The sequence below is a fragment of the Anabrus simplex genome, chromosome 2 (assembly GCF_040414725.1).
Source record: "Anabrus simplex isolate iqAnaSimp1 chromosome 2, ASM4041472v1, whole genome shotgun sequence".
Lineage (NCBI taxonomy): Eukaryota > Metazoa > Arthropoda > Insecta > Orthoptera > Tettigoniidae > Anabrus > Anabrus simplex.
The window spans coordinates 795,918,447-796,062,625 of record NC_090266.1 but is presented as its reverse complement, the minus strand read 5'-3'; positions in this window follow the sequence as shown (position 1 = coordinate 796,062,625).

The following is a 144,179-nucleotide window of genomic DNA, read 5'->3' as shown; positions in this document are numbered from 1 at the left end:
GGAGGAAATACAATCCATTTTCAGGGATCTGTCAGACATTAAACTTTTGAAAAATGCTTCCATGGTCGTACACAATATACTAATGAATGTGTAAATAGCATTATGTGGAGCCTATGCAAAAAGCTGTGTTTGTGTCAATAACGATACTTCATTTTGGTGTATATGATGATGCGGCATCATTTAACCAGGGGAATATCACAAAATGTGAAGTGCTGCAAGGACTGGGTCTGGGCATTGCCTCTCATGCTCGTGACGCCATGCTGCAACTCGATTTGGAAAGACTGAGATATGCTGAAATGGTTGTTAAAAATTTGCACCAGAAGGCCAGACAAGTCATAAGACATAGTAAGGGAAGCCTAGAAGATGAAATGGAAGAGGATACAGATAATCCAAGCTATGGAACAGGCATGCACTAAAGCTGTGATTTTAAAGTCCATTTCCTGAAAGTAATTGTTTTTAAATACATAAGGAACATTTTCTCAGGTTGTGTGGGATACAGAGGATTCAAACTTTCAGGGTTCCTTTTTAATGTTGTTGTGCACATGCTGAAAGAATTATTATTGCTGTAGGTCAGATATTAAGTATTTTATTGAAGTAAAAATTGGCAAAATTTGCCAAAATTTGTGACTTCCAAATAATAATTCAAAAATCAGAAATATTTCATATCACTCAACCAGTTATTTCAGTACCAAGCCAGGATATGTAGGTACATGCTGTACAGTTTTCAAATTGATAGCTGTAATAGGTTTTTAGAAAAATGTACCTTTGTGAAGCATGATTAAACTTTGTAAGCATAGGGCGTTCCATGTCCTCTTAAACGTACTACCGGAGCATTTTTGGCAGGTGACCGACAATCGACGGGTGGCAAAAGGGTTCAGTACGTATGCGTCAGACAGGGGAAATGCTATAAGATCCTTCGGTCCTAAGAAGTCACATTTGGTCAGGAGTAAAATGTACCACAGCATTACTTTAGTATCTCAAGCGTGCAATCATTTACGATAGATTACTTGCACGAAATTCGAAAGTAAAATTGTACTTGGATTGAGAGAATAACTGATGTGATTCGGAAGATACGTTATAATCAGTGCAGATTTTCAGTCAGCAGCCACTTAAGTAAGAAAAATCGGGCGCAACTCAGATATCCTGCGTTACTTTGTTTCCTTGCAGCTACGAGCCAAGTGGATATTGATACTGACGGCGCGCTTTTAGAAAGTGATTTTTACGAGTGTCTTCTTTAGTCACCTTTTACGACGGGATGGTTGGTATTCCCTAAAGGAAACCCACAGAGAAAACAAGGTCTTGGTGTACTCCATGAAATAGTTTTTTTGCTAGGGGCTTTACGTCGCACCGACACAGACATGTCTTATGGCGACGATGGGATAGGAAAGGCCTAGGAGTTGGATGGAAGTGGCCGTGGCCTTAATTATGGTACAGCCCCAGCATTTTCCTGGTGTGAAAATGGGAAACCACCGAAAACCATCTTCAGGGCTGCCGATAGTGGGATTCGAACCTACTATCTCCCGGATGCAAGCTCACAGCCACGCGCTTCTACGCGCACGGCCAACTCGCCCGGTCCATGAAATAGTAAGGTGCCAATTCAGAAGACTAAAATATCTGATACATTAGGAACACACTAGTAGTTGAGTGATATAGTACTGTTGGATCACTAGGTGAGTGATGAGATAGGAAGCACGAATGTAAGGAGTGCGGAGTAAGAAAAAGTTAGGAACGACTGATCTAGCTACAAGGGTTGTATTTACAAGACATGCCTTGCATATCTGAACTCGTAAGTGGTCACAAATTATGCCGAATTCTTGAGATGCAACATATAATTCCGGAAGAAGAACATAAAGGAATTGACCATCTGAAACCAAAGAGCGAACAGGACCTGACGACATTCCACATATAATTTTAAAATTTCTGCAAAAGTTTTAGTGTATCCTTCAGCAGCGTTATTGAAGTTATTTTATACAAACAGGTTGGAACTAGAACTCAAGAAGACCATATAGATTTATGTCACGAAGGTAAACAGTAACAACTTCTTGCAAGCTTAACTGAAAATGTGTATGACAGGTTACAATCACATTGTAAAAGGTAACATCTTCCTCCACAATGGAAAATTATGAATTTCACTTCTATACATAAAAATGGTTGTATGAAATCATTCAGTAATTATAGATTTCTTCATATTTTTTCTGCCCCAACCAACGTTCTTGAAATTTTTTTATACAGACACGTTTATGATTAATTTGGGAATATTATCTCAACAAGCCCATATAGATTTATGCCATGAAGGTCCACAGTATCATTAACTGAAAATGTATCAGACAGTTTAGATTAATACACTGAGCTTGAAATGATTTCTACGGATTATCAAATTTTGTTTACAAGGTCAGTCTAAGTACCGTACGTTTTATTCCTTTCAGTATTCAACTGCATTGAAAAATTATCTGATGTCGTAATTAAAGGACAGAACTCAGTTTTTAATTATCTAAGCTCCGTATTTTCCAAGTTTGTTCTGAATTCTAGAGTTCGGCAAAATTCTAATTTACTGTAAGGTCACTTTCGTTTTTGTTAATTACCGACCGATATCAATATCATCATATGAAATTATTAATTTTACTTTTGATACTAAAATATACATGTGTATTAAAACTGCATTCGATTGTCATCAACTGTAAAACGATTTAGATTCTCTTTTAGGCTGGAGTAAACACAATGTTACCTCTTTATACAGATAAATGTGTAACTATGACATTTACTCTGAATAAACGGAAGATAATTAAGGCTATCCTATGGCTACTAAAATATTAACTTATGTCGAAACGAAAATGGTGTTCATAATAGCATTATGATAAGATTTGAAATTTAACTGCGATACTGAAGAAAATTAAGAATAATACCAGAAAATGTTTTCCTTTATTATATTGAATTCATTCTCATTTCAAACAAGTACATTCCCAAATTTATTTTAACTCGTTTTTAAAGTCCAAAATTGAGTAGGGATCAATTATAGGGAAACCAATGACCAAAATAAACAACACTCTTATCGAGGTGTTCAAAACAATTTTCTGAAAGTCAAGACATAAAATCACAGGCAATAGCTAAACATTAAAGGATTATTCAAGTATACTCAAGAAACATGGCTCAAATAGTTTTCACCACAGTTGATATTGAAAAGATTTTCAATTCCCTTTACAAAATACAGAATTTGATGGCTCAAGCATGTTGCAGTAAATTTCTTTCCAAACATCACAGAATCTAAGTGGACCTAGAAATATTTCCTATTATTAAAAGACTAAAACTGAAATTCAAAACAAATCCCAACTAATAGATATGTGAGACTATACAAAAATACCCATTCACAAGTTGATATTTTAGTATGACAGAAGCTACAGCTGCTCCTTCATTTAACACTCGGTAATTTAATAGATGTAAATAAATTTCAAACATTTGCAAGGATTGTCCATCATTTTTATAAATTTTATACTAAGTGAAATGCCCTTCTTTGCTAATTATTTAAGTATTATTTTTCACCTTAATTAGTATTAATTATAATTGTGATGTAATATTATGTATGCTATATCGTCGCTGCTGTGAAAAAACCTCCTATGTGAAATATTTAACTTAAAACTTTGGCCGGTAAGGTTTTCTTTCATCTAAGGTGCAATAAAGTGTGAATACTGTCAAGGCATTCTCGCTCTTCATAATGTATGTGCTGCGGGTCAGTATATCTCCAAAAATATTATCACATAGGAGGTTTTATCCCGGCAACGACGATATGTAATGTTTTCTGTAATGCAACGGATGAGTAATTTAAAGATTACGTTCGTTGATGTAAAAAATTGTCATGAATACAGTCATTGTGACCCATGATGTTCTATGTCCACAATAAATAAATAAATAAATAAATAAATAAATAAATAAATAAATAAATAAATAAATAAATAAATAAATAAATGACAAAATTAATGAATATTAAAGTATGATTCACTGGCTGTTTTGTATCTCGGCTTTATTTCAATTTATAGTTTATAACTCGCTTTAACTACAATATCCAGTGCAGTGACGTATGAAAAGTAAAATAGTTAGGCTGTCTACTGGATGTTTAACCGACCCATCTTTGAACAATCTTTCAGGTCTTAGACATTTTCAGTAACAGAAATTGCTGCAAACAATGTACCTAGCGTATGAGAATGGTGCAATAGGATAATGTATTTGCAGCTACGAAATCCTTATTGACTGAGTTGTTGTGTGCATATGAGATTTAAATAGTTATGATAGAGCTCAGGTACACTACTCATTATTCATGATAATCTATAATCCAGGCAAGAGAGTAACTTTGTACACAGTATGGCCGAAGGGAACAGTTACGAGTGTACACACTACAAGTTTGGTCTGGGGTGCAATGAGCACGAACACGACTCTAGCTTAAAGCCCACGATGGACGATATGTAATAATGTATTTGTTCCGTCATTTCCATATCATCACTCATCGGGGTGTCAAACCAGATATACCTACAGCTATTGAGAGAGAATAATTTTACAAGTGATCGAATTTTCTGTTAAAATAGCACGAGTTCAACGTACGTATAGACTAAAGGACAATGCTCCAACTGCTGTTCCAATACGACTTGTGTGGTCACTTTTGACTCCCAGAATCCTCCACAGAGTGTTTCAGAATACGGGGCGCGTTGCAAAGTTTCTCTATATGTAGCGCCTGTGTGTATTTTGCTATTACTGCTTACGCTTCGGACACGTTTATAAACATTGTCAATCTCAGGTTAAGTGCAATAACTCTGGCGTGTCACGTGCTCCAATTCCTTGTTAACCGACACAGATGTCTTATTGCGACGACGGGGTAGTAAAGGGCTATCTGTGCAAATGAAGCGACATTAAGGAACAGCTCAAGCATTTTCCTGGTTTGAAAATTTTAAACCACGGAAATTCGTATTCAGGGCTGCCGACAGTATGGTCCAACCCATTTTCTCCCGAATGCAACCTGACAGCTGCGTGACGCAAACCGCGAAGCCACTCGCTCAGTTGGTTAACTACCTCAGACTATGTATATACTCTGTCAAAATTATCATAACGCAATTAGTAAAGAGTACCCTGAGTAAAAAAATAGAGATATGAGTTTTCAGAAAACTATAACTTACCCTTTTAGGAAGTTAAGAAAGCTGTTACGAAAATAAAATCCATGCTGAAGTGGTTAATCCAGTACCGCTCCGAGATGAGCGAGATATTTCAACCTTGCCATGAGAACAAAATCACATAGTCATTATATTTCAACGTCCGCGTTCTCCTCCGGCCTCAGTCTATCAACCCCACCCACCATTATTTTACTATCCCAGTGAAGTCAGTGGGGTGGGTGGTGAGACCTAATCCGTACTCACCTTAGTCACACTTGATCGCACCCCGTAGTGATATCCCTGTAAATTACAGGTTTTATCAACCCCCTATTTCCTCTTCAGAATACCTTATTAATAGCACCCATAACCTAGTAACATAGCTTCTACAAAGTATGTTTCAATCCTATAGAGGTAAAACTTCAGTATCTAATTCTGGAGATGATAATACATGGTAGTTTAAAAAGTAAAAATACTTCATTGCTATAGCCAATCAGCGCTATTTCACAAAAATAACCTTCAGAAAGAATTACACGATGGACACATCCCCTTGACAGCATAATCTCAGACTGTTTTTGTGCTGGAATACCAGTCGTTTTCCTACATAATATACTATTCTGCGGTCAGATGGAGACGATGAATGTGGAGGCAGTGGTCTACTAATTGGTAACAATATTTGTCACAGCGAATTATACCTCACTTTTCTCGGAGTTCTTTCCTTCCAAGTTGTTGTTGCTCCTATCTTTCTTCCTATGGTTGCATTTATATTAATATCTGTCTCTTTCCCATGACGTATTTAAATTAGGTCTCCAATTGGAACCTCAATACATAATATGTAGCGACTATAAAGCACGTAGTGCAGCTTGGGGATGTGCATTTACGGATCATGCTGGGACAACCCTGCAAAGTATGATGGACAACTAGCGTCTGGTTATACTCAACGATGGCAGTCCTACCCATATATCTCATCCTAGACATCGAACTTCTGCAGCGGACCTAACCGCGTGTTCTGCAAAAGCCGCCGAACTCTCTTTGGAAGCAAAACGTTACTGCCTGGGAACTTATAATCTTCGTACTTCTTATTTCAATCTGCACCAACAACGTACGTTGGAAGGAGTATAGGGTAGCTTTACAATTCCTTTTTCCGTCCGATTACGTCGAGACTTTTCATACTCGTATTGCTCCAATGACTGTGCAGCAAATGCCCTTTCGGCGAATTTCCCTAGCTGAGATCTCAATGATTTCCTCCTTCGACCATGTACATACCCTGAATTTCAGCTGAAGTAGAAACGTAGTAAAGGCTCTCTGACTGGACAACAGCACTACATATGAGAACGTCAGTATATCTATTACCATCAGTAAGCTTTTATATATAATCTTCAGACATGGTCACATGAACGGCGTATAAGATACACGCTCGGGATTCACCTATTCATTTATATGGCCCTCGTGTTGTGCGCAAAGGTCGTCCATAGGATGCTATGCTTAGTCCGATTCTGTAAACACTTGATACCGTTGACCTTGGCCTTGTCTATCCCTTTAGTCCCTCGGCTCATGTTTTATAGTACGCTGATGTCGTGTACGGAATCACAAATTGTTGAGCAGAGATTGCGAAATATCAACAAGTTCTCCGAACTCATGGTTACTCGTATGGCATCATGGAATGCAATTTTTGGCAATGAAAAGGCTTACGCTCTCACTAAACTTGGTGCATCTAAAAGTATGCTTACAGCGCTTCATCTACTATGAAAGGACGTAATCCCCATCATTCAACAAGAAATTTGGGGCATGCGGCTTCTTGAATGGGAAATATCTCAGTTTCACAAAGGTAGAGCTTATGCTACGGTACAACCCAATATCTCTTCCAAACAATTGTTTTCTAAGACTCATCGATCACGAGGTCTAACTATTTCACTCATTCGAATTAGATTAAATCATGGCTCATGCCCGTCACATTTCATCGTATAGGGGTTTCGTATTCACTGCGCTGTCGATGTCCGTATGTAGAAGAAGGCCATGTCAACCATATCCTAATTAAGTGTAGTCTCCAGGATTCATAATGATACCGCTTTTCATCTGAAATATAACATTCGCTAATACCGTTCCCAGCCAGTGCTACATTAGTGTTATATGGACAAAACAATTCAGTACCTAAGGTTGTGCTGAATTGCTTGAAGACTGATGATTTGAGAATGTGACTTTTTTCACTGAATTGTTAACAGCGGGTAGTTTGTTCTCCTTCCATCATCCAAAAAATGGAGTCCAATTATTTTTATTATGTACTTGTTGAACGCATGTACTTTGTGTTGCCAACTCATATTTTTGTACATCAGTTATTTGTATGAGTTGAACATACATGCTGATCAAATATTTTTCAAGCAAAGAGCAAAAAATGCAAACAAAAAATTCAGCACGTCGGGGTCCATGATAACTCTTAACGTTTTAGTAGGACGTACAGTAAACCCAGTGATGTTGACTATCATAATTAGAAATTATTATAACAAATGGACCTCCCCTTTAATGCTATATCGCCGGGCTGATTGGCTCGGAGGGTTGAGGCGCTGGCCTTCTGACCCCGACTTGGCAGGTTCGATCCTGGCTCAGTCCGGTGGTATTTGAAGGTGCTAAAATATGTCAGCCTCCTGTCAGTAGATTTACTGGCACGTAAAAGAAATCCTGCGGGACGAAATTTCGGCACCTCAGCGTCTCCGAAAACCGTAAAATTGGTTAGTGGGACGTAAAGCAAGTAGCACTATTATTATTATTAATGCTATATCGACAACGGTGAGGCTGATTCATCTTGAAAGTCTAGTTTCGAATCCCCGTTGGGAATTCGAGGTATCTGGAAACGAAACACCTACTCCGCAACAGACCTTGGTTCCAAGTGTTAATTAAACCTACGTCAGAAATTGGTTCCAAGTTGACTGATGGGGGCAAAAGCTAACGGGCACAAAGGCTAACTTCTCGATCCTACTTTCTATTTACTAAAGGGTTAGAAATAGAAGCTTCTACTTTATACTCTCCCAGACGCTTTCATGAACTGTGCAGATAGGTCTTAGTATTTGTTGTTGCTTGTTTACCCTGTACATAATACAAATAAAATAAATTGCGGTAATGAACGCATATTTTACTATTTGAATGTAATTTGGCTTAATATGGAGCCCCTAAATTGATGTCCTATCTTCTTTCTTTCTTTATTTCTTTCTTTCCTTCTTTCGTTCTTTCTTTGCATAACATTGTGCTCTGCTACGCCAGCAGAAGTGATAACGGATGCAACATAGATCAAGTTCTCTCTGGTTATATTACCGAGGGAGTTCAGCATTGCTGTTCGCAGCCGTTGTATAAATACTGAGGTTCTTACAACATCCATTTTAATCTCATCTAACACTGACGTAACTCAGATGTTCACATCTCAAACATTTTCCATAACAAAAATCATTACCTTTATCAGATGCCATCAGTATCATGTAGTACGTAGTGGTACAAGTCTGCCTATTTGTTATTACACAGATCTAAGCAAATAAACGTATTCTTAGAAGCATGTTTAGAGAGGAACCAACGAAGAACGCTGTTATATTATGCATTTCACTCCCTTTTTACTTGCTGTTGCCCGCTGTTTTTCGTATTTCCATCACCGGGCGAGTTGGCAGTACGGTTAGAGGCGCGCAGCTGTGACCTTGCATCCGGGAGATAGTGGGTCTGAACCCCACTCTCGGCAGACCTGACGACGGCTTTCCGTGGCTTCCCATTTTCACACAAGTCCAATGCTGGGGTTGTACCTTAATTAAGGCCACGGGCGATTCCTTCCCATTCCTAGACCTGTCCTATCCTCATAAGATCTACCTGCGTCGGTGCGCCGTAAAGCAAATTACGGTTTTCCATGAAATAATTTACAGATTTTAAACACTCGATTCATTAATAAATGTTCCTCAACTTTTACGTTTTATATTTTAATGATGATTTACTTCAGTTATTCTATCCATTAAACTTGTTTGTCTTTGTACATGATGAAAGTAAGGTCTATTTCATTTTCCTGTTATAGAATTTCGCCGAAAATCTGATTGATACGGTCCTTGATAACACTCCGAATTATAAAACATAATATTTAATTTCCTCCTTTCTTGTAGTCCGTTTATCCGGTTGGATAAATGATAAATATAAATGAATAACTAAACAGAGACGTTCTGTGATTAAGTTTTGCTTATTAAGTATATTTTCTAATAAATCACTTTCGTCCCTTTTCTGATGCTTTTCCTTCATTTTATTTATAAATGAATTTGTAGTGCGTACCATCAGTAATTATGTCTCACTCGTGAATTCTTGGAGAGAAGAGAATCTCCTTCGTTAATTAAATAGCCCTTTTCTGTTCTCAGACATCTTAAGCACGCTAACAAGAAAATCAATTAGAGGACTGGATTTGTATCCTCATTTCAAGACGATTCGTAACAAGGGAACAAGAGCTTAAAAAGTCGAGCGTCACTTTCTTGGAAGAGAGGGTTCCCGCCCGGCTATTTCCTTTGGAACAAATTAATTGCAATCTGTTCGCTTGTATGCACTTTCTCGTTCAGAATTCCTAGTATAGGGAGCGCCTTTCCTTGCTACAGTTGATAAAACGGTAACACGAGCAACTGCTGAATCCCCTCTTACACACAATGACATTCATCATATTTTAATATATCCGTCTTCTAAAATATATCTATATCCTTAAGTGTATGATATTAGATAGTTGTGACAGACTGGTAGGAAGCAACAAGTTAAAAAGATGACTTTCTTCGAAGGAAATATTTTTGAACACAATCTAGTTTTTCATTATAACAATGAAAACTGCCCTTATTCAAAACTTTATCACACGATTAAAACACAATTTTATATTTCAAATGAATTAATTATGATTGCTGACATATGTCTCAGGAGCAATGGACAGTATGGAATTCTCGTTCTTCACTTGTGTTGTTTTCTTAATGGGAGTTTCTACGTTGAAAGATGAATTTTAGTTTAAAATTTTGAATACAGATTAACTACTGTAAAATAACGAGGAAAACTGCAGTGCATGACTATAACTCATTATTGAGAATTACACAGTATTTGCCTTATGCACCGACATTCAACCCGTGTTTATTATATTCACCGAATCATTGCATCTGCGTGCAAGCAATGCAGTGCAAAAAGTGTACAAAGCCAAAGGAAATCCATGTCTGGAAATTCCATGAAAACTACCAGACGAGGCTATTTACAACCTTAATACTGAGAGATGGTGGACATAATGCCTTGGAGTCATCGAATGTTCAATCTGAACTGGTACTTGAATGCCTAAATACAGTGATGAAATTGACGAAGCACAAATCAATCAATCAATCAATCAATCAATCAATCAATCAATCAATCAATCAATCAATCAATCAATACTGATCTGCATTTAGGGCAATCGCCCAGGTGGCAGATTCCCTATCTATTGCTTCCTAGCTTTTCCTTAAATGATTTCAAAGAAATTCGAAATTTATTGAACTTCTCCCTTGGTAAGTTATTCAAATCCCCAACTCCCCTTCCTATAAATGAGTATTTGCCCCAAATTGTCATCTTGAATTCCAACTTATCTTCGTATTGTGATTTTTCCTACTTTTAAAAACACCACTTACTTCGGTAAGTTGATGTTGATACCGGTACATGAGGTAACAACATAGGGCACTGAATGGGCTACCAGGCTGGCCAAAGAGGGCTCTCAGAACTTATTAACATAACTTAGACCTCTACTTCGTCTTTCTTATGTATCATTTAAGGTAAAGTGTAAATAATGGAAGATGAGGAGTTATGAATATTACTGGAAATCAGCTGAAAATACAGGTATGCAAATTCTCATAAATAACAAACCAGTAGGACTAACAACTTCATACAAGCAGAAGAGACATCAAATTGACAACTGTTCGATCCACTGGTCAGTGTGGTCTAACATGGCATCTATATAAGACTGGAATAGGTGTGAATTCCTCTTGTGTTACATGTAATAAAGCAGATGAAACCTTTAAACTATTACATGTTGATTCAACCAATACTAATAGCGTATACCCTTGCGAATCACTTCATCGATTGAAATGCACTTTCATAACTTTACACGTGCCGCGCTGAGTGGCTCAGACGTTTGAGGTGCTGGCCTTCTGACCCCAAGTTGGCAGGTTCGATCCTGGCTCAGTCCCGTGGTATTTGAAGGTGCTAAAATAGTCATCCTCGTGTTGGTAGATTTACTAGTACGTAAAATTAACTCCTGTGGCACAAAATTCCGGCACCTCGGCGTCTCCAGAAACCGAAAAATTAGTTAGTGGAACGTAAAGCAAATAACATTATTATTATAATTATTATTATTATTATTATTATTATTATTATTATTATTATTATTATTATTATTATTATTATTATTATTATATAATTCGCTAGGGCCATCAAGGACCACGTTAAGTCTTGTTGCATTTGACACTGAACTTGGCCTTCTTTAGAGCCAAAATTTCCCTCATTCTTTGTGAGTGGGCCTGCTTACGCTCCTCTGTCCAAAGGGCACCGTGTCTTCTCTTCGGTTGCTCGTCTCGGTTTAGCCCGTTCGTCAATATTTTCATGCGGAAGAGATCTCTGTTAAGGGCGTATTCAGCTGAGATATGTAGCATTTGAAGGTCTTCTTTGGTATTTCTAAACCAGGGAATTGTGGTTTTGGGGTTTGAATAAAAAAGTGAAATATTTCTTTAGTTAACCTTCTTCTGTGCATTCTTTTCAGATGACCGTAAAATCGTGCCCGTCTTTTTCTGATTGTGTCGGTAATTTTCTCTATTTTTCTGTAGACTTCCTTGTTGGATCTCTTTTGATGGACTCCATTTCTGTACTTTGATCCCAAGATTCCTCCCACAATTTTGCGTTCTCTTTTCTCGAGTTCTTCAAGGAGTCCTTTGTTGGCATTTAGAGACAGGGTTTCGGCTGCATATAGAACTACTGGCTTCAGAACTGTTTCATAGTGACGTATCTTGGTGTTCTGGGAAAGGCATTTTTTGTTGTAGATTGTGCGGGATGTTTGGTAGGCTATTTCCAGTTTGCGTACTCGCTCCTGAAGTGCTTCTTTGCCCAGTCCATTTTTCATGATGATCTCACCCAGGTATTTGAATTTGTCTACTCGGGTGATGTCCCCGTATTTTGTATGGAGTTTTGGAGGAGCCTCTTTGATGTTAGTCATTACTTCTGTTTTCTCAAACGATATCTGCAAACCAGTTTGTTCGGCAATTTCCTTTAAAATTTCAACTTGAGCTCTAGCGGTTTCTATGTCGTTTGAGAGAACAGCAATATCATCGGCAAATGCTAAGCAGTCTGTTGCGATCCCCTTGGATTTGGCTCCTATTCTCAATGGACTGTAGTTGGTTTCCTGTAATCTCACTCGCCAGGTTCTTATGATCTTTTCAAGAACACAGTTGAAGAGTATCGGGGATAGCCCATCACCTTGTCGGACCCCTGTCTTGATGTCAAAGGAATGCAAGAGGCATCCGTGGAACTTCACCTTGGATTTTGTATCGGTCAGGGTGGCTCTAATTAATGCCAGCAGTTTCAAATCGACTCCAAATTCATTTAAGATGTTTAACAGGACTTCCCGGTCAATGGAGTCGTACGCTTTCGTAAAGTCCACAAAGACAGACACATACTGCTCGGACCTTAGTGTACAATCTGATGATCGTTTTGAGATTTTGGATCTGTTCAGCTGTTGAGCGACCTTTTCTGAACCCTCCTTGGTATTCACCTATTTGATGTTCGACTTGTGCTTCCAAACGCTCCAGGATGGCAAGTGATAGAATTTTGTAAGTCACGGATAGCAAAAATATTCCTCTGTAGTTGTTGATGTTCTTCATGCTGCCTTTTTTGTGTAATGGATGGATCAAAGCTATTTTACGATCTACGGGTAGGGTCTCCTTGTTCCAAATTTCTTCTATTTCAATTTGCAAGATATCAAGTGATTCCTCTGGGGCATATTTCCATAGTTCTGCTACTACTGAGTCTTCCCCCGGCGCTTTGTTATTTTTGAGACGGGCAATGTGGCGCTTGATTTCATCTCTGTCGGGTGGTCTGGAATCTAGGTACCTGAGTAAGGGTTCCTTGGTTTCAATGGGGCTTTGCGGTTTAGAGCAATTAAGTAAATTCTTGAAGTAGTCTGCGAGAATGCTGCAATTTTCTTCATTTGACGTCGCCAGTGAGCCGTCCTTTCGCTCAAAGCATAGAGATGGTGGTTTATAGCCAGTGAGTTTGCGTTTGAAGGCTCTGTAGTACTCTCTGCTTTCATTCTTCCTGAAGTTTTGTTCTATCTTTTCAATGAGAGATTTTTCGTATTTACGTTTCTCAGTTCTGAACACCCTAGCTGCTTGGGCACGCTGGGTTTTGTAGGTTTCCCAATCATTTTCTGATTTCGTAGAGTAGTACTGTTTCAACGCATTGAGTCTTTCTTGGAGGACTGATTCGCAGGTACCATTCCACCAGGCATGCTTTATGCTTCTCTTGATTTCTGCAACGTCTTTGGCGGCCTCAACAAGGAGACTTTGGGCGTTGTTAAAGTCATTTGGTCTAGCCTTCTCCTGGAACTCCTCGACCCTTTGCCGAAGTTTATCATTGTCGAAGAGTGTGATCTGCTTGGTTGTCTTCCTTGTGTTTGCGGAAATTGATTTGAATTTGATAACAGACATATAATGATCTGAGGCCACATTGATGCCTTTCTTTACTTTGACATTCATAATCTCAGGGCTGTTTCTCCTGGAGATTGCAACATGATCAATTTGGAACTCTCCGAGAGCTTGGACGGGAGAACGCCAAGTCATTTGCTTTCTGGGTAGATGGCGAAAGTGGGTCGACATGACCTGCAGGTTGTGATTTTCGCAAATGGACACCAGTCTTTTGCCGTTGGGATTGGTTCTTTTGTGAGCAGGGTAATTTCCTATAACTTTCTTGTACTTCTGTTCACGACCTAGTTGGGCATTGAAGTCACCCAAAAGAAGCTTGACATGGTGTTTGGGGATTTTGTTTAATTTTTCTTCCAGTAGGTCCCAGAAATTATCAACTTCGTCTGGATCAGACTTGTTCTTATCGTTTGTAGGAGCATGTGCGTTAAATAGGGCTTAGGTTTTGTTCGCGCATTTAATTGTAAGTATAGACTATCTGTCATTCACAGGTTCGTAATTTGCAACCGATTTAAGGATCTTGGTTCTAACAGCAAACGCATTTCCAAGCATCACAGCTCCATTGAAGATTCCTCTTTGCACTTTGCTCTTGAAAAATCGGTAGCCTTCGGATTCTAAAATCTCTTCATCTGGGTACCTTGTTTCCTGTAGAGCCATTATGGATATCTGATTTTCGTGAAGAGCTTTGGTGAGGGTTTTCAGCTTGCCAGTTTGTGTAAGTGAATTTATGTTGAAAGTTGCTAGAAATGTTTTAGATTTTGGCCTGAGTATTTGACTTTTCGGGGTACACCGTGATGCTCCGACTCGTCTCTTGCATGATGTCGAGTCTCCCCCAGAATCTGAACGAGACTCGTGCGCCGTGGCGTTCACGACGAGGGATTTATCCGAAGATTTACCCCCTGGGGTATGTTTCTTGAAATGTTGTGCCATCATGCTTTTTGACTTGACTTTGCTTTGGACGGGTACCCATCCTTTTACAACTAGGGTTGTGAGCCCTAGAGGTTGCCTCAAGATGTTTTCTGGCTTCTGGTCATTTACCAGTCTTCGCCGTAACCCTGGAAAAGGACATTTTTTTTCACGGTGGTATTTTATTTCCCTACTACCCTCTGACTCTGCTGGTGGCAGAGCCAGCGAGTGTCCCCAATTCCAATGGGACGCGCCCGATGGAGGTAACCGGTAAATCCCCACACGGGTTACTACTACTACTACTATTATTATTATTATTATTATTATTATTATTATTATTATTATTATTATTATTATTATTATTATTATTATTATTATTAATTTTACGCGTAGAAGTCTTACGGCATTTATCACTAACTGCGGAGTTCTACAGGAGGCTAAATTAAGGAAAGTCCAATAGATCTAATCGGGATGAACCGAATTATTTCTGACATATATCTCAGGAGCAGTGGACGGCATGCGATTCTCGTTCGTCACTTGTTTTCTTAATGGGAGTTTCTACGTTGAAAGGGGAAGTTTTTTTTATGTTTTTAACACAGACGAACGAGTGTAAAATAAGGAGGAAAAACTGCAGTTCCTGACTATCGCTGCCTTCCAATGTTCCAAAGTAAACGTCAACTGTGTTCATACCACAAGTTCCCTAAGTGGAATTCCTCACTGAAACAGCTATTCGCAGGACGAACCAAGAGTATGGTACACATTATCAAGGTCTGCTCGAAACTGAGCCGTACTATAAATACACGGTATTGATTTGTACCGAACACTTCACTAACACAATGAACCGCTGTATACCGAATCACAGAATGACCTATAATCCGAAACTGGAGTATGATCAATATGAGACATTCAAAAACCGGTTGAATTCACCAACACAAAAATTTCATATATTTACTTCTGTCTTATGATCTGAAACAAGGTTTGGAAACTCATTAAGATCTGAGGGCAAATTGTTTTCATACCGACTAGTAGTAGTTAATATTACCGCAGTCCTATTAATCTTGTTTGTGTACGCTTCCTACGTGAAAGGTAAATAATTGATTTGAGATATATTATTCGAAACTCTCCCTGCGCCTAAGGAATTAAACACTTTACAAAATCACCTTCTATGTCCGCCTCTGTGGTGTAGTGGTTAGCGTGATTAGCTGCCACCCCCGAAATTTGAAAAGTGGTATGAGGGCTGGAACGGGGTGCAGTCAGCCTCGGGAGGTCAACTGAGTAGAGGTGGGTTCAATTCCCACCTCAGCCATCCTGGAAGTGGTTTTCCGTGGTTTCCCACTTCTCCTCCAGGCAAATGCCGGGATGGTACCTAACATAAGGCCACGGCCGCTTCCTTCCCTCTTCCTTGCCTATCCCTTCCAATCTTCCCCATCCCTCCACAAGGCCCCTGTTCTGCATAGCAGGTGAGGCCGCCTGGGCGAGGTACTGGTCATTCTCCCCAGTTGTATCCCCGACGAAGTGTCTGAAGCTCCGGGACACTGCCCTTGAGGCGGTAGAGGTGGGATCCCTCGCTGTGTCCGAGGGAAAAGCCGACCCTGGAGGGTAAACAGATGATGATGATGACAAAATCACCTTCTAGCTAGTTGCTTTACGTCGCACCGACAATATAGCGACTATGGGATAGGAAAGAGCTAGGAGTGGGAAGGAAGCGGCTGTGGCCCTAAAACCTAGAGCCCCAGCATTTACCTGGTGTGAAAACGGTAAACTACGAAAATTCATCCTCAGGCCTGCCGATGGTGGGGTTCGAACCCAGTATCTGCCGGATCCAAGCTCACAGCTGCGCGCCCCTAACCGCACGGCCAACTCACCCGATAAAAAGCATCATCTTCAAACTGGGATATATATTTTAATCAACATCCTATCAACTCACGCTTCCTTCCGCTTATTCTTCCGCCTCATTTCTTTAATTCTGCTTTCAAATCAATAATGTCATTCCACCTATATTACTTACCCTCTCTTTCATATTGCCAGCAGAAGGTGACAAATCCATTTGCTATCAATAACAGTTTTAGTATAACGAAACACAAATTCTGGAATGCTCTGTGCAAATATCATGCAAAACAAATGGGAAACGGATAGCTCATACAAGCTATTAGACATACACTGCCCTGCAGACGAGTTTTACGTAAAAAGATTTCTTATTGGTTGCACTTCAAGGCTGTGTAGCGATATCCCCTTTTAACCTAAGACTCAGCAAAACCCAATTTCCATCACGCGAGGGAGGATAAACTTTCAGAAAAGATGGATAAGAAGGATGAAACTTGGAAGTCGGGTACTAGTATGTACAAGTAAGACCAGACTCAGGCAGAACCTTGTAGTCGCCAGATTTAAATCTTTTCCGGAGTGGCAACCTTAAGAAGTCAACATTAACAAGAAACCCCCTCCCAGTCGACAACCCAGATACTGAAATATGTCTGGGTGGCTAGGAAGTACAGTTTACTCGTATGTAACATGCAGTATGTCAACCGCTTATCGAGAAGAGTTTCGGAAGAGCAAGAAGAATGACAGTTTGAGAACTGTAAGTTAAGGAACTAAAAGTATAAAAAATACTTTTAATAAATTTTATTGTTTTGAATACGTGTGGACTAGGAAAATGCAATCATTTTGATTATGAAACCAAACTCAAACTACCAACTATTTATCTATAAGTGGCAGGCTTTATTCCGTTTCCTTTTAATTATCCGACACTGTTCATTTGAAGTTCTAAATTTAGAAACCACTTGAGCTCTTTTGTGCATAGGGTGCCGTTCCGTATACCTCAGAAATGTATTGTCTTGTCTATACTGCAGTTGTTACTGTAAGTTCTGATGGCACTGGTTACTTTCGCCGCGCGAATATTCCCTATCTGATCATTCCACACTTTCTCCTTCAAACATAATGAAGAGTTTCAAGTACCTAGAACACTTCATTGCTTTGAAAGAAGGCTAAACTCTAAAAAATTACAAGTGCCACTATCTTCAAATACGATTTGCAAATACTTGCTAAACTCCATTATGGTAATCTATTAGTAGCAACGTTTCCGTCATATGCAGTACCTATACAAGACTCTGTTGGAATGCTGAATGACCCTCCCTTGGAAACCCAATTGTTCCAGCTCATATAATAAAATAATAAAATAGTCAGAACAACCGCTCACAAAAATTCCCCGCTCTACAGGCTATGCAATGTCTACAACAGTGCAATTAAGAAAAATAATTTTTTAGACTTCTGTGTACCTCTAGACCTGCTTTTACAACAATTAACCATCTCCGCGAAAGTTCTCTGCTTTGTAATGCTGATTTGAAACACAAAATGTATTATAAACATTCTGAATTAAGCCCTATCCCACAAATGTGATTATAAGTGTTAGAACTAGAAGAAAATAACAGTTTAGATATGAAATTGCGATTTTTAAATTTTTATTTTACTCTTCCACGTAAAGATTAAATTTGATTAGATGTGAAATACTGTTCCTTTCTCATTGTAAGTATAATATTATAATAGTTTAGGAATTAGATTATTATACTAGTTTAGATATGAAATTATGATTTTTATCTACTCGTTTCTTGTAAGGATTAGATAAGTAATATTATTTCCTTCTCAACGTAAATATAATATTAGAATAGTTTAGATATTAGGTTATTAGACTAGCTTAGATACGAAATTATGTTTTTACCTATTTGTTTCTTGTAAGGATTAGATATGTAATATTATTCATTTCTCAACGTTAATATAATGTTAGAATAGTTTAGATATTAGGTTATTAGACTGATTGAAACATTTTAAAAATCGTGTAAACTTTTGCCACTGTAATTGGAATTAGAAATCCTGTAGTTCGCAGTAAATAAATAAATAAATAAATAAATAAATAAATAAATAAATAAATAAATAAATAAATAAATAAATATAATAGAAAGCCTCATTAGTGTACCTCGCAGGAAGAGCAGTAACGCGTGTTAACTCGTAAACAGGTAAACGTTAAATTACTTCCCTAATTTTGAAATATTTCTATTGACACAACGCTAGCTCACTCGATCGCAGCTAACCAATTTCCTTATGGGAAGATACCCGCGCAACAAATATGTGAGAGAATTCGCCAACAAATCGCGGGGTTGTAAAGGGGTCGATAGGAAACTAGTCATTGTAAATGAGATGCAGCGTTTAGCAATTATCATTTATTTCAAATATATCAACATTCACCCCTACCAAGTCTGCATTATATTCTAAAATATTATAGTACCAATATTTACAAATTTATGACAAGTAGTGATTGGGGAGTAGATTTCGTCGCTAGTATTGGCCCTGAATATGATATACAATTAGCAGTCACATGATCATATGTACAATTATGTGATCCCTACATATCACACTGTTCCGTATTGAATATGCAGTATTATATAACCCAGTATTGTGAATTCTTCTTGAAACGTACTAGTTGCTATCACTGTACGATTACAGATATTCCCTTCGTTGTTGGAGTAAAACAGCTTAAACACAAACGTAAATTAGGCAATACGTACGTCGCAGTGGATCTATAGATTCAGGTTATTCAGTCATTAGTTTATTTTCTTAATTAATGCGTCACTATAGAATGCAATTACACATGGTGCGCAGAAGAATGTGAAATACTAGAAACTGAAAATACCTTAATCTTATTTCCGCCAACATTAAGAGAATGCGATTGTAGAGAAACTCCACGTATGGTGTATGGGTGTTGAGCACTCTCATTTTGTTATGAGACTTGTTAATACTGCTGTTCTATTCACGTTCACTTGACGAAAATAGGCTACTGTTCGTGTCAATATGACCTGACATATCAAACCGCTGTAGAAAACTTCTGCACTCATACACGTTTGTACAGTTGTTATCTGTTAACATTGTCGTTCCATTTCAATACTTTGTTGATACTACTACTACTACTACTACTACCACTACTACTACTACTACTACTACTACTACTACTACTACTACTAATAATAATAATAATAATAATAATAATAATAATAATAATAATCGTACACAAATTTTATTAAAAACATTTCTTATTTAAATATGCACACATGAATTTAAAACATAAAGACAGTTTTCAATACGCGTATTCAACTTAGAAAGCATTACAGTCCCTTTCTTTCTTTTCATCCTATTGTTTGCAGGTTGGACATAAGTAGGTGACATGTATTTTTCAAATATATTTTTTTACATCTTCCACAACACATATTTGTTTAATTGGCATTGCTTAATGAGCATAATTTACAGCGTGCACGTTTTCTATGTTTGCCTAACACATTAGCCGAATCCGGGGAGTTATGGACGCTCCTGATTATTCTCAAAGAATCTTCTGTTCTTTAAGAATGCGTTACTGATGCAATGTGTTGTCTTACCAGTGACTTCCCAAATTCCTCAAAGAATATTCTTATTCCAGTCAAATTATTTGCATTTAAATTAGTGTCAATCGAAGTCCACAAGACATGGAACGGAATATATATTCATTTTGCGTCATATAGACTCGAACACAACATTGAAAGATCAAATACCGGGTGAGTTGGCCGTGCGGTTAAAGGCGCGCGGCTGTGAGCTTGCATCCAAGAGATAGTGGGTTCGAATCCCACTGTCGGCCGCCCTGAAGATGGTTTTCAGTGGTTTCATATTTTCACGCCAGGCAAATGCTGGGGCTGTAGCCACGGCCGCTTCGTTCCAACTCCTAGTCTTTCCTATCCTATCGTCGCCATAAGACCTATCTGTGTCGGTGCGACGTAAAGTCACTAGCAAAAATAAAGATCAAGTATTATAAGAATGTTAGAGGATATCAAGGTATAGAAATAATGCACAAAACGTCTCCGTGTTCTTCATTATTATGAAGGTGGTTGCCAGATTGAAATGATTCGGGATATACATCAAAGACGAGGTTAACATGTTCAATGGACGGCTAAATCATGCTTCTTGTTTAAGTTATAGCCTCAACGGGTATCTTTGTTACATGTGACAAGTGTCCAGAATATTGTTTGATGTCATTCAGCCGGTGTAAAGTACAGACGATTTATAAAAAGTAACGTTTTACTAGGAGCACTGCGGAATAATTTTGATTTAGGGATTTTATTGAATGCTAATATTCAAGGGTAAGTCGAGGGATATTAGTATATCCTGCTCGCTCGGAGAATTAAGTTTCATTGGTTTTCTACCTTGGAGTTTGGCTAGTCAGATATTCTTAAACATATCTACGTATATTTTATACGAATAGATGAAGTACTTAATCTGAAGGAGTACCATTGCGTTTGCAACAAAGCGACAAATGTCTTGTGAAAACAATTTTGAATTTCATAATTCACCGCGCGTGTTCGTGAAGGTATTTCAATTTCCGTAGGCTTCAACAATCATATAGTTTTATACTAATTCCTAACAATTGAAAAAAATTGTCGAAATATTTAACTGAATGATCACCGTTCATTTCTGTACGATGTTTAATATCTAAGTGAAATATAAATACACTGATATCCAACACCAAGAAGGGGTTGTGTTAGAAAACGAACGTTGGTAGGCGTGTTTATACATCTGAAAAAAGTACATTGATTCAAGTTTCCCACAAATCGCATTAGCGCGACGGTAGTAGTGGTCCCATGACTATTCGCATCAGGTTTGCTTTAAATACGGGCTGTACTGTGCGAGAGTGTTAGTTAACTGCGAGATTGAATGGTTTGACCATGAGTGCCTTTACGACGACTAAGATGGCAGTAACAACAGCTCACTGCGGTTGAACGAGGCCGTATAATAGGGCTACAAAAGGCGGATTTTCCTCTCGCGGTATTGTAGAACGACTTGGCAGGAATGTCTCCACCGTGCATGCGTGCTGGCAGCAGTGGTGACGAGAAGGTACGTTCGCAAGAACGGACGTCCTCGTGGCAGCACCGAGAGTGACGACCGCCGTATTCGGCGTATGGCTGTGGAGCAGCGGACTAAGTGTTGCATCATCAATTCGAGTGGCAATTGGCACCGCAGAGATGCAAAGAACTGTTTGAAATCGGTTATTTGAAGGACAACTCCGATCCAGACGCCCTGCTGCGTGTACTCCACTTACCCCAATCCACCGCCGTCTTCGACTTCAGTGGTGTCAAGCTTGGGCTCATTGCAAAATGGAGTGGAGGTCCGTTGTGTTTCCCGACGAAAGCTGGTTCTATCTTGGTGCCAGTGATGGCGGTGTGTTGGTTAGAAAGAGGCCAGGTGAGCGCCTGCAATTCACCTGTCTGCGTTGTCGACACACTGGATCTACACCGGGAGTTCCCGTCTGGGGAACAATTTCCTATGACAACAGGAGCACTCTTGTGGTTATCTCACGTACTCTGACTGCAGACGTGTACGTTTGTCTGCTAGTTCAACCCACTGTGTTGCCATTCATGAACTGTATTCCCGGAGATGTTTCCAACAAGGTAATGCACGCTCCCATGTCGCTGTTGTAACCCAACGTGCTCTACAGAGTGTCGACATGTTGCCTTGAACTTCTCGATCCCGCGATCTGTCCCCAATCAAGCACGTATGGCACATCATAGGACGACAAGTCGAGCGTCACCAACAATCGCCATTAACAGTACCTGTATTGACCGACCAAGTGCAACAGGCATGGAACTTCAGCCCACAAGCTGACATCCGGCTCCTTTACGACAAAATGCATGCACGTTCGGCATGCCTGCATTCAATAGTCAGGCGATTACACCGATTATTAATGTACCAGGATGGGTCATTTGCAGTAGCTTTTCTCTCGCGTATATTAACCTGTGTTCTTGTATCTTTAATCAATTAAATATGTTACCTCGACAAATATATCGCCAACATTTCCGTATTCCACTTTCCTTATATCAAGGTGTTTGTATATTTTACCCTCCAGTGCATTATAATATATTACCTAATTGAGGACGTATAAACTACGTATTTTGTGTAGTGATTTAAATTCTATCTTAATAATGCAGTGAGTGCCATGTTACTGTGATATTGTCGGATATTCGGGACCAGTATACTATTAGAAGTGTACTGTCATCGTCTCAGGAAACAATCCAACACTGATATCCCGAGACTGTACCAAAGAATAAGTGTATTTTTCACATAGAAATGCCATTAGTTATAAATAGTATAATCATATTTTGCGCAATATTTCAGGAAAGAAAAACTTTCTGTAGACTGGAGGGCAGATTTGTTCACACGCATATCCGTTCAGACTCTGTAGGATATTGCTTTGAAGGATTACACTGTACCACATATAGTGCTGCATTATTAATCTCATTCTTTATTGTTGTTGTATACCAACACACTTCTGAAAACACAGCTCTCTCTCTCTCTCTCTCTCTTTTCCCCATTTACCGCCATATTACTCCCACTGTGCTTGTTTATTTTTGTGTGTGTGCGCGCTCTCATTAATAACTGAAAGAAACGGAAGGCGAGGAAAAGTACAATATTAAACGGTAAACCACACCATGTTAAAAGCCTAGTTTATATGTAATATTCGACAGTGAGTTTAGTTTGCAGAAAACAAAGAGACCTCGTCGACACTAAGCCAGGGGGAAAAGTCTGGGAGCTCACAGTGGATTTCAATGGCTTACAATTAATTGCTGATGGCGTTATAGGGCATTAAATGCCAGATTACTACGATGGTTTTTTTGTTTTTTTTTTCTCTTTTTTTTTTTTTGCTTGGGGTTAAATTACTTTATTACATTAGTCGACTCTTAATACTCAGAACACGTAGGAATGCAAACTAGCTGGGCATTACTTGATATGCAACACACAATAATCAGGAATTCTTCTGCGATCCTGTATCAACAGTTAGATATCGGGATTCTCCTATTATCTTGTTGGAAGGCAATTCCTGAATTAAAATTGAATTTGCCCGACTCTCGAACGGAAAATTTGAAACCTTAGTCAGAAATGAGAATATATTATTAAGATATTCTCGTTATACCTAATATTGGGAATATATTAGGGGTGTTCAACCTGTTCAAGAAATTATTATATTAAAATACGAAATCTCGTCACTTATTTATAGGTACTGTAATTCACATTTACAAAGGGAATATTTATAGGATTATTAATAATGAATATACATCTGAAAAGTATCTGTTAGTACCAAAGCCGACGTTGACACAGACATTGTTATCGTAAAAACGGGCGTGTAAAAAATTTGGAAATAAAGGTTAATATTTACCATTAACTGAAAATATTCGAACAATTCAAACGATCAGCTTCGTAGAAAACATAAAATATACTTTTCCTCTTAATTGTTTGCTTCGGATTGAAAATATTTTGTATTGTTTTTTTTGTTTTTTTTGCTATTTTCTTTACGTCGTACCGACACAGATATATCTTATGGCGACGATGGGATAGGAAATGCCTAGGAATTGGAAGGAATAGGCCGTGGCCATAATAATTAAGGTACAGCCCCTGCATTTGCCTGGTGTGAAAATCGGAAACCACGGAAAACCATTTTCAGGGCTGCCGAGAGTGGGGCTCGAACCCGCTATCTCCCGATTACTGGATACTGGCCGCACTTGAGCGACTGCAGCTATCGAGCTCGGTCACGAAAATGTTTAAAGATGGTAGATTTCTGAAATAGAACTAAGAATTTTTTACCTGGTCCTTATGCTCAGAATGCACAGTATCTATGGTTTAATGTGGAATCTGAACAAGGGCATGATTAATCATTTAAATATTTCGAATGCCGAGAATCAAACAGCGGCCAATTTGATGAAAGGTTAGTTACAATATCATTGAATAATCCCACCCCTGATTTGCTAAGAAAGTACTCTAAGTGGCACGTACCGCATTGGCAGCTCACCAGGAATACGAAAATTTAATGACATTGGCTGAACACATCGAATGACCTCAAATAGAAAGTGAATCTTCGTTACTTATTACTTTATTATTACGTGCTTAGAAAATACTTTTTTTGCAAGTTACTTTACGTCACACCGACACAGATAGGCCTTATGGCGACGATGGGACTGGGAAAGTCTAGATGTGGGAAGGAAGCAGCCGTGGCCTTACTTAAGTTACAGCCCCAGCATTTGTTTGGTGGGGGAATGGAAAACCAACCCGAATACTGGATACTGGCAGAACTTATGTAACTGCAGAAAATACTCATTTGAGTACTTGTTACCTTTCAGGCTTATTGCAAGTAAGCTCTCTATTGTTACATCAGCACTTTTCGGGCAAACATTCACGATTCAAATTTGGTATTCTTTAATGGACTGTAATAATAATACAGGCTCATGTTAGATCAAGAAGTAGTTAAATATCTTGATGGCTGAGAACGAAAAGGTTAGAACTTTTTTTTATTAGAATTTACAGCTTCATTCAACCTCTACACCCTCCGAAAGTGTTAGAACACAAAATCAAATTTATTCATGCCAGGAAGCACTTCTAATGGCTTTCAATGTTCTGACATTGGTTGCCTTGCTTAATTTGAAAGAGTGCATTTTGAGTTGTAACGCTTTTCCAGATTATAATAAATTATCTAAGAACTATTTACACACCAATTTTCGTGGAAATTGTGTAACAAGTGTATTTTTGAGAGACAATGATATAAACTGCTGAAACTTGAAACTTTCTCCTGTAAAAAGCATGGATTTTGAATTATAACCATTTCGTTCTTGGCCGTCGACTTATAGGGAATGTAGGTGACATTAGCAAGTATCCTGTTCAGTATTGAAAAATGAAATAGCGTATGGCTTTTAGTGCCGGGTGTGTCCGAGGAAAAGTTCGGCTCGCGAGATGCAGGTCTTTTGATTTGACGCCCTTAGGGACCTGCGCGTCGTGATGAGGATGGAATGAAGACGACACATACACCCAGCCCCCATGCCAGGGAAATTAACCAATGGTGATTAAAATTCCCTACCCTGCCGGGAATCGAACGCTTGAACCCTGTGACCAAAGGCCTGCACGCTCACCATTTAGCCATGGAGCCGGAGTATTGTACACTGACTGACAGAGCAAATGCAACACCAAGAAGGAGTGGTCAGAACTTTATGCCAATTGCAGGGTAGACTGACGTCACTGAGGTATGCTCATGATGTGAAATGCGCCGCTGTGCTGCGCACGTAGCGAACGATAAATGGGACACGGCGTTGGCGAATGGCCCACTTCGTACCGTGATTTCTCAGCCGACAGTCATTGTAGAACGTGTTGTCGTGTGCCACAGGACAAGTGTATAGCTAAGAATGCCAGGCCGCCGTCAACGGAGGCATTTCCAGCAGACAGACGACTTTACGAGGGGTATGGTGATCGGGCTGAGAAGGGCAGGTTGGTCGCTTCGTCAAATCGCAGCCGATACCCATAGGGATGTGTCCACGGTGCAGCGCCTGTGGCGAAGATGGTAGGCGCAGGGACATGTGGCACGTGCGAGGGGTCCAGGCGCAGCTCGAGTGACGTCAGCACGCGAGGATCGGCGCATCCGCCGCCAAGCGGTGGCAGCCCCGCACGCCACGTCAACCGCCATTCTCCAGCATGTGCAAGACACCCTGGCTGTTCCAATATCGACCAGAACAATTTCCTGTCGATTGGTTGAAGGAGGCCTGTACTCCCGGCGTCCGCTCAGAAGACTACCATTGACTCCACAGCATAGACGTGCACGCCTAGCATGGTGCCGGGCTAGAGCGACTTGGATGAGGGAATGGCGGAACGTCGTGTTCTCCGATGAGTCACGCTTCTGTTCTGTCAGTGATAGCCACCGCAGACGAGTATGGCGTCGGCGTGGAGAAAGGTCAAATCCGGCAGTAACTGTGGAGCGCCCTACCGCTAGACAACGCGGCATCATGGTTTGGGGCGCTATTGCGTATGATTCCACGTCACCTCTAGTGCGTATTCAAGGCACGTTAAATGCCCACCGCTACGTGCAGCATGTGCTGCGGCCGGTGGCAATCCCGTACCTTCAGGGGCTGCCCAATGCTCTGTTTCAGCAGGATAATGCCCGCCCACACACTGCTCGCATCTCCCAACAGGCTCTACGAGGTGTACATATGCTTCCGTGGCCAGCGTACTCTCCGGATCTCTCACCAATCGAACACGTGTGGGATCTCATTGGACGCCGTTTGCAAACTCTGCCCCAGCCTCGTACGGACGACCAATTGTGGCAAATGGTTGACAGAGAATGGAGAACCATCCCTCAGGACACCATCCGCACTCTTATTGACTCTGTACCTCGACGTGTTTCTGCGTGCATCGCCGCTCGCAGTGGTCCTACATCCTACTGAGTCGATGCCGTGCGCATTGTGTAACCTGCATATCGGTTTGAAATAAACATCAATTATTCGTCCGTGCCGTCTCTGATTTTTCCCCAACTTTCATCCCTTTCGAACCACTCCTTCTTGGTGTTGCATTTGCTCTGTCAGTCAGTGTATATAACATTTGATAGCATAACATATCACGTCGTTTAAAATTGTATTTGTAATAATAAAAATAATAATAATAATAATAATAATAATAATAATAATAATAATAATCATAATAATAATGTTATTGTGTTTACGTCCCACTAACTAATTTTTGGCGGTATTCGGAGACGCCGATGTTCAGAAATTTCATACCGCAGGAGTTATTTCACATGCCAGAATATCTACCGACACAACGTATTTGAGCACCTTCAAACACCACCGGACTGAGCCAGGATCGAACATGCCAAGTTGGGATCAGAAAGACTCAATTGTGTGAGTCACTCAGCCCAGCAAATGGTATTTTTATAATGGGACTATTTATTATTTAAAAAATTTACCACATGAAAGTAGTTGTATGTTTTTAACGTACTGTACATGAATTACTTGTTATGACACAATAACGGTTCACGCATTGTATGATAGGCCATTTCCTTTGCTTCGAATGTTGATAATCTCTAGTAAGTTCTAACCCTAGTGATATGAGAGAAAGGACGATTTTGTATTGTTTATTCGTGAAGAATAGACTTCCTCGGAGTCCTCTAGGTCTGATTTCTTCCAAGGCACGGCCTTCTAAACATCTGCGTTACGTATTCATTGTGTGCACATCATTAAATTCTCTCTGTGCAGTACATTTCGAGATGTTTATTGGGTTAAATATTTACTGGTGAGAGTCTTCTAGACGATAGTAATCCGGCAAATCAGCAATGAAATTAATTTTATATGGGAAGCTTTCATTCTTAATTGAGTTTTTCATACGTTGAAGTGTAGTTGCTTAGAAAACGAATGAGCGCTTGTTATTATATAGGCTTACTTCTTGGATTTAATCCTTCAATAGACGTTTTAATTATTACCGAAGTATAATTCGCCTCCCATTTAGATACAAACCCTGTGGATGTCCACAATAAATATTACATCTCTATGTTCAATAGTTTTTTTTTTTTGTTTTTTTTGCTAGGGGCTTTACGTCGCACCGACACAGATAGGTCTTATGGCGACGATGGGATAGGAAAGGCCTAGGAGTTGGAAGGAAGCGGCCGTGGCCTTAATTAAGGTACAGCCCCAGCATTTGCCTGGTGTGAAAATGGGAAACCACGGAAAACCATCTTCAGGGCTGCCGATAGTGGGATTCGAACCTACTATCTCCCGGATGCAAGCTCACAGCCGCGCGCCTCTATGCGCACGGCCAACTCGCCCGGTTTCAATAGTTTTTGCGATATACATACCTGCTAGGAACTTACACAATACCATGCGCTCGTCTTTTTTTAACACTTGTACATGCAGTGTAAAAGTTTGTAATACATAGAGCTCCTGATGAAATAGAAAACGAGATTTTTGTTCTTCTGTATTTTCTAAATGACTTTACGATGGACCCCTTGGTGACAGGTAGAACAGTTTATAGTTAATGTGTATGAATTTATGTATGTGTATGCATACATTGAAGTACAGAAAATCAATTAAATGTAAATTAGCAAAGTACCGGAGCTAATTATCGCTCAAGCGGCCATTCAGTTGAGAACAATGACCACGTTAACGGCGCACACTGCTTTACCTCACCACATCCATCTCAGTCGCTTAAACCAAATTACCTTTCTAACTCTCCTCACTAGTGTGTATGCACGGCTATGCCGGAGACTAAAACGCTTTCATGAAGCAATTTTCATGGTATACATACTAAGACGGGTACACCATACAGACATGGACTTGAACACAAATCGTGCACAGAGACAACTGCAGGCCCCTTTTTCCACTCAAAGGGTACGATTTCTAAAGGTATCCTTATCACTTTTGAATTTGAAAACCTCCCCCAAATGGTACTGAGCATCCATCACGCCACTGGACGATTGATAGGACTGCTGCATGACGTCTGCGCAATGCTCATGGGCCGAAAATTTAATTCATCTTTGAATTAAATAAATATCAAAAGGCAGACGGTGTGCTGGTATTAAAGGTATGTTATAATATATTAATATAACTTCGTGTTGATGACTGTAGAGATTTTGTTATTTTACGCCGGGCTAAGTGGCTCAGGAGGTCGAGGCGCTGGCCTTCTGACCCCAGCTTGGCAGTTTCGATCCTGGCTCAGTCCGTTGGTATTTTAAGGTGCTCAAATACGTCAGCTTCGTGTCCGCAAAATTTTCTGACACGGTAAAGAACATCTGCGGGACTACATTCCGGCACCTCCGCGTCTGCGAAAACCGCAAAAGTAAATAGAGGAACGTAAAGCCAATAACATTATTATTATGTTATTTCAAATCATCAGCAATTAACACTACACATACTGTGTTGTTAAGTTAAGGGATGGAGAACGTAATTACTTCCCCCCTCTCTCTCTCTCTCTCTCTCTCTCTCTCTCTCTCTATATATATATATATATATATATATATATACATACATACATACATACATACATTATCATTATAAAATGTTATGCCTTTCAGCGTTCAGTCTGCAAGCCTCTGAGAATTTACTAAACGTCGCCACAATCCTCGATTTGCAACTAGTGTTGTGGCTTCATTTAGTTCTATACCTCTTATCTTTAAATCGTTAGAAACAGAGTCTAACCATCGTCGTCTTGGTCTCCCTCTACTTCTCTTACCCTCCACAACAGAGTCCATTATTCTCCTAGGTAACCTATCTTCCTCCATTCGCCTCACATGACCCCACCACCGAAGCCGGTTTATGCGTACAGCTTCATCCATCGAGTTCATTCCTAAATTAGCCTTTATCTCCTCATTCCGAGTTCCCTCCTGCCATTGTTCCCACCTGTTTGTACCAGCAATCATTCTTGCTACTTTCATGTCTGTTAATTCTAACTTATGAATAAGATATCCTGAGTCCACCCAGCTTTCGCTCCCATAAAGCAAAGTTGGTCTGAAAACAGACCGATGTAAAGATAGTTTCGTCTGGGAGCTGACTTCCTTCTTACAGAATACTGCTGATCGCAACTGCGAGCTCACTGCATTAGCTTTACTACACCTTGATTCAATCTCACTTACTATATTACCATCCCGGGAAAACACACAACCTAAATACTTGAAATTGTCGACCTGTTCTAGCTTTGTATCACCAATCTGACATTCAATTCTGTTGGATTTCTTACCTACTGACATCAATTTAGTCTTCGAGAGGCTAATTTTCATACCATACTCATTGCACCTATTTTCAAGTTACAAGATGTTAGACTGCAGGCTTTCGGCACAGTCTGCCATTAAGACCAAGTCGTCAGCATAGGCCAGGCTGCTTACTACATTTCCACCTAACTGAATCCCTCCCTGCGATTTTATACCTTTCAGCATATGATCCATGTAAACTACAAACAGCAAAGGTGAAAGATTACAGCCTTGTCTAACTCCTGTAAGTACCCTGAACCAAGAACTCATTCTACCATCAATTCTCACTGAAGCCAAATTGTCAACATAAATGCCTTTGATTGATTTTAATAATCTACCTTTAATTCCATAGTCCCCCAGTATAGCGAACATCTTTTCCCTCGGTACCCTGCCATATGCTTTCTCTAGATATACGAAACATAAACACAACTGCCTATTCCTCTCGTAGCATTTTTCAATTACCTGGCGCATACTGAAAATCTGATCCTGACAGCCTCTCTGTGGTCTGAAACCACACTGGTTTTCATCCAACTTCCCCTCAACGACTGATCGCACCCTCCATTCCAAGATGCCAGTGAATACTTTGCCTGGTATACTAATCAATGAGATACTTCGATAGTTGTTGCAATCCTTCCTGTTCCCTCGCTTATAGATAGGTGCAATTACTGCTTTTGTCCAATCTGAAGGTACCTTACCAACACTCCACGCTAATTTGACTACTCTATGAAGCCATTTCATCCCTGCCTTCCCACTATACTTCACCATTTCAGGTCTAATTTCGTCTATTCCTGCTGCCTTATGACAATGGAGTTTATTTACTATCCTTTCCACTTCCTCAAGCATAATTTCACCAACATCATCTTCCTCCTCCCCATGAGCTTGACTGTTTGCAACACCACCATGATGATTTCCTTTTACATTGAGAAGATGTTCAAAATATTCCCTCCACCTCTCCAGTGATTCCCTGGGATCTGTTATGAGTTCACCTGAATTACTCAAACCACTGTTCATTTCTTTTTTCCCTCCCTTCCTAAGATTCTTTATTACTGTCCAGAAAGGTTTCCCTGCTGCTTGACCTAGCCTTTCCAGGTTATTACCAAAATCTTCCCATGACTTCTTTTTGGATTCAACAACTATTTGTTTCGCTCTGTTTGTTTCATCTACGTACAAATCCCTGTCTGCCTCGGCCCTTGTTTGGAGCCATTTCTGATAAGCCTTCTTTTTACGTTTACAGGCTGCTCTCACTTCATCATTCCACCAAGATGTTCGCCTTTTCCCATCTTTACACACAGTTGTTCCCAGGCATTCCCTTGCTGTTTCTACTACAGCATCCCTGTATGCCACCCATTCACTTTCTATATCCTGAACCTGCTTACTGTCTACTGTTCGAAACTTCTCACTAATCATATCCATGTACTTCTGTCCAATTTCCTCGTCCTGGAGATTTTCTACCCTTATTCGTTTGCAGACAGATTTCACTTTCTCTACCCTAGGCCTAGAGATACTTAGTTCACTACAGATCAGATAATGGTCTGTATCATCGAAAAATCCCCGAAAAACTCGTACATTCCTAAAAGATTTCCATCGTCGCCATAAGACCTATCTGTGTAGGTGCGACGTGAAGCCCCCAGCAAAAAAAACATTTCCTGAATTCAAAGTCTGTTAAGATATAGTCTATTATGGATCTGGTACCCCTAGCCTCCCATGTGTAGCGGTGAATAGCCTCATGCTTGAAGAATGTATTCGTAACAGCTAAACACATACTAGCACAGAAGTCCAGCAAACGCTTCCCATTCCCATTAGCTTCCATATCTTCCCCACATTTACCAATCACCCTTTCGTATCCTTCAGTTCTATTCCCAACTCTCGCATTGAAATCGCCCATTAGCACTATTCTATCCTTGCTGTTGACCGTGACCACGATGTCACTCAATGCTTCATAAAACTTGTCAACTTCATCCTCATCTGCACCCTCACATGGTGAATACACGGACACAATTCTTGTCCTAATTCCTCCCACTGACAAATCTACCCACATCATTCGCTCACTTACGTGCCTAACAGAAACTATGTTGCGTGCAATGGTATTCCTGATAAAGAGCCCTACCCCAGACTCTGCCCTTCCCTTTCTAACACCCGTCAAGTACACTTTATAATCTCCTATCTCTTCCTCCTTATCTCCCCTTACCCGAATATCACTTACTCCTAGCACATCCAGATGCATCCTCTTTGCTGACTCAGCAAGTTCTACCTTCTTTCTTCCATAAGCCCAATTGATATTGATAGCTCCCCATCGAATTCCATTTCGTTCGCCAAGTTGTTTCCAAGGAGTCCCTCGCCTGTCAAATGGGAGTGGGACTCCATTACTCCCATAGGTCCGAGGCTTACTTAAAGTGTTCTGAGCTCGGTAAATTCATGAAGCAGGATGCTGCTCTACTTGCACATAGTCCAAGTGAGGATCTCTCCCCTAACGGGTTATGGACCACCGTTGAATTGTGTAGTCCTAGCCGCCTGAGCACAAGGAGGGCCACGACTCAGAATATGTCCGAGATGCCCACTCCCATTCCATAGCAACTGGTATCCCGACTCTCAGGACCACTTCCTAGGCAACTCAGCCGTTGCCCATGGTTCACGAACTAGGACGTGACTACAGTAACCCACAAACATGAACCATATATATATATATATATATATATATATATATATACTAGCAAGGTACCCGTGCTTCGCTACGGTATTATACTGAAATTTATAATTTAATGCTTATTGTTTTATATATATAATCCGCCGAACCTCCTCTGCGAACCATGTGACCTTGCCGCGGTGGGGAGGCTTGCGTGTCCCAATGATGCAGATAGCCGAGCCGCAGGTGCAACCATATCGGATGGGTATCTGTTGAGAGACCAGACTAACGAATGGTTCATCGCAAGGGGGGTAGCAGCCTTTCGGTAGTTGCGAGGGCGGCAGTCTAGATGATTGACTGATACGGCCTTGTAATAATACTCAACATGGCTTAGCTGTGTTGATACTGCTACACGGCTGAAAGCAACGGGAAACTGCAGCCGTAACCACCTCCCGAGGACATGCAGCTCTCTCTGTATGAATGTACTGATGATGGCTTCCTCCCGGGTAAAATATTCCGGAGGTAAACTAGTCCCCCATTCGGATCTCCGGGTGGGGACTACACGAGAGGGGGCGATCATCAGGAAGATGGATACTGACATTCTGCGAGTTGGAGCGTGGAATGTTAGAAGTTTGAATCGTTGTGGTAGGTTAGAGAATCTGAAAAGGGAGATGGATAGGCTAAAGTTAGATGTAGTTGGTATAAGTGAAGTACGTTGGCAGGAAGAACAGGATTTTTGGTCAGGCGACTACCGAATTATCAACACGAAATCAAACAGGGGTAATGCAGGAGTTGGTTTAATAATGAAAAAGAAAATAGGGCAGCGGGTAAGCTACTACGACCAGCATAGTGAAAGAATTATTGTCGCCAAGATAGACACCAAACCAATGCCCACCACAATAGTGCAGGTCTATATGCCTACTAGTTCAGCGGATGATGAAGAAATTGAAAGAATATATGAGGAGATAGAAGATTTAATACAATATGTCAAAGGCGACGAGAATCTAATTGTGAAGGGAGACTGGAACGCAGTGGTAGGCAAAGGAAGAGAAGGTAGCACAGTAGGAGAATTTGGATTGGGACAAAGGAACGAAAGAGGAAGTCGGCTGGTTGAATTCTGCACTGACCATAATTTAGTCCTCGCCAATACATGGTTCAAACACCACAAACGACGGCTGTATACGTGGACGAGACCTGGAGACACTGGAAGGTATCAAATAGACTTCATTATGATTAGGCAGAGATTCAGAAACCAGGTGTTGGATTGCAAAACTTTCCCAGGAGCAGACGTGGACTCTGACCACAACTTGTTGGTCATGAAATGCCATCTGAAGTTGAAGAAATTGAAGAAAGGAAAGAATGCAAAAAGATGGGATCTAGACAAGTTGAAAGAAAAGAGTGTGATGGATTGTTTCAAGGAACATGTTGCACAAGGACTAAATGAAAAGGCCGAAGGAAACACAGTAGAGGAAGAGTGGAGAGTCATGAAAAATGAAGTGAGTAGGGCTGCTGAAGAAATGTTAGGAAGGAAGAAAAGATCAACTAAGGATCAGTGGATAACTCAGGAGATACTAGACCTGATTGATGAACGACGAAAATACAAGAATGCTAGAAATGAAGAGGGCAGAAAAGAATACAGGCGATTAAAGAATGAAGTGGATAGAAAGTGCAAGGTAGCTAAGGAAGAATGGCTGAAGGAGAAGTGCAAGGATGTCGAAGGCTGTATGGTCCTGGGAAAGGTAGATGCTGCATACAGGAAAATCAAGGAAACCTTTGGAGAAAGGAAATCTAGGTGCATGAATATTAAGAGCTCAGATGGAAAGCCACTTCTAGGGAAAGAAGACAAAGCAGAAAGATGGCAGGAGCGTATCCAACAGTTGTATGAAGGTAACGATGTAGATAATTTCGTTCTGGAACATGAAGAGGTTGTTGATGCTGATGAAATGGGAGACCCAATTTTGAGGTCAGAGTTTGACAGAGCTGTGAGTGACCTAAATAGGAACAAGGCACCTGGAATTGATGATATTCCCTCTGAATTACTGACTGCCTTAGGAGAAACCAGCATGGTAAGGTTATTCCATTTAGTGTGCAAGATGTATGAGACAGGAGAAGTCCCATCCGATTTTCGGCAGAATGTTGTTATACCTATTCCCAAGAAAGCCGGTGCTGACAGGTGTGAAAACTACCGCACTATTAGTTTAGTATCTCATGCCTGCAAAATTTTAACACGTATTATTTACAGGAGAATGGAAAAACAAGTTGAAGCTGAGTTGGGGGAAGATCAATTTGGCTTCAGAAGAAATGTAGGAACACGTGAAGCAATCCTGACTTTACGTCTGATCTTAGAAGATCGAATCAAGAAGGACAAGCCCACGTACAAGGCATTCGTAGATCTAGAACAGGCATTCGATAATGTTGATTGGACCAGGCTATTTATGATTCTGAAGATGATAGGAATCAGATACCGAGAACGAAGAATTATCTACAACCTGTATACAAATCAGTCTGCTGTGATAAGAATCGAGGGCTTTGAAAAAGAAGCAGCAATCCAGAAAGGAGTGAGGCAAGGCTGCAGTTTGTCCCCTCTCCTTTTCAATGTTTACATAGAACAGGCAGTAAAGAAAATCAAAGAGAAATTTGGAAAGGGAATCACAGTCCAAGGAGAGGAAATCAAAACCTTGAGATTTGCCGATGATATTGTTATTTTATCTGAGACTGCAGAAGATCTTGAGAAGTTGCTGAATGGTATGGATGAAGTCTTAGGTAAGGAGTACAGGATGAAAATAAATAAGTCCAAAACAAAAGTAATGGAGTGCAGTCGAACGAAGGCAGGTGATGTAGGAAATATTAGATTAGGAAACGAAGTCTTAAAGGAAGTGGATGAATATTGTTACTTGGGTAGTAAAATAACCAACGATGGCAGAAGTAAGGAGGACATAAAATGCAGACTAGCACAAGCAAGGAAGAGCTTTCTTAAGAAAAGAAATTTGCTCACTTCAAACATTGATATCGGGATTAGAAAGATGTTTTCGAAGACTTTCGTGTGGAGCGTGGCATTGTATGGAAGTGAAACATGGACGATAACTAGCTCAGAAAGAAAGAGAATAGAAGCTTTTGAAATGTGGTGTTACAGAAGAATGCTGAAGGTGAGATGGATAGATCGAATCACGAATGAAGAGATACTGAATCGAATTGGTGAGAGGAGATCGATTTGGCTAAATTTGATGAGAAGAAGAGATAGAATGGTAGGACACATCTTAAGACACCCAGGACTTGTTCAATTGGTTTTTGAAGGAAGTGTAGGTGGCAAGAATGGTAGGGGTAGACCAAGGTATGAATATGACAAACAGTTTAGAGCAGATGTAGGGTGCAATAGTTATGTAGAAATGAAAAGTTTAGCACAGGATAGGGTGGCATGGAGGGCTGCATCAAACCAGTCTATGGACTGATGACTCAACAACAACAGCAATCCGCCGAAATTCGCGATCTGACTCGTTTTCTAATAGATTACGGCAAGTCTCCATCCATTTTTCAGTCTTTCCTTCCAGCCACCGATTACGTACTTCCCGGGATAGGTCCAGGTATTCCACCCGAGATCCGGCGTGGTGTCGTCTTGTGTGCCTTGGCGGTTCTGAACCCGCAGCCGGACTGCATTCTTAGTCACTACCCGTCCAGGACCCGTTTCAACCGCGGTCCGCATATTTGACGACGGTCCAGAACATTATTATTACTATTATTATTATTATTATTATTCTTATTATTATTATTATTATTATTATTATCATTATTGATGTTCTGGACCCAACAGTAAGATGCAAGACCGCTACTTGTCGGTAAATTACAACTGCTGCCATTGTCATTGTTGAGAATGTGACCAGCACCATTGTCGCGCGTAGGCAAGTGTGGGGGATTTCTGGCCATACGAATGACATACATCCGTACATTGTTGACCTTATTATGGAGGTGAAAAACTGGACGGTCAAACTCATTCCTATCGTTTATTTCAAATGTGTTTATTTTTTTATTTATATGCCAGGAGAAGGGAGTGTAATCTAAGAGCGTTCTCCGAATGGAAAGATTGCTCTTGAAAACGAACCCAGGAAAGATTAAAAATGATCGGTTTATGATCAGAATAAGTACATCGAAAATCTACAGCCTGTTCCAGTCATTCTACAGGGTCAGGAATGGAATGAATAAAGCCCCCATCTAGCGGCGACAATAGGAATTGTGCCGGCAGCCGAAACCTGTCGCACTCCTCTGGGGCAATGATTAATGGATGACAAATGAAATGAAATTATATTGGACAGTGTTGCTGGAATGAATGATGACAGGGAAAACCGGAGTATACGGAGGAAAACCTGTCCTACCTCCGTTTTGTCCAGCACGAATGTCACATGGAGAGACCGGGATTTGAACCAGGGAACCCAGCTGTGACAGGCCGCCGCGCTGCCGCCTGAGCAACGGAGGCTCCTTATAAATACATTATCAACAGTAAAATCAATTGGTCTCAACTCCTTTTACACCCCACCGCCGTTAATTTTATTTACCCCCCCCCCAAAAAAAACTAAAAGAAGGCGTGTTTCTTTACGTTTAAAGGAGATTCTAAACACCATTGTTTACGTCTATTACCTTCAGTTTTCAGATTAAAATAATTCACTTTTTTCCACTTTCATACTCCTCCCCCCCCCCCTCAAGCGAATTTTCCGGCAAAAATACTTGTTTCTTTTATAGTAAAGGATCTTCTAAATACCAATTATCACGACTGTAACTTCTTCAGTTTTCGATTTATGTGTCCTCATGAAAGGAATTCAACTCATTTTCACTCACGCCTCCCAAGATGATACCCTCCCCCCACAAAACGGGCTTTTCATTGTATTTAAATGAGTTCAAAATACCAATTTTCATATCTGTAGGCCCTAACAACTTTAGTTTTTATTAGATGTAAGTATTCTCATACAATTAAGTCAATTAATTTTTCAATCCTTTCACCTCCCCCCCACCCCATTCATTGGATTTTCCGAGAATTCGTGCTTCTTTACTTTTAAAGCAGATTCCAAGTATCAAATTTCACGTCTGTAACATCTTCATTTTTGAGATAACAGTAGCCTAATTAAAATAATTCAACACCATTTTCAGTCACTTTTACCCCCCCCTCCACCCAAGTACTATATCCGAAAACTAAAAATACACGTTTCCTTATTTTTATAGAGTTAAAAATACCATTTTTCACTTCTGTCACATGTTAAGTTTCTTGAGATATACTGTATAAATTCACATTTTTAGTTCCCCTTAAGAGGAGTTTCCAAAAACAAATCGCCTTTGTTTCTTTACATTTACAGGAGATTCCAAATGACACTTTTTACGTGTGTAACATTTTACGTTTCTCAGATATTCTCTAGATACTGTCTTTCAAAAAATTCACCCAAATATGTCACTCCTGTTTAACCGCCATTAATTGGATTTTCCAAAAATAAAAAGTACGTGTTTCTTTATTTTTAAAGGAGATCCCATATACAAATTTTCAGTTCTGAAATATCTTCAGTTTCTGAGATATATGTATCCTCATTAACGGCATTCAACCCATTTTTCACCCTTTTACACCCCCGCTATTGGGATTTTCCGAAAACAAAAAATACATGTTTCTTTATTTTTAAAGTAGATTCAAAATACCAATTTTCACATCTGTAAACGTTTAAAATATTAGGATGTAGAGACACTCATTTTAAAAATTCACTCCCCTTTTCACTCCCCATTATTTGGATTTTCCAAAAACGAAAAATACCTGTTTCTTTATTATTTTAAAGTAGATCCCAAATACCAATTTTCAGGTCTGTAATATCTTCAGGTTCTGAAATATTATTAGCCTCATTAAAGGCATTCAACACATTTTCACACTTTTCCACCCTTCTTATTGGGATTTTCCGAAAACAAACTATACGTGTTTCTTTATTTTTAAAGGAGATTCTAAATACTAATTTTTTACATCTATAAACTTTAAAAGATTTGTGATATAGATACACTCATTTTAAAAATTCACCCCCTCTTACCCCCCCCCATTAATTGGATTTTCCAAAAAAAAGGACGTATTTCCTTATTTTTAAAGGAGATCCAAAACACCGATTTTCAGGTCTGTAATGTATTCAGTTTCTGAGATATCAGTATCCTCATTAAATGCATTAATGAAGATTTTAAGTACCAATTTTTACATCTGTAAACTTTCAAAGTTTTTAGATATAGATACACTGATTTTAAAAATTCACCCCCCTTTTCACACTCCCATTAATTGGATTTTCCAAAAGCAAAAAAATACTTGTTTCTTTATTTTTAAAATAGATCAAAAGTACCAATTTTCAGGTCTGTAATACCTTCAGTTTCTGAGATATAAGTACCGGTATCCTGATTAAAATCATTCAACCCCTTACTCACCCTTTTTCACCCCTCCTATTGGGATTTTCTGAAAACAAATGATACGTATTTCCTTATTTTTAAAGAAGATTCTAAATACCAATTTTTACATTTGTAAACTTTTAAAGTTTTGAGATATAGATTCACGCATTTTAAAATTTCACCCCCCTTTTCACCCCCTTAGCGACGGAATATCCAAAAATCCTCTCTTAGCGAGCACCTACATCTTAATATGAATGTATCCCCAAAATTTCATTTCATTATGCCCAGTAGTTTTGGCTCGGCGATGATGAATCAATCAGTCAGTCAGTCAGTCAGTCAGTCAGTCAGTCAGTCAGTCAGTCAGTCAGTCAGTCAGTCAGTCAGTCAGTCAGTCAGTCAGTCAGTCAGTCAGTCAGTCAGTCAGTCAGGATATATCGGGTGGTACAGCTGCCCCAATTTTTTCCCGGACGTATGCAACAGGATAGGAATTCAATTTTCCTTAGTCCTTTCTCACGCAGCATCTTACAACAATTTTATATGCAGTTAGCCCGGTATAGACTTCCCCACACAATGTAAAAACGGTACAAGAGGCACTAAGTGAGGCCCATCTCAAAACCACTGTACCATTTTATCTAGAGCGCAGTCCAATTCTCCAATCAATTTTATGAAATATTACTGTGCTGTACAAACCATAGCCCCTCTCTTAGCTGTCAGTAGAGAATTGCACACCTGATTGGTTCAAGAGGCTATTTTCTTTTAATAGAACAGGTGGGTCACGGTATCATAGAAAACATGATAAGTTTGGGCCAATTACAGGTATGTCAATTCACCGCCATTTTGTATCGTGTTATCTAATTGAAATTAATAGAAACGTGTTTTCCACAGTGTTTTATAATCTTTGGCCGACAAATGTTGTACAGCAGTTATGATAGCTTACGCCATGTAATTTCTACAGTGATAAAGTGATAAAACCGGACCATCAGGACGTAACACATCAGTAATTTTAAGAAGTGAGAATTTTCGTTCTCCTCGTAAATACAGAGTTGTAAAGGCTGGACGTCCACGCTGGAAGTAGCTGCGTAATTACGCATGTCAGACGTACCTGGGCAAACTACATAGCGTAGTGAGGGTTCGAAACGTTATTGAGGCATGTCTTTTAAAGTTTTCATTTCGTATTCGCCTAGGTATACTTTACGAAGACTTGACTTTTCTGAAGTTCCAGATATTCTCCTAAGGAAGTTATAGTAAAAAGACATACTAATTATCGCCACGTAGGCACCGAGTATGGATCAATTCATTGTGAATATTACCTGATACATAATGCTGGGCTCAATTAACCAAGTAATAGGCACATACTCTACGCGAAGTGAGTGGTTGCAACTATCGGGTCTGAGAGACATGATTCCTTAGCACAATGTGGTGTTTGCAGCAAGGTAAAGCTGTCCGCACATTCGAGTTCAGAACTTGTAACATACAAGATCAGTTTTGAAGCGATAACTTCGATTGTTCCATTAGTACAGCGATCCGAGATCTAGTGTTTGTCACCTGTAGTGTGTACAGGTACTAATCGCAGCAAGCATGTGATTCTTCGAGAGGTTTAGAGTTCGAAGCTAGTAACGAGCTTTTCAATTTCATTTTTATACACTCTAAGGTAATTAAGGTTTAACTTTCTTAAGTCTCAAAAGGCATTTTTCACGTTTACAAGGAAAGAATACATCAGGAATGAATCATAACATGCTACTTTTATAAGGCAAACGGCTATAACGAATGAAACACACTGCACTTATTGTCAGAATTATGACACACTCATTCAAACAAGCAGCTGAGCACGTTCGTCTCGAGGAACGACTCGACTTCATACTAAGGGCACATGAAGCAGCACATAGTAATTTTTAGAGCAAAGTGCGAACATCTATTGTATGTTTAGCGCGAAAGCAAATATTATGTATTCAAGTGATGATATTTGAATTAAGTTCTACCTTATGGGGAAGTAAGACTGAATTCACGGGAAGACAGACGCTTTTATCAAGAATGATTTCCTGTATTAAGGCTGCCATATCCAGATATATTTCCAAGTGTTAAAAGACGGTTGCGTGCAACGGGGTCATTACCCCACGTTTGGGATTCTCCAGTAACGTCTGGAAATAATGAAGAAACTGTTCAAAATGCAATTGCGTACAACCCGCATACAAGCTCACCGCCCATTGGAAATGAACTTAACATCAGTCATGTATCTGTACTGCGTATATTGCACCGCCATAAATTCAACCCCTACCATCAACAACTACACCAGGAACTTCACGGAGACGACCTTCAAAGACGGATAGAATGTTCGCAATGGATATTGAGAAGAGTTGAAGCTGATGAGGATTTTAAACGGACATTATGTTTAGTGACGTATCCAGATTTCACTATAACGGAACTGTTAATCGTCTCACGTTGGACTACTGGCGCGTTGAAAATACTCACTGGATAAGGAGATCTCGATTTCAGGTAAGCGTGTGATGGGGTGTCAACGTCTGGTGCGGGATATTAGGTGATAAGATAATTGTATCATATTTCTTCGAAGGAATCCTCAGGGGACGACGCTATCCACGGTTTCTTTTTGAATACTTCACGCTCTTATTGGAGGATATGCCACTTACGACACGGTTGAGGATGTGCTTTCAGCAGGGTGGACTTCCTCCACACTGGTCGTAGGCAGTACGGAACCACTTGCAGAGGACATATCCCGAACGATGGATTCCTTTCACATGACCGGCTAAATCACATGACTTTACTCCACTAGATTATTTCCTCTGGGTTTATTTAAAGGAAAGAGTCTATGAACAGGAGCCATAGAGCCCTAATCACTTTCGGCGGCACATCACTGAAGTCTGCAAGAAGGTTCCACCACAAACATTGCGGCATGCAAGAATGACTCACCTCCACAGTGTTCAGATTTGCATTAACGAAGGAGGTGGTAATTTTGAACATTTGCTTCATTAATCGAATGGACATGCACAAGTCCATTGCACCTCTGTCGGAAATAGCCTATTTTGCTACAAATAGCTCTTTTAAGAGCTACTTAGAAACGAGAATAACACCGAACCAGCAACATGAGATCAACATCATGATTTAAAATGGTCTTCAACAACGAGACTCATACGAACATCAACAATGAATTTAAAAAGTCGTTCTATATCCGACTCGAACCTCCAACTAACGAGCACTGGTTTCTTTCTCTACCTTCTAGCACAGTCGTCTATCACGATGTGTCATTTACCACTGTTATGTCAACACTACTTCTAGTCATTCGGCCATCATATGCTCTGTACAGGAAGCTTCTGTGATACAGAGTTTTGACGATTCTTTACCATCATGCGGTATTTTATCGTTAATTCTGATTTCGTTGACACGAATAAAAAATTTACAGAAAACTTAGTAAGACCTGACATTGCTGTGAGTAGGCAAGTTCAATGATTTCAGGCTTCAATATAATCTGCGGGTTGCATAAATCTGAGCGAATAGGGGCAGCTATACCACTCGGTATATATAATCTCTAAAAACGAATTTAAAATTAGATACATATATGGATGTTGGGGTTATCGAGATAAAAGGTGACCAGTTAGTCAAGATACTGAGTATTCGACGCTTGGAGAAATAACTTCATTTCATCCATAAGACTGCTTAACAAAATACATAGTTAATGGGAAATAAAACGAAACTTCGCCTACGGTGTTCCATAAATATCTTCCAGCAGTATTTTTTCCTCGTTTAAGGAATTGCTTCGAAAGTATAACCAATGATGTTACGCAATTTCGTACTAACTACGGTTTATACCAAATAGAGCCAATTTCGGAACAGGCTACCTGACAAGAAATGTAGTCCTCTGAGTTCGATCTGGCCACTGACTATCCGCGTCGTAGACTAGACAATTCTACGCGTGTCATATTAATAGCTTCATTTCCTTTCGAATATTATGTATCTGTATTAAGCTAACATGCCCAAACATTTGCAAGTATAAATTCAATCAGACTTCTTAAACAAGTTAATTGGGTCTACTAGGGCTACTCCATAAGAATTTAGATTTCGCTAATATTATTTTACCTTCCATTATAAGACAGCTTCAACATCTTGAGGATGAATATTATGATACTCTTGATCTGTAACAGGCTGTGGCAAGTTAGTGTCAATGTTTGATTGATAAATTCTTTGTTCTAATTGCCGTGACTGCGTGAAAAATTCTATTGGATAAAACATTGGAAAGACATGTTTTCTCGGATAGATTGACGTATTACAGCTCTGGATTTTTAAAATACTTCTGCAACACTCCGGACGTTTACTACAGATCTGGTGTCAGGTATTATTATTATTATTATTATTATTATTATTATTATTATTATTATTATTATTATTATTAATATTATTATTATTATTATTGTACCGGGCGGTACACCTCCACTCCGCTAATTTAAAATGTGCGCCTGTGGAAACTCCTCTGCTGGAGGAAGTCTGAACTTTATTTACCCTATTAATTTTCTAGTTTCTCAGAAGATGTCACCACCTGGAAATTTTTGAGTTTGTGAACGGTGTCATTTTCGACGTACTTTTGTTTTGCTTGAAGTAAGAAGTGTGAACTTTCTCTTCTAGAGGACACCACTGAAAAACTACAATAGTGCACCCTAGTGGGAAGAAAAATAACTGTCTTTTGGTGAAAATTTTATTTCAAAAGTTTGTTCTTTGTTAAATTTCTTTCTGTTATTGTTTAAGTTGGCTGTATACCCCTCTCTTTTCCCTTGTTTTGCATTTGACCAATCCCGAATTTCTGTTATTAATTTCTGACCAATCATTGGTATCTTCCCCCAACTTGAATATGTTTCTATTCCCTAGCCAATAAAAAGTTTGTGGGAGGGTGTTTTCTTTCCCCTAACACCTAGAACCTTCCGCGAGAGGATATAAACTGCTGATTTTTGGGTCTCCGGGCCACTTCTGTTCCATCTTTCAGTGTATTAAGTACATAGCAGGAGGCGGGAAGCGCCTCTTTCTCCGGCAGCGGTCAACTATAAGGTAATGGCCGATTAATATATTCTTTCTTTGCTAGCTCAGCAGTTTAACTCTCGGGGCGGGTGCGAAGCGTTCCACCATGTAACCTTTTCCTAAAATGTAAATGTAACTACTCTTTTCATCTATTCTCTTGGAAAGCTACATTCTGGGATAGAGAGTGCTAACCCTCTCGAGCTCCCACTCAGATTGTTTTGAGGTGAACTTATTTTTCTCAACCTATTCTTCGTTAATGTAAAACCAATTGTTCTCTTCTTAAGTCACCTCTTTAGTATGGGATTAGCCCTTGTATTTACGGCCTAGCGCCAAGTAGGTCTTAATCTAGTGTATTAGGAGTGCAAGTTCGCCTCCTCTCAAATTGTTATTTTAGAGGTCATTTAATTAACATTCTTTTCGTTTAATAGACCTCAGTAGATTGGGTATTTTACCCCTGTGTTTATGTCCGTTGAGGACAGCTTGAAGGTGGAGTTTGGTGTGGCCTGGGAGAGGCTTAAATTTGAGAGCGAGTGGCTCTTTTGAAAATTGTATGTTGTATGCCTCGATGAGGCTTTTCAGTGTAATTTGGAGCAAGGGCTCCTAGGTATGAATGGGGTTTTCTGCCCCTCTGTTAAAACTTGTGTTTGGGGTAAAACTGAGCTGATTGCCCAAGCATTGTGAACTCGGGGCGCGAAGCCCAAATTCTGTAAATATTGTAACTACCTTATTTTGACTTGCTCTTCTGTACCTGCCATGCTTGTTACTTATTTATTTTGAAAAGAAAATATAACCGTATTAAATTTTAAATTTACTTTACGGGCACTATAATTTCGTAGCTTGAGATCCATTCACACCCGCACCTTCTTTCACCTCTACCTACCGCTAAAACACGGTAACAAGTGGTAGCAGAGCGTGGTTGAATGGGTCTCAATTTAGCCCCTTTTGACGGCTAAACATTGTTTGTTCCGAACTCTAACTATTTTCCCAGTTGCTGGAATTTTTTGAGTTTTTCAAAATTGTTCTGTCACCATGCCCGGCCCTCGCGATGTTCTCCATCTTAACTATTTGCGCAAGGAGGAGTTGATCTATGAATTAACTATCAGAAATGTGCAATCTGGAGGCACGGTTGCAGTAGACACTAACAAGCTTAGAGAGTCCCTTGATTTGCCCATTTCCATCCCCAATTTGGGAGAGAAAGAAATTGATGACTCTCTTTCCACGATCGTCGAGAATATTACTGGGCTAGCTTCTGTAGTTAGTTTTTTTGATGAAAATGATCCGTCTCCTAATCAAATTAAGCGTGTGCAAGGCAGGCTATATCATTTTTCGAATAGGGTTAACGATCTGTTGTCTCTAAAACTGAATGACGGTCAGAGGAAGGAAGCTAGTACGCTCCTGGAAAATATTTCCGAATTATCTAGTAAGGTCACTCAATTGTTAACTGGGGAAGTTCCTCCCAAATCTGATCAACCCACCATAGTGAATGCAGGTAGTGAGGAAGCGCCTCCCAAGGGAGAAGTTAATAGGATAACCGTTGCTGCTCAAACTATCCCTGCCCCATTGGACAACGAATCTGAACGTCGTGCATCTTTGAGTAACATCCGTTCTGAATTAACTTCCTTGCCATTGAAACCTTTACCTACTATGTCACCTGGGTTTAGCAGCTTGCCTCATCCATTGGCAATGTTGCTCAGAGATATCTCTAAGTTTTCCGTTAATACCACCAGTGATGTAATTTCTTTTTTAAGATTTCTAGTTGAATTTCAGGATCATGCCCTTGTGTTTTCTCTTTCTCCATGTCAAATTTTGCAAATTATCTATCCGTATGCTATTGGTATTCTCTCAGATAAAATCGTAAGAGCCATTGCCGAGCAATCATCTATTGAGGATTTCCATGCCCATTTGCTAGCTAACTTCATCCCGGCTAGGGCCAGGTCCTCCCTTATTCAGAAGTAATATTACCGTGTACAACGCTTGGATGAAAACTTGGCTGATTTCATACAGGACATTAAGTTTTATACTAGGGTGTTTGCTCTTCATTTCCCTGAGGATCAGATTGTACAAGCTATTGTGGAAGGGATTTCACCACCCTACAGGTCATATTTGTGTTTCGCGGCGTGCCCGCAAACTTTCTCTGAACTTGAAGCGTTGGCCGTCTCAGCGGAAGGAGTTAGATACGCCGATTCTTTGCGTGTCGCGAAAGAACCCCCGCCTTCCTTTAGTAATACTCGGCCTCCACCTCGCCGACCAGTCAATCCCCGTAAATGTTATGCTTGCGGGTCGCCTGACCATCTGCGCAACAAGTGTCCACTGATCAAATCAAGTGGGACAAGGAATGGAGCCGGGTCATCACAAGGCTGTTTTAAGTGTGGGGCCTTCTCACATATAGCCAAGAATTGCCCAAACTCAAATAGCACCCCCTCCTGCTCAACTTCTGGTGCAAATTCCACCTATGCCAATACTAAAAAGTGACTAGTGGCTTCGGCTGAGTCGACTAATCCATCTTCCCGAGACTCAGCCCCTAGTAAACAGGTTGTAAATGCAGAGAACGATCAGCCTTCAAATTCATCTTTTGAATGCCCTAAAGAATGTCTTAGGATTGCGGCGGATACCCCCGCACCTGTTCCTTTTCTTAAGATTGAGTTAAATAACGAGCCTATAACAGCTCTCTTAGATTCAGGCAGTGTTTGTTCGATTATTTCGGCTGAATGGTATTCTAAATTGAAAACGGTTTGTAAACTTCCTGACTATGTCTCTTCTCCTGTTCAATACGTATCGGCTAATTCATCTCCATTAGAAATTCTAGGTTCCTTACTGGTCAAAATTCGTATTTTTAAGTTTACATGGAAAGTTAAATTGTTTGTGGCCAAGCAATTGTCTTGCCCCATTATATTGGGAGCTGACTTATATTTCTCACACTGGTCTTGTGCTCGATCTCCAGTCTAGGTCGTGCACATTCAAATTTGCTTCTAATTGTAAAATCCCACTATTAAAGTGTAATTCTGTGTCATGTTCTTCTATTTCGCCTACCCAGGATGAGATGTTGTTAGACCTTAGACATCTACCTGAGGAGCAGGCTGATAGTATTCGCAAACTGTGTCTGTCGTTTCCCGAGGTGTTCTCTGATACTCTTGGTGTTACTGACCTTATTGAATACAAAATTGAGGTCACGGATTCGATTCCTGTCCGTTTTCCATCTTATAGGCTATCTCCACCTAAAATGAAGGCTCTGAAAGAAATTATCGATCAGATGTTGAAGGATGGTATTATTAGGCCCTCTAAGTCGGCATATTCATCGCCTATTTTTCTAGTCCCGAAACCCCAAGGAGGCTTCAGGCCTGTCATTGATTACAGGGCTCTCAATCGGAAGGTGGTGTTGCAATCTGTGCCCCTTCCTGACCTACATTCTTGTTTTTCATGGTTTCGTAAGGCCAAGTTCTTCACCATCTTGGACTTGAATCAGGCCTATAATCAAATTCCCCTTGCCGAAGAGTCTAAACACCTTACAGCGTTTGCCACGGACTGGAATTTATATGAATACAACCGCGTACCTTTCGGGCTCCCCACGGGGGCAGCTGTGCTCACTAGGCTACTAGATAGGGTCTTCTCCGACATCAAATTCGAGTACTTATATCACTACTTAGATGATGTCGTCGTATTTTCAGAGACTTTTGAAGAACATCTAGATCATCTGCGAGAAGTTCTCGATCGCCTTCGTAAGGCTGGGTTAACTGTTAAGTTGTCCAAGGTTGCCTTTGCTAAGCCCTCTATGTCATTCCTAGGGCATATTGTGTCACCCGATGGTGTAGCAGTCGATCATTCTAGAACACAGGCCATCCGTAATTTTAAACCTCCCAAGGACATTAAAGGTATCGCCAGGTTCATTGGTATGGTGAATTTCTTCAGGAAGTTTATTCCTAACTTCGCTAATAGAGCGGCGCCCTTAAACCTTCTTCGTAGGAAAGGCATCAAATTCGAGTGGGGACCTTCTCAACAAGCCGCTTTTGAAGACCTTAAATTAGCACTTTGTAATGCCCCTGTACTTGCTATGCCTGATTTCTCGAAGAAATTCATTGTCCAAACCGACGCATCGTCGTCGGCGGTAGCTGCAGTCCTTCTCCAAGAGACTGAACTAGGGAGGCGCCCCATCGCCTATGCATCTAGGACTCTCTCGGCTCAAGAAGCAAAGTACTCCATATATGAGCTTGAAGGTTTGGCAGTCTTATTCGCCTTAGAAAAGTTTCGTCTCTATCTGGAACACGTCAAATTCGACCTGGAGACAGATAATCAAGCCTTAAGCTGGGTCTTAGGTAGACCGCGTCGTACTGGTCATATAGCCCGTTGGGCCATCCGTATTTCTGCCTTCCAATTTGATGTTAGACATATCAGAGGTATCGAAAATGTTGTTGCTGATGGACTCAGCCGTATGTTTTCTAACGACGTCGAGACCCACGAACCGGTCGACAGTTCATCACCTTCCGAGTCCATACTATCTGAGGTTAATGCCATCCTAACAGATGCTCCCATGCTTTTTAGGGATATCGAGAAATACCAACGTGAAGATCCGACGCTGGCTCCGATAATGGAAACCCTTTCTTCTGGGGAACATGTTGTCCCTTATGTTCTGAGGAATGGGGTTCTATGTTGCCCTTCGAGGCATGATAAGATGATGAAAGTTGTTGTTCCAGCTGTTCTTGTACCTATGATCTTCAAGTATTATCATGAGACCCCATTAGGAGGGCATCTTGGTATCTTTAAAACTCGTGAAAAAATTCGTGATATGTTCATCTGGAAAGGTATGGACGGTGAAATCCGTGAACTAGTAAAGGCTTGTAAATCCTGTTTGCTTAGTAAACCGACCATGTCCACCAAGGTAGGCCTCTTGTCTTCTCAGCAAGCGTCGCGCCCCATGGAACGCCTGTATATTGATTATGTAGGACCCTTCCCCCAGTCAAAGGGTAATGCCAACAAGTTCATCTTTGTGTGTGTAGATGGTTTTACCAGATTTTCTTGGTTATTTCCGACTAAGCTGGCTACCGCTCAGTCCACCATTACTTGCTTAAATTCTATTTTTGCTTCTTTTGGTCCGTGAGAATATATGGTATCTGATAATGCTAAGGCTTTTACATCTAATTTATTTCGTAAATTCTGTTTTGACTTGTCCATCTCTCATGTAACTACTTCGGCTTATTACCCTCAACCATCTCTGGCTGAACGGGTTAACCGTAATCTCAGGTCCGCACTTATTGCCTATCATCATGAAGATCCTTCCAGGTGGGACACGTCCCTGCATTGGATAGCTTTTGCTTTGAATTCGGCGGTTCATGAATCTCACAAGTTTACTCCAGCTTCTTTGATGTTCAAGTTTGTTCCCAACACGCCGCTCTCTAACCTCTGGTCTCTGAGTGACATTCTACCCGAGACAATAGATCCGGACAACATTAAAGATCTTTGGAAGAAGGCTAAAGACAATCTTAAAGTGTCTCATGAAAAGGTTAGGGAAAGGTATGATCGTGGACGGAGACCCACCCCTTTGAAGGTAGGTGACCAGGTTATGGTCAAGAATTTTGTTCCCGCGGGCAAGCTTGCCCCCAGATTTCATGGGCCATGCATCATTCTCGATTTTCTTACTCCGGTTACATTGTTAGTAAGCAATCCAGCCACCGAGAGGATATCTAGGGTTCACCTGTCCCAGGTGAAACCGGTGTAAATTTGTTTCAACTTGCTTCATATAATTTGATAGGAATATGATGGTTATATATATATTTTTTTTTTTGAGTTCCACTCTTAAGGCATTCTGCTCCTTCTATTTTATTTTATATATGTAAGCATTTCTTGTAAACCTCCCCCGATTGTTAAACTGCCATCCTGTCCTTGTCACGGCCATTACCACGCTCCCGTCTCCTGCTCCACTACACACAGTGGCTGGCTTAGATGAAATGCCATGGATATCTGCACGCCGCTGGCCCCTCAATCTCTCTACATGCCTGTGCCCTCAAAAGAAAAATGATGGTCCAACACAATTCTGCCGCCTAGCTTTAATGTTTCAGTGCCCCCGCAGCCGCGCGGCGCTGTGCCGCGGCTGGGTTCGAGGACGGGCCCCCTCGGCCCCAGCGAGGACGACATGTGCACGGCGAGCCGGAGCTCTCCTCCCGGCCAAGGCTGATGTGCGGCGCACGACCTGCTACTTGCCCGCAGCCTGTATAGGTTCACCGCGGGTGCGGCGTGCTTCAACACCTCTGCTCCCCTCATAGTGCGGGCGAGCGGTATCTCAGGGTACTTGAGGGGTCCGAGCGGCTTCCTTTGGACGCAAGCTGTAACGGCCGGTCTGGCCATCCAACTTAGCCTACATCAACTACATAGACATTCCTGTTCAACCTTAATACCGTTTCATGGGAATTCAACAGCAATATTTGGTGGACATTGCAAAATTTTTCTTCACTTTTAAGTATTAAAAGTTTATCCTCAGAATTCAACTACTACAAACAGAAAGACTTTACTTCACTTGCAACAACAAAATTTTGAAACTGAAACAAACCAAATTAAGAAAATCTCATAAATGCTTCTGCAATCTATCTTCATATTCACATCATAACTTGGAACTTGTTTTAAACTGACTTCATGTGTCATCCCTCGTGGAACTTTTGGGGGGGGGGGAGGTCTGTACCGGGCGGTACACCTCCACTCCGCTAATTTAAAATGTGCGCCTGTGGAAACTCCTCTGCTGGAGGAAGTCTGAACTTTATTTACCCTATTAATTTTCTAGTTTCTCAGATGTCACCACCTGGAAATTTTTGAGTTTGTGAACGGTGTCATTTTCGACGTACTTTTGTTTTGCTTGAAGTAAGAAGTGTGAACTTTCTCTTCTAGAGGACACCACTGAAAAACTACAATAGTGCACCCTAGTGGGAAGAAAAATAACTGTTCTTTGGAGAAAATTTTATTTCAAAAGTTTGTTCTTTGTTAAATTTCTTTCTGTTATTGTTTAAGTTGGCTGAATACCCCTCTCTTTCCCCTTGTTTTGCATTTGACCAATCCCGAATTTCTGTTATTAATTTCTGACCAATCATTGGTATCTTCCCCCAACTTGAATATGTTTCTATTCCCTAGCCAATAAAAAGTTTGTGGGAGGGTGTTTTCTTTCCCCTAACACCTAGAACCTTCCGCGAGAGGATATAAACTGCTGATTTTTGGGTCTCCGGGCCACTTCTGTTCCATCTTTCAGTGTATTAAGTACATAGCAGGAGGCGGGAAGCGCCTCTTTCTCCGGCAGCGGTCACCTATAAGGTAATGGCCGATTAATATATTCTTTCTTTGCTAGCTCAGCAGTTTAACTCTCGGGGCGGGTGCGAAGCGTTCCACCATGTAACCTTTTCCTAAAATGTAAATGTAACTACTCTTTTCATCTATTCTCTTGGAAAGCTACATTCTGGGATAGAGAGTGCTAACCCTCTCGAGCTCCCACTCAGATTGTTTTGAGGTGAACTTATTTTTCTCAACCTATTCTTCGTTAATGTAAAACCAATTGTTCTCTTCTTAAGTCACCTCTTTAGTATGGGATTAGCCCTTGTATTTACGGCCTAGCGCCAAGTAGGTCTTAATCTAGTGTATTAGGAGTGCAAGTTCGCCTCCTCTCAAATTGTTATTTTAGAGGTCATTTAATTAACATTCTTTTCGTTTAATAGACCTCAGTAGATTGGGTATTTTACCCCTGTGTTTATGTCCGTTGAGGACAGCTTGAAGGTGGAGTTTGGTGTGGCCTGGGAGAGGCTTAAATTTGAGAGCGAGTGGCTCTTTTGAAAATTGTATGTTGTATGCCTCGATGAGGCTTTTCAGTGTAATTTGGAGCAAGGGCTCCTAGGTATGAATGGGGTTTTCTGCCCCTCTGTTAAAACTTGTGTTTGGGGTAAAACTTAGCTGATTGCCCAAGCATTGTGAACTCGGGGCGCGAAGCCCAAATTCTGTAAATATTGTAACTACCTTATTTTGACTTGCTCTTCTGTACCTGCCATGCTTGTTACTTATTTATTTTGAAAAGAAAATATAACCGTGTTATTTTTTAAATTTACTTTACGGGCACTATAATTTCGTAGCTTGAGATCCATTCACACCCGCACCTTCTTTCACCTCTACTTACCGCTAAAACACGGTAACAATTATTATTATTATTATATAAACTAGCCTAGCATAGTGTTTAGGAATTCGCGAATGGATATAGAAACATTCAGAGTATGGTTCATTTAGTGTGACTAAATTATCAGCCAAATACAAATTTGAACTCACATACTTTACGCTTCATAGATGTAAATGTAATTAATTACTTAATGCTACGGAAACACCAAGGAAAGTGTTTAAGGGCATATTTACAATGTTAAACACTGGAAACATGTAACAAAATATGGCATGCATGGAATCAGATGTACTTCTTTTACAACCACTTCTCCTACACCCTGATCGGGTCGCAGGCGTGATCATTGTCATACATGCGGCTTTGGCTCTGTGTTTCTGTGGTAGTTGATGCTGTAATGTGTTGTGTGTATTTAAAAATGTGTGTACTGGCACAAATTCAAACACCGAATCTCCAATTCAGAAGAATTAAACACATGCGGTTATAATCATCGACCTGGTCAGAAATCAAACCCATGACCCTCCGTATTACAAGCCTCAATGTTGATCATTCACGCAAAGAGCCAGATTTTCAAGCCGATACACTGCTTACCGTAAATGTGTCACGAATTCTGTGGGTTAAATGGTTGGAAATCAGTTGACTACCTTAAGTAACGGAATATTTACTTAGTCTTTCCATAAATTGATGATACCGAATTTTGTTTCCAAGCGCAGAATATTCAAGGAAATGAATCCGTGAAAAGTGGCATGGTGCATGATTTGTTATTTTATCAAATATGGTTGCTCTAAGTTATAACGCAAGTATTGACAAATATAATATTTAACCTGAGTATTGCTTCGTTGGGAGAGTCTGCTTGCTTGATAATGATATAGGTTTGTCCTAATAGAGTTAAGAGAGAAAATGTGTGTGTTTCTAAATTCTAAATAATATTGGGAACTATTCAACTTATTTCTGTAATTCCTTCACCGTTAGAAAAATTATTCCAGAGTATTATAGGCTACATACACTGATGTAAGAAACGAGAATTCCACTTCTGAGCTTCACTCAGCCTAGACCAGAGATGAGTGTTAAGTTAATTCATTGGGGGGTGGAGATAACAACCCCGCCCCTCCAAGGCCTTTCATGACCTGTACGGGGAAGATTTTGCTTTTGTATATACACTGATGAGCAATATAATTAGAGATACCTGTTAGTAGTATGTAGAACCACCTTTCGCACCGATGACGGTGGTGATGTGGTGTGGCATGGGCTCGACAAGACACTGGAAGCATTGGGAAGCCATCCTTTTCCACAACCGCTGCACAGCCTCCCGTAACGCACGGAGATTTGTCGAAAAAGTGTACGGGGTGCGCACATCCCTCTCGACAGCATCCAAGTTGTGCTCAGTAAGACTGAGTCGGAAGAACTTGGGGGAAAGGCATATTGGCTTAAATTTAATCCTGCTTTAAGGGGGATCAATTGCCTCATGTGCTTGCCTACGCACGCGTAATCTGCCATTAGCGTGTACCGATTGGTAAATCGTCTCATCAATCCAGGTGATCTTTCACCATGATTTGTGAGTTCAGTGGCTATGTCTCTGTGCCATTGTCGGGCTTTGTGTCTCATGACGTGCGGTGAGGAGAGTTCCTCTCGGTTTTTGTATCCCACAGAGAGAAAATGGTTCTGGACGGAGCAGTTGCTCTAGCATTTATTTCGACATTAATCTGCTCCACTGTGACCCGCCTTTTCGCTCTCACCATCCGAAATTAAAATAATGTTATCGTTTTTACGTCCACCTGTTAATGATTTTACGGTGTTCGGAGTCCGAACTACAATGCGTGGAACCCTGAAACGAAAACGTTGCGCACTATAGCAGTTGACCCTAGCGGTGAGTGTATTTTCCCAACCCACGTACTCACGGTGCTTTCCTGAAACAGTTGGCAGTTGGTGCACCCTGCACGACTTCAAAGATGAAAGACCCTTACGTTTTGAGCAGACAATATAGCCCCATCAAATGCGCTAAGATCTCGTGTCTTGCCCACCCTGCGATTAACTGTTACTGAGTTGGACAATATGAGGTCTTGCGACATCGCATTCATGTGTCACGCCCTACTACAACCTGTGACAATAAAGTTCGGTAAATAGTCCTGTACTATCAACATAGATGAACAATTCACGACAGTGACCTTACTGTCCTTCGAAATAGTCCCCTCCCATAAATATGCACTGTTGAGACCGGCGATACATATCATGGAAACATTGCAAGAAGGCTTCCTTTGGGATGGTGTTTAAAAGCCTCATCACGTTTCTTTCGATGTCAGGAATATCGTCAAATCTTTTTCCTTTCAAAGCGAGTTTGATGCGTGACTTTTCGGCTCTAACCTTTCTCCGACTAGGGGATCCCGGAGAATGCCATTCCATACTTTGCTGTTTCGTTTCAGGGTCGCACCTGAGACACCAGTTTTCATCTTCAGGGATAATACATTTCAGAAAATTTGGTGCCGCATCCGCCGTCTCTACAAAATACTGTGAAGGCTCTAAACGTGCCTGCTTCTGATCGTCAGTCAAGTGATGTGGCACAAGACAAGAACACATTTTCCTCTTCCCTGACTTCTGGGTAACGATTTGTCGCACGGATTCACGGTTAATCTGCAGGTCCTCCGCGTTCATGCGCATAGTTAATCGCCGATCGTTCGTGATTAATGTCCTCACCTTCTCAATATTTTCGTCTCTGACGGCGGTTGCCGGTCTTCCGCAACGGGGGTTGTCAGAAAAACTTTCCCGGCCTCCTCGAAAACGGGCTAACCACTCGTACACACACTTCAAGGACAGTGCTTGATCTTCATAAACACGTACCAGCATCGCATGCGTTTCTTTCAGTATCTTGCCAAGCTTAAAGAAACTGTACATTGATATTTTGGTCGTTCATGTTCCTGTTCGCAGTTGAGAAATAGGTCTTACACGGCACAAACACGATGCTCAACTGAATAACGTCGGTAGCAGGTGGTCAAAACCTGCTGCTACGCAGATGCAGCGTTGTGTATCCCCAGTGTTGCCGGATTGACCGTTCTGACTTAATTCACCGAACTTTATTGTCACAGGCTGTATTACATTCGCCGGGCCGGCTAGAGCACCATTTCGCTAAAACCGCAACTGTACCTAATCCAGTAGCATATCAATGTTTATTTACAATGTGCTTTACGTTGCTGTGACAGAGATACTGTAGCTTTAATGGCGACAGTGGGATAGGGAAAGACTAAGAGTGGGAACGAAGCGCCCGTAGCCTTAATTAAGGTGCAACCCCAGCATTTGCCTAGTTTGAAAATGGGAATCAACGGAAAACCATCTTCAGGGCTGAGAATTATCTCCCGAATGTAAGCTCACAGTGGCGCGATCATAACCATACGGCCAACTCGCTTGGCCATCAAGGTATAATAATGGTAGTTTCTCAGAATTGCAAACAATTTATATTAAAATGGTGCAAGTCAACAAACTCGTGTATCCTGAACACTTAAAAGTCAATACGCTGCCCAATCTAGTATAGGTACTTGTTCTTATTCTTTATCTCTTTAACCTCCAGGGTAGGTTTCTCCCTCGCTAAGTGCGAGGGATCCCACCTCTACCGCCTCAAGGGCAGTGTCCTGTAGCTTCAGACTTTGGGAAGGGGGATACAACTGGGGAGGATGACCAGTACCTCGCCCAGGCGGCCTCACCTGCTATGCTGTACAGGGGCCTTGTGGGGGTATGGGAATAATGGATGGGAAAGACAAGGATGAGGGAAGGAAGCGGCCGTGGTCTTTAGTTAGGTACCATCCCGGATTTTTGCCTGGAGGAAAAGTGGGAAACCACGGAAAACCACTTCCAGGATGGCTGAGGTGGGAATCGAACCCACCTCTACTTAGTATACCTCCCGAGGTTGAGTGAACCCGTTTCAACCCTCGTACCACTTTTCAAATTTTGTGGCAGAGCCGGGAATCGAACCCGGGCCTCCGAGGGTCACAGCTAATCACACTAACCACTACACCAAAGAGGCGGACCTATTATAGGTACAGTGCATCAAAATTATATGGGTAACACTAGAAGATCTTAACGAAATCTGCATAAAAGTCCGCAGCAGCATAGAGTTACCTTCAATAGATAGTTCGCCATAAGCACTTTTACGGTTACTGATTTTGCGGTTCATCAAATAGCAGTCAATATCGTAAAAACATCCGGATGCTATGAAGACGAACCAGACGGTATGCGAGAAAATTTAAGAACGATGCACAATATGCGCTACAATACGTTTCTTCGATCACTAATGTCCATGAAGAAGTGTTTAAGAAAATAAAATACTGCACGCACTCATACAAGCAAGTTTGTGACGTACCCACTCTGCCCACAGATGTGTGACAAAATTCCGACGTGGCGGGTCAACTGAATATTAATATAAATAAAATATATCTCATTGTTTCTCCATAAACAATATCCTATGGGCGCCAGCATTCAAGCTTATGGCTTGAATACGATAGTTGATAATTAATAATGATAATAAAAATACGTAATGAGACTCTAGAAACTCCCAGGGATGGGGTGACGAAACACTAACCCATAAGTACACTAACTTGGAAGTAAAGGATCATTAATAATAATTTCAGGTAATACAAATTAAAACAACTATTTATTAGCATGAAAAACTTTACATAACGGCGTATTAACGGAATCTGAACCGAATCGGAAGCAAAAGAAAAATTGAATTAAATAAACTCTAAGAAAATCAACTTTTGCGCGAAGTCTTGCCGTAATTTATGCCATCAGGTCACCATTTGAAGACTCTGTTATCAGGATGCAATCTGTGTAGCAGCTGATGATGATTGATGGATCTCTCGTACAGGCGGCGTCATCCCTTATTGTGGATTCCAGTCCTACATCTGTTTTGTGCATAGTACACTAGTTGAACAATGACTTACCTGCCTTTAACACTTCGTACTGTACTCCTTACATAAAGTCGTAATGAGTCCTAATTTTGATAGCAAAACCACCATGGGTTACGTTCATGGAAAGAATACACTTGTATTCTTCCGTATTACGGAAATGTAGTGTAACTAAATTCATAACAAAATATATCCTGCCCTATACCAGTCAAAACCTTTCTCCCGTTGACTTTACCTCTCTTCATTGAGATTACAGGTAACTTTTGAGTAGTACGCTACTCAGATGCGAAGTGAACTAAGTTAAGATCTTCTCCGATGTCAAGTCGTACAGCTCTCCTCCGATGATAGATTAGTTTTAGAATCGTCGTAAGAGTGTCCTTCCAAGTGTTTCTCCAGCTCTTGTTGTTGATGTATATAGCCTGCAAAATCTCCCTCCTTCAACCATACCACATGGTCCAGTAAGATTTGAGGTCTTATCCCTTCACCTACGTATTGCTGTGAATCCATCACGTTGCTTCATTACGTCCATTCACTTAGGTTGAATGCCTCGCGAAAACGAAGCATCAGGTAGCGAATTTCGAATTATGGGCGTTTACCAGGCTTCAACTGTCTCCTCAGAGTTTGGAATGGGTACGGTCTCCTGTAAGCTTGACGACGTACATTTCCTGGTAATGGGCTGAAATTAGCCTGATGACTCCGGTCACCTCACTACGGCTATTGGAAAATTTACTGCAAGCCCTTAATACGAATGATGTTGAAATACTTCACACAATAATTTGTTCGTTCAGAATACGTTACAGCCGTGATACAAAGAAATGAAATGATGATGTGAAATTGATGATTAAAACCCTATATATACATATTAATTTAAAAATGACCCACCTGTGATTAAATATATACATCTTATCAATCAATTATACAGTTCAATAATTTAGTACATGCCGTGATGTCCCAAACATCACATTCGCCCCTCTGAGCCCGAAACAAGTAGCACTTCCGTTGAGGGCTTACACCTATATTTTGCCACTTACGTTTCACTTGTTTTTAAAGCAGCTTTACATTCACTCATTACACAACATAAAAATATTTTTCAAAATTACATCTTGGTCTCTTCTACGACCAACTGTTTGTCATCTTGATGACTCCACCTACAACTTAATTACAATAAATAATATGTAACACTTCAAAATTTCCCAAAAGAACCACAATATTATTACTTAGCGAGTTTCTGATGTCTCACTTTCTCAAATGTTCGTCATCTCTTGCTGATTTCATGAATCCAGTGTATGCAACACTTGGCAATTCAATTTAGATCTGTACAAAATTAACACAAACAAAATGTATCGTATTACCCTTTCACGTGTTTTATACGTTCTTGCTGTATGACTATCATTTCACACACGCTAACACATTCACATGTTTTTAGCCAAGCGTAGAATTATTGCAAGTCTTTAGGATGACTTCATAAAGTCTACGGGGAATTTACAAATGTTACTCTGCAATATTAATGATCCTCGTTATATTTAAATCAGATACTTGATTATCAGTACATGGCATTACATAAAGAGAACAGACGTAACCTTGGGTGACCTGTGCACTAGCCCAGTCCCCGAGTAAGATTAAAGGTCAGAAAAACACCGATCCGTCCTGGAATCGAACACGTGACACCTGGGTTAAAATGCTAGCATGCTAACCTGATAGCCAAGGAGTCGATTAGCAGTATTGTTGGGGTCAGTGTATTAACTGGGGCAGCACTGGCACACTTACCTCGGATGCCTTTGATACGGATAGTTTTACCTTTTCCCCTCGAAAAGTTATTTTAAATGTGCAATGTTTTCCACAAAAAATCCGTTCCTTTCCAAAAATTATATTTTAAATTGAAATTTTCCTTTGATACAAAAATCCTATTCCTTTCAAAAAGTTATAACTTCCGGTGAAAACCTCCTTTGCTAAAACAATCCTGTTCTTTTCAAAAAGTTATAAATTCTGGTGAAAGTTTACTACAAGAATTCCGGTGACAGATGTCCAAATATTACATTTAAGGCAAGAAGATCTCCTCTTATGGCTCATTATATGGCAATTTATTTAGATTCGGTAGTTCAGATATTCTGTATATTTAATGAGTGAAGGAAATGTAACTTTTTTTTCTTTCTTTCTAAATCCGTTTACAGTCCAGGGTTGGCTTTCCCACGGACTCAGTGAGGGTTCCCACCCCCACCGCCTCAAGGGGAGTATCCTGGGCTAGTTTCCCGTAGAGTGGACAATGGGTCTGCGATACAACAGAGGAGGGGCAGCAGTACCTAGCCCAGGCGACCCCACCTGCCCTGCTGAAAAGGGCCTTGTGGAGCAATGGGGATTTGCAAAGGAAAAGGGATGGAAACGGCCGTGGCCTAACGTTAGGTACCATCCCGGCATTTTCCTGGGGGAGAAGCAGAAAACTACCTCGAGGACAGCTGAGGTGGGAATTGAGTCCCCCCCAACTCAGATGACCTCCCAAGACTGAATGGACCCTGTTCCAGTATTCGTACCAAGTTTAAAATTTCGTGGGAGTGCCGTGAATCGAACCCGGGAGACAGATAATCACACTAACCACTACACCACTGGGGGAAATGCATCTAAAAATGTAATATGTATCGGAGGAGAATAATAGTAAAAAGAACAAGAAAATTGCTTTGGTTTTATGAAGCACTAACTACTATTTTACATGTTTACGGTTTCCGGAGATGTCGAGATGCCGAAACGAAAATGGCTTTTTTTGAATACCTTTAAATACCACTAAGCTGAGCCGCGACTGAATCCACCTTCTAGGGCTCAGATAGCCGGGGCTACCATCTTGTAAGCTAATCAGCCCAGCGTTATACAGAAAAATTGTGACCTGATTGTAACCATCGAATGCTTCCCTCTCAGCATAGAGTGTGTCGGCATTTCACACCGTTTCTCAGAAACTACAGCACACATTTTTATACGGGGTGGTACAGCTGCCCATACATTTTCCCGAACATATGCAACCAGCTAGAAACTAAATGTGACTTAGTCCCATCTGGCGCAACATATTACAGCATTTCATGTACAGTAAGCCCGATATGGACTTCCCTGCACATTACAAAAATGGTACAAGAGGCAGTAAGTGAGGCCCATCTCAAAAAAACTGTACAATTTTACCTTGAGCTTAGTCCAATATTCTAGTATATTTTAGGAAATGTTACTGTACTGTAAAAACCGTACCCACTCCTATAGCTGTCGGCAGAGAACTGCGCACCTAATTGGTCCAAGAGGCCATTTCCTTTCGACAGAAAAGGGCAGACACGGTATCATAAAAACGTGATAGGTTAGGACCAATTACGGACACGTCAACTCACCTCCATTTTGTATAGTCTCATCACATCAAAATTCACATAATCGTGTTCTTTACAGTATTTCGTCGCTTCACCGGTAAAACGTTGTATCCCACAATACTCTTCCTATCCACTATTCTCCTTAAGACTGGTCACGCCTCCCAGCCGCATATGGATACGCAGTCCATCAGAACAATGTCCGTTGTGTTCGTTTTCCTACGTCGACGATTAAACGAAAATGAACCTTGCATGCATTGTACACTAGGAGTGCGTAAATACGTAATGCAAACGTACATTCCTACGGTACAGTACTGTAAGGTTCATTTTCCTTTACACATGTGCATAGGAAAATGAACACAACAAAATTTGTTCTGATGGACTGCATATCCATACGTGGCTGGGAGGCGTGACGAGTCTTAAGGAGAATAATTGATAGGAAGAGCTTTGTGGAATACAACCTTTTACCGGTCGAGCGACGATTTTATAGCTTATGACACGCAAATGCTGTACAGAAGATATGATAGCATACGCCATGTAATTACTTCCGTTTGAGCGTTCAATCCTTTCCTTTCCTTTCCTAATCCGTTTACCCTCCAGGGTAGGTCATTCCCTCGGACTCGGCGAGTGATCCCACCTCTACCGCATCAAGGGCAGTGTCCTGGATTGTGAGACATTGGGTCGGGGGATACAACTGGGTAGGATGACCAGTACCTCACCTGCTATGCTGAACTGGGGCCTTGGTGGGGGATGGGAAGATTGGAAAGGACAGACAAGGAAGAGGGAAGGGAGCACCCGTGGCCTTAAGTTAGGTACCATCCCGGCATTAGCGTGGAGAAGTGGGAAACCACGGAAAACCACTTCCAGGATAGTTGAGGTGGGAATCGAACCCACCTCTACTCAGTTGACCTCCCGAGGCTGAGTGGACCCCGTTCCAGCCCTCGCACCACTTTTAAAATTTCGTGCCAGAACCGGGAATCGAACCCGGGCCTCTGGGGATGGCAGTTAATCACACTAACCACTACACCACAGAGGCGGACACGGAGTGTTCAATCACGGCATAAAATCGGGCCATAAGGCTGTAACACATCAGTAACTTTTCGAAGCGGGAACTTTCGTTCTGCTCCTGAATAAATAGTTATAATAGGTAAACGTTAAAGTTGAGAGAAGTTGCGCGGGATTATGCATGGCGGATGTACCTGGATAGGCTACTTAAGGCAGTGAGAATTCAAACCCTTCTACAGTCAATCCTTTATAAATTTTTATTTCGTACTCGCCTAGGCATACTTTATGAAGGCCTGACTTTTCTGAAGTGTCAGATATTCTTCAAGGGAAGTTATACTAAAGAGGAATAATTAATATCGCCACGCAAGCACGGACTACGAACAAATGCATTAAAAATATCACCTGAAGCATTATGCTGGACTTATTCAGCCAAGTAGGTAAGTATTGGTTCCAACTATCTGAGTGTAAGAGGGACATGATTCTTTAGAACACTGTGGCGTTTACAGCAAGATAAACCTATCAGCACATTCGAGTTCAGAACTACCGGGTGAGTTGGCCATGCGGTTAGGAGCGCGCATCTGTGAGCTTGCCTCCGGGAGATAGTGTGTTCGAATCCCACAGTCGGCAGCCCGAAAGATGGTTTTCTGTGGTTTCCCATCTTCACACCAGGCAAATGCTGAGGCCGTACCCTAATTAAGGCCACGGCCGCTTCCTTCCAACGCCTAGCCCTTTCCTATCCCATCATCGCCATAAGACCTGTCTGTGTCGGTGCGACGTAAAGCCCATAGCAAAAATAAATATAAAGGTCGAATAATACTGTCTTGAGGAATACCCCTCTTAATTACTACAGGGTCAGATAACGATTCGCCTACTCTAATTCTCTGATTTCTATTTTCTAGAAATATAGCCACCCATGTAATCACACTTTTGTCTAGTCCAGTTGCACTATATTTTGCCAGTAGTCTCCCATGATCTACCCTATCAAAGCCCTTAGATTTTTTTTTTTCTGTTTGCTTTACGTCGCACCGACACTGATAGGTCTTATTGCGACGATGGAATAGGAAAGACCTAGGGATTGGAAGGAATTGGCCGTGGCCTTAATTAAAGTACAGCCCCGCCATTTCCCTGGTGTGAAAATGGGAAACCATGGAAAACCATCTTCAGGGCTGCCGACAGTGGGGCTCGAACCCACTATCTCTCGATTACTGGATACTGGCCGCACTTAAGCGACTGCAGCTATTCAGCTCGGTAAGCCCTTAGATTGCTCAATCCCGATACAGTCCATTTGATCTCCTAAATTCAGGATATCTGCTATATCTTGCTGGAATCCTACAGGTTGAGCTATAGCGGAATAATCTTTCCTAAGTCCGTACTGCCTTATATCGAACCAGTTATGAAGTTTGTAAACATGTCTAATATAATTAGAAAGAATGCTTTCTCAAAGCTTACATTTAATGCATGTCAAACTGACTGACCTATTACTTTCAGCTATATGTCTCACCCTTTCCTTTATACACAGGGTCTACTATAGCAACTCTCCATTCATTTGGTATAGCTCCTTCAAGCAAAACATTAATCAAATAAATACTTCAGATAGGGTACTATATCCCAACCCATTGTCTTTAGTTTATCCCCCGAAACCTTACCAATTCCAGCTGCTTTTCTAGTTTTTAACTATAGTGTCTTACTGTAAATTAGTCACCTACACAATCTGGACATTACCCTTGTAACCAATAATCTTCACATACAGTACTGCTGACTGAATACTTCTCCCTTTTGAAAATCCTCGCATACACACTCCCCTCTTTCTTGGAACCTGTTGCTGGCTATACCTATACATACCCTTGCATTTTTCACTAAAATTTGTATGACCGCCAATTTTGCTTGCCATCATGTTATACTAAGCTGACTTCTTTGCCAGATTCAATTTTCTAGTAAGTTCCTTCAATTTCTCCTTACTTCCACAACTCTATTTCTTTCCAATCCGCACCTCCTTCTCAGTCTCTTTACTTCCCTGTTATAAATAGTGGATCTTTACCATTTCTTACCACCTTTAACGGTACAAACCTGTTTGCACATTCCTCATTTGCATTAAATCCATCCCAGAGTCTGTTTATATTTTTATTTACCGTTATCCACTGATCATATTTGCTTTTAAAAAAGGTCTTGATGCCTGTTTTATTAGCCATCTGGTCCTCCCAAATATTCCTAATTTTGATACCCTCCGTTCTATCACACTTATTTTTAACTACGAGAAAACCGCCTCGTGATCACTAGTACCATCTATTATTCGGTTTCAACATAGAGCTCATCTGGTTCTACCAGCTCAACGTCCAGAATATTCTTCCCTCTGGTTGGTTCCATCACTTTATAAATTAGCTTTCCTTCCTATATTAACTTATTTGCCATTTCTTGGTCATGCTTCCTGTCGTTAGCATTGCCTTTCCAATTGACATTATGAATCTAATATAGGAACTATATAGAGCGTAGAAAGACTATACATTGCCGTGAGTAGCAAGGCAAATACTTCAATAATATGACAATACCGGACAGCTTGCTGTTTTCAGCGAGAAAGCCGATAGTGCTGCTCCCTACATGGCTTGGTGTGACCAACTCTTCAATAACATTATTATTATTATTATTATTATTATTATTATTATTATTATTATTATTATTATTATTATTATTTATTTTCCATTAATTGTAGGTACAATTTATGGATGGTGGATGGAGAAAGGGCATAGCCCCACATACACAAAAGTGCCTCCATCACCACTTAAAATTACAATATTCAAATATACAATTACATTCTACATACTGTGCTTATATACAGTTACCGTATTTACAAGGCATATTTACATAATACTCACAAAACCTGTTCCACATTCAAGTAATTCGACACACACACACACGCACTAGAATCCTCACTTATACTTCAGCTAGGCCGGCTACTCATATCCATATACAGTCTCACTCACTCGGGATCCCATAAACTTTCATCCGCCCTCCCACTCATACTGAACATTCACACAGTAGAAAAATTATTTTATGTACATAAGGTTTCATTATATATACATCCTTTTTACCTTTTGCCATCTGTATGATTCTTGGTGCACTGCCGTGTTGTTCATAATGTATCAGTGCTTGTCACTAAATAATCCTACATTGCAGTTATATTCCATGAAAAGTGTTATGCGCTGAACAAATTACCCAGCAAGATAATGGGCATGGGAACGGGTAAGGACAGCAAGTATTCAAAAAAGTAATAAACTCGCATCTGTGTTGAGGTTACATTCTATGCCCTTTATATTAAGAAAATCAATCAAATACTCTACTGAAATGTTTGTGGGACGTAAAACCAATAATATTAACAAATATGGAACTGTAGTATACACAAACTTGAGGGTCCACATTGTTAAACAGTGCCATAAATTTCACAATCGAAAACTTGTGGGCCTGTAGCGTAATGGTTATCGCGGTAGTCTTGAAAATGAAAATAGAAGGCCGTGAGTTTCGAATCTAGTCACCTTTTCCTTTACTGTAAGAAAATAATAATAATAATAATAATAATAATAATAATAATAATAATAATAATAGTAATAATTTTCTTTCCGTCCCACTAAGTACTTTTATGGTTTCCGGAGACGCCGAAGTGCCGGAATACAGTCCCGCAGGAATTCTCTTACATGCCAGTAAATCTAGCTTCACAAGGCTGCCGTATTTGAGGACCTTCAAATACCACCGGACTGAGCCAGGATCGAACATGGCAAATTTGGATGAAAAGGCCATCGCATCTACCGTCTGAGCCACTCAGCCCGGCGTGAGAAAATTATTTCAGTGTATTATTGGCATAGGCTTGAGAACCAGTCCAACTAATTTAATACATGTGTATGGTAATTCTTCATGCATACATTTGTGAAAGAGACTTTAAGAAATTCTGAACACTTCTTCCTTGTCAGAGACATCGTAGTTCACTCACGTAACCCCAAAATGTGTTATACATATTATGTATCTCTGTCTTCAGAGGTAAAACAGAAAATTCAAAAGTACAACAAAAGCGAGATAGCAGCGTGAGGTGAGTTCCCGTGTAGAGTTCGGGAAGATCCGCCGTACAAAGGCAGAAGAAGAAGATGAAGCAGAAGAAGAAGAAGAAGAAGAAGAAGAAGAAGAAGAAGAAGAAGAATTCAAAATAATGAACCAAAACTCCTGTTTCTTAAATACAGCTTCTCTTTCTCAAAATCATAATGAATCATGGATGTTGTTTAGTTATCTGCCCCCTCTGGCGCTTGGGCTGAATGGTTAGCGCTTCGTGCTCCCTCCCCCTTCATTCTTCGGAGTGTTGGACCACTTCCATTTCCTTTTTGATTAGTGTTAATAGAGGATGGCCGGCCAGTTTTACTTCCTCTTAAAATAATCACCAATTAAGGCCACGGCCGCTTCCTTTCAACTCCTAGGCCTTTCCTATCCCATCGTCGCCATAAGACATATCTGTGTCGGTGCGACGTAAAGACCCTAGCAAAAAAATAATCACCACCACGGAACGGTCAGCGTACTGGCCTTCGGTTCAGAGGGCCCTGGTACGATTCCCGGCTGATTCGGAGAGTTTAATCGCGTCTGTTAATTACTGTAGATCGAGGGCTTCGGGTTTGTGTTCGTATTCATACGCATCTTCAAGTATATACAACACATCATACGAAAAACAACCACCGAAACACGCAATAGTGAGTACGGTACATATCCCTCCACATATGATTGCTGTTATGAAAGGGATTCGGCGGGAAAACTATGCTAAGTCCATACAACATCCTGCGCTAGATAATTGAGAAAAGGCTAGAAATAAGAAGAGAGAGTAGTTGTTAAATATTTTCCCCAGAGGCTGGGTGGATCCCCAAATAGATTCTGCTTTATAATTTTTAAGACATAGCGTAAGCACGGCTAACACAATTCTCGTTTGGAGGTTTATGAAGGCGGCATTTCATATTTTAAAATTTCATTCTTAATTGTTATGATTATTCAATTATTTTAACAAAAATGTTTGTAATGAATGTAGTGCATTACTCTCAACTGTAGCATAGACAAGTATGCAGTTCACACCAACACGCCAGATGTCACCACCGTCGCTGTTCGCACTCCATTCAATGTTGTTCAGATAGACCTGTCGGGTATTGGTATGTTAAAGTATTTGGCCGAGGTCACTATTTTTAGGTTAGGCTATAATCTGCGGATTGCATACAACTGAGTGAATAGGGGCAGCCGTACCGCCCCGTATAATTTCCAGTATTCCTTACTTATATCAAGGACACAAAAAAATCATGTCTCTGAAGACAGGGATAAAAGCCACACTATAATAAAAATGTTATCTTTATTTCATGTCAAGTTCAATGCAAAATTTGAACTCTAATCCTTTAATCCTATAGTGAAGGATATTTGTTTTTTTTTTTCGCGCAACATACACAAATATGTCTCCATTTCAATGAGGCATTATACATAACCTTATTTAGTATTCTGACCAGAGGAACTATTTCAAATCTGCATTTTACCTCCACAGATTGTCCCCCTAACTGCTTTGTACCTCACTTCAAGGTCATTGAATCTCTATATACCTACAGTATGTTCCTATCCAATATATCGTCGCTTCACCGGTAAAAGGTTGTAATCCACAAAGCTCTTCCTATCGGTTATTCTCCTTAAGACTGGTCACGCCTCCCAGCCACATATGGATATGCAGCCCATCAGAACAATGTCCGTTGTGTTCGTTTTCCTATGCCGACGAGTAACCGAAAATGAACCTAACATGCATTATACAATAGGAGTGCGTAAATACGTAATGCAAGCATACATTCGTATAGTACGGTACAGTAAGGTTAATTTTCCTTTACACATGGGCATAGGAAAATGAACACAACAAAATTTGTTCTGATGGAATGCATAACCTTATGTGACTGGGAGGCGTGACCAGTCTTAAGGAGAATAATCGATTACAACCTTTTACCGGTGAAGCGACGATATGTATGTTGTGCACCAGCTATTATTCACCGCTTGCGATCCTGGATGAGATGAATTTCAAGCACTAGTAATTCGCAACTCGTTTCCCGTCGGGTAATTACAGAGTACCAGCTGCCCATGCAAACGTTTTATGAAGCTTGCTATGTATGAGCATAGGTGGCAGATGGCATAAAATCACCTAAACACACCTTTATGGATTCTAGTTATTGCAATATCAGAGATCGTTGTTAAATTCTCTCGCATGCTGTGAGGTTCATTTTCAGTAGATTTTAAAGTCATCTTGACGATAGTGGTCCCATGCATGCTGCTGCCCGACTGCTTGGATGAATGATCAGCGTTGTGGTTTTCGATTCAAGGGGTCCGTGATTCCATTCCTGGCCGGATTCCAACCATGTCGAGTAAATTCCTATGTCTCGGAACTGGGTGTTCGTGTTTGTCCCAACGCACACCCCTTCTACACGCACACAATGCACCATGCTACTTACCACCACAGAAACGCACAACAGTGAGTAAATCCTCTCCATATAGGTTTAGTGTCAGGTCAACCACTGAAGAGGTAAATTCTAAATTTTCGACACAGTTCGCATCCACAACTCCAGCGTGTGGAAATGGGAAAGGCGATGGACGTAGTAATAGTAGAATGTGAAGAAGGATATTCTTTGGTATTTGATGAAATGTAACATTAAAGAACATGATAAACGCACAATGATCCTGAAAGCGTTTGTTGCGTGTTATTTGTTGAAGATAAACTCACATTGTCCTTGATTTTCTTAGGAACTACAAATATTACCCATGTAAAATTGATATGTCTATCACAATTACGTAAGACTGAATATTACTGTATATTGCATGGCTGAATAGTTCAAACGGCAGAGCTCTTGCCTTCCAAGCCCAACTTGGCAGTTTCGATCCCCGCTCAGTCCGGTGATATTTGAAGGTGCTCAAATACGTCAGCCTCGTGTCGGTAGATTTACTGACATTTAAAAGAACTCCTGCGGGACAAAATTCTGGCATCTCAGCGTCTCGAAAAACTGTGTGCGTAGTTAGTGGGACGCAAAATCAATAACATTATTATTATTATTAGACGGCGTATGCACTTCTTAAAGTTCCGGATATGCAATTCTGTCTTATTGCTCCACTTCATATTTAAATTGCCTGTTCCTCAGCTCTGCGAGCACATACAGTTTATAAAATAAATTCAAAGAATAAAATTTTCATGATGAAAATAATAAGGAAATCGATTATGAGGTTCCCGATATCAGTCACAATAAATAAATACACATACACAGTCTTCTCAAGTGTGGACTAAGTTTCGAAGTATTTCGGGTATACAAGTATCATCTTCAGTACCGGGAACTTCCATTCCAGGCAGTATCGTCACTGAATCACTCTCGATTGCTAATCATCTAGCCAGTCATTTCGCGGATGTGTCTGGCTGAAGCGGGAGGCAGAACGTCATCACCTCAGTTTTGCCACTCAAGATTCAGAGTACTATAATGTGCCCTTTACTGAGGGGAAACACCGCAGCGCCTTGGTGATTTGCAAGAACGCGTCTCCCGGACCAAACAATGTACTTAACCAGATGTTGAAACACCTTAGTTAGGATATTCTCTTATATCTCCTTCGTGTGTTCAACCAAATCTGGATAAAGGGTGAGTTTCCGTCTCAGTGGCGAGAGGGCATAGTAATTCCCGTCCTCAAGTCTGACAAAAATTCTAAGTATGCAGGAAGTTACAGGCCTATTTGTCTACTAACAGTTTGTGTAAGCTATTTAAGAGGATGTTGAATCGCCGACTTGTGTGGTATCTGGAGGCAAAAAAGGACATTTTTCCGAGTACCAATATGGTTTTAGAGCCGCTCGCTTGATCACCGACGACTTGGTACGCCTGGAGAGTTCTATCCAGGATGCATTTCTCCGGAAACAGCATTTGGTGGCTGTTTTGCTTGTCTCAGAAAAGGTCTATGACACCACATGGCGACACGGTATCCTTTCAGTCCTGCATCAATCTATATTCCGAGGTAACTTGCCGGTAATTATTGCAAAATTTTTGTCTCTCCATCTATTCTATGTCTGAGCAGGGAGAGCATATTCGCAATACCACGTTCATGAAAATGGAGTGCCACAGGGATCGGTTCTTGGTGTCACTCTGTTCGCGGTTGCCATAAACGGTATCGTCGCTGCTTCTGGTTCAGCAGTAATACCGTCGCTATGTATAGACGATTTTGCTCTGCATTACAGCTCGCAAAACGTGGCAGTCACAGACCGACAATTACAGCAAGCTGTTAGGAGAGTGGAATAGTGGACTTTAGAACACGGCTTACAGTGTTCAACCGCAAAGATCTCTGCTGTACACCTTTGCCGGAAGGGCACTCTTCACTCCCATTCTGAGATTTTCTTAGGCAATATCGCTCTTTCTGTAGTTGACACTTACCGATTTCTTGGACTCCTTTTCGATAGCAAATTATAACGGGAGCCACGCGTGCGGAAGCTACAAGTGAAATGCACTAACAACCTGAATAGTATGCAGTTTCTTAGTCGCACTATAGGGGGGGGGCGCAGAGTGCCTCTACGGTTTTATAGGGCACACATTTTATCCAGGTTAGACTACGGCAGTGCAGTACACGGATCAGCAGGGCATAGCGTCCGTGCGAAACTGAATAGCATTCACCAAAGCGGAGTTAGTTTGGCAACGGCAGATTATCTCCAGAATGCTGCAAATTTGTGACAGATACCACTTCACCCAAGCTATCTTTGCGTGTTCCACAATGGAAACTGTCGGTTGTACGCTGCTTACCCTCGAGCAACGCTGCCAATTGGAATACGCCTGGATAGCATTCACAGATTGTTTGATGTACCGTTGGTTCCTTGCCTTGTTAACGACCAAGTAGGATACCTCTGCGGATGAAACGACGACCTGAAATAATTCAAGAATAGCACACCAGCCCGAAGGAGTAAACAGACCCGTCCACTTATCGCAGACCCTTCCTGTCTATTGTTGGCCGTTATCCCTGTTCAGTCGTTCTTTACACGGATGATTCGAGGGCAAAAGCTGGATAATGGGTGAGTTGGCCGTGCAGTTAGGGGCGCGCGGCTGTGAGCTTGCATCCGGGAGATAGTGGGTTCGAATCCCACTGTCGGCAGCCCTGAAGATGGTTTTCCGTGGTTTCCCATCCTCACCATCACACCAGGCCACGGCCGTTTTCTTCCAATTCCTAGGCCTTTCCTATCCCATCGTCGCCACACGACGGCCATAAGATGTGTCGGTGCGACGTAAAGCCACTATAAAAAATAAGCTGGACTAAGCTGTGCGTGCGTTGTCGAAAATAACAAGCATATTTTTCCTCTCCGGGAAGCCTGTACTGTGTGCACAGCAGAGCTCTATGCCATCTGTGAAGCTCTGCGGTATACGCTGTCCGATGAGCGCCGGCACTTTCTGCTGTGTACCGACTCCTTTAGCTCACTACAATCTATTTATGCATGTTTCCCTCGGCACCCTCTGGTGCAGCTGACCCAGAACCTGCTGCACAGGTGTACAGATGCCGGCACCAGAATCACGTTTGTGTGGCTCTCAAGCCACATGTGCGTAGGGGGAAACAAATTAGCTGATGAGGCTGCCAAGGAGGCTGGTAAATTTCCCCCGTTGCCTTTCAAGGATCCAGCTAGTGATATTCGCTCTCATCTCAGACAATTGGGCATGTCCCAATGGGAGATTGAGTGGCAGGCCACCACATTGCCACATAAGCTGAGAGCTAGAACAGGAACACCGAAGCTATGAAGGACATTCCTTCGGGCTTCTCGGAGTGAAACAGTGGTATTAGGGCTCATGTCGTCTTCGGATCGGCTACGGTATAGTAACGCACTCCTATTTATTGATAGGAAAACCCTCTCCGGTGTATACATGCGGCGAACATTTCAACGTGGTACACATCCTTACGGGGTGCGTGGATCTAGCCAATACGCGCCGTAGTCTGAAAACTCCACAATACAATCTCCCTCATCCTACGAGATGACGAGCAGTCAGCAGAGCTCGTCATCCGTTGTATGAGGGATAGTGGTTAGTTTTATCGTATATAAACGCAGTATTACCTATTAGTCATTGTATTATTGTTTATTACGTTTTAATTTATTGACTCTGTTTTAGATTGTGTTTGTATATTTAATGTGTTTTTAATATTAATTTGCATTATTACATTTTAAGGCAATGTCTCATTCTACCATAATCCATCTGTTTATCGTCTATCATTTTACCAAAAATATGGCATTGTGAATTAGATCCAATGATTTATTAAACTCACAATCATTTTCATCATTGTCCGTCTCATTGGCTGAATGGTCAGCGTTGAAACCTTCGGTTCAGAGGATCCCGGATTCGATTCCCGGCCGGGTCGGAGATTTTAATCGCCTTTGATTAATTCTTCTGGCTGGGGGACTGGGTGTTTTTGTTTTTCCCAACACTTTCCCCTTCATATTAACAAAAAGCACTACACTGCCAACCACCACAGAAACACGCAGTAGTGTTTACATTACTCCATATAGGGTTGACGTCGGGAGGGGCATCCGACGTAAAACAGGACGAAATCTACATGTGCGACACAGTTTGCACCGGTGACCCACAGTGGTGGGAAAAGCGGTAGAAAAAGAAAAGAATAAGAATCATTTTTCAACATCATTTGTTTTAAAATATGTTCACTGGATATATTTTAAAATTTTAATGACCATTTCATATTGTCCACCTTGTACCATTTGGGGCCAATGACCTTGTTGTTACTCCCCTTCAAACAACAAGCATCACCATCCTCAAATAAATTCACAGACATTTTCTTTTTGAGATATTATTGAACTGTCGCTCAATGAATATCAAACATGTCCACAATGACATACAAACATGGTGTTATAACGTACAGCATTTACATTTTGAAATATGAATGTTACCTAATTATATTGTAGGCACGCTGATGAGATGCCCAAGTTGCGTTATTAAAACCGTCAGTTACAGGGCTTGACGTTCCTTTATTTCCACGTTATCATTAACATTCCAGAGAAGCTCATTAATCATCATGAGTACTTTATAAGCTCCAATGTCACGAACTGAAATGTTCTTTATAGAAAGACATCCTTAGTGATCATTAGCAAGTTGAGGTTGTAGGCTCTAATATGAATTCTTCCATCTTCAAATCATAATTTATTTGTTACATTCTTGTCCCTGCAGCTGCAGCCAGAAGCTGGTATCTGTATTTCATTTTCACGTTTTGTTCATATACATATACAGTATATTTCCATTATGGGTTGTGCGGCGTACAGGCTGAAAGCCTCTGTGAATGAATGAACTAAGCACACCCTGGAATCCTCCATTAGCAGCAAGCGGAGTGGCTCCTTTTGTTTCAGTATATCTTACCTTAAGACCATGATATATAGGTCATACGAGAGGATTATTTTCTTACATTTCTATTTTCTGGCTATCAATTAGACTTTCTTTCTTTTCACATTACACTACTCTCCAGACTCTTCAATTTGCGAATTCAAATCCAATGTCTAGTTCAGAATTAAGCACTTGCCTCTTATTACAAGAAATGTACATGCAATACCCGACCGAAGCAACAGATATTCATTTGTGGATATTTCACGCGCGTAAAAATCACCTATAACTTATTTCAAACTCATTAGAGTGAAATCAATCTGGAAACCTTGGTACGTAAGTGTAAATTTTCAGAATATAATAGGCTAGGACTGCTTTCTTACGACATTCGCGTTGCTACAAATTGAATGTACAAGTCTCACGAGTCCATGAAGGAATGTATTCTTTAGATAGGATTAGGTGTTTCTAGGTCAGCATGATTAATGCCATCGGGAAGAAACTGACTCAAAACTTCCACTTTTTATCCTTCAATCAGCCCGACAGGGACGTGAGTCCCAAAGCGGGTTTTCGAGGGGAGTAGCAGTCTTCAAAATTTCACGGAAAGTTGTCCATATGAAGATATGGAAGTAGAAGTCAAGGGCCCAATCCTTCTCTCAGAGAAAATGACACCAGCTCACAGATTGCCATATGGAATTTGGAAACTGCTGAACAGGCTGACGACGGTAGTTTCACGCCGCAAGACAAACCTGAAGAAGTTGAATAGCAACGATGAACTCTGTAACTGTGGTATCACTTGCTGGTCTGCCCCTTGGTGAAGAAGAAATGTTCTAAAAATGAAATTATGGCCCCTACTCGCTGCCAAAATGTTATTTAATACCGACACGAAATATGAATAAATGACCAATATAATGCTAGTACATTAGACTTGAATGTACTTCCTCCAGAAGTCAGATAGGTACTAGCATGTTCTAATGAGTTTGAGCAACTCTTTCCAGGCCTTCAAACTAGTCCTTCACACAGACAATCGCTTGACTAAGTAATAACCACCCTTAGTACAGCATTAGTAATAATAATAATAATAGCATAGCATATGTTAAACGAGTTCGGCTCGTTGCCTGAACAGGCAGCGTGCTGCTCTTCCGTTCAGATGGCCCCGTGTTTGATTCGCGGCTGGGATGGGGAATTTTAAACATCTTCACGTAATTTCTCCTGCTCGGCGGTTCGGTGTTTGAGTTCGGCTTAATACACATATTCATATACATACAACACATCCGATTACAAACAATCACAAACCTCATGTGCGATACAGTTCGCACCGGTGATCCCACAGTGGTGGGAAAAGCGGTAGAAAAAGAAAGGAATAAGAATCATTTTTCAACATCATTTGTTTTAAATTCTAGTCACTGGATATATTTTAAAATTTTAATGACCATATCATGTTTTCCACCTTGTACGATTTGGGGCCAAAGACCTTGTTCTTAGGCCCCTTCAAACAACAAGCATCACCATCATCAAATAAATTCACCGAGTTTCTCTTTTTGAGAGATTATTGGACTGTCGCTCTATAAATATCAAACACGTCCACAATGACATACAAACATGGTATTATAACGTACATCATTTACATTTTGAAGTATGAATGCTACCTAATTATATTGTAGGCACGCTGATGAGATGCCCAAATTGCGTAATTAAAACCGTCAGTTACAGTGCTTAATTGAATCGATGAGACCTGTGACTGACATGGACCGACATCTAACATTCTAATTTAATTTTGTGGATGATGATCGCAAGGAAAATGATGCTATAACGGCATATGGCCTTGGACACAACGGTCATGGGTTCAATATCGAAATGAGTGAAAGTAAATATCTCGATAAATATAAGTTCAGAAATTTTAATTTCCTTATTGGTCTCTCTCTCTCTCTCTCTGCGCCTTTGTATTAGCTGTCCTTTTAATAACCTTCACAACCATGCGCTGCCATTCACGAATTTTTATGCCAGTATTTATCATAATTTACATAATATATGTCATGCTTTCAGCATTAATAGGCAGTTCGATGATCCACTGCAAAAAAAATGCGTTAAGCATTTATAGGCAATTCAATGATCAACTGCAAAATAAATCAATATTTCATCCCCCAGAATTGAAATTAACCGGTTTATCCTGTTCCCAAACGATACTAGATTGAATTCTGGTAAGCATAGTTAGAAACTATAACGTATTGTCGAAATCTATTGAAAGAGCACTTTATCATCACATTTCCAACCACCGACGATCTCTTGGATGTTGGGTGATTGAAGGGGTGAAAAATAAGGCAGCACATAGCCGTATAATTATGTAGTGCACTTTCGGCAAAGATCAGTATCACTATACTTTCATAGAATCTAATGAAGACTTACCTTGACCAATAGCTTTCATCAATACTGTCAAGAACACTTTAATTCAAAGGAAATCAATCAACCTCCATCTTTCGCTTTTTTCTATTTTGACATACATGGACCAAACCAAACCCCATGCCGCAACGGCCCCGGTGGCCATCGTCTACCAAGCGACCGCTGTTCAGCCCAAAGGCCTGTAGGACAGGAATGTCATTATCCATCACGTATGTACGGAAAATCTCACTAATATATACTACTGTGGGGTCTGTTATGGTTATATCCATAGAGTAACCGCAGCGATAATTACCATGTGTGGACTACATCCATGCCACCAATACATAACATAGCAGCTAATTAGGAAATTATTTGCTGTCCTCCTTTCAACGCTTTTCCCCGCACACTCTAGTGTGGTCGTGGCTGTGAACTGTGTCGCAGATGTGTATTTTTCCCTGACGTACGGCCACATGCCCTTCCTGAAGCCAATCCTATGTGAAGGAAAGTATTAGTGAGATATTTACGGATTTCCTGAGATCATACGTGGCTTGAAACTGAACTCATGTTGTCATAAGTGAAATTTGCTTGCCTTCATACTGAATTCTGTAGCACCCAGTCTTCCATGCAACAAATTATATACAAATTATGAATACATGGAGTTACACGTTGAAACACATTTTCTACTGTATTTTCTCCTTCCAAATCCGCACTCGTTATAACGAATGACAATGTTTAGACAGTTGATACGAATTAGACCTCATATGAATTTGTAACTTCGATGAGGCAAACAGCACATAGCCGTCTGATTATGTAGTTCGTATCACAATACTTTCATAGAAACTAATGAAGACTTCCCTTGACCAATAGCTTATAACAATACTGCCAACGCCTTTTTTGTCACTCTTTCAATCACCAACATCAACGGGATCGTCGGTGGTTGGAAATAAATGAAAAACTGCTAGAAGTATACACACTATGATGTACCGAAGAACATTTTGTGAATGAGGCTGAATGTAGCAGGCCACTGCTATTAAGAATTTATCATAAACTTATCATCAAGATGTTTACAATTGTATGATAAACTCGTGCAATTATGTTTGGCCGTGAGTCCCTACTACTACGTTGGCTACAAGGTATTTCTTTATAACTACTTTTAATATTCACTTTAAGGCAAATCTGTTCCATGTAGTATGAATTGTTTTGGCCTTTGCTGGTGGGACCTAGTATGTACAGTGCACTAAGTCTTCTGGTATAGGCTAGAGCAATTGTGTTACTTTCATTTATCTGTCTCTGTCCTATCCTTGGTTTTGACGACATGAAAGTGACTAAGGTATGAACAATGCTAGTAATGCTATTCCTTATTCAGCCAGTCCCTGTTATGATTGGTGTGAAAATGTTGCTCATAGGGTCGATTGTTGCATGCATTTCAGCGGGCTTGACAGACCGATACGTAGTAGCAACTTTTGGCTCGGTGAGTAAAGCATCGGGAAACTACCTCACTCCTCATTTCTCTAGTACGCCTCTTCAATGATTCCTAGGCCAACTATGACAGCTGATGGCGGAGCTGTTTAGGATCCACCCAGTCTTCGGGCTGAGGACTGAACATACATTTATACACATATGTATTGTTTTCAGTGATCGGTCTTTTCCAACAAAGGCGAGTACATATATGCTACTTTCCTGATTTCCAGCTTTTATTATAAGAAAGTGATTGATGTATGAGCGATGCCAAATTGGGGAGACCGGGGCAAGATGAAGAACGGGGCAATATGACGAATCAACCATAATTTGAGTGGTATTCTGTTCCCTAAGTTGGCTACCATGTGACCTTGGTCCCGATATCTCACACGTTTAACTTACACATAGAAGGAAATGCCTTTCAGTCTAAGACATACAGTGGTAGGGGGGAAGTCTGTCTGGTGCTGTCGCACTCAAATAATTGAAGTATGTGCAGGAAGCTTCTGCTACTAGTGTGCTAACAATACGAACTAATGTCAATGTATTTCTTACTTATTTCAATGTTAACTGAATCTTGATTGTAAGACGTCTGCCGATTACAGGGGCAAACAGCTTCCTATGCAACTTGGGCAATATGACGGGGGCAGCTGACGAATTGGTCGTCTTACCTCAGGCCAGGTATAGGCTACACTTAGTCACAAATATCCTTACGATAATTACAGAAATGCCTAGAAATTATCAGCAGAAGACAGATAAACGGGACTGGGATGAAGTAAGCATGATAGTCGCAATGTATGCTGTCAAAACATTTCGGATGTCTTGTAATACAGCCGCAGCAGAATATGCTATTCCTGAAGCGACTTTAAGGCGTTATTTGAAGAAGCCGAAAGAGGTAAGCCTGTAATTTAATGAGTGTAAGGACATGGGCCAGTATCTAATCCAAATAGCATGTTTTGGAATATAGCTTATTCAGAAGTTCTATTTACTTCTTCATAGAACCTGCCAGTGCATGGTGGAAGCTTCGCAACGTTTTCACAAATGAGCAATTCTAAGAATTTTAGAGTTATATTACTGAGCTAAATAACAGTTTTTTTACTTACTACGTTTAAGTGTAGGAAAATTGTTTAGGAGATTGCGGAAAAGAAAGGAATCAAACAACCTTTTAACAAAGATAGCCAAATGGCTGGAGATGAGTGGCTGAGTAAATTTATGGACACGTACAATTTTTGAATGATAACTCCTGAGGCCACATCCATAGGGCGTATGATGGGTTTTAATAAAGTAGAAGTGGGTACATAGTTTACTATTGTTACAGAAGTTCGAGGGAAAAAGAAGTTTAAGGCAGTAAGAATTTTCGGTGCTGATGAGTCAGGATTATAGACTGTTCCAACTAAGCTGCCTAAGATCATCTCGCCAAAGGGAACGAAAAAGGGTTCAAAAATTGTGCCCACTGACAGGCGATAGAATATCATTGCCGTATGGTGCATGAGCACTACCTGTTTTTATGTTCCTCCCAGAAAAACGTATGAAGACAAAGCTAGTATCCGGCATGCCACTAGGCTCTCTCGGTCACCCTCAAGAGACAGACTGGATAAATTCTGAACTCTCTGTGTCATTCTTAGAGCATTGTTCTGAACATGTCAAGTCTAGTAAAGAAGATTCGGTTCTGCTCATTGTCGACGATCAAGCGTCCAACATTACACTAGATGATGTAACATTTTGCCGAGAGAAGGGTATTGTGATGCTTGGCTTGCCATCACACACATCACACAATTTGAAGCTCTTAGATGTGACATTTATTGGCCCTTTAAAATCATTTTATTCACAAGGGAAAACAAGGGAAAACTCTTTGGAAGAGCCTTTACAAATGCAGCAACTATGAGCAACACCATTAAAGGATTTGAAGCATGTGGAATTGAGCCATTCAATCCTCAAATATTTGATGAGGAAGTTTACTCTCCAGCGGTGATTACAGAAAGAGATTATGAAGAACAGCACCAACCTTCTACCTCAGGAGGACACGATGAGCGTAGTGGACTTGCAGTTTTGCCTTCGGTACCTGATACTTCAATTTTAGAAGCAGTCACTCTGATAATACACTACAACTCTAAGTGTCAAAATCACCAGAGCCGGGAACGTTCTACAACAACGATATATGATATTCGACCACTACCGCTCGCTTAAAGGCCTGGAGGAAAAGAGCTAGGAGATCAGCATCCATCAGAACCAGCGCACCCATGAAGGACATGCTACATCAAAATGAAATGCTGAAGATAGAGAAGGAATGTAAAACCCAGAGAAGGAAAGTAGCCAAGCAGTTGGGCTTCATATTCGAATCTGGTGATTATCGGCAGCAGGAAAATTCTGGAAGTCCTGTGTGTGAAGAAAATTATGTTCATTATCCAAATGAAGACTGATTTCAGTGTGATAACTATCAAGCGTGGTGGCATGAAGACTGCTCAATTTATGATGGTACTGTACGGATTTTCTGTGATATGTGTTGAGTATATTCCATTTGAAAACTGTTTTCTTCAGAGTTCTTGTATTCAGTGTAGGGTACAATAGTTATTAATTTTAGAAGGAACTTCTAAAAAAGATTTTTCAATGAATTTTAAAGTATTTAACTTGTTTCAAATTAGTAATGTATGTCCTTGTGAAGTACGTAATTAAAATCAAGTTCATGTTTCAGTGAAGTTCTATGTTGAAGCAGTTGAGAAGGATGCTCGTCAACTTACTCTAAAAATTTTGTCAAATTACCCAGGGCACAGGGCAAGATGACGAAGGTACATAAAATTCAACTTAACTAGTTTATGCAAAAGCTATTAAAACTGGATTTTTCAATATTGCAGAACTATTGCATAAAAAGGTAAGTAGTACTAAACATGTCATCGCAGTCATAAAACACACCATGTCCCGGCGGAATGTTGAAAATAAGCTTATTAACGTAAACATGACCAGTTCTCCCCTCCACTGATTCCTTATGCAGGAATTATGTGAAGTATACTATGCTGGAATTGGTGTATACGGTTATATGTAATAGCACCTTCTGGATTAATGAAGAAAGTGACTGGACATCACCTCTCTTGATTTCCCTAGTACACCCAGGACGAATAGAAATATATTATAATTTGACGACTTGTGCTGATTGATATGATCCCTCGCAACACGGCGTTGGTGTAGATTCTGAGGAATCGGCTGATTCTGAACATGTGTTTGTAAATGGGATTTGATGTGACTTATTTAGGAATTTCTCGGTTAAATAAATGATTTGAAACAGGTTATTCAATATTGTGGTTTTTCAGGACTGAGCATTCTGTATACTGGGACTTATGTGCGATAAGCCTATGTATTTGATTGAAAATAAGTTGCAGTGTTCCCTGTTTCGAAATAAATATGTGAAAAATACGTAGTCAATATTTTTCAGTTAGAAATGTCATAAGGATATAAATTTGGGCATTGGGTCGCCAGTAACTTAATCAATATCCGAACGCTTATGCACCTAGTTGAGCTAAGTGTTCTTTCAGTAATTCACCACGAACTGACTGCATATCAAACTCTGTTACAATGATCATTTATAACCTCAGGAATAATGTTAACCTTTTAGTGTGTATGCTACCCAGTATATCGTAATGAACATATTGAACCTCTACAGGCTGTCGCATGTTTGTTATAAATACGTATACCATACATATGTAATTCCTACATAACTACTTAATTTATAATAATTTCAACAAGCTCAACGTAATCACAAATCTTACTACCACCTCACCGCCAGCAGTCAGTTTACCGGACACCTTGGACACTTTCCGGTTACGTTCTGCGGCCGTACAGTCGTGCATTACTTTCGTTATTTCTTTTATTCGGAAATAGATCTTATGTTAAAGAAAATTAATTTTTCTAGTGATTCCTGAGCGTGTTCACTACAGCAACCTAGTCTAAGGGAAACATTAATTCTTGAAATATTTTCTCCATAATTCTTCCAGTACACAAAGATTTCTCACGTCTTCCTCTACATGAGAAAACATCAATACCAATTTATTTGATGGGAAAATGAGATATTTGGTTGATTTTTCTTATTTATGTAGACTTGTTAGGGCTCAAATTGGACTGTATTTTGTCTTCCCTGAATTTTTTGCAGAGAGCTGACACATGCTGCACAATCGGTCACGTTGCTTGCATGTTTAAAAGTATATCCACAGAAGTGATTAATCACGCTCAGTTTTGAAATGATGAAAGAAGCTCTTGGTTCATCTTCCCAACTGGATAATGGTAGCTGATCAAAGGTAAACTTGCAGGGAATTTATTCCTGAGAAGTGCTTATGACGTTGGCATTCTCTTTGACAACAGCTTTTGCCATGGTCTTAATCTGCTTAAATAATTGTATTAAGGGTATTTCAACTTCGGATTGCAATTACCTTCCCTCGGTTGTGCACATCTCAGTGGGACGTACACTAATTGCAAAATGTGCAGATACAAAAAGTCCACTGTAGAAGGGTGATCATCACACCTTATAGATCGTAGAATACCATAGTGCCATTATACAGGGTCTTGGTTTAAATTCCTCGTAAGCACTTGAGAAAAACCAAGGTTCCACAAATACAGTTTAAGTCATATTGTGCATGTGTCACTCGCAAGGATTCAACAGTTCTCTCAAAGGCGGCTGTATTGTTTGGTGCTTATAACACCTCGCCGGGCGAGTTGGCTGTGCGGTTAGGGGCGCGAGGCTGTGAGCTTGCATCCGGGAGATAGTGGGTTCCAAACCCACTTTCGGCACCCCTGAAGATGGTTTTTTGTGGTTTCCCATTTTCACACCAGGCAAATGCTGGAGCTGTACCCTAATTAAATCCACGGCCGCTTCCTTCCAACTCCCAGGCTTTTCCTCTCCCATCGTCGCCATAAGACTTATCTGTGTCGTTGCAACGTAAAGCCACTAGCAGAGATTATAACATCTCGCTCATTTCACAGAATCGATAACATTTCTCACATTCAGGAAATAACACTTCGTTATGAGTTTTGGTATTCAGAGCTTCTAAAGCGTCATTTAGGTCCGTCGTTACAGTTCTATGGCTTCACTTCCATCAAAACCACTGGTGTATTAATCTCGAAAAGCAGTATTGTATTTGCCCCGTTAAATGACTGGAAACCGAACGAACATTCATTTAATGAAATCTGTTAGACTTTATGTGCAATCAATTTATTTTTTGACATATCCGCAAGCCTGCAAAATCCTGGAAGTTATAATTTTCATAAACTAGCGTGTATTATTTGAAGCTGATACTGTAGCCTTGATACGTAAACTATTCTTTAGAAAGAAAATAGTTTCCAAGTCATTTCAAGATACCAGTGCTTTTCCTTCCGCAAAGTTTCCACATTAAAGTAACTAACACCCGACTCCTCCCATTTCTTACTAGTTCTCCATACGAGTGGCTTGATGTAAGTCGGAAGAAACAAATATAAACCAAAGAACGATGGCCATTGGTCTAAACCTAGAGGGTGAAAAATAGCCTTCCTAAGTTACAGTAAATTTGCTATGATTGAAGAAAACAAAGGGCCGATGACCTTCGATGTTCGGCCACTTTAAACAACAAGCAAGCAAGAAGAAAACAAGGCGAATTGGTTTGTGTATGTTTAGAGACTCCATCCTTAGAAGGAGGAATGAGTGTTAGCCTCAGCACACCTTTTTTCTGGTGTAAATAACTTATCAGTCACGTTTCTATAAGCATGTAAGAGAGGAAAGGAGGTTGGCACTGGTGAAGACGGACATTGATAACCAACCTAAATTGCCTGTCTGATATAGGCCACAATTTTGCTCGGGAGTATACTGTACATACTCATTTACAGTAGGGTATAAGAAATCCCACGTGAAGTATATCACGGCAAGCCTTTCTTATTGTCACCATTGGAATTTAGGTTCATTCGTGAAACTTGCGCGCTGCAATCAGTCCTTACGATCTGTTGGTTGCAAAGGGTACGCTGATGACATGAATAAACTTAGGTCAGGTTCTTAGAAGCTCCAGCGTGGTATTCACGGTTGAGTTTTATTCATGCGTCAGTGTATCAGTAATTTTTCTTGCCGCTGACATGCTGACATCGAATAATGATGTGATGAGTCTGATTAGTTATAGATACAACGTATCTGTGTGATGTTTAAAACGGCTATTTCAAATTAAGACCGTCAGAAAAAGTGTAAGCCATATGATGACAGTGAAGGGGATGTAGGTGGTGAATGGGAATGAGAGTCTGAAAGTGTAACGTAGGACGTTTGAATCTGCACTGTGTTGATGTGTTCACTGTGAGGGAAGTCATTTTCTCTTTATAAATGAGCCATGATGTGTATCGATGCGAACACAAGAGTGTCCTCTTGCGGAACAGGTTGAAATCCCACACTAAAAAAAACCTGTCAGTAATACTTACTCCAGGATATGGTTTTATTATTACGTTATAATTTTACAGAGAGTAGAGTATAATAAATTGTAAATAACGGTCTACTCAGTTGGCGAAATGTTAACTTTCTTGTACATCAACAAAGTGCCTTTGCTAATATTGCAAATACATTATTCACTTTATGAAAATAAGGAAATGTACGGGGTCATAAAAGTTATTATCTATTATTAAATAGTAAACAGTAAATAGCTGGAAAACTAAGGAGTGTAAGTTGACGTACGCTGTGATATTAATTATTACATACTGACAGGATTTTTCAGACCCGGTTTTGGGTTCCATGTATGAGTTTTGGCCCTGGAACACCACACTTCTCAATAAACAATTGTAATTAATTAAGAGTTATTATCCTTTTCTATTAAAACAATCACAGTCTGACATGGGTGTCCTTGTATATGTCAGCAAATGAATTTCTATTAATACCACTTCGAATATTTCGAGGTAAAATATTCTGCTCATGTGTTTCTGCCATCTTCCATATTATTAAACCTTCTCTCCCGAAAGGACGATACTTTGGCCCTGAACATGCCGTTTTCAGAAAACACAACATCTGTACTCTACTATGCATGAAATACCAATTCCCTTCCATCTAATTTCTGTATTTTTTGGCAGGGTTAAACTTGATCAAAATGAGAGGAGTATTTTCTCGTCGTGGTCTAGCCCACGTTTTACTGATTGTAGCCGCAATGTGCCCTCTTAAGCCTTCGAAAACGCAATCCGGCTCCTCAAAACGTAATTCCCTGTCAACTGCATAACCATTTCGAATCAATTGGAATCAAACAAAACATTTCAATTTCACCAATTGCATGTACAATACAATCATTTTCCCAAACCACCATGATGAACTGCTTAGTGAAGCTCCTTCGTCAGAAATCACCCGGGTCATACATGTCAAAGTTAGTTTGTGACTGGTTACATCCAGGAGTTTAGGAAAACTGTTTGCAGTAATTTGTGTTAAAGTTTACAAAAATGTTTTTTAAATGAGGAAATATCTATATCTGTATAACAGTAGGCCAAGGAGCAAATTTTGAGCGACCAAATAAGCAAATCTAAATTAGCTGTTACTATTACTACTACTACTACTACTAGTATTACTTCTAATAATATTATTATTATTAATAATAATAATAATAATAATAATAATAATAATAATAATAATAATAATAATAATAATAATAATAATAATTGTACCGGGACGAACACCTCAACTACGCTCATTCGAAAGAAGCGCCAATAAGGAACTCTCTCTATCGAACAAAACGTGAAATTTCAACTACATGAAGTTGGAGCATTCATCAGAAGATGTCACTACTGAAGAATTGACTAATTGTGTTATTGTGAAGTTGCCTAAACTGACTGGATTTATTTGCTTCGGGTTTGTTTACTTCAAGAAGTTTGAACATTTCTCCACAGATGTCATTACAAAAACTGAGGTCATGCACTCTGGTGCAGGGTAAAATAATTAGTTATTGAAATTGTTTTTTGTGTTTATGGGTTTTCTCAAGTAAATTACCTTTCATTTACTTTTTTATATTTCAAAGTTTGCAACACTTCTTTCTCATTCCGCCAGTTTTGAATCTGGCAAATAAGAATTTTCGGTAATTATTTTTCAGCCTATCACAGGCTTCTTGTTGGTTATTTGGGTGTATCTTTTGATTAAGCCAATGAAATTGAAAGCGTGTGTCCGAATTAGTCCAGAACCCTCTAGAACCGTCCCCTCGTGTATACAAACCGCGACTTTTCTGGCTACCTTGTCTATTGATCACCGAATTTCTGAGTGTGTTAAGATAGGAGGTGCCCCACCTCATTCTTCGCCAGGCAATCCAACGGCCAAGATAATGTCCACAGGCTTATTTTTCTGTAGATAACTCCGCAGACATACACGAGGGGAAGGTTCAGATTTCTAATTATGTAACCTCCTGTTTTCCAAAATGTAAACCTTTTTCGGCTAATGTAAAATGTCATTAATTCCTAAAACTGTAAATCGGGGATAGAGAGTGCGTTACCCTCCTGAGTTCCCCTTCAATTTAATTTGAGGTGACTTCTTCTCTTTTGGTAAAGTGTTAAAATTTACCTTCATTCTAGTCACCTCATTAGCTTGGGATTAGCCTCTGTATCATCGGGCCGAGAGCCCAATTAGGGTTTCATATTAATGTTTTTAGGAGAGCAAGTGTACGCCTCCTGCCATTTTGTGTTCGGGCCAGTAATGTAAGCTGTTCTTCTTTCCACGAAGGCCCAATTTCAATTGCACGGGTTTGTGTAAGGTTGTCCTAAGCGAGATGTTAGAGATTAGTTAATATTGGAGAGCATGTATGCTCTTTTCTGTGTTCAACTACAATATTGAGATGCGCCTCTGGAAGGCTGTAAAGTGGTTGGAGCAAGGTGCTCTTAAATTGGAATATTCCAGTCCTTGTCTAAACATAGAGATTTTGAAAAATTGTGTAAACTGTATCTGGTATCTCAGAATTTGCAAGTGACTAATCTCATTCTTCCTATTAAGCACATGTAATTAGGCCATGTATGCAAAGATTTTATTTTTTATGATATTCTAATAGAATGAGTTTTAAGTTTGTCAAAAATGTACTAATAGTTCTTAAGTCATTATTTACGTAAATAACAATTATTCGAGATTCAGATTTGGCTGATGATGCTCTATAAATGAGCGAAACATGTCCCATATATAACTTTTTAACTAATGAAGTTATTTTAAATGTGACAACATTGTAATGTATTGAACAGGTGGATTCATAATAAAACTTTATTATTGTATATCTCAGAATTTGTAAACTAAGGGCTTGAGGCCCCAAATCTGTAAAATTCCCTAATCTCGGGTTTTCCAATTCTTGTTTTCTATTTCGCTATTTGTACCTGTCACTTTATTCCTTCACTAAGTGAAAAGTTGTTAAGTTTGTTTTTTGAAAAGGAATATAACCTATGTTAAAGTTTTAAATTAATTTTTGATATTGTAGTTAGACCCATTCTACCCGGCACCTTCTTTCACCTCTGCGTTCCACGGATATCTCCATAATAATAATAATAATAATAATAATAATAATAATAATAATAATAATAATAATAATAATAATAATAATATGCTCTGATTCAAACCAAGGACTGGTTCAGCTGGTGAAACCGAGGCAGACTTAGAGAAAACGTGATATGCCAAGCGAAGAAGGCCGCCGTAGTACTCTCAGGTAAAATAATGGCTTGTGGCCTTCTGAGAGCCCTGGTGCAGGTATTTTGTGTTGACTCACTTGTGAAGAAGGCACACACACCCAGCCAACAAACCAGAAACCATCGAAATTAACCAATGAAGGTAAAATCTCCGACAGGCCACGAATAGAACCCGGGTCCCCTTGGGCCAAATGCCAGCAGCTAACCATTTATTCATGGAGCCGGATAATATTCTCAGATGACGTCAGGTGAATGTTATGGACCATAAGCCTACAAATGACGAGAAGAGTCTGTATGTAGTACTTAATATGTATCCGGACACCTCCAGATTCATCTCAAACTTCACATGATACCACATGTATCTGAAATTAACATGTGACGATTTCATGAATTATTTTCTTATAAATATTAGAATTATTAGACATCGCGTGCATAGAAATCTTCACTTTCCAAAAAAATGTCCGTAAACCCCTGTCCTGCTGATTTGAAATTAATAGTCTATATTTTTTGGAGAGCAGGCTACACGTTTATGTCTTTACTGTTACTTATCAGCATTATATAGTGGAATTCCTTCACATTTTATGTATATAACAGGTGTTTTGTTAAGCAAGGAAGCCATACTTTCCAATGTCGACTCAGTTAGCTTTAAAGCTTCTCATTATACTGTAATATACCAGTAAATGGTACACACTAATATATAAGCAGGTAGTGTTATCCCTTGAATGGTTTATTTCTCAGTTAAAAACATTATTATTAAGCATAACATCACACAATACCATCTGGAGATCATGATTAATGTGCTCAGCAGAATCAAAATAGCCTATATAAGTGCCCAATGCTACTTATAAACCTCTATGACGGGGAGGGGAAATTTAAAGTGGTTCAATGTAGATACCTTCAGAATCTGTTTTGTATGATGTGTCCTCCATGATTCTGCTTCTCTCACAAAATATAAATACTGATTTAAATATTACGAATTTTCTAGAATTTTCTAGTAAATGAGACATGTTATCTGATGCATTTTACAAAGGAGATGTAGGCAATGTCCATGAAGTCATTGGCTCTATACTAAGCAGAAAATTCTCTCAACTATACAAAATTCTTCTTGGAAGTATTTAATTTTGGATTTCACTTTTGATGATAATGATGATGCTTTTTGTTTAAAGGGGCCTAACATCGAAGGTCATCGGCCCCGGAGTTCACATTTGATCCATTGGACCACACTGTTAATACATCATCTTAGCATGAGACTTTATAAACCACATGATGTTCCTTCATCAGAGGTTACCTGGGTTATCCATGGCAAAATGCGTTTGGGACTGGTTACATCGAGGAGTTTAGAAAAACTGCAGTAATTTGTGTTAAAGTTTACAAAGATGAATTTTATAAAGTTAGGAGATATCTACATATGTGTAAAATTAGGTTCAAATTTTGAGTTTTTCAATAAGAAACTCTAAATGAGTTGTAACCACTCCTGTTATAAGTAATAATAATAATAATAATAATAATAATAATAATAATAATAATAATAATAATAATAATAATAATAATAATAATAATAATCAAAATAAAAGGAAGAGAAGAAGCAGGGTGAAGTAATAACTCATGGATATCTACACGATCTTTTCCTTCTCTTAGGGCATTTTATGCCCGTTGAGGCAATATGGATATCATTATGTTCTTATCAACGAGATGCAATGTAATTCTGACACACTGAATGGCGATGATTAAAATGGAAGAACATAGGACTCATGGAACAATGAGTTCCCTAGCGCCCAACATTACTTGGTCTGCGAAGGGAATTATAGCTGAATAAACACATCAAGGCAATGCCAATGCACACACCAACTGGGAAATCTCTGGTATCGTCTAGCACAGCTTCCATTTGAATTGCCTTCACAAAATAATGAAATGCGTCCTCTCCATCCTCTGGTTAACTCCGAGATAAATTGGATAGCAGGTCTTTTCTTCAATAATTTATTCTGTCGGAAACGTGAAATGTAACACTTAGGAAGTTGAAACATCCCAATAAAAAATGACAGTTACAAGTGGAATGGCATGTATAATTCTATAAGAACATCCTCACATTCTAACAAATCACATTTGACCATGTATATATTCAACATTGTATACATCACGTAAACGGTTGTGAATGATTGTAAAATGGTGATATTACGCAAAAATCATTCAAATAATTCTGGTAGAAGAATTAAATAGAATTCTCGGAAAGATATTTTCAACTCTCATGACAATAACTTGATACTAACATCGGTGAGTACATCGAGGTTAGTTAAGGGAGAAATAAGAGCTGAGAATCAATTTTTTAGAGTATATGATATTTTCGGGAAATGGATCATTTAGCACATGTGGGATAAACAGGATTGAAAATTCAAGATTTAAGATATCGAGGGCCGAAGGAGTACTTGACGCGCGGTTTCTCCAGCATTTTCGATTCACCGAGCTCGATAGCTGCAGTCGCTTAAGTGCGGCCAGTATCCAGTATTCGGGAGATAGTAGGTTCGAACCCCACTGTTGGCAGCCCTGAAAATGGTTTTCCGTGGTTTCGCATTTTCACACCAGGCAAATGCTGGGGCTGTACCTTAATTAATGCCACGGCCGCTTCCTTCCCACTCCTAGCCCTTTCCTGTCCCATCGTCGTCGTAAGACCTATCTGTGTCGGTGCGACGTAAAAAACTAGCAAAAAGCATTTGCGATTACTTCCAATGGCTTCAGCCTCGAAAAGAATCCTTCTTCCAGAACAAAGTTTTACCACGTGTTATACGCTAACTTTTCACTACTTGTTAAATAGTTCTAATCAGTTGATATTTAAAACAAAGGTTGTGTCCCGCGTTTTTATAAACTCGGGTAAGACTTTTTCTAAACTCGGGGTAAGACGTTCGATTTCTGGTCAGTTTATGGGAGTTCAATCGCAAACGGTTAATTCCCTTGGCTAGACGATGCCATGCTCGAGTTCCATAACATGTGGTATCTCGTACAGTGTTCAGCACTGTGCTACAAATATAATATACTTGTAACTTCCCATAAGGCTTTCAGGATTTTATCAATGAAGTAAGCACATCCTTGGTTAACAACTATCACATCATTTTCGGGAGAAAGGTTCTGACAAATATTATTGTTCCTAAACTAATTTATTTTAGTACCGTACATGATTCTAGCGGTTACGTCGTGCATTCCTATCTACGAAATATCACTGTAAAATTTGTCACAAATGGAACATAGTAATTGCTCTTACACAGTTGAAGTCTAAAATCTGCGGTAAATTAAGAAATATTGTATTTTTGGTGAATATTATGTATACCTACTTTACTACTTTACAAGTACTTTTGGTGCCACGCTCAAAGTAGCACACGTATGTCTTTTGTTTATCTTACACTTTCAACAATTTCGTGTGTGATATTTGTGTTCACTGAAGTTCTTTGCTTTCGTTTTATTGTTTCAGGTATCAATGACATAATTTCCTGAATTGTTACGCGAAATGCAAGATTTAATAGACGACAAAAAGCTATGGCCCATGTACATAAGAAGAATTCTGTGGACTAGTGATTATTGGTCCATAGATCATGCTATTTTCGTTCGAATAAAAAAATATGTATTGGTCCAGGGATCATGCTATTCTTCTTATCGTGAATCCTATTGACCTCCATTTTGCTGTTTCAACTGGCCGCTCTAGTCATCTGGACAAAGATAATGCGAGTCCACAGACATAGCACTCCCATTTATCGGTCTTAGCCCTGGACCTCAAGAAATTAACAAAAGACGGCACCAGCAGCGAAGAACGACATAAAGGTGTCCTGTATACAGGCCTTAAGAATGTACTCATTTTTCTCTAACAACGACGGTATTTCTTAATTTACCGCAGATTTTTCACTTCATTTAAGTAAAAGCAATTATTATGTTCCATTTGTGACAAATTTACAGTGACATTTCGTAGATAGGAATGCGCGATGTAACCGATTCTAGCTACTGTTTCCTTCGCATGTGAATATTGCTTGTGTTCTTTAGTGTATTCATAATTATTGTTGGAATATTATAATTGATATTGGTACCTTTGTTTTAAATATCAACTAATTTGAGACTATTTAAAAGTGGTGACAAGTTATCATATAACATTTCATGTAAGTTGAATTGGCATCCGTGGGGTTATAGTTATTGCCACTTGGCATGAAAATACTGTATGATATGATGATATAACCGGGTGAGTTGGCCGTGCGGTTAGGAGCGCACAGCTGTGAGCTCGCATCCGGGAGATAGTGGGTTCGAACCCCACTGTCGGCAGCCCTGGAGATGGTTTTCCGTGGTTTCCCATTTTCACACCAGGTAAATGCTGGGACTGTACCTTAATTAAGGCCACGGCCACTTCCTTTCCATTCCTAGGCCTTTCCTCTCCCATCGTCGCCATAAGATCTATCTGTGTTGGTGCGACGTAAAACAAATAACAAAAAAAAAAAGCTCTACCTTAAATGAACGTTTAAGAAATGAGTTTTATTGCAATTTGTGACCCGCGTTTTTCTAAACATTTAGCAGTACTTAAGATTAGAAAACTAGAATCTTTAGAAAATGCAGCAATCTCTTACTTCCACAAGGCAAAATGGATCAGAATCAAAACTTTAAAACTGGGAATATTTGTGAGCAATTTTCCATCGCTCGGTATCTTTTCGAACTTAGAACCGCAGTTGCTGTAAAACGAATGTAATGTCACATATGGAAAAATATATAGTCCGTTCCATTTTAATGTAATGGTAAAAATATTCGTTACTTATCGTTTGTAGTTTATTGCGGAATGCAACATTCAGGTGTGCAGAGGGATTGCTTTCATCATATCACGTTTCAAAAAAGCAGAACAAGCATTTGGGAAAATAAATACACACATGGAGAGAGACAGAGAGAGATCCCAAACCTCCTACCATTTTATCGAATATGGGGTAATACGAAAACTAAACTAGAGCATTCAATGCTTGGCAGGTTGTGCACGACTGATCCACCTGTAATCATATTTTCTGGAGAAACACTGTAGGAAGGGCTTATATCTCATGTAGTAGTCAGGCTCGTTACGCGGAATTTCCTTTCCTTCCCCATAATTTACTTCTTAGATTGTGACAGATTATTAATGTTAACCTTTCCGTTTCCTACCAACAGTCTGTCTCTCCTACAAGTAGATAAACCAGATTATCATCGATTCGTTTCCCGGGAAAATATGAAAAATTTGAATCTCACGTGGATCATTATCCCTTAAAGAGGTATAGACCACTAAAGATCACTGTCACCCAGCCAAATGCCCAGAAAATAAAGGAATTTTAGTTGATGGCAGTGCTTGTAACTTCACTGGAATTTCTTAGCATTCGCAGCTGACTTCACTGCCTCCTATACAATACTACTCCCCAATTCAACACACGAGACTGTGTAAACCCTATTCCTAATTTTAGACCCGTTATGATATATTTGAACGAGCGTGTGATTTAAATATATGTCACTAGGTATAAGGCAGGTTTGGCACAGGTACATCACAGGTCCTTCATGAAATTTCCTACAAATATGCAATTCAAAAAAGAGGGATACGCTATGTTTGCATTTAATTGTGACCGAGAATGATTTCCATAAAGGTAGAGTGCGAATACAAATGATCAAATGCATTCTGTATGCTGCTGATATGGTTACAGTTGCCATTATGTAAGCTAGCTAGCAATTTTAAATATCATATTTCTCCGAAACAGTAGTTCACGGCTTTTTTCAACAAATATGCAATCGCACAGTGAGATAGTGTGTAGTTGTTATGAAACGGAGCAGTAAACAACGGAGAAGAAATTAAAAAAGTGACCGAGGGAGTGACTTTTGCACCATCATTCGGTTTTTTGGACCACTAAGCAAGGTGTGTATGAAATTCCTTTAGTATATCTTTGTATGTGGAACCGATATAACATCCCGTTATAAAAGAGAGAAGACGTAAATGATCGAATTATTTCTCGTTAGCGGATGAAGTTTTCAGCTTCATACCATTTCACATAATACTTAAGATTGCTGTATATCGTGAATGAACTAGTGAGATCACTGTCAAGAAAAACCATTACATCGTCAAATAAAATCCCCGTTAATGCTATCCTACCCCTACAGATTGTTCCGTAAACAACTTCAAAGTAATGAAGAGTTCAGTTAAAAAATACCACTTGTGCTCTAAAATGTAAGCGTTTCGGAGAAAACAGATAACGTCTAGTGGGAATTTCCCTTTTTTCCATTCATGCCGGTGAAGTATCGGAAGTTCTAAGCGCATTAGGAATGAGCAAAGGCCGATGTTCTGCATATTTCAATTTTAAAATCAGATGCATTCCCATATTTGTTTTAGGAAAATTTTACTTCTCTCATTTATGTAATTCCTTTTTCAAATATTCCAGCTTGATATTTTGATGCTGGCAGGCATACTCATACCTCAAATGAATCCACTAAAGCAGAGAATGTTGCACAGCATTTCTACTCAGAATAAATTCCAGAAATTAGGGCTCGATTTCCTAACTCTCATTGTAAAAACTAAACACATAAACGACAATAGCATTAACTCACATTCGCCGCTACAGTTGACCGACGACAAGGTTTCTTACAATATCGGCAATGACTTGTTGTGTTTTCGGAATTGATCCTTTCCTATTAAGAAGGAAATTCTGATGATGAGATAAATTTCTACTACCCAATTCGTAATTTCACGACATCATTAACTACAATATAATCGTTTAGATACTTAATGACGTATCTAGTTAAGTAAGGCAGACGGTTGAAGCGGTGGTCTTCTGACCCCAACCTGGCAGGTTCGATCCTGGCTCCGTCCGGTGGTATTTGAAGGTGCTCAAATACGTCAGCCTCATGCCGGTAGATTTACTGGCACGTAAAAGAACTCCTGTGGAACTCAATTCCGGCACCTTGGCGTCTCCGAAAACCGTAAAAGTAGTTATTGGGACGTAAAGAAAATAGCATTATTCTTATCAGTTAAGTAAGGAATATTGAACTATAATAGAAATTCATTAGGACTACTCAAACCAAAACTAATTTATATATAACCCTTCACGTTATTCCTGACTCTGTACATACGTTTCTGGTACACACTACATTATTCCTTACACAATCCTATTCAGAGAATAGGAGAAGTTTAGCATATGTCTGTAATGATGATTATTACAAATACTTACAATAGTAGATGTATTTAGCAGTCTGGAAAATTCACAATACGTTGCGACAGTCTAGACGCTCCGTATGCATAATACCCTGTTCTATGTCGGTACAAATGTTTACACAGAAAAAAAAAAGTGAATATCTGGGCGGAGTGTTGTTGCCTGATTAGAGACGTAATTTTCATATAAATAATTACAGTTAATAATAGATTCCTGAACAGCAGACAAACGAACAAGATAAGGGGGGGTAATCTAACTACATAATAATATTTGAATAAGTATGCAAAAACAGGCTTTGTTCTATTTTTGAAGGAATATCATTGGATTTTACTACCAGGTACTCACATACAGATTAGTTGGAGGAATGGCTTTAAATAATTTAGTGGAGGATGGTGAAAGTAGGTAATGGAATGAACGTTGTATTTAATCAACAGATCGTGAAACCTGGCGTCAGTTTGACGCTTGGTTGAAAATAAATAGAGAACGGCCAGAATATTCAATTTCACACTACATAGGCCTACACCCCGGAACTTGTAACCTACTGTGAAGAATCTTAAAACAGAAAAATATATTTGGTGATTTCAGTGCTACAATGTTTTAATCAGTTTTTAACATGATATCGTAAACTAGAAATTAGGCGTTTCGATTATTTTTAAACATTTCCATGTACGTTGCTTGTTTATTAAGTCAAATGCACAGTAAATCATGCTCGTTTTTCTTTATTTACAGACTCTGAACGAAGAACGGTTGAACTTTCCAAGTGCGGTAAGTCAGTGATAGCTAAGTAGAGATTTCACTGCTCAGTACTTGATAAGGAACCATGAATCTATTTGTGCATGAATGATACCAAACGTATTGTCAATGACTATGAAAGTAGTCTACTGATCAGCTGATATAAAATATACATTGTTTTAAATATTCAGAGCAATAATATATTAGATGATGACTCTTCAGAGTACATTCAAACGATCTCAGCTTTGCAAAAATCTCAATAATTATATCTTAAAAGTTCGCGATAAAATTATTGAAATCCAGGAGTTACCAGAAAATTCTGGCGGATAAGATCTTGATTGCTGGCTGGATTTGAAATGCTAAGTACATTTCTTCATAGTGAGTTGATAATGACGGCTGACTGATGAGAAGAAAACACGTGCATGTCATAAAAATCAACAAATCTCAAATCGCACTGTCTGGTGGAAAATGCAGAGGTCAAGTATTTGTGGAGGATTCTTCGTAAGATAATCAAGAATTATACCGATTCTCTAAATGTAGAGAATCATTCATGTAGGCTGGATTAAACATTGTAACCAGAAGTGATAGTACAAAATACGTACCATGGAAAGAGATAATACAAAAATACAAATGTCACTATCTTCAATATTATTTTCAAATAACACGTGCAATACTGAACGGAAGCAACAAAACCGCGCTACAAGGTATATTACGGTGAAATTGTTATAGAACATTTGAAATGTGTGCTTTGTTTTGTAGGTAAAAATGTCGTGCGAGTAAGAGTGTTGAAGGAGTTAAAAAATAGCCAGAATTCAGAAATTCTTTCCGCTAGAGAAATCAACAATATTCACAGCCTTAATTTGGACAATGAAGGTACAATTACATCCTGAAATGGAAGCAGAGCATTTGCTTTTGCTATATGTTTACCGTGAACAAACCCATACGGTTTTCGTCCACCCTGAGAGAGTAAAGCGCTAGGACTGGTAAGGTGCGTCTGTGCGCGCAATTGAGATACAGTCCAGACATTCCGTTGGTGTGGAAATGGATGTGTTAAAAATAATGGAAAATCGTCTCTCGGGCTTCCAAACTGCTATCATTATCATGACAGCATACAGCTACACAGCTACACGGCACATACTGCGTAGCCAACTCTCTGGATAGAAAATTTCATAATTCATGAGAGTGTATCTAAAAACCAAGGCATCTGAAGTAATTACTTGACCCTACTTATCTTCGTAAATCTTTATACGGTAAGGGAATTCCTTACTAATGGTACAATCCATATTAGCAATCCATTGTTGTAGACTGACCAAAATTATCCTCAGACATCAGTGGAACAAAATGAAAATACCTGTACATCAAACAAGACTAAATATTTGAAGACAGTCTTGTCGCCACAGTACAGTATGTAATTTATAAGTAAAAGTTGTAGACAGTCTTTCCATTAATATTTCATTCCTTCAGGAAGCGGATATTGATAGTGTATTGAAAGCGAAAAATATTTAACAATTCATTAATATGACCATAATTGAAATAGAAGCTACTCGTAGGGGATTCTGTTAAATAGATGTAGGTAAACAACAACGAAAAGTCAAGAAATATTAAGAAATAGGACAATATTAACATAAATCATCTATGTAATAGTTATAAATTATCAGTACCACATCGAATTAAATTTGGTACATTGCGAGTAAGAAGCCCTACAAATTTCTTTCCATCCCAACTTTCAAATGTATCATTTATAGGCTGTCACATTCTAATATTCCTTGACAGTGCACGATGAATTAATACTGCTGATGAAAGTCTACATACTAATTCAACCCAGTAAATTATGTCCCTTTTGCGTTAAGTTTTCTTTTACCTACACATCTTCACTTGTGAGCGTTTCGGTTGTATCGTATGAACTGGCCTGTTGCTCGCCTCTTACGTTTTTGGACTGGAAGTCGTCAGAAATACTCACTACGTATGCATGCTCTCTACGAATTATTTTGTTTCGGTATAGAATCCTGGATCAAAAATGTGTGACTCACAAGATTTATTCACAGTGGCATTTCCAAATCAGACAAGAGTCGTGTTTCGAACTATCCATCTCACCTTCAGCATTCTTCTGCAACACCACGTTTAAAAAGCTTCTAATCTCTTTCTTTCTGAACTAGTTATCGTCAGTATTTCGCTTCCATACAATGTATCACTCCCAACGAAAGTCTTCAAAAAGACCTTTCTAGCTCCTATATCAATGTTCGAAGCGAGCAAGTTTCTTTCCTAAAGGAAGGCCTTCCTAGCTTGTGCAAGTCTAGAGACATTTGCGTAGACACGTTCAGTTTTACGTGGAATCGGAACCAATAGAGCGTGACACTTCATTATTTGAAGTATTACATTTCCAATATTCAAATCGCTGCTGAATTGGCGGGATGTCAGTGACTAAATATTTGTAGACAGTCTTGTCACCACAGTACAGTATGTAATTTATAAGTAAATGTTGTAGACAGTCTTTCCATTAACATTTCATTCCTTCAGGAAGCGGATATTGATAGTATCTCTAGGATATCACACCCCACACATGAACAAATATTATGTTATTTGCTTTTCGTCCCACTAACTACTTTTTAAGGTCATCGGAGACGCCAAGGTGCCGGAATTTAGACCCGCAGTAGTCCTTTTACGCGCCAGTAAATCTACCCACACGGGGCTGTCGTATTTGAGCACCTTCAAATACCACCGGACTGAGCCAGGATCGAACCTGCCAAGTTGGGGTTAGAAGGCCAGCGCCTTAACCGTCTGAGCCACTCAGCCCGGCTGAACAAACATTACAAAATTATATCATAATATAGAAAAATGAGATTTTTATGTGCAAATTAAATGACATCAATCAATATGTAACGTACAGTTCGTAGAAAATGGGTTCATTTTCATGTGCACAAGAACATTTGAACAAACATCTTATATCTCACTCTTTTCTCGTTGTGTTATCAGTTCTTCTTAAGGCAGTAGCTTAATATTATGTATAGAAATGACGTATAATGCATTTATCCATATGTTAATAACTTGTGACATAATGAATCAGAATTCGTTCCTGACCTGAAGAAATACCTAATCATTGAAACGAAAAGAAAGCAGTCTTGCATATTTTCATGATTGTTGTATCGTATTTCGGCCATATTCCTTTAATTGTGAGGATAATTTCGAAATGCTGCCATCTGATCCTCTGGATCTTGATATCTTAATAAGACAGTTCCAAATTAATATTTGAAATACACTTTTAAAGAAGGAAGCCGTTCTTTTCAGTGTCGACTCTGTTAAATGTAAATTAAAAACTGTTCAGTCTCTCGAAGGCACATGCTAAATATGAATAACACACTATAACATACATGAAGAAGAACACATTATTCAGCAATGAAAAAAAATAGTGTGTATTTTAATATTTATGTTTAACCTGTTTGTTAGACTGGCTGGAAAGCTTTTAAATTGCCTTGAAATAAATCTCATAGCTCAGGACTCATGGAATCAGTTGTGATACACATTGTTTGGTCCCTGGGAGAGTACCGAAATACAAGTAATAGTTGCCTAGTGGATTGGTGCGTTTATTTCAAATTAGAATTCTCACTTGATTTATTTTATGAATGTCAAAGCGGTAAAATTCCTTCTTAAAAATAAACACCCATTTATTTTCGTCTTAGGCTGTAATTCTTTCGGGGTTTAGTCTGTATGAAGTTTTGAACGAATGATATTACTTCTATATCATTGGTTGGCCTTTTGTGTTTCCACAGCTCGTACTTTCATTATAGAGCCGGTCTATAGTATACTTGATCTTTTGTTTTCCCTTCTTTTCTTCTCCTTTCCTTCTTCACCTGCTCTAAATAGGTAATTCCATTCCTCTCCGTAGTTTCATACTCTATTCTGCTCCGTCCAGATCTCATGACATCAGGCAAATTCATCCATTCTTAGTTTGAAATCCCACCTCAGCCCTTAAATTCCGTATGACCTCTCGTTTTGGTTTGTGCCAAATTACGCAAATAATTACTTTTGTTCACTTTCCCGTAGCTAATGTGAGCATGTCAGCGATATTGTCCCCATATCGCTACCAAAATCTGGTGATGCCCCAACTAGCCAGTCACTCAAGGGTGTCCGGTCCTATCTCTCTAAGCAAAGTCTAAAATTTTACCGCTAATACACATTTCGGGGAACATATACTTCGACAGGCCGGCATTAATATCGAGTGAAGCTATCTACTTAAATAATGGGCGAGAATCGATTATATTCAATGCTAAGTTTGTTCAAATAGACAGACATGAAACCCCAAATGACAGTACTCAACAAAAATAATATAACAAGACCAAACATAATACAAACAAATAAATTTACATTATATCAACAGATGCTCACGAGTCAATCAACATGCTTAATCAATCGTAGAAACGCTTATTAGTTCAAAATCACACAACTCGAGTAAAACCAAAACAACTACACATGCGATTTAAACATGGGTGACTTATATTTCCTTCATGAGAAATGAGTAGCTTAAAAAGTTATGCCCGCAGACCCGGCGATGATGTCCTAACCGTCTTTACGTAATTATTTAGGGGGTATTATTACTTAGCCTACACTTATGTTAATACCCCTACGTGAATCGCAATAACTAATTACACACACGAGAAAATGACATGCAATGACATAAAACCCTCACGTGGATTTCAACTCACCATGGTAAACCACATATGTACAACAACAAAAAACAATAATTCAGCCTGTAGCACACGTACCTGTAACATCATGCACTCTCACAAGCATACTCAAAGGAAAACACTGTGAATCTCAGTTTATTCCATTTGTGTACTGTACTGATTTGCTAATTGTGCGTCGTCGTTTCTAATCGGGTGCAAAGGATCGGAACGGATATGATTGTTCACTCAATATATATTTTTTCTGTACTTCAAATGCCATACTTGTTACTTTACTGTTTCCCACAAATGAAATGAAATCAGGATGAAGTGAATACGAATCACGGACCAATTTAATCATTATCTTTATATGAATGCATATAGGCTAATATCTAAACAATCCTTGGGGCTATATTTCACTCGTAAGACGATCCCTACGTCCAGTACACGTGGAGAGGTCCGGCTCCTCTAATTCAATAATTCCTCTCGAATATGGAAATTGCGCATACCTAAGACGCAGGCAACCACGACCCCGCCTTCGTTTCGACTAATATGCTGCGAAACATCATAAATACCCTCCCCAAGGCCTATCATGACACTAACGGCGCTCCTTCGAATTCCTATATAAACTTCACAACAAAATAATTCCACAATCCTACTTGAATCACATGAAATGAAATCTCATAGCATATAAATGTCGATTCTATCACGAGACCTCTTTCGACCTTACTGATTGACATCGTTCGATAATTCCTCCCTGCGTTCAGCAATTATTTAACCACGATCTACCACTTTTAACTGATTGCACATTAAGCCTGAGATTCACCTCTAGTGGAAATTCACACTGACTCTTGCTTCAATTTGATCACACAAAATTTCAATGAAGAGTCTTAACACAATAAACTGAAAATGGCAACAATTTCATTCAAAATCACACTCATTGAATGGCTTTCATATCCGTGCTTACATTCATAACAATGAACATGCAACAAGTCAAATGCCCTGGACCGCTAGATCTAACATGATCTTAGAGGCTGATATGCTTACTTTACATTTGCCTTGGTCCTTTAAGTTCTTTACTGATTGCCATAAATATTAACATTCCCTTATATACGATTATAGGTGAATGAATCTGTCGGTTACCTCATCACCAAGAACTGATCAAAGAAAATTTTTCAATTATGACTACTATGTACATGAAAACCCCTCTAATTAATTACGCAAAGAATTTCATTCTTATAATCGGAATCTGCAGGTCTTCGGGTTGAGCAGCGGTCGCTTGGTAGGCTAATGACTTTTAGAGCTGTAATGCCATGGGGTTAGTTTAGGATATCCTTGAAACGTATCCGATGGAATGTACCACCGGTGGTACACACACGCCGTTCCCCGAGATTCGGATGTGTTATAATAATTAATGGCCTAAAAACCGGTATACGGATAATAAAATGAATTAAGAAAAGTTTCATGTAGTTGATTGGCAACCAAAGACATGCGATAACAAAGAAATTGGAGATAATGAATTAGTTGGAGCATTAAAATGACATTAGCGGTGAGATAATCACGTGCGATAGTTAAGATCGTGAATATTTCACATACTTCAGTACTTTCTAGAGAATAAATATTAAAGGGCTTGTTTCATTTGCAAACTTAGTCCTTGAAGTAAAAGGATTATTTCGTAACTCAGCTGCCTGATGCCCTTGACCTTGATGTCGTAATGGGATGGTGCTCATATTACAAACTTCTATTCATGTATAGTCCATCTCGATAACTGAATGCGCCAGTGTTTTGGGCCTTCGAGACACGTGGTCCCGATTAGTTTTCTGGCTGGATCGTGGGATTTTAATCGTATGCACTCACTTAATCCTTAGGCTTGAGGACTGGGTATTTGTGATACAGTATAGAAACCTGCTATATGAATACCAGCTTTTATGACTGGTGGTGCTGATATAAAGAAATTAGAAGAACGAACATGTGTTTCAACTTTGTTAGCAGTCATGATAAAATTTATAACGTTGCAGACAGCACATTCAAAATCACATATTTAGGACTGTAATATTTGGGTGAAAAGCAGTATACGGGGATATATCCTTTAGCGTGGATATTATGTAAAAGTAAATTTATAATAGGTTTAACATGCTACGTTATCCTCCCTGTCATTGCACATTTCCTCCGCAACACGAAATTTGAACTTTCTTCAACTGTTGCTCCGTCAACACTGTGACTGTCAGTAGTGGGTATGTCATCCATTTACATTCTTCAATTCACCTACACTACGAGGCATGATATGTATGAGATAATGCGAAGCTTCGTTTGCCTACCGTTCCCACTCTTCTCTTTTCTTTCTATTTGCTTTACGTCGCACCGACACAGATAAGTCTTATGGCGACGATGCGACAAGAAAGGCCTAGGAATGGGAAGGAAGCGGCCGCGGCTTTAAGTAAGGTACAGCCCCAGCTTTTGCCTTGTGTGAAAATGGGAAACCAAGGAAAACCATGTTCGGGGCTGCCGACAGTAGGGTTCGAATCTACTATCTCCCGGATGCGATCTCACAGCTGCGCGCCCATAACTACTCGGCCATCACTCTTCTCTGGCTGCCGCAGTAACGTCATGAAAACTTCCAGGTGGTAGAGTCGTACTACTATACCCTTCTTAAGCTGTTCAATGCGATTCATGCTTGGTGATTGGTAGGCCATTCCATCTGGGTGACGTTATTAACTTGAAGATAGTGGAATACATCTGCATGATGGTGGGATCAGGCACAATAATGCGCAAAAATGAAACTATCCCCAATTGCTCATTCAAATGCACTACAACAGGTTGCCAAAAAGCCGTGATGTATCAAGGGCCATCATAACGCCATCTCGAAACATGAAGATCTACCCCGATATATGTGGAAATCTTTTTCAGGAAAGCCGTTATTTTGTCGTCCTGATTTTCTCCACAGACCAGTGCGTGATTCATGCGGCCTGAAGTGTATCCTGGTTTCGTCGCCGAAATAATCACGGCGTCACTCTTTCACCGCTCTCTCTCGTTGATCTAGAAACCAGTTTTATCAGTGGAAACGGTTTGGCGGGTACAGTTCACAACGTTGTAGGGATCTCCTGGAGAGAAGGACGATCTGATACAGACATACGCATAAATTTTGTGCAGAGATATATCGTCATATGGGTTTTGCGAGATCGTGCTGTAGAGCATTGCTGGTGGAGGTGGGACGTCTGCGGACTACAAGTGTGCTGGTAATCATCGTCACGTAATGCTGTGACCCGGGAACGATATGTACGAGGACTCGTATGCACTCTACCATTCTCTCGATGGCATCAACATAGCCCCAATACGTCACTTTCGTGCAGATGATCTTCAGCTTACTGAAAACAACCCTCGGGTTCCAGTGCAACTACGCGTGTGTGTCGGACTGGTCTGTAGGTCTATGGGGCATGTTGACACAGTACAGTAAAAAACGGGCGGCTTACTGCAAATTTATGGAAGTATGACCAAGGATATATTAAAGTAAAATAACAGTAAACCATGGATGAATGCCCTCTGTCAGCGAATCTTAAAATGATGCACAATGTTTTAGTTGTGATTGGCTGCCGCACTTCACCCATTTGACGATCTGGCTGTCTTGCGAACGATATGTTTAACATACCTCACAGGCTAAAGAGCGAACTTATGAGCTCCAACAACAACAACAACAACAATAATAATAATAATAATAATAATAATAATAATAATAATAATAATAATAATAATAATAATAATTGTACCCGCTCAAAGCCTGAGTCCCAACCAGCATTTATCTCAGGGAGTGTTACGGTCCGAATCTATCGCAAATCATAAACAATAAAAAATATTTTGAGATATAAGATCTCAAACTAAATGTAAGGGCGCCATCCAATCAGTACTACAGGGTTGAACGGGACACCCTAATGTTTAACTTTAAGGCTCATAATAAAACACACAAATTATATATATAAATATTCAGATCAAAGGGAAATTATGAAGGCTCCATCCTAGGGATGGGGACGGATATTTAAACGGTCACCAAGGGTTTACTATTCTACAAGAACAAGAACCTGGAACTGTTTCCTTGCAAATGCTAAAGGAGCATTTTATTTAAGTAAACAAAATAATTTTTACACACAACAAAATCTGTTGACCCTTGATTTGCCGGTAATTTGGCAAATTATTCATGAAAAATGATTACATAATATTTGTCACTTTTGACCACCCTTCCATTTGGGTGGTGGAACCGTTGATATCTGAAGGTATTATATTTACCTTCGTTAACACCATGACCATATTTGATCATGGACCAATTACCTGTTGGCTAAGTAGGCGCGATCACATGGACCATGTTATCGCCTCCACTTTGATTGAGATGAGACCAACCCGGGAAACTACAAACTCTCCCCGGGTTCCTAACCAAGATATGCTAATCGTTAGTTGAAGGAATACGACAAAGGGACTCTAACCTAATGGTCCAGATGTAGGGATTTGCCTTCATTTTACACATATTAACTTAACTTATTATTTACAACCAATTGACATTATTACGTTAATTCGCCAGCTGACTCCCCTAGTATCATCCATCATCAGCATCCGAAATATAAGAAAAATAAATAAAATAAAAAAATATTTTATTTATTATTATTATTATTATTATTATTATTATTATTATTATTATTATTATTATTATTATTATTATTATTATTATTTGTGGAGATCATGATTATCGTAACCCGTAATCATCCTCGGAATAATATTTCAACTTTTCGCGATTTTTAATTTTCATCTGAAATAAGTAAAGGTAGCTTCTTTGATAATTCTTCTTCTCCTTCTTCAAATATTCTCATTATTATTATTAGTTAAAAATCTCAAATTTTTCATTTCAACTCCCAACGTCATTATTATGTCCAAAATATTAAAAAAAAAGTAAATTCTTCTTCAAAAAAGAAAAAAGTAGTTTATTTAAATATATATTTATTATTATTATTATTAATTTTAAAAAATTAATTTCGCCTGTTACACGGTAGTCCACTCTTAATATGTTTAACGTATAACCCCTTTTACAATTTCGATTTATTTTGGCACTAATCAATCCAGATTTGATTTACTTGGAATATTATTATTATTATTATTAATAGTATTATTATTCTTTCGAGTATCTTTATTTTTATTCCCCATCTTTATAATTTAGTCACATACGTTCTCTACCAAACAGAAATCACCAAGATCCGAATTCACATCGGTTGGGACATAATAGTGTTCGAACCCGCAACCTTATTTTCGTACTGTCGTTAATTCATGGAGACCATATGCTCCTAAGACAATTCTCAAATCCCCGAACACCTCGCAGTTGGGCAAATACCTCCAATCTCTGCAAGTGTTAAATTATTCCTTTCTATTCCATTTTGAAGTCCATTTATCCATTGGAACTCTTCAAAACATTTTCACTAATTAACCCTCGGTGCGTGGACTCTATTCTGCCACTCAATACACCGGTATATAAATACAACCTCTATGTGGGCCTTAAGATCCATCTATTTCTTCATCAACATCAGTACAATTCACTTTCATTTCGGGCCGGATTTCTGTCCCACAAAACTCCGAATCTCAACTTGTGGCTCAAATCACTCTGGGCTTCAAACATAGCGTGACCATATTATCAAAATGCCTATCTCGTTTCTACAAAAATTATTTATGATTATTATGGACTCCAAAAACGTTAAATCAACAATTAGTGTTAAAATCGGATTCAGTGCCCAAATTAATTATTCACGGCACATGTGATCTCCACATTTAAATTACTTTAATTTGCAATCATTCTATCCAACTAGGCTTTATTCTCAAAGATTATTATTAAACACGCCTTTACACATTACCAAATTTTAATGTACTACTTCGACACTTGTACAGATTATTATTATTTTGTTCACTGGCGAACTTCGCGATATTTACAAACAAATCAATGGACTTCATTCCGTCCAACAATAATTTAAATCACTTGGCAATCCTACTTCTGGATTATCTTAACAACAGGCCTTAATATCTATAAAAGTTCCGATAACGGAAAAACACTTTGGAAGCACTTCTAAATGAATATTAACATTATCTTTACGTGAAACGTGCTCCATATCATATCAAACAACTCAAGCACTTGAATGAACAACTCAACCCTACTATACTCTATTTAATAATCAAAATTATGATGAGTGCTGGATCTAATCATGTACATATTAATTTGTCCCTTTGTCTATGTATCTTTGCATTTATACGAGCCGGAAACGGCTCGTTTCACAATCAAGTTACCATGATAAAATAATAAGATTTCCTCCCCCTAACGATAGCAATCTACAAATATTTTAAAAGGTTACTCATCTCTGCCATTGTAGTCTGCTAAAACCGGACGAGAAGCACAGGCCCCGTCCAGTCTCTAGCCCTGAATTCCACTGGTATTCATGCCAGCTTGAAGAATTAATCCTTGACCCTTTTCAACTTTACACATTTTGAATAAAAACAAATAAAATAACTGTTGCACATTGGAATAATTTCCACCCTAAATTCTACTCACAAATTTTACACTCTCGGCCTTGTATCTAGCCAACTTAATGTAGATATACATTCTTCATTCCTTTCCCGGACACTAGGAACATGGGATAACCCGGGATTCCCTTTACGACGGCCCGTGCGCGCACTTGAATTTCCCGTCTCACGTTCGTGTAGCTGACCAGGTATCAGTTTAGAATCGACTGTTTACTAGGTGACATAAACACTCGTGACCGTTCTCATGTAACGCACTTCCTAATCTGTTGGTAGAATCTCACACTCCGTAAGTTATGCTTTACTGAGTCCTGTCTATTTGAAACACTTCATACTAGTAGACTGCTCAAGACTGTAATATGAGCTACATCACGCATGAATCACTGTACTATGTAACAATATAATACTTCGAACCCTACTCCACGAGTAAGTACACACTCGCACCCCTGGCGTAATCACGGCTCGAACAAATATCAGAGGTTGTCACGCACCCCTGGCGTGGTGACCGCTCGAACGCTTTGTCAAAAGTAGTTACGCACCACTGGCGTGGTGACCGCTCGAACACTTTGTCAAAAGTAGTTGCCAGTCCTTGTCCACGACCTCATATTTATACTTGTATCCCCTCTCTTCCGAGTTCAACGGAGTTCATCTTGGGACGCGCAGTCCCGATATCTTCATACGACACTTTGCGGTTTGACCCGTGGCTTTAATATATGATCCAATGATGTAATTATGTTCTCAAAGGCTCTATACCAATTCTCAACTATTATCGTTCGCTGGTAATCGATATATTCGCGAATTTAGCTGCCGTATCCCGGCTCGGGATTTCGCGCTCTTTTGTGGCTTCCTCTGCCTTCAGCCAATCAACGAATAGCGTCCATGAATTCTCAGAATTACACCATCCAATCTCCCGTAATTAATAATTTTTATAAGTTTTATGATATAGTAAGTCTCCTAAATTCCACTTAATTCTGAATTGATAATTCACTTAATTCTATCAGTTTAATCCACGGATTTAGCCTCGCTAGTGCTTCTTACAATACGAAGTTGTCGCCTTGCTTTGGTCAAGTGAATTTTTCCATTGGTCCACCTAAACCACGTGACCGGGAAGGCTCATATTTTTTTCTTCCAGTGCCAACCCCGCGTTCAACTCCCGCTAGTTACATGGAGATACCACGCCATCATTTCTCAGAAATTTGCACCCGGCTCTCTGCGCTCTTTCCACTACCTAGACTGCCCGGGGCTATGAAAACCTTCCGCAACTAGTCAACAACTCGTGCCTTTCTCTTTCCCCCTCGTCAAGATTTCTGAGAATTCTAATTCTGCTCTTCATTGTTTTTGTTAATCTCAATGGAGACAATATTCTGTGCATGTTTCACCATACCATCTCGGCCTGGCCTGTTCTTACTGTATGTACAGTACGATCTTCTTGCTTCTGAAAATGAAATATATATTCCTCCATAACTAAATAATAATAATAATAATAATAATAATAATAATAATAATAATAATAATAATAATAATAATAATAATAATAATTAAAAAGTAAAAATTCATACTAAATTGAAAAATAACTTCATAGACCCCGTACTTGCGATAATAAGAGAGCTAGTCTTTCTACGTGTAGAGATTTTATCTACTGACTAAGTTTTCCTGAAGTAAAAATGAACAAGGTACGGGACAAATCCGCAATCAAGTATCAAGTATCATACTGTTTAATTTGCTTTGGTTTTGCGAAGATTGATGACACTGACTCTCACGGTCCTCCTGAAAGTATGTATACACCGCTCTTAATAGAGTATAATCAAATAACATGAGGCTGATTATTACTTTCATAGTGATTGTTGTACACTAGAAGTGAATTCCACACTACAGATTCAAAGATATACAGCTCCATCGAACACTGATATAGCCCAATTTCTCAGGAGCTAGAATTCAATATATTCACTGTGGTTATGTCTAGTACGAACTGGCTATGGCAAAAAGAAAGTGTACGATTGCAACAAATGTCATGCTGATTATACGCATGTAATTATCCGCTTTATTTTTATCAACCTCTCCCTTGTACTCTGAGGCTTCTATAGTAACTCTCCATTCGTTTGCATAGTTCATTCGTGCAAAGAGAAATCGAATGCATATTTCAGAAATGACACGTTATTCCAACCCGTTACCTCTAGTATATACCCAGTAATTTTATATATCCTACCTACCTTCCAAACTTTCAAATTTAATATTTTTTTTAAATATCTTTATTGTCATATGTAAACTTAAGTACTTCTCCAGTACATGTAACCTCCTCTACGTAGACATTAATCATACGTACAATTATCCTTACGTTCTGCTGACTGAATACTAGCACCTTCTCTAACTCCTCATACATATTGATGACACTGATTTATGATCCCTATTTCAACTATAAGTACCTACACATTTCTTTCCATTTTCACCAAAATTAATATGATTGCCAATTATGTTTGCCATCATGTTATTCTTGGCTAAACTTTTTTCTTAATTAAATTGTCTAGTACGGTCCTTTAATATCTCCTTACTGCAACATTAATTCCAAATTTATTTATTTCCAACCAATACCTCCTTCTTAATTTTTCATGTCCCTGTTATAATATAGTGTCTTTCCCATTCCATACAGCTTAGAAGAAACATACCTGTCTTCACACTTCTCAACAAATGCTTTCAAAACTCGTCAGTGTCGTTTGTATTTTTATTTACCATTTTCCACTGATCGTAATTACTTTCTTAAAATTCCCCATACCTCTCTCATTAACCATATGGTGTTGCCTATTAGTCCTACTCTGACCGTATGCTATTAGCTATAGACAAATTATATCAAATAATGGTTATACTTATTCGTAAAGCTATACAGTACATGCTTAGGAAATAGAGTCACCAGCACAACTTTTAAATCAGGCTTGGTATTTCCCGTAATAAAATCGTCCGTGGGTATTCCTTTTGTGTTAGGAGGCTCGGTAAATCCAAAGACTGACATCAGTTGGCGGAAAGCCATAAGTTGTGGGTGATAGGTTCACCTGCGTGCCAAAGTAAGATGATCGGCCGAAAACAAGGAAAAAGGAAAGTTTAGTCAGTGATAAACGCCTGGTAACAACGCCGATATAAATAAACGTGACTGGAACATTGGAATAAAACATTAACAAACCTTTTGCGAGGCTAGAGGTACAGAAGCCTGTGGTTGGCCAAGTACTAAATTTCGCCGACACCACTTCCATGCCACCCAGTAGGACACAGCGTCCACCAATATGTGTCAAGCCGATTGACGAGAGTATGAGGTAGGCCGAGACTGAGTATAGGTCTAAGCCAGGAGAAATCAGTGAGTGGATAAAACTAAGACAGACAATACTCATTCTCATTGTGTTATGATCATTACTTATTATTTTGCTTGTAGTTTTCGGTACTGAATTTTCGCGTATTTTAACGGCGAACATTTGTGTCACGGAGGACTTGCGCCTGGTGGCAGAACTTTGCATGTGCGACCGCGCAGTCTGTCAGTTTGCTTACGTTGGACTTGTGAGAAAAATACTTATTAGATGCTGTGAGCAATATTGTATCAGATACTCGATGGCTAACGAGAAGGTAGACTTCGCGGGTAAGGTACTTTACAGACAGTGTAATTGAATTTCTGGACGAAACTCAGGTCGCGTGTGAACGAACTGAATTCGCATTTTACTTTGAATGGTATAACGGTCACAGTGAAAATAAAAGTCGAGCATTTATCTTTCGTTTCAAGTATGCAAATCTCAACATGCTCAGATAAACTTGAACTATTGACCGAAGTTCTGTAAATGACGTGGACAGAACTGAGAAGCAAGATAGGTTCACAATCGCACTTACGATGCTAGGAAGAGATAGGCAACATGACGGACGTTAACTGAAGATAGCAGGACTGAGCGGAGTCTTCAATGATGAATGTACAATTGTGAGTTAAGAACACGCAAGTAAACACTGTGTTAATGGTAACCCAAGTGACGCCAGCAATAAAGATGAGGGAAGATTGGTAAGCTGAACTGTCGAGTGGACCAGTGACGGTTCAACCGACCACTTCAGGACGACGAACCAAGGACCACAGATACTGCTTCCCCGTATTTTCGCGTAATGGAAGAGTAGATATATGGGGGCACCCAGCCGTCCGTTCCATTTTCCATATGCTGTAGAATGAGTATGTTTACTTGTACAATAATATAGAGCATGTGTAATCACCCGAGAAACTAATTAATAATGTTGATAATGAGTCAGTCGTAGTTTTATTCAACCATGTAAACATGTAAATACAGCCATCGCTTTGAAGCTGAGTTGAGTTACCGCCATTTGTAGAAACAGAATTCAATTTCAAGGCATCGTTCGTTAATTTAAATTAAATAATTTACTTAACGTAATGAATCCTGAATAAATAGGTTTACGGAGGGAATGCTATTAATGTGTGTTTCTTTGAGGTGGGATTGCTTGGACATGATATCAGAAGATAGGAAACGCATTGGGAACTTGTTTTTCTACTTGATTTCGTGGGCAGATAAGGTACAATCCTTGATGAGGTTTGGTGTCTTGTGTATTCCGGATGTGTAGATTGCGTGTGTATTTCCTGTGTCTAGTGTTATTTTAATTCTGTTGGTGCGTTATTGGTTGATTCTTATTTGATTGCGCTAAAAATTTAGAGTCCTTAGTTCGATATAATGCTTAAAATGACCAATGTTGTAATGTAATATGGGTTATATAATGTGATTATTTTCATTGTGTATTTCTTCATAAAATCCAGTGTAAGTACGTGTGATTATTTGTCACAGACGATCTCCTTTCGAGACCATATGGTGCCATAGGTCTTGCGTGGTAATGTTTGAATACTAATTGAAATTTAAAATCCAGTGATACTGTTTGTGACGGGTATAATATTTACTTGACAGCGGATGTTGATTGACATTCCATAATAAAATTCTTGATCAAGTAATTTACACTTCAATTATGAAATTTTACTAGTACGAGCTAGTGTCGTGCACATGCGTGTTAACTTTTATTGTCGTGTTAATGGTTATTTAGGTAAAGTGAATGTTATCTGAGATCACATTATGAAATAATATTATTTTGTTAAAAAAGATTTGGTTAGACAATTACCGAAATTGCATGAGCATAAATGTCGATGGTGTATGTTGACTATAGCGCCGTTGAATGAAGTAGGTATCTTCATATAAAACCCAATGGGATGTTGAATTTGAGAGTTGCATGCAGTTATTTGGAAATTAGGATTTGGCTAATGTCATTATATTAATGTAGGCCAGCGTTGATCTAGGACCTAGAATGGATTAGGCCGCTATAATTGTGTGTGATCTCGGTTACGAATTTATGTAGGCGTATGAATTCTCCGTTGATGAATCTGTCGTTTACGTGGAAAGAATTTTTGACGTGTAAGAGATATATCATCGTTGCCGGGACAAAACCTTGACAATATCCACACAATATTGCACCTTAGATGACAGAACCTCACCGGCCAAAGTTCTAAACTAAAATATTTCACGTAGGAGGTTTTGACCCGCTAGCGACGATATGTTGTATTACCAAGGAGTACTTTGAATTATGATGACTAGGCGGGTGTTAGTGTTATTTATGTCAATTCGCAATGATTATTGTCCACGAATGCTCGAGTATCAAAGTAAATAATTCCCTCCGCAGTGATGTACAAATATTCAGTATGTGATGTTTGCACGTAGTAGCATTTTTTATTCTTACAGGCAACTTTATTCATATTTGTGATGTGTTGCCATGTTCATGATAACAACTTTAATCGAGTTTGTGGATCCTAGAAATTGCAGTGTACAATATTTGTTGAGTCATGATTGTTTATGTGGATTAAATATTAGTCTCAATGGTGAATAATGTTCAGATTACCTACGGTCATATTTGTTTTGAATTCGCGAGATCATGCTCATATTTGTTATATAATTGGTGACTTCAGTCATATGTTTTAATGTGAGTTGATATTGACATGAAATGCAAATATTGGTTACGTTTTCCAGCGATTATTTTATATCATGAATGTGAGTGTTTCTTTGTATTTTGAATGTATGTGTTATGACAGTGTTTCGATTCCACCAGTTTAGGTGTGTGGTTTATTCTTTTAATTTAGCGAGCAAGTAGCAGCATGGTTCGGGCAGGTAATTATCAGCTTGTATTCAGGAGAAAGTGGGTTCGTACCGCATTGTCGGTAACACTGAAGATGTTTTTCCGTGGATTCCCATTTTCACACCGTGCTAAGGCCTTTGCCACTTCCTTACCACTTCCATCCCCTTCCTAAAATTTATCTGTGTCGGTGCGACGTAAAGCAGAAAAAGATAATCAAGCCGTGTATTTTAGCTAGGGTAATTTATTCACCCACTCAGTTAGTGATAGGCAATGGTAATAGATGTATTCCTGGGTGCAAAAGACAGCAGTGGTTAGGGCCTCACAGTGATATGACACGGAAATGGGACCAAATGATCTCATCTGAATAAGTTTATATAATTTCCGTGTGACTGGCCATCTTAAGATTATAGCATGATGTGTTCTTCTTCATGTGTATAGTGCCTTAGTACAATAAAGTTCTGGTGTTCTATATTTTTGTCTGTGTTTAATTGTTGCTGTTGTTTCACTTTGGCGTAAGGTTTAATTTTCTTCGAATACATGTTCCCTAGAGGTTAACCTACCATTATATTTGAATATAAGAACTGATCACGCCTGAGTTCTGAGTCTAGTCCAGAGCATTAATATCTGATATATACGAGTACATTAAATCTGTAAACTTCCTTTCTATCGCATTTAATTTTCACCACGATAAAAACAGCTTCGTGATCACTTCTACCGTCTATCACTTCAGTTTCTCTATAGGGCCCATCTAGTTTTATTAGCATAGCGTCTAAAATATTTTCCCTGTAGTCGGTTCCGTCACTTTCTGATTCAGCTGTCGTTGCCAGATTAACTTATATACCATTTCTTGGTCACGATTTCTGACATTCATATTATCTTAGCAATTAACATTTTTTAAACTTGAGGTCACCCGCTGCATTAGCGTTCCTTTATGTTGGTTCCCCTCACAGCTGATTACGTTATCGAATAATTCCGCATCAGTGTCAGTGCCACTCTAGTACACCCCAAAAACTTCAGGTTTCGTAATTTTCTTAATTTGATAAGAGTAATCGTTCCTCTATATTGTACTAAGACGTTATCACAAAATCCCTAAGTATAAAACCTCACTGAAATATCCTGTTTCATTTACCCCGCAAACTCTTTGTGAACCCGGTTTGTGATATTGCCATGAAATTCATGTTTCTCATCCTTGATTTTTTCGTGGCCTACAAATTCTTCTCTCACCACTATGACAACTCCCCTTTCTATCGTTCCAGTCCTGTCTCTACAATAAACTCCCCAGTATCGTGAGCAAATTTTCTAATACATAATATCATTTCTCAGCCTTGACTTAGCTCCTATTACAATATCTGGTAAGTATCTATTAAAGTGAAGGCCATCTGAGCATAGATCCCTATATATATACCCAGCATCTACATATCTCACTCCTAATTTCCCGCATAGTCTCCGGAGTCTCATTTAAATCTCCGATCACACTCCAGTCAGTGTCCCCACTATACATTATCCCACTGATAAAAATCTCCGCCTCCTTAAACTTTCCCTGCGCTGCCATAACCAGATCCCAAACTGTGTTCGTACCTATTGCTTCTCGCCTTACGTTAATCCACTTACTTTTCTCACAAGCGTAGCAATAGAGTCATCCATGACCAAAGCCTCAACCTCATCCACCTCATTAGTTCTGCTCCAGTCCTGTTTCCAGACGAATGCAGAATCTAATTCCTCCTTCCATATCTGCCCCTCACGACCCTTCTCCACTTCACTCTTTCTATCCCCCTTCTCTCTTCATTCGCCCTTCCTCTGGGTCATTTTCCTCTTCCCCATTATCCCACTGCTATTATGCCCGTAGTGATTCATACCAGTTCCTCACCGATACCTCCCCTGAACTCATTCTTCGAGGAGGAATCTCTACACTCACTTTATTTCCTTAAAACATTTCCCTACCTATCTTCCACAACTTCACCTCTTCATTCGCCTTCCTCTTGCCTACCTACCATAACTTGAACATTGATTGATGGAGACTTGCTTTTATTCCTCTCTTCCATTTAACGCCTAATTATCGCCCTCAAACCAGTACCTACTAATACTACAGGCCTCACAGCACGGGTGATGACGTTACAAGGATAGGCAGTCACTCCTGAAGACCGCAACGGCACTTCAATGGTTGTTGAACGAATTACATTGATGATGAGAACTTGCGTGCTTTACAAAACGTTTTCGAAGATGCTCTCTCATGGTATTAAACCATATTGGTAATACATTCATTTAAGTTGTATCAAGACATATTAAAGCAGAAAAAAGACGGAGAGATGGCGCATTCCGTTTTCTGGAAATGTGGTAAAAGTTCTGATTGACAGTAAGTAGCAAGAACGGTTTTATTTTGATTTTTTAGTTAATAATAATTTTATGACCCTTGGTGATTGGTAATAAACCTACGTTTTTCTAATGAAGAATTAGTTAACATTTTACTGGAAAATAAAATAACTATGTGAATTAACAATTACGGTCCTTCGTATATACTACTAATTAGAGGCCAAAGTACACTGGAATTTCGTCCCATTTAAGACTCTTTAACGTGCCGGACACCTTCCTTTATTTCTTATTTAGAACATTTTCCTTTTACTATTTTGGTAAATATTTCTGTCTTAGTGCTGACTTAGTAAGAAACAAATCGGAGATTATACATAATGGAAATAATTAATTACAATATGAAAAATAGGATACAAAGAAGGGAATGATTCACAGAGGATGGTGAAATAATGCTGGAATTCATAACAGGAAATACAACAATTTAACAACAATAACATAGTTAAATAACTTATTTCCTCTGTATAAACATTACGTCAATACAAATTTCTGACCCGTTAATTCTTAATCAAGGGAAATTTCTAATGGAAACTTGTTTAATATCATTTATTGTTATTTAGAATAAATTAAACCCTCTAAATATTCAATGTTTAATTATAAGAATAATAATATAATAATTCCACAAACATTACTGAAAATCCACAGAAATTTTCTTAAGTCTTCCAGTGAAATAATCTGACATTTGCCCTAGATATTCCGTACTTCTTTTCTCCATTACGGGCAAGATTATATACTTATTTTTTGACTTTTCAAGTTTTCAACGTTTTCAAAAAATGCTCTTTCAGGGTCTTAAACCATATTGGTAATACATTCATTTAAGTTGTACCGAAACATATTAAAGCGGAAAAAAAGACGGAGAGATGGCGCACTCCGTTTTCTGGAAATATGGTAAAAGTTCTGATTGGCAGTAAATAGCAACAACGGTTTTAATTTAATTTTTTAGTTAATCATATCCCGTTAATGTAAAACACAATGGTTTAAACATATTTTGCTCAAACTGCAAGAAAAGTGTTAAATATGTTTTTATGGAAGAAAATTTAACTTAGAAACTTGCATAACATAGGAAAAATTCTAAGCAAAAGAAATCTACAAATTCCAATATGTGCATATTTTGCTCAAGTTGCAAGAAAGATGTTAAATGTGTATTTTTTTTTGTGGAAGATAAATTAGGCTAACTAAGAAAAAGCTTAACATGGAAAAAAATTCGCATAAGGAATTAAAAATTACTGCACATTTTGCTCAAATTACAAGAAAATTTTTAAATATGTTTTGTTGAATAAAAATTAACTTAGAAACTAGCATACAGTTAAGTTGGTGGAATAAAAGCCTTTTATGGCAATAGACTAACCTTGAAACAGTAAATCAACTACAATACACTCAGAATATGAGTACATGGGCTGAATATTATCACAAAGTTAGAGAACAGAAATGCCTGATTAAATTCAGATTACATGAAAGTACCGATACTGAATTATGTACTCTCAAACTCTAAATGTCAGACATTAAAAGTATCTATTTGAAAATATTTTAACTTGGCTCTAAAGCACCACTGGGCATTAAGATATTGTTTGAAAAATATTTTCTCATTGCCAATAGAAATATACAAAAGTTTAGAGCATAATTTTTAAAGAAATAATTAACAGCATGCATGGTAATATGGAAAGAAAGTCAATCATTAAGTGAGGTATTTCGTTTCTGAAGGCTTCGCCTTTGATACAATCAGTCTCCAATTTGTATTGTTCTAAAATTTCCACATAAATCATAACCTACTCTATGCAAATTATTACAACTCATTTGCCTTCATCTTCTTCCCAACAAACTATCTTTATTGTCGAAATAATCATGCATCCAAACCATAGTCTCTGCAAGATATTAATTCTCAAAGTCATAAGATACATTAAAAAGGATATGCAAGCTCCTAATATTTTTCAAGGAAACTCATTAATGAATCTGTGCAAAGATTTAGGTTCATTAAAACATGATGTGATTTAATTTCAATTTCAACCTTGGCATAGAGCTCGAAAGTGAACTAATAAGTTCTTCACGAAGGCGGTACTTTAAAATTTTAAGATTTTTCCTCCTTTGCTGGAACACATACATGTTTTGGTTCTGTTACCATTGTGATAGCAATGAACACTTTATATTAATTGAAGAACACTTTGAAAATATGACAATTTTTGAGTTACACTACACTGCATGTATGAAAATATCTGAACCACTTTATCACTGACTAAAGGGTGGAATAGGACAACATAATAGCCAAGTTTACAGGGTATGTCTCAATTATAACCACTCTATTACAAGATAATTTAGTACTCTTAACCTATGAGACTGTTAAGTTTCCTCCTCTTTGTATTTATGTGACTCTGGACATTATTACGTTTCTTAACATAATTGTTAAGGAATATGATACATCCTGTTTGTACAATGAAAGAGAGAATTTTCTGATGAGTATGGTCATCATGAGTACATGACAACTCCACAAAAAGTAAACCTTCTTTCCTAATCACAGACATAGGAAATGTTACAGCCAAATTTTTCTGTGATGAGTGGTTCATAAACATGTATTCATACTTCTCAGATACCAAGGTTTTGACAGTCAAGTAAGTGAAAATGATGGCATTAACAACTTCTGGTTTGGGACAATGCAGACTCCCCCCACTGTCAAAACTCTTTATGAGCTCATAATTGCCTTGATCATCTGTTAATGATGATGTTCTATCTAAAACGAGTGATGTTTTACAAATTTCACACCTCAACCTTCGAAGAACTGCTCTTACACAATATCCTGACAAATATGTGATAACAGGCAAATATTCCTGAATTTATAAAAGCTGGTCTTCACTGATATCTTCACAGTAAAGACCAGCCTCAAAGTCATCCAGTATGAGATCGCATTCAAATGAATCCAGGTCCAGACAAATTTCACCAAAAGCATTAGATGCAATTTTCAATGATTATAGAGTTTGAATTCTTATCTTTGATTCAATTTCAAATACTTGTCATAGAGATATTAGGTACTGAGACCCAGCCATTGTTCTGTACTTACCAAATCATGCTTCAAGTGCATCTGTTTGAATTTTACCTGGCAAAAGTATTTGAAATTCAGCTCTTGAGTACAGTATTTAGTGATTTCTAAAAGTGCATGAGTAGTGTGTGATATGGCTAGATGTGCTTCATTTGACAGAGCACTTGCACGATTTGGTAAATTTTTCCAGATATCTAACCAGCACAAGAAACATTCCAGAAATGTGAAATTTTCATCACCTGAATTTGACAATGGTTTTTGATAGATATCCTTAAAACGAATATCCCCGACAGGTGATCCTACATTTACAATCCTCCACCAAGTACAAATTAATTTGATGAAATTGGAAATTGCCTGAAAATTTACAATACTGTTGTTTCCTTCAAGAGCTTCCAGCCCCTGAATAGTCATTTCATTGAAAACATTCAGTACAAGTTTTACATTTTGATGTTCAAGATTGGTAGGAAATAATGACTTCAAGTTCAGCCTGTTGGCTTATTTTACAATCTGACTACTCTCAATGTTATGAAGTGTCTTAATGGCTGAGAATTTGGCCACTGATAACTCAGTGTCTTGTGGAAATGTCTCAAATGAGGGATACATTATCGACTGATTAACATTCCTTTGGTTAAGCCAATTGTTTCAAATACATTAGAGAATGTGAACAGAATCTAACACATAGAAAAGAGGCTGGTTGTCATCACATGGGTGCCTATAAACAATTGATAATTTTGGTGGTGAGACAAAAAACATAGCCCTTCTATTGAGTGCATTATTGTCAGTTACAATGCATATGACCTTAAAACCTATTGCAGGTTATCCAAAAACCACTTTCTTAATAAATTGAAACAGACCCTCACCATTTAGCTTCTTGACTGGAAGTATGTGTACTACACCTTTGAATGATGACAATAAACTCTGAATCATAAAAATCTTGAGCACTAGCAGCAGCATTTGAGGAATTATACGTAGCACCTAGGATGCACCACCAGTATAATCTAGGTAAGGTTTCAGATGGATTTCATCAACCATTAGTGAAACAATACAATCTGATACATTAGGATTTATATGTCTACCTTATATAAAGGAGAAAATTCTTGTCAGTTTGCTCCATGGCTGGGTTTGTATTATATGCTGAGCAAATGTTATGCAGTGTGTTGGGATGCGGCAGTATCAAATAGCCCGAACTTCTCATAAATCTATATGCATGAGGTGAAATAGAAAATAAAATGCTGCCAAAATTTAGGAAATCTGAAGAATAAGAATAATGATTCTTGGGTACATTAAATAACAGTAACTGTTCACATATAAAGTTGATCAAACGATATTCTTCGCCTTCAAGTAGCACTGATAACTTCATTAAACTGTCCTTAATAAACTGAAAATAATCTTTTATAAAATATTGATTTTCTAACCGTCCAATCTCATCAAGTTTGAGCATACTGTTTCTGCTACATCATTGATATAACTAACTATTACAGGAAAATTTCTTTTATCTAGGTTAGGAAGTTCCATTTTCCCCACATGTAAGGACATACTCAGGTCACTTTTTACCACAATGGAAGCTAGGAATGTGGGAATATTGCATGTCTCGAGTAGGACAAATGAAACACCACATTATTATTTAACACAGATCCAGTTATCTAAAATTTGGATATAAGGGTGACATTAAAGAAAACGCTGAAAATCTGTGAAATTCTTTTTGTCTTGCAGTTTCAAGATCCTTATTTTCCAACCTTTCTCTTCTTTGATCACCATTCTATATACTCGAAGAAGTCGAAGAGAGGTAAGAGGGGCAGTTGTGCATAATTGTTGGCTCACTCCCTGTTTCAGACAAAGTTTCTGAAGAGGTGTTCATTACTTATTTCCAGTCTTACTGGATTTGGTCCCCACTGAGATGCAGTTCACAGATCTTAAAAAGAAAAAGAAAAGTCTAATTTGTTATGCCAGTATCTCAGAAAACTGTGCGGTAATTAATTAACTCCAGTATTTTATTAACTTTATAAAGTTACCAATTATTTTCAAATGTCGTAAAATAGAGCATTGCTGAAACATACGAGGAACAAGGAAATCAACCGCGACACAGGTGAAAACTACAAGAAAATTCCGCATGACACTAAAGCAAAGCATAACAGATATCTTGAATTCAGGAGGTCAAATGGACTACATCGCGATTCACCTATATAACGCATTTTCTAGGGTAGATCTTGTAAGACTACTGACAGAAATGAGTGCAATATGAGGGTGACTGATAGGTGGCTATATTTCTAGTAAATATAATTCAGAGGATTATAGTAGGCGAAGCTTTAACTGACCCTGTAATAATTAATAGGGGAATTCCTCAAAGCAGTGTTATTGGACTCTTATCATTTCTTATGTACATAAATGATATGAGTATCATTTTTTAGAATTCTCTTTACATCGCACCGAAACACATAGATCTTATGGTGACGATGGGACAGAAAAGGCCTAGGAGTGGGAAGGAAGCGGCCGTGCCCTCAATTAACGTACAGCCCCAGCATTTGCCTGGTGAGGAAATGGGAAACCACAGAAAACCATCTTCAGGTCGGATTAGAACCCACATTCTCCCAGCTCACAGCTGCGCCCCTAACCGCAAGGCCAACTCGCCCGGTGAAATGAGTAAGGAAGTGGAATCAGAGATAAAGCTTTTTCCGGACGATGTTATTCTGTACAGAGTAATAAATAAGTTACATGATCGTGAAAACTGCAAAATGACCTCGATAATGTCGTGAGATGGACAGTAGGCAATGGTATGATGATAAACATATTTTCTTGCTAGTGGCTTTACGTCGCACAGACACACATAGGCCTTATGTCGACGATGGGATAGGAAAGGCCTAGGAGTTGGAAGGAAGCGGCCATGGCCTTAATTATGATAGAGCCCCAGCATTTTCCCTGTGTGGAAATGGGAAACCACGGAAAACCCTCTTCAGGGCTGCCAACTGTGGGATTCGAACCCACTATCACCCGGATGCAAGCTCACAGCCTCGCACCTCTAAAAGCATGGCCAACTCGCCCGGTGATAAACGGGGTTAAAAGTTGGGTTGTAAGTTTCAAAAATAGGAAAAGTCCTCTCAGTTTTAATTACTGCGTCTATGGGTTGAAAATGCATTAATATAAGGAAATATCACCATTGGGGTATTCACATAAAAGGGATTGTAAATAAAGTGTACAGATCTCTGCACACGCTTTTGAGGTTATTTAGGGGTTGTAGAAAGGATACAAAGGAGCAAAGGAGAGGGAATATATGTTCTTGTAAGTCCCCAACTTGAGTATGATTCCTGTGTATGGGATCCTCACCACGATTACATGATTCAAGGAGTGGAACAGAACAAATAAAAGCAGCTTGATTTCTTTGGGTGGTTTACGAAAAAGAGTAGCGTTACAAAATATTGCAAAGTTTGGGCTTGGAAGACTTGGGAGAACGTTGTCGAGCTGTTCGACTAAGTGTTATGTTCCAAGCTGTCAGTGGAGTGATGGCCTGGAATGGCATTAGTAGACGAATAATTTCAGTGGTGTTTTTAAAAGTAGGAAAGGTCACAGTATGAAGATAAAGTTGCAATTCAAGGGGAAATATTGGGGAAAATATTCGTTTGCAGTAAGGGGAGTAAGGGATTGGAACAACTTATCAAGGAAAAGATTCAATAAATTTCGAGTTTCTTTGCAATCAGTTAACATAAATCTAGGAAAACAAGAGACAGGGAATCTGCCACGTTGACCAGTGCCCAGAAATGCAGATCAGCAGTGATTGATTGAAGCAGAAACAAATTTCCAGTGGACATCCTGGAACAAAATGTGTTTCTTGAAACTGCCACCAATCTGTTGAACATTGTTGGAATTAATGCTGAAGTGATTTATAAGACTAATTATGAGTCCCCATATATTTCGACAAAATAATGTACCTCTAAGGTACGAACTTTCAATATCTCATCGGATTCCATAGCTTCAGAAGTCAAAAGCAGGAAACTATTCACAGGGAACTGCAGGGAATGCGTAAATTATTCATGGGAAATTTTCGTGGGAATGTGAGTCACGCGGATGAAACTATATGCGTGGAATAAGTCACAATAAGCCAGGTCGGAAATCGTCTTTTATGTGCTTCCATGAACATGCAAACCAGTCTGCCTCCAGAGTTCAATGTAGGCAAGAGTGGAGATATGAGAAAATGAAATTAGTTATAGGCACAAATAAATGTAAGAAGTTGCAAATTCTGCAAATTCTGGCGTAGGATTTAAACAGACGATTTATATTTCATATTATCAAGTTCATCAGAAAAAAAAAACATTTCAGAAATAATAACCCACTATTTAAAATATAAATGTGACCTGTGACATGAAAACATCAATATTAAGGAAATATAAAGGAATTGAAATGGATGTCGTATGTCTTCCGCGCGAATACTTGTGTTAAGATTTGCCCCGTTAGCACCGGATTGTATTCATGATGTAAATAAGGAATTATAAGTCTAGATATTATACCCGTAAGAACAACATTAATCACTGATCTGAAATATTATGTTCTTGCAATACCGAGGCATATATCTAGACATCTGGAATTTAAATAGTATTTCACCATTCCCGATCAGATATACCTTCTCGTTTTACCAGACTAAAATATTTCAATAAGTGTTTTTGGATTCAATATGCTGGGGGAGTCAGTACAACTTTCTCAGCTTGCGATCGTTGGTAAAAAGGCTCTTGGCATCAGCTGATGCTTATTAGACTCAAATAGTATTTGCTCTGGTCTTGTTTAAGCAATCGGATGCCTAGCCGATGTAGTAGAGTGATAATTTTCTCAGGTGGAAGGGTGTCAGTTCGATTCTCCGACAGGAAGTCGAAACATTTACTGTAGATACAAGATTTTCACATCTCGAGTGCCATAACATAGTCTACAACAATTATTAGTTCCAGGTTAATTCTTATGGTCAAAGGAGAACTGGCTTAGTGCTAAACTCTCTGTCCCAACTAGTGCCGTCGTAGATGGTTTACTCTCAACTTCTCCAGGGACTTTCACGACCTGTAAGAAGGGGGCGTTGCTTTTGTTTTAATCACCATGCCACAAAGACTTAATATTAAATAAAATTCTGTGTCATTCGTGTTTCTTGGTTCCACTTGAGTATAACACTGAAAAGCATTCCTTGCCCTGTATAACTTCACTGGTGATAGGAATTTTGGCAAAACCTCAATTCTAGTGACAGTCAATAAAATACATTGATTTACATGGCTCATTCTACTCCCTAGATGAGCGCATTTTAACCTCTAGAGTAGTAATAGAGGGTATTATACCGAGAACGTGGTAGTTGTATAAGAATTGTACTCCCTTCAGTATGGTGGAGTGTTAACTTCCTGCCACTATCCAGAAGGAATTAAGTCAACACTTTCTGTTGTGATTTACGTCGCACGCGTGGCGAGAGTTTATGAACAAATGCGTAGACTTACTTACTGCACGCATGTGACCATTGGATAAACAACCTGCCACTGGTGTCTATGTCTATGGCCCACAGTGAGTGTTTGTAATCATGAAGTTACGTAACTCGTGTGTTTACTTGTTGTGTTTCATTCTACTACTCTGGCCTTCGTCCAGGTGGATTGTGTTTGTCACAACACATCACTTGGCCTTACGCCTGGAGTGGCTGACAGCATACGGAAGCAAGCCACTGTGCTGTGGTGCATGTTCTTACTTATTGTGTTACATTACAGAAAAGTATTGTGTTTTACAACGTACCGTCACAGCACCCACAATATTTCTGAAAAATAGAAATGATTTTTAACGTAGACCTATGGCTTGCAATTATCAATGTCTGCTATCTCTATGATCGCAGTAGAACATTCCCCTTCTTGCTCTACAAAGAAGGGTAGATCGTTTGGTAAGGAATTGGAGAAAAACATGTGATCATGTCTGTTATTCCAATTAAAATTCCTCACCAAGTTGTGTGATGAGAACCCTTAAGATGCAGGGATATTCTGTGATATTCTGTTATGATATTTCATAAAATTAGAAAGTAAGCTATGAAAGCCGCAAACACATCGTCAAACGGAATTAAATCCTTTATGTCCTTGTGCGCTCAGAACATTCGCTGAATAACTATGATATCAAACTGTGGTAAGGGTTATTTAATTGTGCTTGGAATTCATGGCGAAGTAGACGAACGCATCCATCCCGAGAGCGAGAAATACAGTTTCTTGTCTTGAGGATGATAAAACTTACGAACCGTGCACCTATGGTAAACTTATTGATTACAAATACCGCCTACAACTTGCTATTCAGTGTCCAGGTCAGTAAAGAGTACACTCTTGAACATTTAATGGAGAATCTAAAGATAACTTCTCTATTAATGGAAAGTTTCATTTAAAAACTATGCGAACACTTAGTATGATGCTTCCATATGTATGCACCTCATCCTCACCATGTTGCGCTCTATATTATTGTGCGCTCGATGGATGCATTCAATCGTTGGACTACACTTGAGGAAGCCAAGGATTTTAGTCCTAATATATCTTAACAGTATTGAAATTTACCATACTTTTTCATGATTTCTGGCTAACATAGGCCCAATGTTACTTGGATCAGGAGACCAGTGACTTACAACTTTCCTGTAAATTAATTAGTTTGTACCCCAGTAAATGAATTGGACTGACAGCATTTTAACTTTCAAGTTGACCAACCAACTATGAACTACTGTTTAATAATACTAGTCAAAACAATTCTTGTGACTTTGTTCTCCCTGTGTATGACTGGAAACTTTCGTCATAACATGAAGGAAAGTAAAAGATATGATGTCCCTGATTCTCTTTTCTGGTCAAGCCGTTAATTGTGTGTGCTTTTATGCTTCTTTTCCAATCTTTTACCCAAAAAGCTTTCTCAGGACGACCAATAAAGTTCTTTCCAGCCCAGGAGGTTTGAAGGAGTTCCAGTACACTACAAAAGGAATAGTAGAACCATCGCGGGGCGAAAGAAGGGATTTCATGCCCTTATTGTTTTAAAGGCAATGAAGGAATGGTAGGATGTGAGATTGTATGTGGGAACCTTGTTGCGAACGTACAGTTGATGACAAACCAGTATTGAAGGCAGGTAAATCTGTTTACTTTATATTCATAGCGGCATTTAACATCTTCAAATGCGTTTTTGTTAGTTTTTGCTTTGTTTTCCATGTTTTTCGTTATCCTATATGTTATGCTTATATGTTAACTTTTAATAAAGTCTGTAATATATGTTAATTTGAACACTTGTGCAAATGGTGTTTAAAAAATTAGAACTCTGTATGGTATTGTGTTTGAACCTTCCAATATCTAATAGTTAGTATACATTAGTAGTTTTCAATTAAAACGTGTTTTACCCATCCATTCGCATTTTGAGGCAGCTTAAAAGCATTTGTTCGTCGGAAAATGTACAAAATTACAAAACACTGGCATATTTCAATAAGATAAGGCTGTGCACATTTATTTTCCGCTGCGCGACGGTTTTAACGTGCCTTTCCTAGGTTAGAGAGAATTTTCATTGGCCGTCCGGAGCAAACATGAAAAATCAGGAAAATAGAATTAAACAAATAATAAAATGCCCTGAACGCAAAAGCAAATCAGTACCATTATACCATTAATTCTCCTTATTTTTACGGCACAAGGAACCAGTTACAGATAAGGAGGACCCAGCCACGAACTAAAAGTAAAATGTGCTGTTGCCCTGTGTAATAAGTAATCAGTATGCTATGATTGAAAGACGTAAAAGTACACAGGCCTGATAGTGTACAGTTACATCTTTTGTATTGCGTGTGGTTTAACGTCGCACCAACAGATCGAAGTATTGGCGACGCAAGGATGGAAAAGGGCTAGGACTGAAACGGAAGCCACTGTGACCTCGTTTAAGGTATAGCCCCAGCATTTTCCAGGTGTGGAAATATTAAACCACGAAAAACCATCTTCAGGCCTGCCGACGGTGGGAATCGAATCCACATTATTCCGAATGCAAGCTCACAGCTGTGCACAGGGCCATCGCGATCGGTAGTTACATATTTCACAGATTAATAACTTCATTCGGAATTCGCCATTGCACCTTTCATGTGTAAAATTACTCAATTCGTGTATACGGTACATATTCCAAAAGTCAGCAAATCCCAATCGTGAAGCACTGAAAGGGCAGTATTATTGTAACTTTATACATATTTGCCTACATTACCCTCTTAATATAATATTACAGTTTTGATTGAATGTTTTAATTCATATCGGACATTCGACTACCGGATGAAATCTAATATTGGTAGACCAGAGTTAATTTTACTGTGCTGTCTGAAAGTTTTAAAGGAATGGAGAGCGTTCCCGTGCTGAACAAATTATGTAACATGTGAATCTTGTAATATTGTAGCTACAGGATAAATGTAAACAGCATGACAATTATGAAAAGTATAGAATTATACCAAAGGTTGATATTTGAATTTTTGTGTGTACAAATACGTTCTGATCTCAAAACTTTTCAGTTGCTTAATCTGGAAGAATCACCTGCATTCTTACACTTCCTCTTCTTTCGCAATATACAAAGGGAGTTTCAATACAAAATGAAATTTCCAAACTAATTTTAAAGGGAAGGAATATATTGCTTTCAGAAATAACATCTCTCATTCCTGGTCCGGTGCGAAAAAATAAGCTTCGAATTTCCTCATGGGATAAATATGTGTGCTAGGTGGTGATGGTGGTGGTGGTGGCATCGCTGCTGCTGCTGCGGAAAAATAAATTTAGGCGTCAATATAGGCTGGTCAGTAACCCCGTGGAAGTTGTGAGTTTGAAAACCTGCATGGCTCTAATGTCCTGCTGGTTTGAATGTGTTTGCATTCGCCTGAATTTGAAAGGGTAAACCATGTACAAACAGAGACACAATAAATCCTTCTGAAGTCCCGTGAATGTCTAAAATTTTTAACAGGCCGAGGTAATGAACACGGACCAACTTCAATGCAGATTACCAGACTTGAGTGTACTTACATAGATATCCAGGTTTTATTTTGAACTATGCAAAAATACATGTCAAAGAAGATGAAGCTATGTGTGGTTTGATGTTCACATAAGTATATCAAATTATTGCAGTTTACTGGGTAACTTATTAACGTTTCTTCTCTATAGGATATTTGCTGGCAGATCATCTTTAAATTTAGCAATAACTTAATATGATATATTGGAATTTATGACAATGAATTACAAACACATCCGTCGATATGAAACTGGATGTCTACGAGGGATGTTACCACACTTGTTTGACCAAATATTTTGACAGAATAACTATGTCAGTGACGATAATATTAATACAAATATATTGCTGGCTTGACGTAAGATTTTACAGGCTGAAACACAAGATACATGGCACTGAAACCTACGAGCAGCGACTTTTGGAGGACGTTAAGCACCTCTTATGTAATTATAAAATTTTTCACCTTGGAACCTAAGTGCACAATGTAGGGTCATCCATCGAGAGCTCCAAGTTTACTGCACTCTCATCAACTCGAGTTTCGTCATACTCCTGTAAGCGGTGCCAATGTATTACCATATCCTGTATTCATGATCAGGCTAGAAATGTGAACCTTTCGTTGTGTTTGAACATTACAACATCCGTACCTAATGCGAATGGCATGCACTGTTTCAATTGAAGCTGGTTATAGCACCAGTAAGGGAACATTAGATTCATATTCTGAATATGGGAGTGAAAGTCCATGATGCGAAGAAGAGAAATTTGTTTTTGACATCATAATCACTTTATATGAAGAAGGACTCCTATAGAGAGCAATGTTTCGACCGGTCTGAGTGAATCAAATTAAAACGATACGAAAATATAATATTTTCAAGACAATAGGTAGTGTAGATGATTCACCCCAATGAGATCCGCCTCCACGGCTAAAGGACGTCATTCACTATCGCTCTATACGTCCCAATATAGTGGTGTCACTCCAAACTCTTGTAACGAATAGGAGAACCGCCGTCTGTTTGGCGTGGAGCGCTGAGTCTGCAAGATACCTGTCGAGTTCAAAATCCAGCAGACCACCCCAACATCCCACCGTGCCGTCGCATAATGAATGAATAAATCGTACGCAGAGCGACTTCTAGCCACCGCGCGAACCTGTTAGTCAGTGGGGGAACCGTCGCACAAGTAGCGTCAGTCAATTGGAAGATACCGTCGGATACACTATGAGTTTCAAACTACGTCAGCGCGCGACATTCTTTTCACAACAAAATTAAAATAAGTGACACTTAAAAATAGTTTTGACCTTCGGCCTGGTGATGAACATAGAGCCAGCACGAATACATAGTGTGCAACACATAGAAATGCACAGGAATTGAATAGAACAGATGCTTATCATATAAAATATACACAATTAACCCTTGTTGTTTGCATTACGCTTGAGGTACCAGGTTTGCGTACAGATTGACAAGGTAGTGTGAGATGTGTTCATACAATGTGTTATATACAAAAGCCTGTATTCTTCATAAATTTCTGGATAACAGAGATTACTGCAGTGGGTTTTGTAGCGAGCAAAGTTGATAATCTTGTTAGTAGTGGTAAAGGTAATTCTACTATTGCCTTTATAAATGTTTGTTGCTGAGAAATAAATCAGTTGCACTGAGGAAATTTACGTTCCGAATTCTCCAGTGACACTGTTACATGTACAATATGGAGTATCGGCAACATTAACACTAAATAGTTGACTGCGGAAGCTAGGATGGTGGTGTATGATTTTGATGATGGTTGTAATGTATCACCCGTCCAAATTCCACTTAGAAAACCAGGGCATAGGCGGTGGACGAGGATGTGACTGAGAACAATAATGTCCACGATGTTGTTTTGATATATTCCACTGTTCATTCCACATGGCATATGCTCGTTGTTTTGTCCTAGAAATGAGTTCCAGTGGATGTAAGGTACGTCTCAGAGGTTGTCCTACCGGGTGAATTGGCCATGCGGTTAGGGGCGCGCAGCTGTGAATTCGCATCCTGAAGACAGTGGGCTCGGCAGCTCTGAAAATGGTTTTCCGTTGTTTCCCATTTTCACACCAGGCAAATGCACCTTAATTAAGGCCACGGTCGCTTCCTTCCCACTCCTAGATCTTCCCTGTCCCATCGTCTCCACAAGACCTAACTGCGTCGCTGCGACGTACAGCAAATTAGAAAAAAAGAGTCTGACATGATTCTGCAGCTTGTTTGGCGACAGTGTCTATATATTAATTATGGGTGATTCCGCTGTGGGCTTGTATTCGTAGAAGAATGACATGATTGCCGTTTCAGTTCGGTTGAGTGATTCTCTTTAGTATGTTGATAATATGAACACTGCGTTCTTGACATAAAATTGGTGCTGTTAAATTATTTAGTACACTCAGTCAATCAGAGAGGATTATGAATTCTGATGGTGTGAAGGATTCATCATACGAAAGCCCTTCGGAGATAGGTATTGCTTCCGCGCAGAATATAGAAACATCAGGCGGTAGTGAGAACTGACGAATTCCTTGAATGCTGGGGAACAAGACGGCATATCCCATGGCTGCTGCAGGCTGAGTTTTACAGTCTTACTACACGGAGCGGCCAGTATTTACGATTCGACAGTATTTAACGACAGCAATTCGTTGGCTGAATGGTCAGCGTACTCGCCTTCGGTTCAGAGGCTCCCGGTTTCGATTGTCGGCAGGGTGGGGATTTTAGTCACTTCTGATTACAATTTTTGGCTCGAGGACTGGGTATGTGTTCGTCCCATCACTCTTCTCGTCATATTCAGACAACATACCACACTATCAACTACCACAGAAACACCCAATAGTGCTAACATCCCTCCATGTAGGGTTGGCGTCAGGGAGGGCATCCGGTCGTAAAACAGGGCCAAATCCATATGTGCGACACAGTCATTTCAGAAATAGTCCGACGTACAAAATATCTCAGTACATTCACAGTTATCTCAAAACATATTATGTTTTCCAAGCTAATACGTCAGTTAAAAATTCCCTAGAACATTGTAATAGAATTGGAGACATTACGTAACCAAAACATTACACCCTTCACTCCTTTGACATTTTTAATATGTACGTGAATGTACATACCTATTAAAAAACCATTAAATGAGTAAAATCTGATCTTTCCAAATTGAGTAAATTGACTGTGGATGAGAAACGAGTTTGTTCCGATCCTTAAATATACCTTATATAATAATTTGTTCACATTTAATAATACTGTATGCCAACAGAATGGTATTCCTATGGAGTCACCGGCCTCTGGAATCCTCGCTGACATTTACGTTGATTTCCTTAAACACACTCATATATAGGCAAAATTAACGGCATCAAACACTCGACCCGCTACGTTGATGACACACTCATTATCCTAGATTCCCCTACTACAGATAAAAATACAGTACTGGAATTACATAATAGCTTTGACCCTCATGTAAAGTTTACGATTGAATCCGAATACAACAACTCTCTTAATTATCTCGATCTAACTATCACCCGTAATGATAATAAAACCCCATTCTTTGATATTTGCACGAAGCACACTCACATAGTTAAAACAATTCACCCGACTTCTCTACACCCGAGGAGGCAGAAGAAGGCAGCTTTTAATAGTATGATTTTCAGAGCACTTAATTCTTCTTTTATCCCGTAAGAATTTTAGGAATGTAATCAACACCATTTATACAATAGATGAATGTAATGTTTTCACTAAAGCCTTCGTGAAAAAGTTCTTAACAAATTTATAAGTAAACCCAAGAACACCTTCGAGAAAGGAATTCCCCCTAACGAGAAGTTTACCACATTTACCTTGAATAATAATAACGTATATCCAATTTCTAATATTTTTGAAAAGCTTAAGTTAAAATTTGCTTTCAAGACCACTCACACCAATGCTAAAGTAGTGTTTAATTCCCGTACCGCCAATGGCAACAGCAAATTTACGAGCTCTGAGATATACAAATTAAAGCACCAGTCTTGTTTTTCAACGTACGTAGGACAAACAGGCCGTAGTTTCAATATAATTTACACCGAGCATCTTAACGCCTTGAAGTATAACCGCTACTCAGACACGAGCGAACATTGTAAGGAACAAAAGCATAAATGCGCAACAGTTGACAAGGATTTAAAGACTTTACATTATGAACACAAAGGTACCTTACTCAATATACTGGAGAATATTTATATCGATATTGACCAATACAACAATTCCTCACACAACTTAAATGAAATCAACGAGAAGAATTTTTTTACTGGAAATATTTGTCCCGCTCATCTTGCAATAATTTATTAATAAAAACGGGTTTCACTACCGACGTTCCAGAACTAGACACACCCTTCCATCAATATCCCCCTCCCGTACCGTATCTTTCCACATCTCCTTCTCCCGTCCTCTTCCTCTTCCCCTCCCATTACAACAGCTCTGATACGCTGTAAGCTACACACAAGCTTCGTGTTAATGTGACATGAGACCGACAAGGTCGTACCATTTCAGACAACTGCCTTTTAACAAGTAACTTGATTGAGTCTTTTCTTTTCGCATGATATTTTTGGTTATTTTTTCATCCATTCATTCTCTTTTTTCCCATCAGAGGATGCATACTTATTATTATATTTATTGACGGTCTCACTACGCTGCGCAACATAGCGTTTCACTTCTTAAAAAATATCAGCATGTTTTATGTCACTCGAACGAGTTTTCCGGTTAAAATAATTTTTTACCTCAACATGTTTTTACTTTCTTCATTGTACTTTCATTCCAAGCAATTCATCAATATTTTTAATTTGTTTGTATAAATATAATATTGAGCTTCTTCTTAGGATGGCCTTTAGATTAGGCTGAAACATGTATAGATATCGTCCCATCTAATATAGATGGTTGTTTTGTATTGAAAAAGAGGACCATATAAATAATTTTATTTGTAAAGTGATAACAGTCAACACTGAAAGAAATTTATAACCTGCAAAAGAGAGGATAAGGTTTGTATTAAACCGTCTCAGGATTATGAACACACAGGATGAAGGCAAAGAATGGGAGTACGCGGTTAATTTTATTGACATTTCTGGGGTCAGCTAATGACCAAGTGGGGAACGGAAATCAATTATTGGAAGAAGATAAGTCGAGAAGTATATTTAAGAACGTATACGTGACGAATATCAGTAAATCTAAACCAAAGTGCAAGAAACCTCATGGAACGGGTCTAGAAGCAAAGAGAAACTTTGTTCGCTCACATTGAATTATTCCAAGACCTTTGACCTGAGTAACAGCCTTCAGAAGAGTACAATTTATTTCGTACCCCTGGGCAAGCTTACGTTTATTTAGGCAAATCGATATTTTAACAAATTTTTCAGCATTATTTTGAAGTTTACCTCTAGTTACCCAATCGTAGTACAATCATTTTGAATGCTATCACAATCACTGGATTTCACTATGTTTTTGAAATATTTTAGATCACCTGCACATAGCAATATGGAACATGGGTGCTTCTTATTTCATCTGCTAAGTCATCAGTAAAGAGGGAAAGCTGCAGAGATGATAGAATTACTCCTTGTGGGACGCCAAACGAGACATTTAGCCATGACGAGATAGAGGCAGAAAGTACGACTCGCTGTTGACGACTGAAAAGATAGTTTTCTATGAGAGGTAAAAGATTGTCGTGAATATTATACGCGTAGGGCAGCTTGTATATCGGCAGATTATGGTTTATGCAGTCGACTGCTTTAGGCAGGTGAGTGTAAGTGACATCCAACTGCGCCCTGTTATCGATGGCCAAGGTAGTATATTGGTTGAAGACAGATAGGTTTGTTAGGCATGATTTATCTTCCTTAAAACCGTGCTGGCGAACTGCACAAGAATAACATTTATTACTTGGTAATGAAAAAAAAAGACTTTTTCATACCTCCAACTCTATTATAACGATTTCTGAACAATGTTCGATGCAACATTTCTTTACCTCTCTGTCTAATGAATAGAATTTCAAGTGCATATCCAGCTGTAATCTATATGTATAAAATAACATGTCCTGACTGACTGACTCATCATCGCCGAGCCAAAACTACAGAACATAACAGATTGAAATTTTGGTAATACACTTATATATTAGAGTGTGGATGCTCACTAGGTGAGGATTTTTTGATATTCCGTCGCTCAGGGGGTGAAAAGGGTGGTGAATTGATTAACCCTCAACTGGTGTGGTGTCATTGCGTAACGTAAATGATTTGGTGTGGGTCAAAATGACCAACATGTATTTTGGCGTAATACATGAAGGATAAAAAATATACTGCAAATCAGATCATTTATAATGTAAATTATATCTATGTTAAAGCATAATATAAACGTTTTATATTAATGTCACTCATGTACTATACACAGCTATGTGCACATACATAGTACGCACTTGTTCTCTTCCTTAAGGTCTTCTGATGTTACAAATATTTATAAACGTCCCTTTTAGTTGATATTTACACATAGGACGAGTGTTTTAATGAAATACTTTCCATTGCTATTTATGAAGGATAGAGGTTTTCCCGTTCAGCAAAGTTCAATTGAAGACACAGTTAATACAGTTTCGCACGGTGCAGTTACTGCAGATGGGCGGCTTACAGGCTTCGCACGATTCGTTTGTCTTCCTGTTCAATTTAGATGGGCAGACATAGCAACGATTTCTCTTCCCTGATGTCGTGTGTTCAGTATTGCCTCTTGCTGGAAGCTCACTGCCAAAATCCGATACATTGTTTGACGAAGTTCAAGAGGTAATGTGTCATTGTAGATGCGTCGCATTATGTTTTGAGTTACAAGTTGCCTCCCCATGTTCCTGAGAAATAGCAGTCTTTCCTTTACTTTCCATGTTTGTTTGGAATAGTACAAAATGTAGCTATTTACTCCAACTATATTAAGAACTGCGTAGAAACGTGCCATAGACCAGCGTCTTGCACGTCTTTCAACATCATATTTGGCACACTTCTGGTCCAAGCTGTCGACCCACATGTAGTATTGTTGTAAGACTGGATAATTTCCTATTTACCTGTATCTGAATCAAATCCAGGTCCGGGATGCATGCTTGACAGTAAGAGAACGCATTTATTATTTTTTGGCACTTGGGACAGCATACACCATACAATGATGAGATCACATCGCGATCCTTTCCTGCTTCAAATCGTAATGGTACTTCTCTCAGGTTTTTCTTGAGTGTTCCCACGTTAGTCCCTTGTCTTTCAGAAACTGTACTAGCTCAATCGAGGTAAACCAATTGTCAGCTTTAATATTACTGTTTGTATGATAAATAGGATTTGCAAGTTTGAGCACAGTTTGAGTTGGTTTGGAGAACTGTTTCTGCTCATTACTAAGTCCTATAGGCCTACCATCTTGAATCTTTTTCTAGATACACATAGCCATTGTAAAAGTATCCTGTTTTTGCATCGGCTGAAATCATTATCTTCAATCCATAGCGGTTTGGTTCAATGGGCATAAACATTTTTAATCGACAACGTACTCTCCCCACTAACATATCGTCAATACACACGTAGGACCCAAGAGTACAGGATGATTGACAGTTTTTTACAAGATGATTAAAATCGAACAAAAAGTTGCCAAAGGATCTACCTTCTTTCGATCTTCTCTGTTATGTGCACTGTCAAATCTCATTACACTAAGTAAGAAAAGAAATCTCTGAACTGAAATTGTTGCACGAAAAATGTCACGGCCAAATCCATCCTTTTAAAACAGGGAACGAAGATCTTCAATGCCAGATTTTCATGCCCCACTCAATCCTAAACATGCTTTCAGTTCTATCATGTCCGTTTCCTTGGTAATGCGTTTATGGTTTTTTGACCATTGGGTTTGATCAGTTTTTATTTTATCATTAGTGTGCAACTAAATTTTTTTCACTGAAAATAGCTGATCAGAACTGTTGTTCTCCAGCACACGGGTCAAGATTACGAACTTCACCAATAGCACCTGGGTCTTTCTCACTAGATTCTGTGTCGGATATCTAACACTTTGTCGTTGAGGGGAATTAGCCGCCCACTCGAATGGGTGCGACCCCTTGCCATAATACCACTGAACAGGGCCGTTGTTTCCTTCGCCCTCGTCCATGTCTCCTCCTGCCGACTGTTCACTTACAGAGCCATGTTCACTGAGATTTTTAAAATATCAGTATAATCTTCTAGATCTAGATCCTCAGATTATAGGAGAAGTGCTATGTCTTCAGATTGTAATAACATATTCCGGATCGAATTTCCCACCATTTCTCTAAGCACTCATCTCGCCTGTAAGTTAAAACAAACAAAATAATGTATACAAACACTCGGGAAAGACACAATTTGATAGAATTAAAAATTGTAATATGTAGAGCTATAAAACGGAATCATACAGTGCCAAAAATAAGTTACGTACTTAATGTGGTGCGGGTTAGATTGACCAACCGTGACTGTAATTTCACAACAGCACAGAACAGCGATAAGATAACTACTGGCATTGAAAAAGGCCGATAACAGACGCAGCTACTGAGAAGAAACACATTCTGACGGGAAAATCCAGGAAGTTACAGCGGAAAATTTCTACGTGGCGGCGATTCGACCCATAGCACACTAGTTGAGGGTTAAATGTGTATATCTATATCAAAAAACTTAAAAGTTTACCGACATAAAAATTGGTATTTGGAATCCACTTTAAAATTAAGAAACATACACATTTTGTTTTCAGGATATCCCATTAAAAGGGTGAAGAAAAGAAAAAAAATTGGTTGAATGCCTTCTTTGAGGATACTTATATCTCAAAAACTAATGTTGTTACAGACATAAAAATTGACAATTAAAATCTCCATTAAAAATAAAGAAACAATTAATTTTTGTTTTTGGAAATTCCTAATGATGGGGGGGGGGGAGGAAAGGAGTGAAAAATGGGGTTAAGTTTAAAAAAGACTATATATACAGTATATCTCAGAAAAGTAACATGTTATAGACGTGACAGCTTGTATTTGGAATCTCCTGTAAAAGAAAATAAGCGTAGATAATTTGTTTTTGGAAAATCCACTTAAGGAAAACTGGAAACGGGTGAATTTATAATATAAGCAATTCTACAGTATATCTCCAAACCTTAGCATGTTACAGACGTCAAAATTTGTAGTTTTAATCTCTTTTAGAAATAAGGAATCATGTATTTTTTATTGGAAAAACAGTTAAGGGGAGGAAAAAGGACTGAAAATTCGTTTGAATTATTTTTATTAGGTTACTGATATCTCAAAAACCGAATATGTTACAGACGTGAAAATTGGTACATGGCGTCTCCTATAAAGATAAATATATACGTATTTTGTTTGTTATCGGAAAACCCTCTTAAGCGGGTGAATGAATTAAAGAATTTGTTGAATTATTTCTATGAGGATACTTATATCTCAAAAACTAAATCTGTTGCAGACGTGAAAATTGGTATTTGTAATCCCCTTTAAAAACAAAGAGACACATATTCGTTTCTTTTGGGAAAATTCACCTGGGAGGGGTGTTAAAGATTAGAAAATTTCGTTTAATTTTTTTGTAAGAGAGTATTCATATCCAAAAAGCTAAAGATGTTACAGACGTGGAAATTGGTATTTCAAATCTCCTTTGAAAATAAAGAAAGACGCATTTAGGGGAGAAATTGAACTTGGGGAGGGGGTGAAGAAGGAGTTGAAGTCTTTTTATTAGGAGACATTTATCTGAAATACTGAAGATGTAACAGTCGTGATAATTGGTATTTGGAATTTCCCTTATTAATAAAGGAAATAAATGAATAAATAGTTGAATTCTTTGTATGAGTATAATTATACCTCCAAAAGTAATATGTTATAGACGTGAGAACTGGTATTTGGAATCTCATTTAAAAATAAAGAAACACATATTATTTTGCTTTCGGAAAATTCACTTAAGGGGCAAGGGGGTGGAGAGAAGTGAAGTAGAATTTGATTTCTTTTGAAGAGGATATTTATAGCTCAAAATCTGGAGATGTTACAGACGCGAAAACTCTTATTTGGAATCTCCTGTAAGATTAAAGGAACACGTACTTTTTTTGTTTTCGGAGTATGCACTTAAAAGGCTGAATAGTATTTGAAAAGCGGGTGCATTTTAAATATAAGTACCGGTATATCTACAGTATATGTCAAAAACTTTAACATGTTTTGGACTAGAAACTTGGCATTTGGAAAGTCTTTAAGAATACAGGAAAATGTATTTTTGTTTTGTTTTTTCGAAAAGGCGCTTTACTGGGGTGAAGAAAGTGAAAAAATGTTGAATTATTTTTATAACGATACTTATATCTCAAAAACGGAAGATGTTACGTGAAAATTGGTATTTGTAATCTGCTTTAAAAGTAAAGTATCATATATTTCCTTTTTTATTTTCGACTTGAGAGAAGTCTGTTTCTCTTCTTAGCTTCATAAGGCAATGCCACAAACGTGGTTTACAAAAAGTTTCTGGGGTAAATTAAACTCCGTTTTTCCGTGAGTTTTTATACGGATTTTCAGATAATGTCATAGTACACTACCGAGGAACGTTTATTTTTTATCAAATTACAAAAGTCACGCGAGCGAAGCAACGGGAAACCGCTAGTAGTATATATTTCCACAAATGTTTATTTACAGTATATGATAGAGAGGGTTTTCAGTTACTCTGTAATAGAAATTTAGTAATTAATTAATTCATTAAATCATTTGAGTTCAAATTTTTATTTATGGGCCATACCACGTTATAAACCTCACCTCTCATCCCTTGCGTGTTTGATAGTGATTTTGTAGGAGACATTGGGGAAATGGTGTCGAATTGGATGATAATAAAAATAGCACGCTCTGCTGTCATGAATGCTATGGATTTTGAGAGTGCTGTTTGCGCAGGTTATAGTAATGATGATTAATAAATGAAGCGCAACAGATTTGTATTAACCCGTAGGGCGCTGATGTGAATGTTAGTGGGAGCTAATAACTTGTGCTTAAATAATTCATGTTGATCTGCAGAGGTGCTTGAACTGTTATAATCTGACTGACAGAGCAAATGCAACACCAAGAAGGAGTGGTCAGAACTTTATGCCAATTGCAGGGTAGACTGACGTCACTGAGGTATGCTCATGATGTGAAATGCGCCGCTGTGCTGCGCACGTAGCGAACGATAAATGGGACACTGCGTTGGCGAATGGCCCACTTCGTACCGTGATTTCTCAGCCGACAGTCATTGTAGAACGTGTTGTCGTGTGCCACAGGACACGTGTGTAGCTAAGAATGCCAGGCCGCCGTCAACGGAGGCATTTCCAGCAGACAGACGACTTTACGAGGTGTATGGTGATCGGGCTTAGAAGGGCAGGTTGGTCGCTTCGTCAAATCGCAGCCGATACCCATAGGGATGTGTCCACGGTGCAGCGCCTGTGGCGAAGATGGTTGGCGCAGGGACATGTGGCACGTGCGAGGGGTCCAGGCGCAGCCCGAGTGACGTCAGCACGCGAGGATCGACGCATCCGCCGCCAAGCGGTAGCAGCCCCGCACGCCACGTCAACCGCCATTCTCCAGCATGTGCAAGACACCCTGGCTGTTCCAATATCGACCAGAACAATTTCTCGTCGATTGGTTGAAGGAGGTCTGCACTCCCGGCGTCCGCTCAGAAGACTACCATTGACTCCACAGCATAGACGTGCACGCCTGGCATGGTGCCGGGCTAGAGCGACTTGGATGAGGGAATGGCGGAACGTCGTGTTCTCCGATGAGTCACGCTTCTGTTCTGTCAGTGATAGTCACCGCAGACGAGTGTGGCGTCGGCGTGGAGAAAGGTCAAATCCGGCAGTAACTGTGGAGCGCCCTACCACTAGACAACGCGGCATCATGGTTTGGGGCGCTATTGCGTATGATTCCACGTCACCTCTAGTGCGTATTCAAGGCACGTTAAATGCCCACCGCTACGTGCAGCATGTGCTGCGGCCGGTGGCACTCCCGTACCTTCAGGGGCTGCCCAATGCTCTGTTTCAGCAGGATAATGCCCGCCCACACACTGCTCGCATCTCCCAACAGGCTCTACGAGGTGTACAGATGCTTCCGTGGCCAGCGTACTCTCCGGATCTCTCACCAATCGAACACGTGTGGGATCTCATTGGACACCGTTTGCAAACTCTGCCCCAGCCTCGTACGGACGACCAACTGTGGCAAATGGTTGACAGAGAATGGAGAACCATCCCTCAGGACACCATCCGCACTCTTATTGACTCTGTACCTCGACGTGTTTCTGCGTGCATCGCCGCTCGCGGTGGTCCTACATCCTACTGAGTCGATGCCGTGCGCATTGTGTAACCTGCATATCGGTTTGAAATAAACATCAATTATTCATCCGTGCCGTCTCTGTTTTTTCCCCAACTTTCATCCCTTTCGAACCACTCCTCCTTGGTGTTGCATTGTCACTGTCAGTCAGTGTATTTAATCAATATTTCCTGCTGCATACTCCCTCAGAGTTCTTTTTTCGACAACGAACATGAATGTTTTCCATAAATTCAGACGGTGTATCTTATTCCACTTTCAATAGATTTATCATCGAAATGCATTCTTTACATATATTTAGGCCATGACAGTGCCTTGATTTCTTGAAGATCTAGTTTACAGTATGCAATGTACAAATATACTTTTCGATTTCGAATCGGAGATTTCAGATGCACCTCTGAATTAGACATTTGACACAAGCGAACATAAGATTTCATCTATACGAAGGATTAAACATTCACTTTACCCATGCAGCTCTGCACTGATGTGTTACGTTCGCTTGATCCAGAATATATAAAGACATTTTCATAATAAGCATGATTGCGCTCTTTTACAGCCATAGCCTTCAGGAATCTGATCATTTTACTCTAAAATTTTGGAGATATTTTTAACTAAACACCAGTGGAAAAAATTTGAGACATTACAAACATTGCTTCCGTTTATTAGGCATTGCCCTGGCGAATAAACATATGTATTAGACTAACGTTTAAGTGTCACTATTGCGATTACCTACTTCTGGGGTTTGATATGCTTAAACACTAACAGACTACTTATTGCGACCGTATCAGATATTAAATATACATAGAGTGCAATAACCACCACTGGAGTCTGCTGTTTCTTTTGGGCCTCACATAATTCGGGGGATAGAGGGTTCGAACCAAGTTATCGGCAGACCTGAAGGAGGCTCTCCGTGTTTCACCATTTTCACACCAGGCGAATACTGGTGATGTACCATAATTAAGACCACGGCCGCTTCCTTCCCACTCCTAGAACATTATTATCTCATCGTCGCCATAAGATCTATCTGTGCCGATGCAAATTAAAGCAGAAATTGTAAGAAAACTAACGCAGTACTGGAATAATTATGAATTCAGACTAATATCTGGTAAATTACAACCGAGCGATTTTTTGCGTGGTATGGGTCACGTAGCTGTCAGCTTGCATTCGGGTGGTATTGGAATCTACCCCCACTGTCGGCAGCATATTCTAAAATAGGGAAAAGGGAAACCTCAATTACAGTGAATTCTTACTGCTTAAAATTAAAATGCAGGTAAAAATATTCTCGAAGTTAGTGAAAAATCTCTCACAGAATTAATGGCTAAGTTTATGTACACTTAAGAAAATGGAAATTGCAACACCATGAAGGCATTGGTCGTTTGTGTTGATTTTCAAGATATGAAACGAAGCCATGTACGTATGTAAACGATCAATGTTTCAGACCCATTGAATTGTTGCTACAGGTCTCCCCACGTGATTGGTCGCGGAGGAATCACCTCCAGTATACGGACTCTGGTGTAACGTAGTTGACTTGCAGTCTGTGCAGTGTAGTGTTCCCAGTCAAACATGCCTCGACGACAGAGAAGAACACGCTATCAACAACTGTCGCCGTTTGAGAGGGCTTGGATAATTGGGCTGTGTGAGGCTGGATTATCGCTAAGGACTCTCGCTGTACGTGTTGGCCGACAGGCATCTACGGTACAACGTGTATGGCAGCAGTGGCCAAATGAAGGTATCCACACTCGTAGACCTGGCACAGGCCCAGCGCTACAGACAACTGTGAGAGAGGATGGCCGCTTCATTCGGATGGCCCGGATGGAACCCCATGCAACAGCAGCGCAAATTCGAGCAGCTGTGGCACCCCACGTTACACAACAAACAGTTGGTAATCGCCTGCGTGCAGCTGGCTTACGAGCCCGTGTCCCTGCAGAAGGTGTTCCATTGACCCCACAACAGCGACGTGTAAGGCTGGCCTGGTGTAGGGAAAGATCGACGTGGGTCGACGAATGGCATAGGGTCGTCTTTTGTGATGATTCGCGCTTCTGTCTTGCCCGCAGTGATCGCCGGAATCGTGTGCGCCAAAGTACCGGGGAGAGGGGCCGCCCAGATCTTATTGTCGAGAGGCACACAAGGCCAACACCAAGCATTATGGTCTGGGGAGCTATTAGCTACAGTGTGAAATCACAGTTAGTGCTAGTTGAGGGCAATATGACTGCTCGACAGTACGTTGATAGTGTACTCAATTCAGTGGTTGTCCCTATGATGGCGAACAATGCTAATGGGATGTTTGAGCAGGACAAAGCCCGGGTTCACACTGCACGCATCTCCAGAGAAGCTCTCCAAGACATCGCAACTTTAGAATAGCCCGCCAGATCCTCGGACCTCAGTCCTATTGAGCAAGTGTTGGACATGATGGGTCGACAACTGGCCAACCGTCCTCAGCCACCCACAACTCTGAAACAAATGACCTGTGCAGTGTATCAGGCATGGGCCACAATTCCTCAGGAAGCGATCCAGGGCCTTATTGACTCCATGCCTCGACGAATTCATCAATGTATTGCAGCTCGTGGTGGGCACTTCCTGTATTGATTGTTGTCCAAACTTGCGGACAGAGGGACCTGAAGGTGTAATCATCGAATCATAACCCAACACTCGTACTGCATGGTCAGTTGCAGCAATGTAGCACCACTCTTTCTGGGTGTTGCAATTTCCATTTTCTTCAGTGTAATATGCCATGGTTCCAATAGCAGCTTGACTTCCAACCCGGTCTCATGTCTCAACAGACACGCCTACCCGAACACTACCCGACAGTACGTGGAAACCCAACCGGCAAGCCGGCACGTTCGACGCAGACATCGACAGCGGGCACACCCGCCAACGTCAAACTGACGCGCTCTAAGTCGGCATCTCGGCTCAACCAGAATCAGGCTGAAATGCCCCAGGACGAACCTCGTGAGCCGTCGCTCAGTGATATTCTCCTCGCCATACGAGACCGCCGGATTGCCCACGACGACCTCCAAGAGAAGGTACGGGACCTGCACCGCACAGCTCATAATGAAGACGCCTCCGTTGAAGACACCGAGTACCGCCAAGAGGATCAGCATGTCGAACAAGCCTGTCGTCCATACGACTGGCGTACGCTTGTCCTTCCAGCTTAAAGTAAGGCACAGCCTGTCGCAAATCAACCGACCGTAGTGCGTCTGGTGGAAGGCTTGAAAGCCCTCGTCCCAACGAACCCGTCAGGCCACGACCAGCATGAATGACAGGTAATTCTGTGGGCCCTATCTGCCTAGCCTAACCACGACGGCACCCAGCCAGTGTGTGATATTTTAGACCTAATCCCATTTGTGAGCGCATCACTGTGCTGAATATTAGTGTGTATATAGTGATAGCACGCATACTGATATTATTATAACCATAACCTTCATCAAATACCGTCATTGTTATCCCGTCTCTTAGTTTATGTATGGATCCTTATGACTGATCTTTTAAATTAATGAAGGCAATTGAGATGTGTGATATGCCGAAAGCCATTGGCTTGAAAATAATCGGTCGTCACGCACATGCGTGAGCATTTATACAGGATAACATACCTGAATACTGTGGGATGTACGTCATTGCATAACTGTCCATTGGAATTTGCAGTTCCTTCACAAATTAATATTTAACTCCCCAGTACCTTCTTCTTAAATGTCCCATGGGCTTGGAGAAAGAATTAACTGTTGGTGTGTGATATAAAATCAATCACACTCTTCTTTGTTCGAAGCATCAGTTCACATCAAGTCAAAATTGTGATATCACGGCCCTTTCAGACTTCCTAGTCTTGTAAAATGCCTTTCCCACGTTCAGATTGTATTCTCCTTCTACCTCTAGGGAAATCAAATTAGTTCTGGTCTCATCATTGTCTTCTCCTTTAGCTACTTCGTTTATTTTCTCGCATTGCCATATAGAAATATGTATGGGTCTTCAGAATGCGTCACATGGAGTGACTCATCGATCGTAAAATTAGATATGTGATAGATTTTATATTTTTGTAGACGTATTGTATTGTAAGGAAGCTATTCGTAATATCGATTCATTTTTGACAGAGTTACGTATAAATATTTCTAGTAGTAATGTTCCAAGTTTTCAATTGTTAAAAATTGGACTGTTCTGAATACGTCAGATTATATCTGCATGACTTTCTGGTATCATTATAGTACTTTACAGGATTGTATGTGAGTTTTAAAATGCCTTTACCCTATTGCATATTCAGTACTTAGAGATTTTGCAATTTATGTGTGCTGTCAAAGAACAATATGGCTCCCTTTCTTTTATGTAGGTATGTTAACCATGTGTTGTGTGACGTCATAAACATGACTAACATACCATAATTTTTTTATTCCGTGGAAATTTAGGAAATTCATGACTTTTACTTCTAAGTTTAATTTTTGCACATGGCAGATTTCAACATTTTCGTGAAAAATTAAAATGTCTGAATCCAAAATTGGCGATGGTCCAGTTCTTTACGGAACCCTAGAGAACACGGCATACTATTTACGCACCCGAGAAGTGAAAACAGAGCGCAACTGGCGGTTCCCAGATGTTTACATTAAGTTACAATCGGAATTAAATGTCACGAATTCCGTATTAGACTGAAGTCCTTTGTATTTTACTTTCTTATTTTACATATCGAAGTACGGTTTTCGTTTAATCGTGTTCACTAATTATCAAAATATTGTGTTTCGTATGTTATTGCTTTAAGTTCACCTTTAGTCGTGTAGTTAGTACCGAGCTGGACTACTGCGATTTACTGGTATCCAGAAACATAATTATAAGCGAAGTTTGGGAACGTATTTGATGATGCTTGTCAGAATTTTAGTTGAATTTATACCCCTAAAGGGAGTGATTTGCGAAAAAATTATTTTTAATATGTACTGTATTTTAAGAAAAAACACGATGAATACATTAGCATTCCGTACTTCCTGGTATTTTCCTATTACCTGGTGGTCGGCACATTGTATGGATTTAGCCCAGCTTAATGGCCGGATACCTTTCATGACGCCAAACCTCTGTGGAGGGGTGTATTCAGTATCACGTGTTTATTTTTGTTTATAATTTGCTTTACGTCACTCCGACACAGATAGGTCTTATGTCGACGAAGGGGCAGAAATGGCCTAGGAGAGGGAAGGAAGTGGCCATGGGCTTAATTAAGGTGCAGCCCCAACATTTACGTCATGTGGAAAGGATAAACTGCGGAAAACCATTTTGGGGCTGCCTTCAGTGGGGTTCGAACCCACTATCTCCTGGATAAAAACTCACAGCTGCGCACCCATAACCGCACGGCCAACTCGCCCTGTTCGCGTGTTTGTCTACTGGATTGTAGTGTGATGTGCTGTATGTAAATGAAGATGTTTAACATAACGAACACAAAACACCCGAATCTCGAGAGGGAAGATATCCCGGCCCGGCTGTGAATCGAATCCGGGGTACCATGAACCGAATGCCACTACGCTGACTAGTCAGCTAATGAGTCACACGCGATAAATGTATAAAGAGAATGAGAAGTAGACAATGTTCGAGAAACCCTTCGAAATCACCAACTCCTGAAAGCCTCTGTAGGTGTAGTCCTTCAGTGTACAGAAATTATTTAAAACAGAAGCGCCTTGTCTTGTAAGTGGCTTCTTTCAACTAGGAGAGTGTATTAAGGGCGCATTTGGACATCATCGTGGATCGTAAGGAGAAAAATAACGCCGGATATTTTCTGACCTCAGTAACTAATATTAGTTTGAAATCCGAAGGAACAAGAGAGACGGAAATTGGTATTTAGGCCT